The sequence below is a fragment of the Tursiops truncatus genome, chromosome X, assembly GCF_011762595.2.
Source record: "Tursiops truncatus isolate mTurTru1 chromosome X, mTurTru1.mat.Y, whole genome shotgun sequence".
Classification (NCBI taxonomy): domain Eukaryota; kingdom Metazoa; phylum Chordata; class Mammalia; order Artiodactyla; family Delphinidae; genus Tursiops; species Tursiops truncatus.
In genome coordinates this window covers 23,398,663-23,542,841 of record NC_047055.1, presented here as the reverse complement: position 1 = coordinate 23,542,841, position 144,179 = coordinate 23,398,663, and the positions used below count along the sequence as shown (strand labels likewise).

General features: G+C 35.0%; 1 protein-coding gene and 1 long non-coding RNA gene across 2 annotated transcripts; both read left to right on the top strand.

Annotated features, from left to right (window-relative positions):
• Positions 1-19,721: 19,721 nt before the first annotated feature.
• LOC109552473 (short transmembrane mitochondrial protein 1-like) lies at positions 19,722-20,211 on the top strand. Its single transcript, XM_019949443.2, has one exon. It carries the CDS (start codon positions 19,726-19,728, stop codon positions 19,867-19,869), a length of 144 nt encoding a protein of 47 aa, XP_019805002.1. The 5' UTR covers positions 19,722-19,725; the 3' UTR covers positions 19,870-20,211.
• Positions 20,212-46,877: 26,666 nt separating this feature from the next.
• On the top strand, positions 46,878-137,155 carry LOC141277580 (uncharacterized). Its single transcript, XR_012329195.1, has 3 exons — positions 46,878-46,902; positions 86,419-86,471; positions 137,003-137,155. It is a non-coding gene; the product is annotated as an uncharacterized lncRNA (long non-coding RNA).
• Positions 137,156-144,179: the final 7,024 nt, after the last annotated feature.

The following is a 144,179-nucleotide window of genomic DNA, read 5'->3' as shown; positions in this document are numbered from 1 at the left end:
CTGAATGTTTTAAATAATATAATGTAGCAACTCTGGATATCAGATTCTCCACCCTCCCCAGGTTTGCTATTTTTGCTATTAGTTGTTGTGCTTGCTTGGTGACTTTTATGGACCAATTCTGTAAAGTCCGTTTCCTTTGTTGTGTATGGCCACAGAAGTCTCTGCTTGGTTAGTTTAGTGGTTAGCTAATGATTAGCCAAGATTAGCCAAGATTTCCTTAAACGCATAGAACCAATACGTTTCTCAGTCTTCGCCAAGGGGCTCTGTATGTTTGTTGAGGCATGCCTTCCACACTCAACCAAACAGTTAAAAACTCTGCCTTAGTCTCTATTTCCTGCTTCTGCAGAGCCTCAAGGTTAGCCAACTATGAGAAATAAGGGCCTTCTGAGATCTTTCCTGACTATATACACAGTACCGGGCTGTGCACAGCCCTACACACATGGACTTCTAAATTCCCAGGAATATTTCATAGCTTCTTAAGCCTCCTTATTCAAAAGTTTTTACTTTTAAGCTTTTTGGATAATCTGTTGTTTGCCCCAACTGGTATACACTGACCTAGGCAGCCATAATTGCCTGCAGTTGTCTTTGACCAAGGCTCCTGGGCAAAAGGCTTTCACACTGGATAAGCTCCTAAAATAAAGACATTCTTATAAGTGAGATCTTTCAGGGAATAGCCAACAGGTCAAATAATGATAATCCTCTGGGAATGGGGCTTAGAAGGATCTCAAACTCCTTATTGCCTCTTGTGGTTCCTGCAAGGCTTTTGGTTTTCATTATGATTGTGTGCTGTTGATATTCAGGAGTACTGCTGATCTGGTAGAGGGGCAGATGAGAATAGGGGAAGTTTAAAACACCACAGAGCTTGCTGTTATTACTGAAATTCAGCTGTTTTTCTCTTTTTTTTGAATAAACACTACCTAGATTTCTGCAAGACTTTGGTTAGTTCTCATGTTTCTGAAAAAAACGATTTGACAATTTTTTGCCAGTGTTCTCATTGCTTTTATGAAGGAGCAGTTTTTTAGAGATTCTTACTGTCATTTTTGCTGATGTCATCTTACCACATGATCTTGACCTATTAGGCCTGTTAGTATATCCAGTTGAGCTAACCAGCAATACATTGTGTGAGGTTGTTTTATGACCTTTTAAATTTGCCTAATACTCTTATGACATGGATATTAAATATGGAATTGTCATTGGGCTGTTTCTTCACTATAGAATAAATAATCATCTATTTATGTGAGCTTTGCAAATGAGACTCAAACACTGAGAATCTTTTATAAATTAAAATTAAAATGACACAGTTTTCATTATACCGTAAGACTGGGTTCCCAAAGCTAGGTACCCATATGTACAGAATTTAGATTTTTAAGGTTTATAACAAAGTCCCAAGAACTAATTAGCAAACATGCTCTAACTACCTCAAGATGATTTATTAGGAGTTAGTAGTATCCATATATAGTATCCATAAATGATACCCACATATGGGATCTATATATCCATATGTAGTATCTTTATATAGTATTTATAAATAAATGTATTACTCTGTTAACATTGTATCCATATATAGTATCTATGAGAATTGATTTGATAAAATATGTTCACCATATAATCTAAAAAAGAGGGAGAAGTAATTTTTTTAACATTATAAGAGGTCCTTGCGATTCCTTCCAGACCTGTAATTTTCCATTACACCTTCAACTATAATTTTCCAAACCATGATTAGAAAATAAAATTGTATTAATATATTGGGGTGATATTCTTGGAACTGAAGTTGAATGTAAGAAAAATACTTTTTAAGATGGTAATAACTGCTTGTGGGTGATGAAGCTGATGGCTCTCTCCTATACAGAGTAAAAAATAAAATTCATAGGTAGTCAGAAATCTAAAATTTACTTAGAAAATCAGTGGCACTTCATCTTACTTGATGAGCACAGTAGAACAAAGGCATGGATCTCCAATGAAACTGATATTTAAGCTATATATACAGTTTCTTAAGGCTAGAACATTACTGTTTACCAAAAGTTATATCATTAAAAATGAATACAACCTTAAAAGAAAAGTGGCCATATTTCTTACCTTGCTGAAGACTTAAAGAATGAAAAAGCTTACCATCACTGTTTTTTCCTGTTGAAACACCACACATTGCAGCGTTACAAATAGGAGTAAAGTATCCTGTATTGATTGCTTTTTTTTTTTTTTTTAATAAGACGGATGTTCAGTGAATGATATACAGGTTGCCCGTTCTTTCCATTGTGCTCCTGGAATCCAATAAAGTGAGTGTGTGAGTTATGAAATTAAAACTTGGTAAATAAAAATGGGCAAATGTATGATAGCTGTTAAAATTATTTATATCTTAAAATAAGAATTTTATTGACAATATAAAGGAAAAAATTATCATCATTCAGGAACTTTGTAGAGAAACAGTCACATTTAACCTTAAACAATTAGTACCAGGCAGTATTGTGAGGTTAGTAGAAGTTTTTCTTCTGTGGGCCAATCTTCTCCTTTCTTGATCCTTTCTTCTCACTTTTAGCACCCTCCTCACTCTTCCAAGGTTTTCAAATTGATTCCTTACTCTGATAGAGAAAAATAAACAAATTAATATTATTAACACTAAGGTGTTGAGAAATTATTGGTTTTCTCTTCTAACAGCACTTGCATCTTAAGCAGATGGACATTAGTGGGATTTCTCATATCAGTAGCCAACAAGCAGAGAAAATAGATTCTGTCAGGTAGTTCCTTTCTAGAGCTCCTCGAATTTCAGTGCATAGTTTAGTACCTACTACCCTAATTCATAAGAATCTACAGGTTCCAAAGGGAATGTTTATTTTCACCAAAGATATTTGCATATGGGTCCAAAGAAATCACAGAATGCATTTTCAGCTGGACTAGACAAATCTGTAGGAAGTAATTTCTGAAGCTGATAATTGTATAATAAAGCAACATTTGTTCTAGCAGAATGAGCTGAGGTTTTTTTCCCTAAAGTTTTTAAGAATAAATTTCAGAAACAAATGACTTACCCGCGACATTTACAAAATAATTTCCCAAAACTGTAAAGAGAAAAAATAATATTAAAAATAATCCTTTGCCTTTAGTACTAGTGGTAAATACTAGTACTAGTGTTTATAGTTTTCACCTTTAGGAAAAGGAAAAGAGATAATTGTTTTAATGATTTCATGATAAATGTGATGAACCCAAAACAAAATAATAAAGGTACTATTTCTATTTGAGCAATTAATACAATCTTCCAGTTAGAAGTATACTTTGTAAGCTATGGTCCATATACTTGAATATTTCACAAAAAGCAGGTTTTCAGAGTTCTATCAAAATAAAAATTTCCAAATTTATAATATTTGAAACTTTGATATTTTGTTAATGTCAGGTTTACTAAGGTATAATTTACTTACAGTAACATTGTTCCTATTTAGATGTACAGTTTTTTTTAAAAGTCTTTATTGAATTTTTTACAATATTGCTCCTATTTTATGTTTTGGCTTCTTGGCCGTGAGGGATGTGGGATCTTAGCTCTCTAACCAGGGACCGAACCCACACACCCTGCTTTGGAAGGTGAAGTCCCAACCGCTGGACCGCCAGGGAAGTCCCTAGATGTACAGTTTAATGGGTTTGAGTAATATGTAACCATGTATGTTATTTATGTAACCATGATGGTCATACAACCACTATTGAAATTAAGTTATAGAATATTTTCATCATTCTAAAAGGTTCCCTTATTCCACTTTGTAATCAGTCACCTCATCTACACTATTCCCTGAACTGATTTTTGTCCCTGCAGTTTAACTTTTTCAGAATATCATATAAATGGAATGTGTAGTCTTTTGTTTCTGGCTTCATTCACTTAACATAATGCTTTTGAGATTCATCATTATTGTTGCATGAATCAGTAGTTCGATTGATTTTATTAAGGAGTAGTATTCTATTTATTGATGTACCGTAATTTGTGCATCCATTTAGCAACTGACCAACATTTGGATTATTTCCAGTTTTTAAGGAGCTACATAAATATTCGAGCATAGGTCTTTGTGTTTACATGTGGTTAAATACTCAGGGACAGGGATTGGTGAGTAGTATGGTGAGTATGTGTATGTTTTACTTTATAAGTATCTGGCAAACTGTTTTCTAAAATGGCTTTACCATTATGCATTTCCACCAGCATTATCTGAGAATTTCAGTTGTTCCACACTCTCCAGCACTTGGTATTGTCAGTTTTTAAAAAATTGTTTAACTATTCTAAAAGGTGTGTAGTAATATTTTCTTATGGTTTCAATTTGCATTTTTCCAATGACCGATGATGCTGACCATGTTTTCATATGTATTTTGGCCATCTATATCTTTTCTTGAGTGAAGTGTCTGTTTAAATCTTTTGTCCATTTTATTGCTGGGTTTTCTGTTTTCTTATTATTGAGTGGTTTGAATTCTTTATATATTTTGGATATAAGAGTTTTTATCAGAAATATATGTCCAAATATTTTCTCCTAGTGTGTGACTTGTCCTTTTATTTTTTAAACATCATCTTTAAAGGATGAGAAGTTTAAAATTCAACAAATATTTCTTTTATCACTTTTGCTTTTTGTGATTTTACTGAGAGATCTTTGCCTAACCCGAGGTCACAAAGATTTGCTCCATGTTTTCTCTAGAACTTTTGTAGTTTTAGGTCTTATATACAGGTTTATGATCCATTTTGAGTTAAATTTAGTAGATGATGCAAGATAAGGGTTGAGTGTTTTTTTCCCTCTATATGGATACTCAGTTCTTCTGACACAGTTTATTGATAAGCTTCTTCATTCTCCATTGAGTACTTTGTCAAATTTGTTCAAAAGCAGTTGACCATATATGTATAGGTTTATTTCTAGATTCTCTATTGTGTTCATTGGTGTATGTCTATACTTATGCCAACACTATATTATCTTGATTAGTCTACCATTATAGTAAGTTTTAAAATCTGGTACTGTAAGTCCTCCAACTTTGTTCTTTTACCTTTTGGGTGGGGCTATTCAAGGTTCTTTGTTTTTCCACATAAAACTTAGAATTAGCTTTTCCATTTCTACTAAGAAAAGCATGCTGGGATTTTGTTTGGGATTACTCTGGGATATATAGATCATTTGGGGAAGAATTGATATCTCAAACATATTGAATTTTAAGTCATTAACATGGTAGATCTCTCCATTTATATGTTTTTAATTTTTTTACCTATGCTTTATAGTTTGCAATATACATATTTTGTTAGATATATCCCTAAGTATTTTATATTTTTGATGTTATTGTAAATGGTACTTTTTATTTAATAAATTTCTATTACCTATTCTCCACAGTTTGCGTATGGAATGCAGTAAATTTTTGTGTATTGACCCAGTTCATTTGGGCTGCTATAACAAAACTACCATAAACTGGGTGCCTTATAAACAACAGGAATTTATTTCTCACAGTTCTGGGGGCTGGAAGTCCAAGATCAGGGTGCCAGCATGGTTGGGGTTCTGATGAAGGCACTCTATGGTGTTGCACACTGTTGACTTCTCACTGTGTTCATACATAGTGGAAGGGGCTAAGGTGCTCTGCAGGATCTCTTGTATAAAAGCACTAATTTCAGTTCAAGAGGGCTCCACCCTCATGATATAATAAGCACCTCCTATAGGCCGCACCTCCTAATACCATCACATTGAGCATTAGGTTTCAACATATATATTTGGGGGGACACAAACATTCATTCTATAGCATCCTGTATCTTGTGACCTTATTAAACTCACTTATTAGTTTTAGTTGCTTTTATGTAGACTTTTTGGGATTTTCTAAATCTGTGACCATAAATAAAGAGATAAATAAATAGAGTCTGTAAACAAATTAGAATCTTATCTCCTTTTTTCCAATCTGTATGCCTTTTTAGCTATTTTTCTTGCTTGTTGCACTAACTAGAACCCATTGTACATTGTTGAATAAAAGTGGTGAGAGTACATTCTTGCCTTATTCCCAAACTTAGGGGGAAATCATTCAGTCTTTATCCACCAAAGACGATTTCAGCTCTAAGTAATATCTATATCTAATCTAAATCTGTATCATCTATATCTATACCTATATATTTCTCCCAGAAAAATTCTATTTTAGTTTAGGTGATAATGAGGAAAATTAACAATGATAAGAAAGCTATCTACCAAAGAAGTAGGAAGTATCCATTCTAGAATTCTACTAACTCCTATCGGAAAACCAACATTTTGTTGTTCAGTATAAAATATTTTTATTTTTATTAAAAGTAACACAGATTTGCTCTAAAATTTTTAAATAATTTGAAAGTTTATTAAGTATAAAATAAAAAGTGCTTTCACCCACCACAACCTCCAAAAAAATTGTACCTCACAATGTAAGAACTAATAATTTTGAGCAGGAGTTGGCAAACTAAAGCCTGTGGGACAAATCTAGCCTGCTTTTTTTTTTTATGGGTTACAAACTAAAATTATTTTTCATTTTTAAATGATTTAAAACAATAAAGAGAAGAATATTTTGTGTCACATGAAAATTACAGGAAATTCAAATTTCAGGATCCATAAATACAGTATTGTTTGAACACAGGCATGATCATTCATTTACATATTATCTGTTGTGCTTTCATGCTACAATGATAGAGCTGTATAGTTGTGACAGATGCCATGTGGCTCACAAATTCTAAAACACTTTTATCTGACTCTTCAGAAAAAGTTTGCCAGCCCCTTGTTGAATGTATAGTGTTTTTCCTTCTGAGCTTTTCTCTCTGCATATATAAAGCTTACATATTTATGCACATTTTTGTTTTCTACAAAAATAATCACACTACACATATTCTTCTGTAACCAGTTCTTTTCACTTAATGATGTGTATGGATACCTTCACATGTCAGTTGTAAATTGTCTCATCTTTTAAAATTGATTAATAGTATTATAGTATGTCATAGTTTAACTAGTATTGTTGTGAGCATTTTGGTTCTTTCAAATATTTTTATTATTATGAACACTGCTGCAATTATTATCCTTATACATATATTTGTATACTTATCTGCTTATTTTCTTAGGGTAAATTTCCAGAAATGGAATACCTGGGGCAAAGTTTTTATACACTTCACATTTAAAATTTGGATATATGTATTGCCCAACTGAACGTCACTAATGTTTTACTAATATGCATTTTCATCAATAATGTGTAGAAGCACTGGCTTCTCTGCACTGTCATCATCAATCTGTATATCACTAATTTGCTGTATACATTAAACATGTATTTATATACAAAACATGTTATTATATATTGTATATATGTATATATCAGCATCGTATTATAATTGTATATATGTATATATCAGCATCATTCATATTTTTGCAATACGTATTTTTCTTTTGCAAATTACTTGTATATATCATTCACCAATTTTCTATTTTGATGTTAATTAATTTATTATTTATTTAAGGATCTTTTATATAATGAGGGAACTAACCATTATCTTTCATATTTAAGTAGATTTTTTATGGAATCGGCTAAATAATGCATAGATGTAACTATCCAGTTGAAGACAACCAATAATTCTCTAAGTCACATTGATTCATACTCCTATGACAATTTGTTAGCCTATTTTATAAGCTCCTCTCAGTTACTGAGAGCCAAACTAGCAGCGATAAAATGTGAAATGATCTTACAAGTTCGTGTGAGTGGCAATATTATTATTATTACTATATAATTATATAGAGAGGTTAATTATTATATCTATCTAGCTCTCTAAGATGCTGTGAGATAATAGTTAACATTTAAAGACTTTTGGATTCATTGTAGAGTGTTTCGTAAGGATAACATATTCACATGATTCTGTAGTCAAAAAGATTAGCCAGTGCTTGGCACCATTCCAGAGGGTACAGGACCTCTACACATGTAGCCATATAACTAAAATTAAAAATATTTACAAAACCAAATATTGGCAAGAATGTAGGGCAATCATAATTCTCATCCATTGTTGGTCAGAGTGTAAAAATGGCACAAACCTTTGGAAAAGGGTCTGGCAGTTTCTTAAAATGCCAAACATATAATCCAGCAATTTCACTGCTGTATATTTACATAAGATAAATGAAAAAAAAATATCCACATGAAGACTTTTACATGAATTTCATGTGCACTTTATTTGTAATACATCTAACTGAACTGAAAATCACTATCTCAAAGAGATAACTCTACCCCCATGTTCACTGCAAATTATTTTGCAATAGCAAAGACATGGAAACAACCTAAGTGTACATCAGTGGATGAATGGATAGAGAAAATGTAATATTATATGTGGTATATTCAACCATAAAAAAGGAAATCCTGGCATTTGCAACGACATGGATGGAAGTTGAGGGCATTACGCTAAGTGAAATAAGTCAGACAGAGAAAGACAAATGCTGTATAATCTCACTTATACGTGGAATCTATAAAAAACAACCTCATAGAAACAGAACAGATTGGTGGTTGCCAGAGGCAGTGGTAGGTGTGGGTGGGTGAAATGGGTGAAGTGAGTCAAAAGGTACAAACTTCCAATTATAAGATGAATAAGTTCTGAGGATGTAATGTACAGCATGGTGACTATAATTACAATACTGTACTACATTTCTGGGCTTTCTATCCTGTTCCATTGATATATATGTCTTTTTGTATAAGTACCATGCTGTTTTGATTACTGTAGCTTTGTAGTATAGTCTGAATCAAGGAGCATGATTCCTCCAGCTCTGTTCTTCTTTCTCAAGATTGTTTTGGTTATTCGGAGTCTTTTGTGTTTCCATACGTATTAAAAAGTTTTTTGTTCCATTTGTGTAAAAAATGCCATTGGTAATTTGATAGGGATTACCTTGAATCTGTAGATTGCCTTGGGTAATATGGTCATTTTAACAATACTGATTCTTCCAATCCAAGAACACGTTATGTCTTTCCATCTGTTTTTGTCATCTTCAGTTTCTTTTATCAGTGTCTTATAGTTTTTGGAGTATAGGTCTTCTGCCTCCTTAGGTAGGTTTATTCCTAGGTATTCTATTCTTTTTGATGCAGTGGTAAATAAGATTGTTTCCTTAATTACTTTCTGATAGTTTGTTGTTAGTGCATAGAAATGCAGCAGATTTCTGTATATTAATTTTGTATCCTGCAACTTTACTGAATTCATGATGAGCTCTAGTTTTCTGGTGGACATTTTAGGATCTTCTATGTATAGGATCATGTCATCTTCTTATCAGCTTTCAAATGTGAGAACAGTATTATTAACTATAGTAGTTGCCATTCTGTACATTACATCCCCATGACTTATTTATTTTATAACTGGAGTTTGTACCTTTGGACCCCCTTCACCCATTTTATGCCTCCCTACCCCTAGCTTCTGGCAACCACCAGTCTGTTCTCTGTATCTATGAGCTTTGGTTTTTGTTTTTATTTATTTGTTTTAAATTTAGATTCCACATATAAATGAGATCATGCAGTATTTGTCTTTCTGTCTGACTTATTTCACTTAGCATAATTCCCTCAAAGTCCATCCATGTTGTCTCAAATGAAAAGATTTCCTCTTCTTTATGGCTGAATAATATTCCATTGTGTATATATACCACATTTTCTTTACCTATTCATCCATTGATGGAAACTTAGGTTGTTTCCATATCTTGGCTATTGTAAAAATGCTGCAATGAACATGGGGTGCATATATCTTTTCAAGATAGTCTTTTGTTTTCTTTGGATAAATACCCAGAAGTAGAATTGCTGGATCGTATGGTAGTTCTATTTTTAATTTTTTGAGGAAGCCCATACTGTTTTTCATAGATCTTGCTCTAATTTAATTAAAGTTATGGCATATCTGCACCTGTAATCCTGTGTTATATTCAGCTTACTGCATATCTGTTAGGATATTAAAACCAGAGAAAGTCTATAAGAGCACCATTAAAATTATGAGAGGGTTGATGTGGATTGCCATATGAATAAACAGAAAACCAGGACTTTCCAGCTTGGAATATCAAAAGATGAAATAATATGTAGTTCACATCTATAAAATAATGATTATATGTATAAGGTTAACATAGAATTATATAAATCTATATATAACATAGAATTATATATCAAATCTTGATGTGATAACTTATTTTACAGATAAATTTAGGAAAATATACTTAACCAGCAGATAATAGGTGCATAGTGCATATCATGCCAAGAGGTAACACTGCAAGAAATATGAATATATTCAAACACACATCAGATAAATTTGTGAATACTAGAGCTAGATGTGGCTACTTTAGAAAGTTGAAATTTGACATCAGTCATGAAACTCTGTAGAAAGAGTTCCTTTTTTTTGTTTGTTTTGGTCTGTAGTTTTTACTGGTATCTCTTCAGTGCCTAGAACAATAGTGGGCATATAGTAGATGCTAAATTTGTTGAATGAATCAAAATATTCTTAGTAATAGAATATTGAGATGGACAATACAGTGTTATGACCTAGTATAGATCAATTGCTATTTCAGTATATTTTTCCTTTGAGTCATCATCAGGTACATCCCTGGGCATGGACAAAGGGAATAATACTACTGTGGTATTATTTTAAGAGTGCCACATGGGGCACATCTTAAAAAAAGTATCAGCTGAAGAAATTAAACTGAAATTTCTATTATAATGAATGTTTAATGTTCTCATGATTGCTTTTAAAATGTACTTTTTAGATGTTTTTATATCCATTATCTCATTTAATCATGATATAGACCGTATAAGCTAGATACTATTTATTATTCTAATTTTATAGATAAGGTACCTAGTAGTACCTTAGTTTATCAGATATTCCTAGGGAAAGCAGAGTCACCCCCGCCCCCAGATAGCACTGGGAAAATGAATTTTGATCAAGGAGAGAGAGATGAAAGAAAAATGGCCAGCATATTTGGTAATGCAGGTGGAGCAAAAGCACAGGTAAGATAACTCAGTGGAAATTACTAAACAGTTGGTTTATGTAAAGGGGGAATTCAAATAAAGATAGGAAGACTATTTTTATTACTGCTTTTACAATTTGACTGTTGTCTTGCTAGTACTTGCACCTGAACATAAAGACAACTCAGATAATTTCATGTTTTTTCTCCATTTTTTCTAGAAAAAATCCATTTATAGCTGAAAAAATAACCATATGTATCAGATGAAGTAGATAAAGCAATTTTTGAACAGTAATTCAAAGTATACTATATGTATGTACAGTGTTTCCTGGTTAAGTCTAATGATAGCTGGAAAAAGCCCAAATGTCATAGAACAGTGTGGAAAATAATATTGTATGGTCATCAAAACTATGTATGGGTAACTTTGGTTCATAGGAACAAAAAAAAAAATCTGAGTGTGCTTATTTTTTAAAAAAAATACATTTATTTATTTATTTTTGGCTCTTTTGGGTCTTCGTTGCTGCGTGTGGGCTTTTTCTAGTTGCTGCGAGTGGGGGCTACTCTTCGTTGTGGTGCGCAGGCTTCTCGTTGTGGTGGCTTCTCTTGTTGCAGAGCACCGGCTCTAGGCACACGGGCTTCAGTAGTTGTGGCATGTGGGCTTCAGTAGTTGTGGCTCACGGGCTCTAGAGCACAGGCTCAGTAGTTGTGACACATGGGCTTAGTTGCTGCGCGGCATGTGGGATCTTCCCGGACCAGGGCTCGAACCCCCGTCCCCTGTGTTGGCAGGCAGATTCTTAACCACTGCACCACCAGGGAAGTCCCTGAATGTGCTTAAAATGAACAACAACAACAAAAAATAGCAACTAAGGAGATTTTTGTGTCAGACTTGTGTTTCCCAGTTAAAAAAAATTTCCTCATGATAATCATAACAATCTTAAGTTTCTCTCTTTGTTACTGGAAATTACAAAATTAACTAAATGTCAGGATCAAAAAGAAAAAGCAAACTGTAGAATTCTGTTTCTAGGAAGATGGAGTAGACATACTTTCCCCTATTCCTCCTACTAAGTAAAATTGAAAACCCTGAATATTATCTGTAAAACAAACATAAGAAGACTGAAAGGTAGAAATAAGGCAGTTCAGCTAGAGAACTCAGGACCCAAGAGATAATATGGTGGTAAACTCACTGGGTTTTCTTTTTTCTACACATATCTCAGATTTGGATCAGAAAAAACCAGCAACCCAGAAATACCAATGGACACATACACAAAGAGTTCCACCAAGAACTGACTCTCTTGCTAAAGGACCAGGACAGGGATAGCTTAGAAAGACAGAATGCTTTTAGAAAAACTGTTCTTTCATCCAAACACCACAGAAAAAGCTGTATTCTTACCCCTATCCATGCCTGCAGAGGCTGGGTGGGAAGCTTAGACTTCTGTGCTCACAAGGCTGCAATGAGGCACCTGAAAACACTTGCCAAGATAATGTCAGAGAATGTCAAGTAGCAACATGGGACTGTCATCATTGTGTGGAAGTAATAAGCTCCTCACTACAGTGTCAGTGGAAACAATGTGGGAAGCCTAGAATTCCAGCCCCATAAACAGTTACTAGGTACTCTAGCCTCTCCCTACTGTGGTGATGTCATAAAAAGCCTAGGACATTCACCACTGCCTAGGAGTAATGAGGCCACTCCCTCTGTGGTTTTAGTGGAGGTCATATAAGGAGATAGAACTCCCGTGGCCCAGCAGTAATGAAGAACCTCCTTTTCCTCTAACTGGCAGTAACAAGACAGCAACCCTTCCTGTCCCAGCCCTTGTTTTGACAGAGCAATGTCAGAAGAAGCCAGGTAAAACTAAGTATTTTAAAAAGATATATCTCGTAATGTAGAACACAAAATGTAAAAAACTTTGTAAAACACAAAATGTCCAAATTACAATAAAAATAACATCACATTAAGAACTAGGAAGATAACAATGTTAATTAAAAAGTCAGTCAATAGATGCCAACACCAAGATAACAGAGATGTTAGAATTATCTGACAAAGGTTTTAAATAACCATCAAACAAATGCTTCAATGAGTAATTGAAGTGTGGGTATAGTGTTTCAAGCATACAAATGTGCTTGAAACAGTTGAGAAAATAGCCTTGGCAAAGAAATAGAAAATATCAGAAGAGAGAAGATATAAAGAAGGAAATAAAAATTTTAGAACTGAAAAACATAGTAACTGAAATTTTAAAACATAGTAGATTGACTCAGTGACAGAAGGGAAGGAACAGAATTAAGAATCAGTGAACAGGGATACAGAACTGTAGAAATTACCCAATCTGAGCAATAGAGATGAAATAGGCAAAAAATTAACAGAACCTCAGGTACCTGTGGAATTATAACAAAAGATCTAATAGCCACATATTGGAGCCCTGGAAAGAGACAAGAAAGAGTGCAGGACTAAAAAAATACTTGAAAGAATAATGTCTGAAAATTTTCCAAATTTGGCAAAAGACATAAACTTACATAATTGAGAAGGTGAGTGAATACCAAAGAAGATAAATGTAAATAAATCCACACTAAGGCTAATCATAATTAAATTTCTGAAACTAAAGACAAAATCTTGAAAATGCCAAGCTAATAGTAGAAATGGAATTTGAATAACTAAATTTCTCATCACAAACCATGGAGGCCAAAAGGAAATGGCACATTTTTTCATGTGCCAAAAGAAAAGAACTATCGGTCCAGAACCTTATATCACACAACATATCTTTCAGGAATGAAGGGGAAATCAAGATATTTTCATATGCAGGAAGATTAAGGGGTTCTTTCACCAGCAATTCTACCCTAAAAGAGTGGCTAAAGGAATTTGGCTACACAGAAAGGAAATGATAAAAAAGGAATCTTCGGACATCAGGAAGGTGTTGGGTAAATACAATAGGCTTTTCTTTTCCTCTTGAATTTTCTAAATTATGTTTTTCAGTTGAAGCAAACTTATAACACTGTCCAATGCATATAATGTATATAGAGGAAATATTTAAAACAATTTTAATGTAGGAGAGTAAAGGAGGTGGGAATTAAGGTTTATACTGGTAAAATAATGGTAAAATATATATACTGGTAAAATAATGATAATAGCACACTGTGATGTTATGTATATATAATTTTATTTTGTTAATAACTAGAGAAACCCCCACAAATATTATGCAAAGGGACACTTAAAAAACCACTGCAGATAAATCAAAAATGAATTTTAAAATATATTCAATTAACTCACAGGAAAGCAGAAAAAATAAAACACTATAAAAACAGAGAGAACCCAGAGAAAACAAAAAATATGATGGCAGACATAAGCCATTATATATCAATATGTAAGTAGTGTAAACACATCAGTTAAAAGATTGACAAACTAGATTTAAAAGCATGATGTAGTTATATGCCATCTTTAAGAAAGTAACTTAAAAAATAATTGTATAGGCATGTTGAAAGTAAAAGAATGGAAAAATAACATTATGTAATTATTAATCCTAGCAAAACAGGAGTGGCTATACTAACTTGAGATAGACTTCAGAGTGCAGAAAACTACCCAAAACAGGGTAAGTACATAATGGTAAAAGGGTTAATCCATTAAGAAAACCTAGCAACCCTGAATGCATATGCTCCAAAAAGACAGTTGAAAAATATAAGACAAAAACTGATCAAACAGAAAATAGACAAATCTATAATTATGGTTGGAGTCTTTGGCATCCTTCTCTCAACAGTTGATACAACAGACAAAAAATAAGCAAAGATGTTGGAGAACTCAACAACATTAGTAACCAATAAGATCTGATTTACATTTACATTTATAGATCACTCCATCCCCAAAACTCAGAATACATATTCTTTTCAAGTGGCTATGGCATGTGTACCAAGACAGGTCATACTCTGGGCTTCTAAAAAAAACTTTAACAAATGTAAAACAACTGAAATCAAAGAGAGTGCGCTCTCCAAACACAATGGAATCTAATTAGAGTTCAAAATGGAATCTAACAGAAAGAAAACAGGAAAAATTCCAAACATTTGGAAACTAAGCAAAGTACTTTCTAGTTATCAATGGGTCAAAGAGGAAGTCTCCAATGGGAATAATGAAAATACGTTGAATTGAATGAGAATGAAAATACAGCATATCACAATTTGTAGAACATAGATAAAGTGGTGCTAAAAGGAAACTTTAGAGCACGAAATGCACATAAAAAGTTTGAAACCAATCTGAGCTCCTACCTCAAGATCCTAGAAAAAGAAGAGCAAACCACATCCAAAGTAGGCAGAAGGAAAGAAATAATAAGGAGCAGAAATCAATAAAACTGAAAACAGTAGAGTAAATCAATGAAACAAAGTGCTGGTTCTTTGAAAAAAAATAAGATTTAGAAACCTTCGTCAAGACTGCGAATGAAAAAAGAGAGAGAGACAAATTTTCAGTAATGAGAATGAAACAGCATATCACTACATACCCTGAAGATATCAAAAGAATAATATGAGAACACTTCAAACAGCAATATAAAAATAAAATTGACACCAAATAAATTTGATGAAATGGAACAATTTCTCAAAAAACACAATCTACCACAGCTCACTCAATACGAAGTGCAGAATAATCTCATAATATTTAAGGGAATTGAATTAATAATGGAAACAATCCCCAAATGGAAATCTCCAGTCCCAGATGTTTTATTGGTGAATTGTAATTCATTTAAAGAAGAAATAAAACACCAATTCTAGACAATCGCTTCTAAAAGTAGAAGAGGAGGGAACACTTCTAATTCATTTTATGAAGCTTGTATTACTCTGATGTCAAACCCAGAAAGAGACAGTACAAGAAAAGAAAACTACAGAGCAATATCCCTAATGAGGATAAATACAAAAAACTTAATTAAATACTAGCAAACAGAATTCAGTAATATGTAAAATGAATTATACACCATAACCAACTGGGATTTATTCCAGTGATGCAAGGCTGGTTCAATATTTAAAAATCAAGCAATGTAATCCACCAGACTAACAGGCTGAAGAAGAAAAATCACATGATAATACCAATTCATGCAGTTAAACCACTTGACAAAATTTAACACACGTTCATGGTAAAAGCTCTCAGAAAAATCGGAATGGAGGGAGATTTTCTCAACTTGATAAAGACTGTCTAGCAAAATCTATAGCTAGTATTTTATTCATTGGTGAAAGACTGTGAAGGCAAAGATGTTTGCTCTCACCACTCTTATTCCACACGGTGCTGAAAAAAATCTAGCCAGTGGATAGGGAAATAAAAGGCATACAGATTAGAAAGAAACAAATAAAACTGTTCCTATCTTCAGATGACATGATTGACTATGTAGAAAATCCCAATGAATCTACAATAAAATGTTCTAGAACTTATAAGTTCAGCAAGGTTAGAGTGCATGAGATAAATATACAAAAATTAATTGCATTTTTATGTACTAGCAATAAACACGTGGATATCAATATTAAAACATAATACATTTATAATCATCCAAAAAGTGAAATACTTGAGTATAAATCAGTCAAATCATGTATAAGATGTATGCTGAAAACGACCCAACAATGAGGACAGTAATTGAATAACATCTAAATAAATGGAGAGATATACCATGTTTATAGAGTGGAAGACCCCAAATAGTAAAAATGTCAATTCACTCCAAATTGATAAACTTGTTTAATGCAATTTCTATCAAAATACTTGCAAGATTATTTTTGTAGATTTGGACAAGATTATTCTAAAATTTATATTAAACAAAAGAACTAGAATAACTTACATGACATGAAGAAGAATACCATGGGAACAATCAGTCTACTTGATTTTAAAAGTTATTATATAGCTACAGTAATCAAGACTGTGGTGATTGTGGAGAAAGATACATAGATCAATGGAACAGAATAGAGAACTTGGAAATACAGGCACACAAGTATCATCAACAGAGTTTCATTAAAGGTGTAAAGCAGACTAAATGGGCTAAGGATAGCCTTTTCAAAAAATAGTGCTGAAGCAACTGCATATCCATAGCCAAATAAATGAACCTTGACCCAAACCTCACATCTTATGTACAAATTAACTGAAGGTGGATCACAGACTTTAATGTCAAATGTAAAACTATGAAACTTTTAGGGAAAAAAGAAAACTCTGTGGGATCTAGGGCTAGAAAAGGTTCTTAGAGGATATCAAATTCATAGAGAAAAAATGATATATTGGTCTTCATCAAAATTAGAAAATTTCACTTCATGAAATACCCTTTTGAGGTGAAAAGAGAAGCTACAGACTAAAAGAATATTTACAAACCACATATCCAACAAAGGTTAATGTCTAGAATCTATAAAGAACTGTCAAAACTCAACAGCACAAACCCCCAAAGAATCCAATTAGAAAATGAGAAAAGGCATAAAGAGATATTTCACCTAAGAAGATATACATATGGCAAATGAGCATATGAAAAGGTGTTCAACCTTATTAGGTATTAAGGAAATGCAAAGTAAAACCACAGTGTAATATTATTAGGTACCTATCATAATAGCCATAATTTAAAAATCACAACCCCAAATGCTGGTAATAATTTGGAGAAACTGGTCACTCATACATTGCTGGTGAGAATGTAAAATAATCCAGCCACTCTGGGAAACACGTTGGCATTTTTTACAGAGCTACACATAAGGTTTCCATACAAAACAGCAATCTTACTGCTGGGTATTTACTCCATCAAAATGAAAAACTATGTTCACACAAAATCTGTACACAAAAACACTAATAACTAAGTTGACTTAATTGACATTTATAAAACACACCCCCAAAAGCAAAATGTACATTATATTCAAGTGCATATCGCGTAGTTACTGAGATACGGAATATGGTCTGTGATAAAAAGAAGTATTAATACATTTTAAAGGATTAAAGTCATACAGATTTTTTCTGATCACAATGAAATTAGAAACCAGTAACAGAAATATATTAGGAAAATCCCCAAATATTTAGATATTAAAAACAAATCTTTAGGGCTTCCCTGATGGCACAGTGGTTAAGAATCTGCCTGCCAGTGCAGGAGACACGGGTTCAAGCCCTGGTCCGGGAAGATCCCACATGCCCTGGAGCAACTAAGCCCACGCACTGCAACTACTGAGCCTGTGTTCTAGAGCCCGCAAGCCGCTACTACTGAAGCCTGCTCTCCTAGAGCCCGTGCTCTGCAACAAGAGAAGCCACCGTGATGAGAAGCGCATGCACCGCAATGAAGAGTGGCCCCCACTGTCTGCAACTAGAGAAAGCCCACGTGACAATGAAGACCCAATGCAGCCAAAAATAAATAAATAAATTTTTTTTTAAAAAGAAAAGAATAAAAATAAAATAAAATTTAAAAAAAACAACCCAAATCTTCAAATAAGCCATGGTTCAAAGAAGAAATCACAAGAGAATTAGATAATAAAGTTTTGAACTGAATGAAAATGAAAACCCAACATATCAAAATTTTGGGAATGTAGCTGAAGCAGTACTTAGAGGGATAATATCAATACATCATAACCAATTGTGTTTATTCCAGGAATGTAAACCTGGTTTGATATTTTAAAATCAATTATATTTTACCATAATAACATAATAAAGGAGAAAAAATTTTCCCTATGAATGTAGAAAGTGAATTTGACAAAATTCAGCACCTATTCCTGATAAAAACTTCCAGCAATTTAGGAAGGGGAAGAAACTTCCTCTGACTCTTAAATAGTGTGTACAAAAACCAAAACAAACAAACAAAAACAACTTTTAAAAAACACTCCTGAGAGAAATTTTAAAAGATTTAAATAAATGAGGTGATATACCATGTACATGGATTTCAGGTCTCAATATTGTAAACATGTCAATTCTCCCCAAACTAATCCATAGATTCCCTATAAACCCAAATAAATTCCCAGCAGCTTTTATAGCAAAGTTAATAGTTGATTCTGAAATTAATATGGAAATGCAAAGGAATTATATTAGTCAAAGCAATTTTGAAGAAGAGTAACAAGTTTGGTGACTCACATTATCTGGTTTCAAAACTTACTCTAAAATTAGTTTCAAAGATTATTATAGATCATATTGATCTAGGAAACACAAAAGAGTCCAGAAAAAAAACCACGCATGTATGGTAAATTGATTTTCAACAAAATTATCAAGAAATTCAATGGGGGAAAGGATAGTCTTTCCAGTAAGTTAATAGTGCTAAATTAACTGAATATACATATGGAAAAAAATGAACCTTGACCTTTATTTCATGCCATATACAAAACTAAATTTGAAATGGATCATAGGTCTAACTGAAAGAGCTAAGAGTATAAATCATCTAAATGAAACTATAGGAGAAAATCTTTGTGACTTTGGGATAGGCAAAAATATCTTAGAGATGACACAAAAGCACTAATCATAAAATTAATAAAAAGATAAATTGGATTTCATCAAAATGAAAACTTCTGCTCTTTGAAATGTAATATGAAGAAAATGAAAAGTCAAACTCCAGACTGGGAGAAAAGATTCTTTCTATATATAATTGACAAATAACTAGTATCTATAATATGTTTTATAAATAGCACTCTTACGACTAAATACTAAGAAGAAAAACAACTCAGTATAATTTGGGAGAAATATTTGAAGACACTTCACCAAAGAATGTAAATGAACAGCAACTAAGCACATGAAAATATTCTCAACTTCATTAATCATTAGGAAACTACGAATGATAACCACATGTGGTACCACTTTACACCGACTAGAATGGCTAAAATTAAGAGTGACAATTGTTGACCCATCGCGCCAGGGGAGGCCCTTCGCGCCCTCCTTGCCAACACTATGCTCCAGTTCCTGCTTGGATTTACTCTTGGCAACGTGGTGGGAATGTATCTGGCTCAGAACTGTGACATACCAAACCTGTCTAAAAAACCTGAAGAAATTAAAAAGGACGTGGACGCCAAGAAGAAACCCCCTAGTTCATGAGGCCGACTCTAGCACTGCCTCCTAGATAAACTGATTCTACTGTTCTTGAGGGCCTCCTTTACCATCTGAACCAAAAGTTTTTGTTTTCATCTCCAGCCTCAGCAATTTTCTTCTTTGCTAGACCCTGCATTGCCTTACAGCACAAATGGGGCCACAAGTTAAGAGCAACCCTCACTTTTCCAACATCCTCACTTCTTCCCTTCCTCCTTCCAGCCACTTGGGAGGTCCTGAGAATGGAATTACGGTGCTAGATTAGTAAACATGACCTTTAATTAGTAGTCTCTCTTTTATTCTTTGGGATTTCTGCTACCGTTTTCAAAAGAAAAATTGATGAGTTTTGTATAGCTGATGAAATATAAATAATGCTGATTTCACAGTCTAGCATTTATATTGGACGTTTAAACCTTTGGTACTAAATTATGTTGTTTCAAAGTAGTAATTAAAATGAAAATCTAGAAGCTAGTTTCTGGTGAATTATCCACTAATTTTATATTGTTGTCAGGAAGCTCCATAGTTGCTAATTTAACCAATAAATCAATTTGCTATTCATTAACCAAGAAACTCTGTTCTGAAAACCCTATCAGGAACTAGGAAGTTTGAAAGTATTTAAAGTAATGGCCTTTGTTCTCAGTAGAATTCATAGTCTAGTATGCATGTTTTTTCTTAATGATGCATTTGATCTGGCTCTATTCTCTCATAAGAATCATACTTATTTTATGGGATTACAGGCACATTTGACACATGGTAGATAAGTGAGAAGTTGTCCATAAAGGAAATTTTATGCCTTTTTACATTAAAAAATGTATTTACGTTATAACTTTATAGTGATTCTCATAAGAAGACTTTGTTTTTTCTTCTGCAACCATAAATTACTCTTGTAATTTTTCAAGTGTATAATCAGTCCATAATTTTTTTTAATTGAAAAAAATTTAAATACATAACTTTCCCCCTGGGTCAATACAAAGTGATTTGGGTTGTCCCCCAGCTCCTAGTTCCTCTCCCTGGAGTCAGGCATTTGCTATTTTCCTGTATCCTTTTGCAAAAGATTTTGTGCCTGAACAAACACATGTACATGGGGATTTTTATACAAATGATAACAAACTATATACAGTGTTTTCCCCAGTGGAGGTCATTCCATATCAGTAGTTAAGGAACAAAGAACCTCTTTCCTTTTTGGCTACATAAGGTTCTACTGAATGAATATACCATAATTTATTTAATCTGCTCCTGAGGAATGTTTAGGTTGTTTCCTATCTGTTGCTATTACAGTGATAACCTTAAACCCAATGTTATTATACATATCTGTGAAGGGGGATAGCTCCAAGCTAAAGTCCTGGAAGTGTAATTTGCAGTAAATATAAATAAAGGCCCATTTCATTGGGTGTTTTGTTCTAGAGGGCTTGTTGGGTAGCTTCACTGATGATGCCATTTCTGAAGACATTTTAGCAGAATTAGTAAACTGGAAGAATGGTTTAGAGACCTTTTTTCCAGACAGTGATGCCACTGATACTAAATGTGATTATAAAATGAAGTGATTCTACTTCTCTTTGAAAACCTGGATCTTTCATACATGGAGATAAGTTTTGTCCCTGTCAGGTTGTACTGGTGCGTGAGACAGGTTAGGATCATATTATGGTTTGGCTTCTCCCTTGCAGTATGATCAGGGGCAAGCAGCTTGTTTTTCTGAAACTGTTGTGTTCTCTGTAAGATGTGGATACAATACCTACCTCATAGGGCTTCCGTGAGAAACAGTTGAAATAATGTATGTGATGTGTAGCAGTGTAGCACGGTGCTTTGCAAATTGTCCAATAAATAGTAGATTGTAGTCCAAAAAAAGAGTGACAATTGTTAACAAGGATGTGGAGCAGCCAGGAATTTCATATGTTGTTGATGGGCATATATAATATGATATAACCACTTCGGAAATGTCTTCTACTTTCTCATAAAGGTAAACTTACACCTACCATATGACCCAGCCATTCTGCTCGTAGGTGTTTATTTATCCAGCAGAAATAAAAACATACGTCTACAAAATTACTTAAGCTCCAATTTTAACAGCAGTTTTATTCATATGCCCACAACTTGAAATGACTCAAAGATCTATCACAGATAAATGGATAGATTGTAGTATATCTGTACAATGAAATATTACTTACAATAAAAAGCAAAAAACTCCTGATACACACAAAAAAATGGATAAATCTCAGAAACATGCTGAATGAAAGAACTGACAGAAAATAATACGCTATGATTTCATTTATGTGAAATTATGGAACAGCCAAACTAATCTTTAATGAGGGAAATCTGATCAGTGGTTGCTTAGTGACGTGGATTGGTGTGTGTGTGGGAAGGTATGACTGACTGCAAAAGGGGAAGGAAGGAGAGGTTTGGAGGGGTTTGGAGGTTTGGAGGAGGTATTGGAGGGGGGGGACAATGATGTAAATGTTCTTATTGTAAAAGTGGTGGTAGTTAAATAGGTATATACATTTGTCAAAATTCATTGAACTGTACAATTAAAATTAATGCTTTTAATTTTTCATAAACGATGTTAAAGTTGATTTAGAAGGAGGAAAATCCACGCAATGGCAAAACAGAAATCACTACTCTGTTTTCAAACGATACTTATTCTCTTATAGTTTTGGCAATGGCTACCTAGGGTACAGGTTTCTCCTTTCTTACTCTCAGGTAGAGAGCATCATTAAAGAGGAGACAGCCCCAAGGGGAAAGTCTGAGGACTTTCAATCCTTACTGACAACATATGTATGCTATAACATATTGTATATATTATGGATATTCTTAAGAAAGGAAATTAAGATTATTTTATAGAGAAATTATCAATAAATTATCAACCACTCAACACCTATTAGAATGTCGTAAATTGAGAACACTGACAACACAAAATGCTGGTGAGATTGTGGAGCGGCAGTAACTCTCATCCAATTCTGGTGGGAATGCAAAATGGTACAGCAGCACTGGAAGACAGTTCAGCTGTTTCTTACAAAACTAAACATATTCTTACTATACGATCTACCAATTGCATTACTTGGTATTTACTCAAATGAATTGCAAACTTCTATCCACACAAAAACCTGAACATGAATGTTTATATCAACTTTATTCATAATGCCCCAAACTTGGAAGCAACCAAGATGTCCTTCATTAGGTGAATGGATAAATAAACTGTAGTAGTACATCCAGACAATGGAATATTGTTTAGTGCCTAAAATCAAATGAGCTGTGAGCTATTAAAGACATGGTGTAACCTTAGGTACATATTATTAAGGAAAGAAGTGACTCTGAAAAGGCTATATATACTGTATGATTTTAACTATATGATATTCTAGAAAAACAGAACTATGGAGATAGTAAAAGGATCAGTGGTTGCCAGGTGTCATGGGAAGGAGAGATGAGTACTTGGAACACAGAAGATTCTTAGGATCGTACAACTACTCTGTAAGAAATTATGATTGTGTGTATATGCCATTATATATTTGTCAAATGCCATAGGATGTACAAGAGTGAACCCTAACTATGGACTCTGGGTGATAATGATGTGTCAATGTAGGTTCAACAATTGTAACAAATGTGCCACTCTAGTGTGGAATGTTGCTAATGGGTGAAGCTATCCATGTGTAGGATTACGGGATATATGGGAAATCTCTTACCTTCCACTCAATTTTTCTGTGAATGTAAAACTGCCTTAATAATGAAGTATTAAAAAAGAAACTATTATTATAACAGTCTTATCCTTTTTTGTTTCAGATCTGGAATATTTGTAGGTAAATAATTTCTCCGTTTTAAGATGTTTACATAATACAGAATCTTGACCTAAAATGCTTTCTTAATAAAGTTAATTCTATCTTTATTTTGGTGCTCGAGATGTATATGCACAGATTTATAGCATCACTAATAATTAATGGCAAAATTCTCCACTCATGCACATTACTTTTTTGGTAACTGAAAATCGGCTTTTGGCCCTCTACTGTACTACTCTTGTATCAAGCACCTGTCTGCTGCCTACCACATTGCTGGCATTACTTGTCTTGCCTCCTCTAAAGGATGCCTCTGTTACTGAAAGTGTTGCATTATAGGATACTGTTCTACATTTGGACTTACTAAGGCCTTTATATATTTGCCTAGTATTTATTTATTTATTTATTGGCTGTGTTGGGTCTTCGTTGCTGTGCGCAGTCTTTCTCTAGTTGCAGAGAGCAGGGGCTGCTCTTCATTCTGGTGCACAGGCTTCTCATTGCAGTGGTTTCTCTTGTTGCGGAGCATGGGCTCTAAGCGCTCGGGCTTCAGTAGTTGTGGCTTGAGGGCTCAGTAGTTGTGGCTTGTGGGCTCTTGAGCACAGGCTCAGTAGTTGTGGCGCATGGGCTTAGTTGCTCTGTGGCATGTGGGATCTTCCTGGACCAGGGCTTGAACCTGTGTCTCCTGCATTGGCAGGCAGATTCTCAACCACTGCACCACCAAGGAAGTCCTTGCCTAAATACTAGTCCTTGTCTAGTATTTAGACACTTGGTCCCAGACTCAGAGTAGTTATGTTATAACTTGTATCATGAGTCTTCTTACTCCTCATTTTTTTCTAGAATTCTTGCCATTAGTTATAAAGGCAACTAAAATGACTCCTTTAGTCATATTTTTAATTGATTTGTTAGCACCCACCCCAGGAAAACTATATTTTCCCTGACATTGTCACCTTTAAAGTGATGGACATTCTTTCTTTAATTCTGTACAAATGTTAGATTTTTCAAAAAGTAAATACCAGAGTCTCTTACTGCATATGCCTAAGCTCCCTGTTTTGTACTGGCCATATTCTTTGGATTCAAGTAAGAAAAGATCTGTTTTTCCTGCTGGTCAGAAAAGCTATGCGATGATGAAAATATTACTGTATTTCTTTTTTAAAAATATTTCTTTATTTATTTTATTTATTTTTGGCTGCGTTGGGTCTTTGTTGCTGCGCATGGGCTTTCTCTAGTTGCGGCAAGTGGCGGCTACTCTTCATCGCGGTGCGCAGGCTTCTCATTGTGGTGGCTTCTCTTGTTGTGGAGCATGGGCTCTAGGCATGCAGCCTTCAGTAGTTGTGGCACTAGGGCTCAGTAGTTGTGGCTCGCAGGCTCTAGAGCTCAGGCTCAGTAGTTGTGGCACATGGGCTCAGTTGCTCCACGGCATGTGGGATCTCCCCGGACCTGGGCTTGAACCCGTGTCCCCTGCATTGGCAGGCAGATTCTTAACCACTGTGCCACCAGGGAAGCCCTTACTGTATTTCTTGATGGTTTATAGCTATTTCATAATAGCATTCTTCATTGTCTTTTGCAGGAAGGTTTCTACTAGCTTCTGTGTTAATGTTAATATTTTAGGCAATTGTATCAAAGCAGACATTTTGAGAACATTAAAAAATGAAAGCAATTTATGATCTCATGAAAATCTGTGCACATATTAATTCAGGAACATCTTTTTTATTTTTATTTTTTTAACATCTTTATTGGAGTATAATTGCTTTACAATGGTGTGTTAGTTTCTGCTTTACAACAAAGTGAATCAGTTATACATATACATATGTTCCCATATCTCTTCCCTCTTGCGTCTCCCTCCCTCCCACCCTCCCTATCCCACCACTCTAGGTGGTCACAAAGCACCAAGCTGATCTCTCTGTGCTATGCGGCTGCTTCCCACTGGCTATCTGTTTTACGTTTGGTAGTGTGTATATGTCCATGCCACTCTCTCACTTTGTCCCAGCTTACCCTTCCCCCTCCCCGTATGCTCAAGTCCATTGTCTAGTAGGTCTGCGTCGTTATTCCCGTCTTGCCCCCTAGGTTCTTCATGATCATTTTTTTTTTTTTAGATTGCATATATATGTGTTAGCATATGGTATTTGTTTTTCTCTTTCTGACTTACTTCACTCTGTATGACAGTCTCTAGGTCCATCCACCTCACTACAAACAACTCAGTTTCGAAGGAACATCTTTTTTAAAAAGAAGATAGTAAATGTAATGCAGGAGAACAGAGGAATTCTGCAAAACTGAAATAAAAATTTAATAATTTATTTTCTAAACAGAAAAAGTAGATCCTTTAAAAAAGTAGATCCTTATCATATAAAGCTGGGGGAAAGGCACCATGAGTTGAAAGAGAATACATTTTTTAAATAAGTGCAATAATATTCTGATTTTATCTAATTTTATAGCAACTTTATGGGAAGCAACTGTCAGCCATTTAATTGAAACAGAATGATAAAGGAACTCAAGTAATTCATTTTTATAGTGACTCATAGCTTTAGTAAAAGTATAACAGAACAAAACCCATCTGTCAGATGAATGTAGACACTAGTGGTATACAATTACAGGCATACTTATAAAAGAAACCAATAACGGTTGCTACAAAAGTAAAATTTATATCAGTACTTGGAACACTCAAAATGCTATGAAAAAAATGATAGAAAAAAGCTTATAGGTGAAAAAATACTTTTGTTCATCAAAAAACATTATCAAGAAAGTGAAAAAACCTACAGAATGGGATAAAATATTTACTAGTTATATATATGATAAGGGTCTAATATCCAGAACATATAAAAAACACAATTCAACAACAAAAAGGCGGCCCAATTGAAAAATGCACATGTGATTTATTTAGACATTTATCCAAAGAAGATATACAAATGGCCAAGAAGCACATGTAAAGAAGTTATTAGTCATTAGGGAAATGGAAATTAAGCCACTAAATACCACTTCATATCTAATAGGATGGCTATGATTTAAAAACAAAAAAGGAAATAGCATGTGTTGGTGAGAGGTAGAGAATTTAGAACCCATATGCAGTATTGTCGGGAAGATGTTAAAACATCCTCCAAGAATGTACTTTACAACTTACAAAAAAATTTTTTTTGGTTTCTCTTACATATAAACTGTATCCATCTAATTTTCCACTGGCTAAGGAAACAATACAAACTCTAAAGTTCACTGATAAATGAGCATAAATACTCAAGTAACTCATATACATCTTAATTGCATGAATTATTACATAGAAGTTATAGTTTACATTTATTATTAATGCAATACTGTTTGAAAAAACAATCTTAGAAAAAAATTATAATGAAATGATGTTAAATTATCTCATTGCCAAAAATTCCGTTATTGGTAAAGCAAGGAAATATTGAGTACTTTGTAACTCCATTGCAATTTACACTGCTCATCAAGACATTGCTTTCTATTCAAATACAAACTCATTCAGACTAGATTTGTTTTTGGGCATTTAACAGGTTCAGAGAGCTTTTTTCTTTTTCCAGGTGTATAGACCATTTGCATTTCTACTCAGGACTTCATTTTCCACATATGTAAAATGGAGGTTATATTAATATTTCTGAGACTCCTTTTAGATCCTAAGATATACTAAGAGAATCCCTTTTAGATGTATTGGTGGAGAATTAGTCTTATGGAAAATTACCATAATTGTTAGTTCTGTGTGATGTTAGTATTATCTACATGTTGTGTTCTACCAACATGTATTCTATTGCCTTCATCAAATCAAACATGAGAAAAAGGAACACAAAATAAACATAAAAATGTGGCAAGCAGTGTGTAAGTCTTTTTAAAATTGAAGTATAGTTGATTTACAATATTATGTTAGTTTCAGGTGTACAAAATATTGATTAAAAATTTTTATAGATTACACTCCATTTATAGTATTATAAAATATTGGCTATATTCCTTCTGCTGTAAAATATATCCTTGTTGCTTATATATTTTATACATAGTAGTTTGTACCTCGTAATCCCCTATTCCTATCGTGCCCTTCCCTCTCCTCACTGGTAACAACTAGTTTGTTCTCTGTAACTGTGAGTCTGTTTCTATTTTGCTACATTTGCTAGTTTATTTTTTAGATTCCACGTGTAAGTGAAAACATACATTATTTGTCTTTCTCTGCTTGACTTATTTCACTAAGCATAATACCCTCCAGGTCCATCCATGTTGCTGCAAATGGCATTATTTCATTCTTTTTTGTGGCTGAGTAGTATTCCATTGTATGTATACCACATCTTCTTTTTTATTTTATTTTTATTTTTTTAACATCTTTATTGGGGTATAATTGCCTTACAATGGTGTGTTAGTTTCTGCTTTATAACAAAGTGAATCAGTCATACACGTACATATGTTCCCATCTCTCTTCCCTCTTGCGTCTCCCTCCCTCCCACCCTCCCTATCCCACCCCTCCACGCGGTCACAAAGCACCGAGCTGATCTCCCTGTGCTATGCGGCTGCTTCCCACTAGCTATCTACCTTACGTTTGTTAGTGTATATATGTCCACGCCTCTCTCTCGCTTTGTCACAGCTCACCCTTCCCCCTCCCCATATCCTCAAGTCCGTTCTACAGTAGGTCTGTGTCTTTATTCCTGTCTTACCCCTAGGTTCTTCATGACATTTTTTTTCTTAAATTCCATATATATGTGTTAGCCTACTGTATTTGTCTTTCTCTTTCTGACTTACTTCACTCTGTATGACAGACTCTAGGTCTATCCACCTCATTACAAATAGCTCAATTTCGTTTCTTTTTATGGCTGAGTAATATTCCATTGTATATATGTGCCACATCTTCTTTATCCATTCATCTATTGATGGACACTTAGGTTGCTCCCATATCTTGGCTGTTGTAAATAATGCTGCTGTGAACATTGGGGAGCATGTATCTTTTTGAATTAGTGTTTTTGGTTTTTTTTGGATATGTGCCCAGGAGTGGAATTGCTTGGTTATATGGTAGTTCTATTTTTAGTTTTTTGAGGACCTTTCATACTGTTTTCCACAGTGGCTGCATCAATGTACATTCCCACCAACAGTGCAGGAGGGTTCCCTTTTCTCCACATCCTCACCAGCATTTATTATTTGTGTTCTTTTTGATGATAGCCATTCTGACAGATGTGAGGTGATATCTCATTGTGGTTTTTATTTGCATTTACCTGAGGATTAGCAATGTTGAGCATCTTTTCATGTGCCTGTTGGACATCTGCATGTCCTCTTTGGAAAAATGTCTATTCAGTTCTACTGCCCATTTTTTAATCGGGTTGTTTGTTTTTTTGATGTTGAGTTGTATGAGCTGTTTATGTATTTTGGGTATTGACTCCTTATCAGTCATATCATTTGCAAATATTTTCTCCCATTCTGTAGGTTTTCTTTTTGTTTTGTTGATGGTTTCTTTTGCTGCGCAAAAGCTTTTAAGTTTAGCTAGGTCCAATTTGTTTATTTTCGCTTTTATTTCCTTTGCCTTAGGTGACAGATCCAAGAAAATATTGCTGTGATTTATGTCACAGAGTGTTCTGCCTATATTTTCCACTAGGAGTTTTATGGTTTCTGCTCTTACGTTTAGGTCTTTAATCCATTTTGAGTTTATTTTTGTATATGGTGTTAGAGAATGTTCTAATTTCATTGTTTTACATGTAGCTGTTAAGTATTCCCAGCAGTACTTATTGAAAAGATTGTTTTTTCTCCTTCTTGCCTCCTTTGTTATAGATTAATTGTCCAGAAGTGTGTTGGTTTACTTCTGGGCTTTCTGTCCTGTTCTGTTGATCTATATGTCTGTTTTTGTGCAAGTACCCATACTGTTTTGATTACTGTAGTGTTGTAGTGTAGTCTAAAGTCAGGGGGTGTGATACTTCCAGCTCTGTTCTTTTTTGTCAATATTGTTTTGGCTATTCAGGATCTTTTTTGTTTCCATAGAAATTTTAAAATTATTTGTTCCATTTCTGTGAAAAAATGCCATTGGTATTTTGATAGGAATTGCATTGAGTCTGTAGATTGCCTTGGTTAGTAAGGTCATTTTAACAATATTATTTTTTCCAATTCACAAACACAGTATATCTTTCCATATGTTTGTGTCTTCTTAAATTTCTCTCATCAGTGTTTTATAGTTTTCCAAGTATAGGTCTTTTACCTCCTTAGGTGGGTTTACTCCTATGTATTTTATTCTTTTTGATGCAATTGTAAATGGGATTGTTTCCTTAATTTCTGTCTGGTAGTTTGTTGTTAGTGCATAGAAATGCAACAGATTTGTGTATATTAATTTTGTATCCTACAACTTTCCTAATTAATTGATGAGCTCTAGTAGTTTTCTGGTGGTGTCTTTAAGATACCCTATGTATAGTACCATGTCATCTGCAAACAATGACAGTTTTACTTCTTCCTTTTCAATTTGGATGCCTTTTATTTCTTATTTTTTGCCTGATTGCTGTGCCTAGGACTTCTAATACTATGTTGAATAGAAGTGGAGCGCGTGGGCAGCCTTGTCTTGTTCCTGATGTTAGAGGAAATGCTTTCAGCTTTTCACCATTGAGTATGATGTTAGCTGTGGGCTTATCATATATGGTCTCCATTATGTTCAGGTATGTTCCCTCTATAACCCTATTCTGTAGAATTTTTATCATAAATGAATGTTGAATTTTGTTAAAGGATTTTTCTGCATCTATTAAAATGATCATATGGCTTTTATTCTTCAAATTGTTAATGTGGTTTATGACATTGTTTCAATTGTATATATTGAACCATCCTTGCATCCCTGGGATAAATCCCACTTGATCATGGTGTATGATTCTTTTAATGTATTGTTTGATTTGGTTTGCTAATATTTTGTTCAGAACTTTTGCACCTATGTTCATCAGTGATATTGCCTGTAATTTTCTCTTTTGTGTGATATGTTTGTCTGGTTTTGGTATTAGTGTGATGCTGGCCTCATAGAATGAGTTCGGAAGTGTTCCTTCCTCCGCAATTTTTTGGCATAGTTTGAGAAGGATGGGTATTAATTCTTCTCTAAATGTTTGGTAGAATTCACCTATGAAGCCATCCAGTCCTGGACTTATGTTTGTTGGGAGGGTTTTTTTTAATTTACTGACTCAATTTCATTATTGGTAATTGTTCTATTCATATTTTCTATTTTGTCCTGGTTCAGTCTTGAGAAATTGTACAATTCTAGGAATTTGTCCATTTCTTCTAGGTTGCCCATCTTATTGGCATATAGCTGTTTGTAGTAATCTCTTATGATCCTTTGTATTTCTGTGGTGTCAGTTGTAACTTCTTTTCATTTCTGATTTTCTTGACTTGGACCCTCTCTTTTTTTTCTTGATATGTTTAGCTAAAGGTTTATCAATGTTTAAAATCTTTTCAAAGAACCAGCTCTTAGTTTCATTGATCTGTTCTATTGTTTTTTGGTGTCTATTTATTTCTTCCCTGATCTTTATGATTTCTTTTCTTCTACTAACTTTGTGTGTTGTTTGTTCTTCTTTTTCTAGTTCCTTCAGGTGTAAGGTTAGGTTGTTTATTTGAAATTTTTCTTGTTTCCTGAGGTAAACTTGTATCACTATAAGGCCAATAGCCTTAAGGGAGTCCCCTTGTATGTAACTTGTTGCTTTTCCCTTGCTGCTTTTAATGTTCTCTCTTTATCTTTAATTTTTGCCATTTTAATTACAGTGTATCTTAGTGTGGTCCTTTTTGGGTTGATCCTCTTTGGGACTCTCTTTGCTTCTTAGACTGCCTGTTTCTTTTCTCAGATTAGGGATGTTTTTGTTTATTATATCTTCATATATACTCTCTGCCCCTTTCTGTCTCCCTTCTCCTTCTGGGAACCCTATAATATGAATGTTAGTATGTATAACGTAGTCTCAGAGGTCTCTTAAATGTCCTCATTTCTTTTTATTATCTTTTCTTTCCATCTTCAGTGATTTCCATTACTCTGTCTTCCAGCTTGCTGATCTTTTCCCCCTGTATCATTTAGCCTACTTTCACTTCTTCTTAGTGTATTTTTTCATTTCAGTTATTGTATTCCTCATCTCCGTTTGGTTTTTCTTTATATTTTCTAACTCTTTGTATGAACGTCTGTCCTCTCACTCAGTGCATCCATTCTTCTCCTGAGTTCTTTCAATATCTTTATGATCATTATCTTGAACTCTTTCTTAGGTAGGTTGGCTATCTGCACTTCACTTAGTTCTTCTTCTGGGGTTCTATCCTGTACTTCTGTTTGGAACATGTTCCTCTGTCAACTCATTCCACCTAACTTGCTGTTTTTATTTCTATGTATCTGGTATGTTGGTTATATTTCCGGAACTTGGAGAAGTGACCTTTTTTTTAGGAGATATCCTATTAGCCCCAGAAGTATGTACTCCCCTCTGGTCACTAGAGGTATATGCTCTAGTTGTGCCTTCCATGTGAGCTTCTTGGGTCTTTCTGTTGTGGTGGCATGACTACTGTGTGTTGTCTGGTAGGCTTGGCTGACCCTGGTCCAGTTCGTTGCTAATCCCTGCCTTGTGCAGAGACTTCTGGCTGCTGCTTGGTGAGGCCAGGTCACACGGTGGCTGGCTGTAGAATCCTGCGGGTCCCAGAGCTAGTGCTGGCTCTCTGCTGGCCAGAGGTGGATTCCAGGAGTTCCTGCACCTGGTGCCTGCACACTGGTAGATGAAGCTATGTCCTAGAAGTAGTGCTGGCCCACTGGCTAGCAGAGCTGGGTCCTGGGGTCTGGCTGCAGAACATAGGGGTCCCAGAGTTGCTGGTGGGTGGTGCTGGTTCCTGACACAGCTGACTGCAGTATCTGGGGTGTCCCAAAACTTGTGTTGGCCTGCTGGTGGCCAGGGTTTGGGCCCTGCTGGTCCTAGGTCTGGTGCTGTCCTGCTAGTAGATGGGCCTTGTCCACAGGCAGCAGGGCTGAGATGTTCTTGGGGCTGGTGTCTGCCTGGTGGTAGGTGAGGCTGGTCTTGAGGCTATAGCAGACTCACTGGTGGGTGGGGCTGGGGGCTGGCTGGTCTCTGGCCTGGTGCTGGCCTGCTGGTAATTGGGCTAAGTCCACAAGCTGTGGGGCTGTAGTTTTCCTTGGGTGGGTATCTGCCTCCTGGTGGGTGAGGCTGGTCCCAGGGCTTGAGCAGGTTCATAGGTGGGCAGGGTTGGTAATTCTGGAGTTGGTGCCTGCCTACTGTTGGGTGGAGTTGGGTTCTGGGGTCTCTGGTTACAGGGCCCTGGGGATCCTAGATCTAGTGCCTGTGCACTGGTGTGTGGGGCTTGGTCCTGGCCCCTCTGGTGGCCAGGGCCATGTTCATGGGTTCCTTTGGGCTCAGGGTTTCTTAAGGCAACCTGTTTGCTGGTGGGTGGATAGGGCTGTGTCCCTGCCCAGTTAGTTGCTTCTCCCAATACTGATGCTGACAGGGTGGTGTATGGGGCCGAGTGCCAATGCTAATAAGCTAGAGGGAGGATTCCAAAATGATGCTTCTCAGTACCAGTGTCGTCATGGTAGATCAAGCTCTCCAAAATGGCGGCTACCAGTTTCTGCGTCTCCAGGGTGAGCTCCAGTTGCCTCTTGCCTCTCTGAGAGGCTTTTCAATTTTAGCAGGTAGGTTTGACCATTCAAATTACTGCTTCCAGCTTGAGAAAGAAAAATGGAGCTGGAGGAATCAGGCTCCGTGACTTCAGACTGTACTACAAAGCTACAGTAATCAACAGTATGGTACTGGCACAAAAACAGAAATATAGATCAAAGGAACAGGATAGAAAGCCCAGAGATAAATCCACACACATATGGTCCCCTTATCTTTGACAAATGAGGCAAGAATACACAATGGAGAAAAGACAGCCTCTTCAGTAAGTGGTGCTGGGAAAACTGGACAGCTAAATGTAAAAGAATGAATTAGAACACTCCCTACACCATACACAAAAATAAGCTCAAAATGGATTAAAGACCTAAATGTAAGGCCAGACACTATCAAACTCTCAGAGGAAAACATAGGCAGAACACTCTATGACATAAGTCACAGCAAGATACCTTCTGACCCACCTCCTAGAGAAATGGAAATAAAAACAAAAATAAACAAATAGGACCTAATGAAACTTAAAAGCTTTTGCCCAGCAAAGGAAACAAAAAACAAGACAAAAAGACAACCCTCAGAATGGGAGAAAATATTTGCAAACGAAGCAACTGACAAAGGATTAATCCCCAAAATATACAAGCAGCTCATGCAGCTCAATATCAAAAAATCAAAAAAGCCAATCCAAAAATGGGCAGAAGACCTAAATAGACATTTAGAAGATATACAGGTTGCCAACAAACACATGAAAGAATGCTCAACATCATTAATCATTAGAGAAATACAAATCAAAACCACAATGAGGTATCACCTCACACCAGTCAGAATGGCCATCAAAAAATCTACAAACAATAAAAGCTGGAGAGGGTGTGGAGAAAAGGGAACCCTCTTGCACCGTTGGTGGGAATGTAGATTGATACAGCCACTATGGAGAACAGTATGGAGGTTCCTTAAAAAACTAAAAGTAGAACTACCATATTACCCAGCAGTCCCACTTCTGGGCATATACCCTAGAAAACCATAATTCAAAAAGAGACATGTACCACAATGTTCACTGCAGCACAATTTACAATAGCCATGACATGGAAGCAACCTAAGTGTCCATCAACAGATGAATGGATAAAGAAGATGTGGCACATATATACAGTGGAATATTACTCGTCTGTAAAAAGAAACGAAATTGAGTTATTTGTAGTGAGGTGGATGGACTTAGAGTCTGTCATACAGAGTGAAGTAAGTCAGAAAGAGAAAAACAAATACCGAATGCTAACACATATATATGGAATATAAAAAAAAAAGTGGTCATGAAGAACCTAGGTGCAGGACGGGAATAAAGACACAGACTTACTGGAGAATAGACTTGAGGACACGGGGAGGGGGAAGGGTAAGCTGGGACAAAATGAGAGAGTGGTAGTGTGTATATGGACATATATACACTACCAAATGTAAAATAGATAGCTAGTGGGAAACAGCCACATAGCACAGGGAGATCATCAGCTCGGTGCTTTGTGACCACGTAGCGGGGTGGGATAGGGAGGGTGGGAGGGAGATGAAAGACAGAGGGGATATGGGGATTATGTATACATATAGCTGATTGACTTTTTTATATAGCAGAAACTACCACAACATATGTGTAAGGCAATTATACTCCAATAAAGATGTTAAAAAAAAGCAACTCACAAGGGATTAATCTCCAAAATATAGAAGCAGCTCATGCAGCTCAATATTGAAAAAACAAGCAACCCAATCCAAAAATGGGCAGAACACCTAAATAGACCTTTCTCCATAGTCGACCTACAGATTGCCACCAAACACATGAAAATATGCTTAACACCACTAATCATTAGAGAAATGCAAATCAAAACCACAATGAGGTATCACCTCACACCAGTCAGAATGTCCATCATCAAAAAATCTACAAACAATAAAAGCTGGAGAGGGTGTGGAGAAAAGGGAACGCTCTTGCACTGTTGGTGGGAATTTAAATCGATACAGCCACTATGGAGAACAGTAGGGACGTTCCTTAAAAAACTAAAGATAGAACTACCATATGACCCAGCAATCCCACTACTGGGCATATACCCTGAGAAATCCATCATTCAAAAAGAGACATGTACCACAATGTTCATTGCAGCACTATTTACAATAGCCAGGACATGGAAGCAACCTAAATGTCCATCGACAGATGAGTGTATAAAGAAGATGTGGCACATATATACAATGGAATATTACTCATCTGTAAAAAGAAATGAAATTGAGTTATTTGTAGTGAGGTGGATCGACCTAGAGTCTGTCATACAGAGTGAAGTAAGTCCAAAAGAGAAAAACAAATACCGTATGCTATCACATATATATGGAATCTAAAGAAAGAAATGGTTCTGATGAACCTAGGGACAGGAGAGGAATAAAGATGCAGGTGTAGAGAATGGACTTGAGGACATGGGGAGGGGCAAGGGTAAACTGGGACGAACTGAGGGAGTAGCATGGACATATATACACTACCAAATATAAAATAGATAGCTAGTGGTAAGCAGCTGCATTGCACAGGGAGATCAGCTCGGTGCTTTGTGACCACCTAGAGGGGTGGGATATGGAGGGTGGGAGGGAGACGCAAGAGGGAGGGGATATGGGGATATATGTATACATACAGCTGATTCATTTTGTTGTACAGCAGAAACTGACACAACATTGTGTAAGGCAATTACACTTCAATAATGATATATATAAAAAATAAAACAAAGCAAAACAAATTACTGTTTGTGTCCTGGAGCACGTGAGATTTTTTTTATGAGATTCCACTTTAAGAGTGCAATGTCTATTCCCCACAGCCTTCTGGGTCTCCCAGAAGGAAGCCCTGCTGGCCTTCAAATCCAAGTGCTCTAGGGGCTTGTCTTCCCAGCACAGGACCTCCATTCTTGGGAGCCTTATGTGGGGCTCAGACCTCTCGGTTCTTGGGGAGAATCTCTGCAGTTGTAATTATTCTTCCATTTTTGGGTTGCCCACCCGCACATATAGGTCTTGACTCTGCTGCAACTGCCCCTTTTACCCATCTCATTGTGGTTCCTTCTTTATATGTTTAGTTGTAGAAGATCTTTTGTGGTAGGTCCCAGTCTTTTTTGTCAATAGGTGTCCTTTAAATAGTTGTAATTTTGGTGTGCCCTTGAGAGGAGGTGAGCTCAGAGTTTTTCTACTCCACCGTCTTGGCCGATCTCTTCAGCAGTGTGTAAGTCTTTAACAGGCACTATCAAATGAGTAGAGCATTGAAAATTTCAGACTATTAAGAGTTCACTAGGAGTATACACAAGGAGGTGGACAATATTTACTCTTACTTCATTTTGTTACAAGTCATTTCATCCGGGCAACATCATACCCAATATATATCATGTGATAATTTTGAAAAAAGAAAAGAGAAAAACATTGCATTAGCTAATTAATTTACTCGTGGCAGAATATAGAACATACAGCTTGCTTAAGCCCTTTGGTAATGTGTGTACTATTTGATTAGGTTTTAGGGGGTATTTGTTCTTGGGGCAAAAGACAGAAGCTCTTTTCTGAAATGGAAGCAGCCTAAGAGAAGCAAAAGTACAATGGAGTGCTACAGAGGTAGTGTAGTCTAAGTCACAGCTATGGCTGACTTTAGTGTTGACTTCTCAGCTTTCACGGTGCCTAAAATGACTTCCTACAGATAACATACACACTTGGGTGTGTGCACTTGCACACACATGTACGTGTATGTGTGTGCACACACACATCCACACACAACCGCCCCCCCCCCCATATCTGCCTTTCCCCAAGCCTTTAACCAACTCCTCATACTTTAGAACATTTGCTTTGAAACACAAGCATCTGTCTACTTCTGTTGGAACAGGTCTATTTATAATTACAGAATCATGGCCTTTGCTAGATGAAATATTCATGTACACTCTACTGCCAAACTGCACTTATGGCATAGTAAACTGCAAACATTATCATATTAAAAGCAATTTAGCAGCATGGTTCATGCCAACTTAATAAAAATGCCATTTTAAATATTGTTTAAGAGTACTAGTTTAACAACTTTTACAACACTGGACCACCACAGTGTATTTATTATCTATATATTTGGAGAAACTAAAATGGAAATGGAAAGATGTGGTTGAACTCAGTCATATAGTTCCCAAGTAATAAGGCATTAATAAAGGGTCTCCATTCATTTCTGAGCAATCCTGTAACATGGGGGTGATCTGATACCTTTGAATTGGCTCCCAAGCTGTAGGCCGCTTATTGCTTGGCATATCCATATACTGTAGTGCCTTGCTGTCTCATAAGCTACACAAAGACAATAATGGACAATTTGGCCTATTGGGGTGGGAATGTATTTACCAAAGGATGAATGCCAAAAAGTGCTATTCTCCATGTAAATTCCTTTAGTTTACTTCTGTTTGTTTTTCAAAAGGTCAGATCAAAGTGTGTGTGTATGTACGTGTGTTGAAAGTTTCAAAATATAGTTTGAATGACCAAGGGATAGGTGTGAAAAATTCAATTAGCTGAAGCAATCTTTAGTGACATTCTACTACTGTTTTATTAGTGCATTGTTATCTCTCCCTACATTTATCCTTTCTTCCTCTCCTTTTCCTTTTATTTTCTTCCCTGGGAGGCATTCAAGGCTATAGAGTACAGAAACATCTATTGGGCAATAATAATTTATAAAGAAATTATAAATTTAAGGCTGCAGCTTGAATTTTGAATGTGGATACTATGTTTTCCTTTATTTATTTTTTTTTACCAGAACATCTTTAAAGGGATGATTTGTGACCCAAATATTATAGTTCGAAAGGTTACCTAATTGGATTGCTCCATTTATGGAAACTGTGACTAAGGAGTATTTGCTGACTCAGTTACCTCATAATGCTCTAGAATGAGAATAACATAACTAGCTCTCTTTTTGGGGGAAAAGAACTGATTGATTTATTTTGAAAAAAAAAATTTGTCTTAACAAAACCCAAATAAAATGTTATAATATAGAATGTAGTACCAGCTGGTCTTTAATATATGGCAGATTGATATAGAAATGTTTTGAGCCAACTGCAAGTATGAGAATTATAGTGTTTCAATATTGACTCAACAACTCAGGAGCCACTTACAGAAACTGCAGTGTTTAATCAATATAGTGAAATATTCCACTATACAATTCAAATATTATGTCTTTCAACAAGAATCATATGTAACTCTGTCTCAAAACAGTAAAAGCAAAAATGGATTGACCCCCACCACTTTGCACTAATACAGAGGCAGTGTGATAGAAAAAGAGATGTCATAACTTCGTGAATGTAATGGCACACCATTTCTTGTAATAGAAAAAGAAAACCCAGAAATATAGTAGGCACTATAATTCTTACCTGTATAACTAAACATTTAGTTACATTCTGAATATGTAATATTCATTTGAATGTGTTATGCATTTCTTTTAAAATAATGGCACAATTATTAGGTAAAAAGTAGTAGGTATCCAAGTTTCCTGCTCTGCCACTAACTAGCTAAGTTACCTTAGTCAGTTTACCTCCCTGGGCTTCAACTTCTTCATCTCTGAAAAGAATAATAAAGATTTAAATGTCTCAAAGGTCCCTTTCACTTCTAGTATATCTATGATTTAATTTAAATAATCTTAATATTGACAATAAATGAGTGTCTAAAATTTTAGCATTTAATGCTTTTCATAAACAATATGTTTAATTACTGTGAGTTGATACATGTAGATAGCAGTAGAAACCAATTTTTCTATTTTTCCAAGTATTCTATAGTATTACTTTGAGGAAAATAAGTTATCAGTAGTTGGCATTCACATCTCAATTATAGACGGGATATGAAAATTTCAAAATATTATGCCAGACTTTTTATTTTATTCAGGAGAAAACAATAAATAGGATAGGTTAATTTTATGTTACCAAAATTTTATGTTATCAAAAGGAGATGTATTAGTTTTCTATGCTACAAAACGTATTATCACAAAAATAATGGCTTAAAAAACATTACATTTACTATCTCATAATTTCTGTTGGTCAAGAATCCAGGCACAGCTTATCTGAGTCCTCAGTGAAGCTGTAATCAAGGTGTCAGCCAGGGCTGGATTTTCACATGGAGGTTTGACTAAGTGTCTGCTTCCAAGCTCTCTCAGGTTGTTGACAGAATTCATTTCCTTATGGCTGTAGAACTCATGGCAGCTTGCTTCTTCAAGGCCAGCAAGGAGAACAAGACCCTATAGAGCAAGTCTGCTAGCAAGATAGAGTTTTGTATAGCATAACACAGTGATGGAATTGACATCCTGTTACCTTTGACATATTTTGTTGGTTAGACGAAAGTCATCAGTCCCACCTACACTCAAAGGGAGGGGAATATATGTAACAATCTGATGCATATCTTTGAGTTCTGTAGAAACTAAGACTCCTCCAGCTAGACAGATGGTGACTGCATGCTGACCACAAGCCCGTGGACCCCAGACTAGTTGGAACCACAAGTTTTTTTTTCTTTTCCTTTTTTCTTTATTTCGGCCATGCTGCGCAGCATGTGGGATCTTAGTTCCCCAACCTTGGATCGAACCCGGGCCCCCTGCAGTGGGAGCGAGAAGTCGTAACCACTGGACTACCAGGGAAGTCCCAGAACCCCAAGGTTTATGATTAAGATTCCCAAAACATCACCCTGTTACCTCATCAACAATCCATCAGAAGAAAGTCCACAACCCTCACCCAAATGTTGCCTTTTAAAAACCCTCCCCTGAAAGCCATTGGGGAGTTTGGGGTATCTTTTGAGCATGAGCTGCCCGATCTCCTTGTTTGGTGCTCTGCAAGTCAGCGCTGTGCTTTCACCACACCCGGTGTCAGTAGATTGGCTTTGTTGCATGGTGAGTGAGTGGACCCAAGTTTGATTCAGTAACACATTATGATTTCTTCTCTTCCCTCTCTTCTCACCCTCCCTTTCCTCCTCTCCCCTTCTTACCTCCTCCTCCTTCTCTCATCTTTTTCTTTTACTAAAACTGATCATTGTGACTGAATTGTGCAGATGTTCTGTGTACATGTGAAAGGTCAACAGCTGTATTAGTGGCTGCAAAGCTTCAATTACAGGTACATATCCTGGGGACAAACAGTTGGCTCTCCTGCTCGACCAAGATACTAGCTAGTAATGAATTATGTGATAATCTGTCAAATGTTTTTACTCTTGGCTATGCAATTATGTGAAAAATCCCCTGATGAAAATCTGTCCCTGAACTTTAACCAAGTCAGAGTTTCAAGTGAAGATTGATTTATCTTGGCAGCTAGTGTAGGATAATTCTCACTCATTTCACAGCGCAATTCTAGCATCAGGGCTTTAAGAATCAATATTTTAAAATACTTTAAACTATGTTTCTAAAAGACAAGTGTTTGCTAGGAATTTAGCAAACACTGGGAGAAAACATAAGTACAAGGTGAAGCATGATTACTAACATAAGACAAATGAAGAAACCTTTTTCCAATACCATTCACACTCAAATGTTCATAGATTGATGATCCAAGTGCTATTCTGTTTTCTCTTATTCTTCAGGTGTATGGCATTTAATGTCATCACTACTTCTACTTCTGGGTGGGCAGGGTGAAGTAAGTAAGTAAATTCAAACTCAAATTCTTTTTTTCTTTGCCATTCTTATAAAGAAGAAAAATGTCTGTAGTTAAATCCTCTGGACTCCTTAGTTAAATCTTGGAGTTTTTCTTCTGATGAGTTTCCCTTAGTATTTGTTTCTTTTGCAGACTAGTGGTGGTGTGTGATAGTGATTTAGGGTGGCATTATTCAAATTATTTTTTTATCCAGTGTTGAAGATTCTGATCATCTTCTATCTCTATGTTGCTTTTTAAAAAATAATTAATTTTATTTTTGGCTCTGTTGGGTCTTTGTTGCTGCACATGGGCTTTCTCTAATTGTGGTGAGTGGGGGCTACTCTTTGTTGCGGTTCACGGGCTTCTCATTGCAGTGGCTTCTCTTGTTGTGGAGCATGGGTTCTAGGAGTGTGGGCTTTAGTAGTTGCAGCAGGTGGGCTCAGTAGTTGTGGCTCATGGACTCTAGAGTGCAGGCTCAGTAGTTGTGGCACATGGGCTTAGTTGCTTCACGGCATGTGGGATTTTCCCGGCCCAGGGCTCAAACCTGTGTCCCCTGCATTGGCAGGTGGATTCTTAACCACCAGGGAAGTCCTGTGTTGCTTTTCTAATTCAACACTGTTGAAAAACTTTAAAACTACATTAAATAGGGCTTAGCTCCACTTACATGTTGTGACTTTTGTATAGAAGAATGACTCCTTGAAAAGGGAACCCTCTTGCACTGTTGGTGGGAATGTAAATTGGTACAGACACTATGGAGAACAGTATGGAGGTTCCTTAAAAACCTAAAAATAGAACTACCATATGACCCAGCAATCCCACTACTGTGCATATACCCTGAGAAAACCATAATTCAAAAAGAATCATGTACCACAAGGTTCATTGCAGCTCTATTTACAATAGCCAGGACATGGAAGCAACCTAAGTATCCATCAACAGATGAATGGATAAAGAAGATGTGGCACATATATACAATGGAATATTACTCAGCCATAAAAAGGAATGAAATTATTTGTAGTGAGGTTGATGGACCTAGAGTCTGTAATACAGAGTGAAGTAAGTCAGAAAGAGAAAAACAAATACTGAATGCTAACACATATATATGGAATCTAAAAAAAAAATGCTCATGAAGAACCTAGGAGCAGGACAGAAATAAAGACACAGACATAGAGAATGGACTTGAGGACACGGGGATGGGGAAGGGTAAGCTGGGACGAAGTAAGAGAGTAGCATTGGCATATATACACTGCCAAATGTAAAATAGATAGCTAGTGGGAAGCAGCTGCATGGCACAGGGAGATCAGCTCGGTGCTTTGTGACCTCCAAGAGGGGTGGGATAAGGAGGTGAGAGGGAGGGAGATGCAAGAGAGAGGGGATATGGGGATATATGTATGCATATAGCTGATTCACTTTGTTATACAGCAGAAACTAACACAACACTGTAAAGCAATTATACTCCAATAAAGAAGTAAAAAAAAAAAAAAGAAGAATGACTCCTTTACTGAACAATACAATGATGTAAAATGAATGAAAACTACAATTGTTTATAACAAGGTGAAACTATAAAGAGCATGGACAGAATTTGCTATGTGGGATGAAGGTATTACTTAACCAAACAAAAATACAGCTTTTTTTTTTTGGAGGGGGGCATATATAAGACATTATACACTTTATTTAAAGGAATTCCAAAATAGATGAAATAACCATTTTTATGAAAATAATAAAGATTATTAATTCTTCTAATCCATGGAGACGCATCTGCTAAGGAGGACAGTGCTGCCTAGTTCACAAGTATATTTCAAATGGAATGGAAATACCTTCCTCTCTATTTCCATATTCTTTAAGAAGTTAACAAGACCAGTTAGAAACATTAATGGAGCAATTAAGAGATTATCGTACAAGTTCAGAAACTCATGGCTGTAGGTTACCAACTCAATAGTAAGCATAGAAAAAAGGAATATTTAGTTGGCACACAGTGAATATTTTCAAGTGTTAGAAATGAGGCAGTTCTGTTTTTTCTATCGCTTTCTACAGACCTTTGAACTTCCAGAGGGTATATATAATTTCATGTTACTCCAGTGCCTTAAAGGATATATTTTCCATTGAGATCATGCAAGATTATATGGTGATATTGTATTATTCAGTAAATAGTTTTTGATCACCAACTATGTACAAGTATCTGGTAATAATTATTCATGATTTTGAGTATTTTCATTAATGAAATAAAGAGTTTAATAATTCCTTAAAAGTGTGGTTATACATCACTTGCACAATTTTTAAATGGTCTTTTTCTCCTTTCTCTGTCAAATCACCCCACTGGAATATATACCTCTAATTAACAAAATATAAGCCAGAGGAAAAATTATGTTTTTGTGAACAGAAACATGTAATCTCCTTTTCAGGAACTCACCCATTTGGTTAAAAAATATTCACAAAGAGAATATTGGTAGAATGCAGTATTAGAATAAGGCTAGTTATCTACTTCCTTCCCCATACAGTTTTGTTTTCCTGCGGTAGTCATTTCTTGGTCAAATAGCAATGATTATTCAGGCGTTGAAGGTAGTAAAGGATTTTCACAGGTAGTTAAGCAACTGAATAGAAAGGCAGGAGTAGAGAATTGTATTTGTAACCCACAGGCCAAAGGCATGAGATAGTTGAGTGGGAAAACCTCAGCAAAACACCATTTTTTTTATTGTTGCAAGGAATCAACTTTTAATTCTAGCTTCTGTAGTGTGCAGTTTTAAGAAAATGGCTAAGAGGAAAAGACCTTTAAGTAATATAAAGTCTGAATTTTGAATAATTTCTGAGAGAGAATGACAAGTCAACAATTATTATATCAGAAATTGTCTTGTGGTCCAGCAGAGGCATAAAATAGTGACAGTTGTGGAAGTATTAGAGACCAGTGAAAAGGGATTGTCTGATATTTGCTTTTTTTTTTTTTTTTTTTTTTTTTGGGTTACGCGGGCCTCTCACTGTTGTGGCCTCTCCCATTGCGGAGCACAGGCTCTGGACGTGCAGGCTCAGCGGCCATGGCTCATGGGCCTAGCCGCTCCGCAGCATGTGGGATCTTCCCGGACCGGGGCACGAACCCATGTCCCCTGCATCGGCAGGCAGACTCTCAACCACTGTGCCACCAGGGAAGCCCTGATATTTGCTTTTTAATGTACAGTTTGTATGCTTAAATTGATACTCAGCAAACTGTATATATCTATTATCAAGTTCTGATTTTGTTCTCCTTATATTTTTGTAATTTTTTTGAAGTTTTGAATTTACAGTATCAATTTATGTTTTAATAAGACATTTGGATTGGATGGACTCAAATGCCATTTTAGTTAAAGTCCTACTGATTGTAAGAATAACTCCTAATTAGAGCTGGTTCCTATTTGGGTGAACCACTTTTAAAAAGGTCTTTGTCGATGAATGATTCAGGTAAACAACTACCTGAAAATTTAAGTACTTCAGTGTTCTCATTTGGAAAATGGGATGATTAATATTGGATCATTTCTTTAGGTACCTATGAACAATAACTAATAAAAATTATTCTAGGCACTTGTTAAAATACTGAGTCTGTACAAATGTTTGTTCAACAGGAAGAACAACAATAATAGCACTTTGCATCCTACCAAATGCTCGCACTTTAAAAGTGCAAAAAATATCTCAATTGACCTATGCTCACTGCTGCTAACATTTAACTCATTAATGTGAAAAGTATTTTGAAAGAACTTCAATGACTAAAGGAACTAAATATGAAATCCAGTTCTTTTTTATAATTCATTCACCACTACTCCCTCTCTCTTACTTTCAATTAAACAGATGCTAGTATTTCTTTGAACACTTCAGAAGTGCTAAAGATAGAGAAAAATTAATCTCCTGGACTCTAAATTCCTCTTGGACTTCCACCTCAGTCTCAGTTTCATTCTGATCTTAGATAAAACCAGAGCTTTTAATTTTAAAAGAAATTATAACAGCTGAAATTTATTTTGCATTTCTGTGGAGTCTTTTTCATGACTGATATAGGAATATACATTGTTTAGACTTTAGAAATGAGACCTCTTAACTAGGTGAAACAATAAAGCAGAGAGGCTGAGTGATTTAAGAGAGGATTAAGGGTAATTCAGTGTCTGAACCAGAGATCCCCCAGGATTTACAATCTCTTAACCCAAATATCTACCCACAAGCTTCTCTTAAATTGCCTTTCTTGGAAATCTGTATGTCTCTATAAATTCAACTTCTTCTGTGGAGAAGTTAGGACCAGAGTAACCTCCTTACAAAAAATAGACCAGGTAAATGCCTAGGACTGTAAAATACTAAGCTTTGAAAGAGATGTCCACATTTTGTCTTTGTTCTTCTTGTCAATATGATTTTACAGTTAGCAAATTTATCTTCACTTATTGTCACTGCCTTCCTTCTTTTTTTAAAAAAAATTTTTATTGTAGTATAGTTGAACTACAATGTTGTGTTAGTTTCAGGTGTACAGCAAAGTGAATCAGTTATACGTATACATATATGCACTCTTTTTTAGATTATTTTCCCATATAGGCCATTACAGTATTGAGTAGAATTCCCTGTGCTATACAGTAGGTCCTTATTAATTATCTATATATAGTAGTGTGTATATGTCAATCCCAATCTCCCAATTTATCTGTCTCCTTGCCCCTTACCCCTTGGTAACCATAAGTTTATTTTCTACATCTGTAACTCTATTTCTGTTTTGTAGATAAGTTCATTTGTACCCATTTTTTTAGATTCCACATATAAGCGACATCATATGACATTTGTCTTTCTCCCTCTGATTTACTTCACTCAGTATGACAGTCTCTTGGTCCATCCATGTTTCTGCAAATGGCATTATTTCGTTCTTTTCTATGGCTGAGCAATATTCCATTGTATATATGTACCACATCTTCTTTATCCATTCCTCTGTCGATGGACATTTAATTTGCTTCCATGTCCTGGCTATTGTAAATAGTGCTGCAGTGAACATTGGGGTGCATGTATCTTTTCGAATTATGATTTTCTCCAGATATATGCCCAGGAGTGGGATTGCTGTATCATATGGGAGTTCTAGTTTTAGTTTTTTTTAGGGAACCTCCATACTGTTCTCCACAGTGGCTATACCAATTTACATTTCCACCAACAGTATAGTATAGGAGGGTTCCCTTCTCTCCACACCCTCTCCAGCATTTATTGTTTGTAGATTTTTTCATGATTGGCCATTCTGACCAGTGTGAAGTGATACCTCATTGTTTTGATTTGCATTTCTCTAATAATTAGTGATAATGAGCATCTTTTCATGTGCATTTTAGCCATCTGTATGTCTTCTTTGGTGAAGTGTCTATTTAGATATTCTGCCCATTTGTTGATTGGGTTGTTTGTTTTTTGATATTGAGCTGCATGAGCTGTTTGTATATTTTGGAGATTAATCCCTTGTGAATTGCTTCATTTGGAAATATTTTCTTCCATTCTGAGGGTTGTCTTTTTGTTTATGGTTTCCTTTGCTGTGAAAAAGCTTTTAAGTTGGTCCCATTTATTTATTTTTGTTTTTATTTTCATTATTCTAGGAGGTGGATCAAAAAGGATCTTGCTGAGATTTATGTCAGAGTGTTCTGCCTGTGTTTTCCTCCAAGAGTTTTATAGTATCCGGCCTTACATTTAGATCTTTAACACATTTTGAGTTTATTTTTTTGTATAGGTCACTGCCTTCCTTTCTGTACTCTTCTCCATATTGGATGATGGTGATGATGATTTTTATTCTTTCTCTCCCTTTTTCTCCTCTTCTTTCTGTAGTGGTAATATCTGTTGCATCACATAGCAGTGGATCCCACAGTGGATTAGTATTATTATATGTGTCAGTAGCTAAAATATGGGCTTTTCTTCCTTTGCAAAAGTTGGGGAGAATTCTCCAGATTTCCCTCCTTTCTATTCTCACTTGGGTCTTTCATTGTCTCGCATAAAATCTGGACCTTTTCTCTTGATTATATATAATAAGCGGACTCAATGATCATTTTGGTAATATGTTTCAGAGGCTGGCCCTTCTACGATTGATAAGATGTTCTGGAAAAAATGCACACGTAAAAAGGGAGAGGAGAGCAGGGAACTACTATAAAGGTACTGTATTATTACTGCTATTACTACTTATAGTAAAAATGAGAGCCCAGCAGTACTGGCAGTAGCACTGTTAACAAATACTATCTGCTAATAAATATTATCTATTGTACTTAGTACTATAAGTAAGTACTATCTATTGAGCCCATGCTGCAATCTGTGGCCTGTTGTAGCGACTTCACATACTTTATATAATTTTTAAAAGCCTAACAAATACATATTAATTTAAATTATTTGCCATGTTATTCAAAGTAAATGTGCTTTTAATTAAAAAATCAAGCTTCAGAACTCATACTGATATCCTATTATTTTCAACTAACATTCTTAGTACTCATTCCGGTGTAGTTTTGATGAGGTAAAATAAGCACACCAGGCACTTTAGTGTAGCCTTGCAGTCTTCCTTGAGGCTATCAAAGACCAAACTGCCTCATAATGAGGTCTTTTGTATTTTAGTGTGTATTTGAATGGAGGTTTCTATGTAGCAAATCTTGTTATGGTGATGATTTAGTGTATTAATCAATGAGAAGGACAGTGTAAACTTTTCAATGTTATTTTTATCTAATAAAAATAAGATGGAAAGGCTTCTTCTATTTTGCATGTATAAGAATCAAGGAGTAAAAATGTACAACATGAAAGCACCAGGGATTTTTAAAAGTGAGGCGGGTGAAGGCTGGAGTAGTATGTTATATCATTGCCCAACTGTCACCTTGTCAGTTAAATTTACCTTTTTCCAAGTCTGTTCATGGCTCACTTTTGAATAAATACAATAGCTGAAGGGAAAGTAAGAGGTCCAGCTTTCTGATTTGTCAGCTTGAAAAATGATGAGGGCAATCAAAATGGATGGGGGAGTGCATTTTAAGTAGCACATGTTTGGGGGACTGATCATCTGCATTTTTTCAGGTTTGTTTATAGATAGGTAATGTTATGCCTCTGTGATATTTAAAAGCATTTCTTGTTTGGTTTCTGAACTCCTAGCGATGGTTATGATTCTAGCAATACTAAAATGACAAATGCTTTCAAATTGGTAACTAGTCTGGTGGGGATTAGGAATCATCACAGTGCCTAAAAAGGAAGGAAAAAGTAGGAAGAAGCACCCTGTATTGTATGAACAATGCTTCTTTCATAAAGAAGAGTTTCTTTAGAGTCACTAGTAAAGCCCTATTAAAAGATTAAATTTTGAAAACTGGATTCAAAATATGTTTAAAAAACTCTCACACTGGAATAACCTACTTACGTAGATGACCCCACATCCATTGAAACATGAAAGTATAATACTTTGGTGTTCTCCATTATTCACTAATTTCTTTCTCCCTCTTCTCCATGAATTCATATACCTGATATATTTCAGATTGAGACCCTTATTTGTGTAAGTTTTGTATTGTTGCATAATAAATTAATCCCAAACTTGGTGGCTTAAAACAACAAATATTTATTATCTCACAGTTTCATTGAGTCAGGAATTTGGGAGAAGCTTAGCTGGGTGAGTCTAGCTCAGGGTCTTCCATGAGCTTACAGCCAAGTTGTCAGCCAAGACTGCAGTTATCTGAAGGATTGAGATGCTAGAGGATTCACTTCCAAGCTCACTTACATGGCTGTTGGTTGGAGTCCTCAAGCTCCTCACTGGCCGAAGGCCTCAGCTCCTTACCACATGGGTCTCTGGATAAGTGAGTGTCTTCACGTCTTAGCATCTGGTGTTCTCCAGAATGAGTGATGAGAGAGAGAGAGAGAGAGAGAGAGAGAGAGAGAGAGGGAGGGAGGGAGAGAGAGGGAGAGGAAGTGCTTTTTATGAACTAATCTCTGAAGTCACACAACATTTTATTCTATTTGTTAGAAGCATTTCACACTCAAGGGAAGGGAAATTAGGCTCTGCCTCTTGAAGTGAGGAGTGTCATAGGATTTGTGTACATATCTTAAAGCCACCAGATTGGTCACTTATTCCTCTTGGTCATTCCTCATAGTCACTAAGAAAGCTATCTGGATGTATGATTTTATTTCTCTATGGCTTTAATGGCAGCTATGGTAGTTGGTACCTGTATATTTTTCCTATAGTCACTTTAATATCTTAATGTTATTATATACCTTATTAACAGGGCTTCCAGATAGACTTAATGCTCTTTCCTGGGTTTTGACAGCCATATTCAAAGCAGTCACTTGTATCTATTTTCCAGGAAATGTTTTATCTGTCCTGTGTTTGGCTCCTAACATGTGTGTTGAATATGATATTTCCTCAGCCCTACCAGTGGTTTTCTGTTTCACTAACCTAACATCTTTTATGATACCATTGTGGATTGGACCTTGGTATTAAGCAGGAGGCTATTATATGGCATAAAACGATGAATAGAGCACTGAACTTGTAGTAATTAGTTCTGTAAATAAATGTTTAATAAAGTAAATAGTAATTATTATTTTATGACACCATAAGAATACTGTGAATAGTTGTTTGGCTTATATAATCCAGAAAAGCTATAAAATCACATAGATTTTGTCTGGAAGGGAATATAGGGAACGTGTGGTCCAACCTCTTTAATTTACAGATGTGTAATTTTAGTAACTTATTTTTTGGAATAAAGAGCTTTGTGAATTGTAGCAGAACATATTGTGCTCATAGGAAGGCAATAAATAATTTTTAACTAGGTGATGATAATGCCAAATTTCAGATTGTCACCAAGACTTAGGATAAAACCATTGATATTGGCCACAGTGTCTTTATTTTTAGATGGCACTTTTTATTTTCAATGTGATTGGGGGATATAATGCTTATTTGACTAATTATTGCACAAATCATCAATTATATTCTACTTGAAAGATGACAATACTATGGTTATTTTGCACTTAAGTATTAGTCTGCTGTTTAAAGTGTTTTCATATATACTATGATTTTCTTTTCACAAAGATCTTGAGGAATAGAAGACAGTGTAACATATTTTTTATATTAGGAAACAGAGTTCCACTTAAGTGACATTAGCATTTGTTCTTTCCACTAGTCCATGCTTCCCTCTTTGTCCATAATTTATATATAGCATATTTACTGATTTATGTCCTGTCTTGTTCCCAAAAGGATTTAAGATGGCTTATAAAATTCATACAGCATAAAAGGGTTGAAGCAAAAAGTAAGGAAGATCAATCAGGGCAAAATAAAAATAAACATAGAAAAGTAAAACAAAGCCAAGGGTGATATAAATACACAGAATTAGTGCCATAATGTCGGTACACCTGCTAGAAGTTGGCCCAATATTTAGCTCTGAGCTTTCAAACATTTAATGCAAAGATTGACACATGATTTACAGTAAACAAAAGATATAAATAAGCCAGTTTCATAAAAGAAATACAATTATACCTGGTACTGAGACATAAGAGAAAGTTTCCCAGTGCTTTGTTATAAGGAAGATGTTATATAATATGATTAACAATGTCCTCAACCATAGCTTTATAGTAAATACAATGAAGCATTTCATAAGATTTTTCTATAGGCTTCTTCAAGATAAGACAATGACATTAATAAAAATAATTCTATATGAGTCCTAAATAATATGATTTAAATATATCACTTTCTGCTGGTCTAGCTTAATCTAAGGACAGATTTTTGGTGAGTAGAGAAATAAATGGTTTGCATAACGCTAAATTTTTAGGCACTCCTCTAAACCCTATTTTACTTAGTAATTTTTAAAATAAATATTGGTTTGGAATAGGTCTGAGGTATATAACATTAAGTGTGGTAATGGTTAAGTACAGACGCATAAACTTTAGGCGTCAATAGGGCATAGCAATGACTTCTTATCAAGTCAAGAAGCCTAGTGAGAGTTCATGTTTGAAAAAAAGACCCTTTCACCTTTGTAGAGGTGGTTTGAGAGTTGCAAAGTTAATATGTTCTGTGCTTTGGCACACAGATAAACAAATACCCAACGTCCCAAAGTTTGGTGCCACATGCGTTCTCATCTGTAAGGAGAAATTTCAGTATATCATCCATTATACATCTTAATCAAGCAACGTAATCTCCAGTTAGCCTTCTAGTATAAGCTGGTTAGGTTATATGATGAGACAGTTTTATTAGTTATAAGTCAGTTAAATATTAGGGGATATTTACTGAAAATTATAACTAATTTTGGAACACTGGAAGCCATTCTTTCTGGCAACCATTAGCCAGCAGTGGCTATTGTCTATTAAGCTCATATTTCATAGGTTTCCAGTCTTCTCAGCTTACCTGTTTCCCTATATGGCCCATTCCATCAATGACACTCTGTTAATATTCTTATTTTTTTATTCAGTTGTCCTTATATTGTACCATCATTTTAAATACAACTTTGGCTCAATCCACCTATTTACTTTTTTGGAGTTTACAGAGGGATCCTGAATGCTATTAAGAAAAAAAAAAGATACAACTGTGCAAACTGTTGTCAATTTTAGAATATGGTCTTGGGAGGAAGTGCGATCAGGATGGGGTACATAAGGTATTCTGAACATTGGGAATGGTCTATTTCTTGATCTGTAAACACCAATGTTTGTAATTTTAACTTTTTCTTTATATATTTATGTTTAATTCACTGTTCTGTATAGGTGATGTATTAATCAGGGCTCTCCTGAGAAAAAGAACCAATTGTATGTGTAAATATATAGGAAAAGCTTTATTTTAAGGAAATGGCTCATGCAATTGGGGAGACTTAATGAGTCCAGAATCTGATGAGGGAGGCTGGCAGGCTGGAGACTCAGGAAAGAGTTGCAGTTGAAGTCCAAAGGCAGTGAGGCTGAAGACCCAGGGAAGAGCTGATGTTGCAGATGAAGACTGAAGACAGTCTGTGAATTCCCTCTTGCTCAGAGGAAAGTCAGCCTTTTGTTTTATTTAGGCTTTCAGTTGATTGGATGAGACCCATTCACATTATGAAGGGCAATCTGCTTTACTTAAAGTTCCCTGATTTAAATGTAAATCGTATTGAAAGACATTCTCCCAGAAATATCCAGAATGATGTTTGACCAAATATCTGGGCACAGTGGCCCAGCCAAGTTGACATATAAAATTAACCACCATAGATGGTATATTTCACAACAAAATATTTACATAAATTACTTCCTACTTCAGAGGGACCTTTAATGCTGCCTGACAAGATTTCTACATGTCCCCATTCAGCTGTCTTCCATTCTTTACAACAAAAGTTTCAAAACTTTTTCATTCTCTTTAAACCTCTGATCTTCTACAGTTGATTACCTCTTGCTTATTTCACAGAGAAATGGGCACCATTAAATTACTTCTCCCTTTGTCTCACTGCTACCAAACCAAAAATTATATCTTCACTCATACCCCTATTTTCCTCTTGTTCTTTTACAGGGAAGCAGTATCCTTTCTCCTTTCCGAAGCTAACCGTCTCACCTGTGAGCTGAGTCCCATCCTTTCTTGTTTAGGAGTCTTGCACTATGAATTACTCCTTCTCTGTTTTATTGCCAACCTCTCTGCTCCTGTTGGTTCATTCTAAGTGTCTGTCCTCATTAATGGACCTCATGAATAAATCAAACTTCTCCCATAAAGAAGTATTGTCCTTGAAGGTTTCTTTTGTTGTTGTAGTGTTGTTGCAGTAATGTTTGCTTAGATCCCAAGCAATTTTCTGTTCTTTTATTTGTTGCTTTATTTGCATGTTACTTAATTTTCATGTTGCTTTACTGAATAGTCAAGGGTGTTAAGCCTTGTTCATTTTGTTACCCTACAGACCTTGACAAACTAGGTATTTGAGGCAGTAGAGGTATCCAAAACTAGACTACTTGAAGTCAAAATCCTGGTCTTTCTATTTTTTAAAATTATTTATTAGCAAGATGTTGAAAAATTGTGCTTACCAGGAATGGATGATAAACATGCTTCTGAAAGATGAAACAAGAGAAAAGAGAGAGAATTTAAATGATGACAATTTAGTTGGGAGAAGGACCCATGTGTATATGAGAAATAACTTGAAGTGAATACAACATTGACTGAAATCTTGAGTCACAGACTATAAATTCCGTACAAACTCAGAAAAGGTACGTAATGGATTGAACACTTGGCAGTGTGCTGGAAAAACTGCATTTTAGACCTGTTCTACCGTAAAATTGCTGTGACTTTGTGAAAATTATTTCTCTGGGCCTTAGTTCTTTTTTTAAAAATTTTATTGAAGTATAGTTGATTTACAATGTTGTGTTAATTTCTGCCGTACAGCAAAGTGACTCATTTATACATGTATATATATGTATGTATATATTCTTTTTCATATTCTTTTCCATTCTGGTTTATCACAGCATATTGAATATAGTTCCCTGTGCTATACAGTAGGACGTTGCTTTTTATCCATCCTATACATAATAGTTTGCATCTGCTAATCCCAAACTCCCAATACTTCCCTTTTCCACGCCCCCTTCCCCTTGGCAACCACAAGTCTGTTCTGTATGTCTGTGAATCTGTTTCTGTTTCATAGATATGTTCATTTGTGTCATATTTTAGATTCCACATATAAGTGGTATCATATGGTATATGTCTTTCTCTTTCTGACTTACTGTGCTTAGTATGACAATCTCTAGGCCCATCCATGTTGCTGCAAATGGCATTATTTCATTCTTTTTAATGGCTGAGTAATATTCCACTGTATACATATACCACATCTTCTTTATCCGTTCATCTGTTGACGGACATTAGGTTGTTTCCATGTCTTGGCTATTGTGAATAGTGCAGCTATGAACATAGGGGAGCATGTATCTTTTCAAATTATGTTTTTTTGTCTGAGTATATGCCCAGGAGTGGAATTGCTGGATTTTTTGTTTTTTGAGGGACTTCCACACTATTTTCCATAGTGGCTGTACCAATTCACATTCCCACCAACAGTGTTAAGAGGGTTCACTTTTCTCCACACCCTCTCCAGCATTTAGTATTTGTAGACTTTTTAATGATGGCCATTCTGACCAATTTGAGGTAGTACCTCATTGTAGTTTTTATTTGCATTTCTCTAATAACTAGTGATGGTGAGCATCTTTTCATGTGCTTTTTGGCCATCTGTATGTCTTCGTTGGAGAAATGTCTATTTAGGTCTTCTGTTCATTTTTCAATTGGGTTGTTTGTTTTTTTTGTTATTGAATTATATGAGCTGTTTGTATATTTTGGGAATTAAGCCCTTATTGTTCACATCATTTGCAAATATTTTCTCCCGGTCTGTAGGTTGTATTTTTGTTTTGTTTATGGTTTCCTTTGCTGTGCAAAAGCTTATAACTTGATTAGGTCTCATTTGTTTATTTTTGCTTTTATTTCTATTACTTTGGGAGACTGCTGGTCCTTCTATTTTTATCTGTGAAAATTTGGGCAATTTATTCCCGTTAAGCCTCTAGTTTGTTTCATCTGAAAATAGGGACACTAAATGTGCCTTCTTTATAGGGTTGCTGTAAGAGCTAAGTGAGAGAAAAGAAAAATATGTACAGTATTTGACACAGTACGCATTGAATACATGCTAATTATTATTTTCCAATATGGATAAAACCAGTCTAAAACGAACAGCAGTCTTTTGCTAAGTGAGAGAAAAGTCCCCATTGGATAATATTTCTTCTTACTTTGGAGAATTAGTGTGGGGGACGTTGGGCTCTAATGCTAATAAACAAGTTATCTGCAGCATTTAAGTGACAGTTGTTACTGTTGTGCCACTGATTTACTTTGTGACTTTACATGAATTTTTTTCAATCCTGATCTCATTCTCTTCATTTTCAAAATGATGGAGATGGACTAGATGCTTTCTTTGCTTCATTCTAAAGCCAATATGCTATTGCTATAATTCTTTTAAAAATATATTTCAGTGGTAAGTGATTGTAGCATTTTCTTCATTTTTCTTATATTAGTTTTTACTGTCTTGGCAATTCATTATTTTATGACCCTTCCTACATACTATTTTATCATGTTATATCTTTTCCTCCTACAGTGAAATTTTCTCTCTTCCTTTGGTGTAACCATTATTTTCAATCTATCATTTCACGTAATGTTCTCAACTGTAACATCTGGACTTATTCCTTCCCAGCTTTTACAGTTTGTCATGGTAACATGCGCCTTAACTTCCCTCTCAGGCTGTAGGAGTTCAGCCATAATTTATCTATGTTTTCTTGGATTTTGGTTGATAATGGAGAGGAATACCACACTCACTTGTAAGTGTCACAGAAAATAAACTTCAAGCCAAGTTATGTACAGTCCTAGTCTAATAGAATCCCTGTCATTCTATATTCCCTTGTTATATTCTGTTCATTTGTAAAATGTAATAGTTGACTTTTGCTAGAATTACTATTAAAATAAGCTGGTAGATGTGTCCTTACTATTTATCTTATGATGAACACTTAAACAGTTGTCAATTCGGTATTCTTTTGTTTGTTTTAAATAAAATAACCAGAAAATGGCCACTGCAACAAAGAAATACATTATTTTTAGAGTAATATTTTATATTAATATTTATCAAAAATGAACCAACTTCAGATTCTACTACCAATATTCTAAAAGTATATTAATACTAGACAGGATTGTATCCTTTCCTGCAATCACTGAATATGCATGTGTATATTTTATTATGATCAGGGTCACTTTCTATCAGAGACACCCATCTCTCAATTATTTCATGTTTTTTTTTTTAGGCCTTTGAATTCATTGTTTCAATTATCATTTGGTTAAGTTGCATCTTTCACATATTAATAAATCTATTAAGCCAAAAATGCAATCAATATGGTAATTAACTAGTGTTGCTTTGGAATTACTGCTTTCATGTAAGGCATTGTATTTCTAAAAGGCTCATATTAAAATGTAGATGCAGTATCTTGGAGAAATTATACTTTGGCGATGATTAGTATGGATTGGTTATTTTGATTACCTGTCAGTGGTCAAATGGAACATCTGCTGAGAGAAGCAGGGCCATATAAGTTCTGGCTATGGAACTTCGCCCTAGCAAGGGAGGGAAGAATGGAAACATTGAAGTAAAGGATGCTGGGAATTGAGGAGCATTATGGATGTAGCAAGGTTCCAGAGATAGAGCGATAGGATTACTACATGAGCTATACTCAAAAGGTTTTACTAAAACCTTTTTTCCATTCTGAATTTACCTGTCTAATACAGAAGCTCAGGACATTATTTAATACCTCTTGCTAAAGGTCATTTGAAAATCATGTCTCATCTGCTCAGACCAAATGTGAAATGGAGTCCTGAAATTTTTAAGTTATTCCTGAGATTGTTGCATTTTTTTTAGAACACAAATCAAAGAGTCTATAAAACCTTGGCCAAAGACACTGAGAACTGAGACCATCATGTTCGAGATATTTTCACTCATTGGCCAGGTACTTTTCACTGACAAAAGTGAGAAGTAAATGTTTGCCTTATAAAAAGAAGTTCATTATACCAATATTCAAACTTTCTTTTCCTAATTATGATGATTCTCACTATACAGTAAACAAACAAACAAACAAATAAAACCTTTGATGAGAGAAATGAGGAAATAAACTAAGGTCTGATATTAGTATACTGCCCTCTCTGAGAGGCAAAAGCACTAGAGCAAAGAGTGTCATTTAAAATCAAAATCATCAATGCTAATTATATGACATACGATCATTATGGATAGTTCTATGTATATATATATTTTACCTTCAAGATAAGATGTTATAATAGCTGTCGTTAACTCTTTGCTGATTTCACTATTCCTCTTCTTTGAAAATTTAAAAGCGCATGGAAAATCAAATAATCTTATCTCATACCCTAATAAACAATAATATTGTTTATATCCACCACTAAAATCATTTTGATGCGTAAGGATCAAGTGTCGTTGCATTAAAGTAGGAAAATAGACTTAGATCACATAATTTTTAGAGCAGTGTGTGCATTCAAATATTGATTGCTTTAGTGCAAACTTAGTAACCCAATACTATGGGAAGATGTTGAGTTGGAACAAGAATACCATGAATTTGTCTTACCAGAACTTAGTTCAGGGTTTCTCAACCTGAGCACTACTGATACTTTGTGCCACCTTCTTTGTTGTGGTACTGTCTTGTGCATTGTAGGATGCTTAGCATTATTCATTGTCTTTACCCACTAAATTTATTAGCACACCCACAATTGTGACAAACAAAAATGTCCACAGATATTGTTGAATGTCTCCTGGGGGCAAAATCTCCCCCAGTTGAGAACCACTGACTTAGCTGATCTATTCTGAACCACCATCCTAATCCTTCCTTCACTGTGGTATCCTCTGCATATTATTTCTTCTGAGTATTTAAATTTATTGTTTTCAGTGGGCAGTGTGTCAGTCTCATAAATTTATATGTGTTTATCACAATGTTTTTAAGTGGTCTTAGGCTGAATCACATATGGCTGTTTTCTCTCTCTACATGAATAATATAGGTTTTAGATATTTAGAAGACTTATTTTCTAACTCCTTCATAAAACAAAATACAATGCTTTGTGTCAAATGGGATCGTCAAAAATATTGATTGACATTGATAACAGCTCGTCTTGGGAAATGTAGTTTATTTCTCTCTGCTTAGTTCAGGGTATTTTACTATTCTGTTTGTTTAATAAATAAGATACTTCCTGAAGATGCAGCTCAGGCTGCAGTTCTATAAAGAACTTTTAGTTTATGGGGTCTTAAAACAGAAATATACCTTAAATTGATTTCAAAGTCTTTACTTTGAGAAAACCCTATGTCCAACTTGCATTAAAAAAATCATGAATAAATGAAGTGTTATGAGACAGCCACTAATCAATTTTTAGTCATTTTCATCTTATAAATATAAAATAAAATAAAATAAAAAGTCTTGCTCTGCTTTCTCTGTTGATATAGCCTGACCTTATCATGAATTCTTTAGCCATTTTAAAAGCTTTCAGTGCAAAGGGCTTGGCTCACCGTCTGAAGAGGAGAAAGCTGACAAGTTAATCAAGCAGAGTGATGATGTGGTGGCTACAATAAAAAAGGTCAAAATCATGTATTATTTCTTGAAATGTATCCACTGATTTGATGATAATGTCAAGTTCAAATCTTAAAAGACCATTTAATACAGTACAAAAAGAATTTTTCTAGGGGCAAAGAAATTTTGACCTCATAAAGTGAAGTCTCTGACCTCTTGTAACTGTTGACTGAAAGTCATTTTATTCATTTGTTAATTCATTCACTCTTCCATCCATCCATCTAGCCATCCATTTGTCCATTCATTCATTCAACATTTTCAGCATTTCGTAGACACTTATTAGCACTGAACTACGTACTGGGGAAATTGCATAGAAAAATAAATCATGGTCACTGCCCTTGAGCAGCATGCTGTCTAGATCAATATTTCCCAATACATGTTTAGAAGAACAATACTCCTATAAGATACTAGTTATTTACTTCCATGTTATTATTTTTATTCCTCTTCTGAATTTTCTGGAATAATGAAAAGAAATCTCAGTTTTCTAATATGCAAACTAGTTTTTTACATGAAGAAATCTTAGTGGAAAGTATTTTTAAATTGATCTTGGAAAATGGAAAGGTCAAAAATATCTGGTATAAAACTATAAACTTACAATTCAAATCTGGTGGGATTTTAGTAATTTAGTTGGATGTTGTCCCCCTCATGTAGGGTACAAAATTCACTTAGTATAAATTAGTAAGGAAACATGACCTTACTGAGGCAATCTGGGAAATTCATTTCTCAGAACGGACACGTGTGGGTGACTATAGGAAAGTGGACTTTAAAAGAAATCTAGCTTCTTTCTACAAAGGAGCACAAAGTTTGTCATTTGCAATTTATTTCAGTCAGATTTCAAAAGTTAACTTACACTTCTGAAAGTGGGAAAACGGACCAAATTTTAATCAATGACAGTCATGATAAACATACTACTTTATAAAAAAAAATAGTAGGGTGAGGAAAGTATTAGAAAATATATTAGTTCTTTGTGTGAAAAATATTATTTCAGTAAGTGCTTATCAACTAGCATAGAGTTGGAGGTAAAGTCATAATTTTGTCTTCACATTAGGTCAATAGTTCACTTCCATTTGTGTATGTTTGTTGAGGTACACAAAAGAAGTTAGCAGATTATCTCAGTGTAATTTTAAGGATAAATTCATGCTTCACAGAGGCACACACACAAAATACTAAGTTGTTAATATTGTGTATGGCTAAACTTCAAAAGTTCAGAAATTCCTTTTTGATTAGCAGTTAGATGAGCCTGATATTGATTAGGAGTTTATCTAAATGGTTTCTTATCTGGAACTGTTGTAAACTTAGAATTTTATTTATATAAAGTGAATGAAAATAAAAAGTTCCCAGTTTTATGGCATTCTACTGGTGTTGAGGGAAAGCTAATATTTGCAAGCATATTAATTGACAATATTAAGTGTTTCTGTCCCATTAGGCACTTCAAAAATAATACTAAAGAAATTATTTCTGTTATGCTAGTGTTTATGGTGATTAAAAAGAAATTTCTATACCTTCAGTGATATCATAAACGGTACCTGGTTGAAAAGGGTTTTATGGTTTAATTGTGTTCCCGCTTTCTAATTTGTAAGACCACTCCATCTTAGGAGTTCATGGCTCTAAATACTAAACAATTAATAGCCACATATCTATAAGACTTCAGAATAATATAATAAACAACATGGAATTATAAAGAATCATTCATATTGGAATATTTAAATTTCTACCTCTTACTGACAAATGGCCTTATTAAATAGAATGGAAGTGAAGCAGATGTTATGTTCCTGTCACTCTTCCCGAAATATTAGTCTAGTGTATTTATATTCATATGTGAACATTTTTAGGTGTAATCTGTTTTTCTTTAAGATTTCAAATTTATCTTATTATGGATTATACTTTTAGCAATGTTTTTGCACCTAAGTCAATACATATAGGGTAAGAGAAGGCAACACTGGGATTGTCCTTGAAAATTTAGGACCTATGTCTTAATTACAGTGGGCTACAGTATAATGAAAGTTGTACACATTGATTGAGGGTTTACTATATGCCAAGCACTGTGCTTTTATGCATTATCTTTCTTAATGCTCAGAAGCAATCTGTGAGGTACATTACTATTTTTATTTCCTTTTTACTTGGAGATGTAAAACACCTTGCCCCAAGTCTCAATAAGTAGTAAAGCTGGGTTTGAACTGTTGTTCTGACTTTAAAGCTCAAGCTTTGACTACTAGGTAATAGTGCCTCTTTGAGAATCTTTTAGCTAATGTGGATTGAAAAAGTATATTGGAGTCTTAAAATTGTTCAGACTCTTAAGTCCAGAAGGATACTTCATTAGCTGGTGGGTCATTACTGACACTACTCATGAACATTCTGAGTTGAGGCAGTATGATCTTGTGGAAAGGAACCAAACAAATATCTGTAGCAGACATACAAATGTTCACCCAAATCTCTGATTCTCTTCACCTTTTGGGCACAGGCCTCCTTTAAGTTGGACATAGTCATATGACTTGCTTTATCCAATGGGACGAGAGAAGTGACCTGTGCCATTTCTGGTTAGGAGTATTTAAAGGCTGGTGTGAGATTCTCCGTGTTCTCTTTCTTTGCCATAGTAATTGTAGAAGCATGTATTTATTGTGTTGAAGGTGAGGAGGAAAGACAAACGCAGCCTGAAATATTGAATGACCAAATAGATGTCATATGCCCTGGAGACTCTCCCAGACTCAGAGTGGATTTTGTGTGAGTGAGAAATAAACTTTTGGTATGTTAAGCTACTGAGATGTTGGTTCATAGCCTAAACTCATCTAATCTGATTGAAACATATTCAGACACATGCCCCTAATTTTCATGACCAGTAAGGGCAAGCCACTAACTTCTATGTGTCTTAGTTTTTCTGCTGTAAAATTATGATTTCTAGTCTATGCCTTCCTCCTGAGATTTTGGGGGCAAATCACATGATCACATGAGAGAACATATATGAAAGCCCTCTGTAAACTGCAAGGCAATATAATATTTATTATTATTAAAGTAGGAATCATAGTTTCTCCTTCACCTTTATTATTTAGTGAGCAATGTTCAGTGATGTTGCTGGTTTTTCAAAAGGGAGGGTTAGAAGGCAAAATGTAATTTTTTAATTGGTAACAAAATGATATTCCAATGCACACATTGATGCATTTTAGGAGAAAAAATTAGTTGCTTAATACAACATAGAGAATAATAGGATATGCTCAACTGTGATAAGAAATGGAAAAAGGAGTTAAAGTGCCTAAACAAACCCCAAACGCAAGGATGACAACAATGAGAAAGACTTGTTTCAAAGACAGTATCATATTTTTAAAATAGAGCTAAACACATGAGACTTTTAGTAACTTTCACAATGTGTTCAGCATTTATGAAATTTCTTATTAGTTCCCATTGTCAAGGATGTGAGAGCCACACTTTAACTTACTGTTGAGAGCAAAAGGACCAATATTGCCAGAAATTGAAATGGACAGGAATTAAATTTCAGTCTGTGTTTCTCTGTCCTAGCTTCCACCTGTCTGAGGGACATAAAAACATCTCCTAGTGAAGAAAAAAAAAAGGCCTTTAATGATTTACTACCCATAAACCTCGGAAGTGTCACTATGAACATGATATGATGTATAAGCAAAGATGAATCACAAGCTCTATACTTTGAATCTCTATAGCTGAGCATCATATATTTAGTTTCTTGATGAAATCTCTTCTACTGAGGAATAAGACTATCTTAAATATGTAATTCTCAAAATTCCAAATAATATATGTGGATACTTCCGCCTCCCAGAGGTGGAGATGACTCCCTTCACCCCTCCTAATATGAACTGAACATAGTGACTTGTTTCACAGGAATAGAATACAGAAAGTGAGAAATGCTAACATTGTAGTAGAACAACCTGGCAAACATTCCTTAGAAAACTGACTCGTGTTAATATCAGCAGTGATATAGATATCATGCACCTCTTGTTATGATGTCATGAGAAGAACACTTCACTTCTGTGGTATTCTTCTCCCAAATTCATAATCCTAGTCTAATCTTGAGAAAAGAAAACATCAGAAACCCAAATAGGGATACATACTACAAAATACATAACTAGTTCTCCTCAAAACTGTCAGAGTCATGAAGAACAAGGAGAGAATCTGAGAAACTGTCAAAGACCAGAGGAGACTAAGGAGACATGGAAACTACATACAATGTTGTACCCTGGATGGGATCCTAGAACAGAAAAAGTACACAAAGGAAAAGCTGGTAAGAGCTGAATAAAGGCTGTAGTTCAGTTAATAATCAGCCTTTTGAAAAAATTTTGACAAATACATCATCATAGTGAAGATGATAACATTATGAGAAAATGAAACTGGATGAAGGATATATGGGAACTCTCTTGTATTAGGGTTCTACAGAGAAAAAGAACAAAATGGATATATATATATATATATATATATATATTTGTTATATGGGCATACCTCATTTTATTGCACTTTGCTTTATTGTGCTTTGCAGATATTGCTTTTTTTTACAAATTGAAAGTGTGGGGTAGCCCTATGTTGAGCAGGTCTATTGACACACCATTTTTCCAAAACTGTTGCTCACTTCAGGTCTCTGTCACAGTTTGGTAATTCTTGCAGTATTGCAAAACTTTTTCATTATTATTATATTTGTTACGTTGATCTGTAATCAATAATCTTTTATGTTACTATTGTAATTGTTTTGGGACGCCATTAACCAAGCCCAAATAAGATGGCAAACAATCGATAAATGTGTGTGTTCTGACTGCTCCACCAACTGGCCATTCTCCCCATCTCTCCTCCCTCTCCTTGGGTCTCTATTCCCTGAGACCCAACAGTATTGAAATAAGGCCAATTAAAAGCCTACAGTGGCCTCTAAGTGTTCAAGTGAAAGGAAGAATCACATGTTTCTTACTTTAAATCAAAATCTAGAAATGATTAAGTTTAGTGAGGAAGGTATGTTGAAAGCCCCAAGATAGACTGAGAGCTAGGCCTCTTGTACCAGATAGCTAAGTTGTGAATGCAAAGGAAAAGTTCTTGAAGGAAATTAAAGGTGTTACTCCAGTGAACACATGAATGATAAGCAACTGAAACAGCTTATTGCTGCTTTGGAGAAATTTGTAGTGGTCTGGATAGAAGATCACACCAGCCACAACATTCTCTTAAGCCAAAGTGTAATCCAGAGCAAGGCCCTAACTCTCTTCAATTTTATGAAGGCTGAGAGAGACAAGGAAGCTGCAGAAGAAAAGTTTGAAGCCAGCAGAGGTTGGTTCATGAGGATTAAGGAAAGAAGTCATCTTAATAACATAAAAGTGCAAGGTGAAGCAGCAAGTGCTGATATGGAAGCTGCAGCAAGTTATTCAGAAGATCTAGCTAAGGTCGTTAATAAAGGTGGTTACACTACACAACAGATATTCACTGTAGATGAAACAGCCTTCTATTGAAAGAAGATGTCATCTAGGACTTTCATAGCTAGAGAGGAGAAGTCAATGCCTGGCTTCAAAGCTTCAAAGGACAGGCTGACTCTCTTGTTAGGGGCTAATGCAGCTGGTGATTTTAAGTTTAAGCCAGTGCTCATTTACCATTCACCAAATCCCTGGGCCCATAAGAATTATGCTACATCTGCTCTGCTGGTGCTCTACAAAAGAAACAACAAAGCCTGGATGACAGCACATCTGTTTACTACATGGTTTACTGAATATTTTAAGCCCACTGTTGAGACCAAGTGCTCAGAAAAAAAGATTTCTTTCAAAATCTTACTGCTCATTGACAATGCAGCAGGTAACCCAAGAGCTCTGATGGAGATGTAAAATGAGATTAATGTTGTTTTCATGCCTGCTAACACAGTGTCGATTTTTAAAAAGTATTTATTTAAATATAGTTGATGTACAATATTATGTTAGTTTCAGGTGTACTACATCATGATTTGACATATGCATACATTATGAAATGATCGCCACAATAAGACTAGTAACCATCTGTCCCCATATAAAACTGTTACAGTATTATTGACCATATTCTTAAGCTGTATATTACATCCCCATGACTTATTTATTATATAATTGGAGGTTTGTACTACTTAATCACCTTCACTATTTCACCCACCCACTACCCTCTACCCTTCTGGTAACTACATGTCTGTTCTCTGCATCTATGAGTCTATTTTCATTTTGCTTGTTTATTTTGCTTTTTAGATTCCACATATAAGTGAAATCATGTAGTATTTATCTTTCTCTGTCTGACTTATTTCACTTAGCATAATACCGTTTAGATCCATCCATGTTGTTGCAAATGGAAAGATTTCGTTTTTTATGACTGAGTAATAGTCCATTGTATCACATATTCTCTATCTGTTCGTCTGTTGATGGACACAAAAGTTGCTTCCATATCTTGGCTTTTGTAAATAATGCAGTAAACATTGGAGTGCATATATATTTTTGAATTAGTACTTTTGTTTTCTTCAGGTAAATACCCAGAAGTGAAATAGCTGGATTATATGACAATTTTTAATTTTCTGAGGAACCTCCATACTGTTTTCCATAGTGGCTACATCAATTTACGATCCTACCAACACTGCACAAGGGTTCCCTTTGCTCCATATCTGCACTAAAACTTGTTATTTGTTGTGTTTTTGATGATAGACATTCTGACAGATGTGAGGTGGTTCTTATTGTGGTTTTGATTTGCATTTCCCTGATGATTAGTGACGTTAAGCACCTTTTCATGTACCTTTTGTCCATCCATACGTCTTCTTTGGAAATATGTCTATTAAGGTTCTCTGCCCATTTTAAAATTAGGTTTTTTTTTTTGATGTGGACTTGTATGAATTCTTTGTATATTTTTGATATTATCCCCATATCAGATATATCATTTGCAAAATCTTCTTTAATTAAGTAGGCTGCCTTTTCCATTTGTTGATAGTTTCCTTCACTGTGCAAAAGCTTTTTAGTTTGATGGAGTCCCATTTGTTTGTTTTCACTTTTGTTTCCCTCGCCTGAGGATACAGATCCAAAAAACATTGCTAAGACTGATGTCAAAGAGTATACTGCCTGTATTTTCTTCTAGGAGTTTTATGATTTCAGGTCTTTCCTTTAATTCGTTTTGAGTTTCTTTTTGTATATGGTGTGAGAAAGTAATCTAGCTTGAATTTTGGCATGTAGCTCTCCAGTTTTCCCAACACCATTTATTGAAGAGGCTACTTTTTCCCATTACATATTCTTGTCATCTTTGGCATAGATTAATTGTGGGTTTATAAGTGTGGGTTTATTTCTGGTCTTTCTATTCTGTTCCACTGATGTTGTGTCTCTTTTTCTGCTAGTACCATACTGTTTCGATTACTGTAGATTTTTAGTATAGCTTTTTATTGGGGCATTTATTCCATTTACATTTAAGGTAATTATTGACAGGTATGTACTTATTGCCATTTTGTTAATTGTTTTTGGGTTGTATTTGTAGTTCTTTTTTGTTCCTTTCTTCTTCTTTTGTTCACTACCCTTGTGATTTGATGACTATCTTTAGTGATATGTTTGGATTCCTTTTTTTCGCTTTTTGTGTGTGTGTGTTTATCTATTATAGGCTTTTGGTTTGTGGTTACCATGAGGGGTTATATGTGTATATATATATATAATATACATATATATGTGTGTGTGTATTTTTATATATATATATATATATATATACACACACACATATATATGATTATTTTAAGTTGATGATCTAAGAGTTTTATAGTATACCATCTTAGATTTAGATCTTTAATCCATTTTGGTTTATTTTTGTGTATGGTGTTAGAGAATGTTCTAATTTCATTCTTTTCCATGTAGCTGTCCAGTTTTCCCAGCACCACTGATCGAAGAGGCTGTTTTGTCTCCATTGTATATTCTTGTCTCCTTTGCCATAGATAAATTGACCATAGGTCTGTGGGTTTATTTCTGGTTTATTTCTTACTATCCTGTTTCATTGATCTATGTGTCTGTTTTTGTGCCAGTATCATACTGTTTTGTTTACTGTAGCTTTGTAGTATAGTCTGGAGTCAGGGAGCATGATTCCTCCAGCTCTGTTCTTCTTTCTCGAGATTGTTTTGGCTACTCAGGGTCTTTTGTGTTTTTATATATTTTAAAATTATTTATTCTAGTTCTGTTGAAGATTTTTGCATGTATGTTCATCAGTGATATTGGTCTGTAGTTTTCTTTTTTTGTGACATCTTTGTCTGGTTTTGTAATCAGGGTGATGGTGGCCTCGTAGAATGAGCTTGGGAGTGTTCCTTCCTTGCAATTTTTTGGAATAGTTTGAGAAGGATAGGTGTTAACTCTTCTATAAATGTTTGATAGAAATTGGATAGAAATCGCCTGTGAAGCCATCTGGTCCTGGACTTCTGTTTGTTAGAAGTTGTTAAATCACAGTTTCAATTTCAGTACTTGTGATTTGTCTTTTCATATTGTCTATTTCTTCCTGGTTCCATCCTGGAAGTTTGTACCTTTCTAAGAATTTGTCCATTTCTTCTAGGTTGTCCATTTTATTGGCATATAGTTGCTTGCAGTAGTCTCTTATCCTTTGTATTTCTGTGGTGTCAGTTGTAACTTCTTTTTCATTTGTAATTTTATTGATTTGATCCCTTTCCCTTTTTTTTCTTGATGAGTCTGGCTAAAGCTTTGTCAACTTTGTTTATCTTTTCAAGGAACCAGCTTTTAGTTTCATTGGTCTTTGCTATTGTTTTCTTCTTCTCTATTTCATTTATTTCTGATCGGATCTTTATGATTTCTTTCCTTCTACCAACTTTGGGTTTTGTTTGTTCTTTCTCTAGTTGCTTTAGGTGTAAGGTTAGGTTGTTTATTTGAGATTTTTCTTTTTTCCTGAGGTAAGATTGTATTGTTATAAACTTCCCTCTCGGAACTGCTTTTGCTGCATCCTGAAGGTTTTAGATTGTCATGTTTTTGTTTTCATTTGTCTCTAGGTGTTTTTTGATTTTCTCTTTGATTTCTTCGGTGATTCATTGGTTGTTTAGAAACATATTGTTTAGCCTGCACGTGTTTGTGTTTTTTAGAGTTTTTTCTTGTAGTTGATTTCTAATCCCATAGCATTGTGGTTGGAAAAGATGCTTGATACGATTTCAGTTTTCTCAAATTTACTGAGGTTTGCTTTGTGGCCCAGCATGTGATCTATCCTGGAGAATGTTCCATGTGCACTTGAGAAGAATGTGTATTTTGTTGCTTTCAGATGGAATGTTCTATATATCTCAAGTAAGTCCATGTGTTCTAATGTGTCATTTAAGGCCTGTGTTTCCTTATTGACTTTCTGTCTGGATGATCTGTCCACTGATGTAACTGGGGTGTTAAAGTCCCCCACTATTATATTACTGTCAATTTCTCCTTTTACGGCTATTAGCATTTGCCTTATATATTGAGGTGCTCCTGTGTTGGGTGCATATATATTTACGATTGTTATATCTTTTTCTTGGATTGATCCCTTAATCATTATGTAGTGTCCAACTTTGTCTCCTGTAACATTCTTTATTTTATAGTCTATTTTGTCTGATATGAGTATTGCTACTCCAGCTTTCTTTTGATTTCCATTTGCATGGAATACCTTTTTCCATCCCCTCACTTTCAGTCTGTTTGAATCCCTAGATCTGAAGTGGGTCTCTTTTAGACAGAATATATATATGGGTCTTGTTTTTGTATCCATTCAGCCAGTCTTGTATTTTGGATGGAGCATTTAATCCATTTACATGTAAGGTAATTATTGATATGTATATTCTTATTGCCATTTCGTTAATTGTTTAGGTTTTATTTTTGTAGGTCTTTTTTTCTCCCTTCCTCTTTTGTTCTCTTGTGATTTGATGACTATCTTTAGTGTTCTGTTTGGATTCATTTTTCTTCTTTGTGTGTATATCTATCATAGATTTTTGGTTCACCATTACCATGAGGTTTCGATATATATAGCAGTCTATATATATATATAGTTTCAAGTTGCTGGTCTCTTAATTTTAAATGCATTTCCAATATCCTTCATTTGTACTCTCCTCACGATTGCTGGTTTTGATATCATATTTGTGTGCGGATGATTTCCTACCTTTACTGTATATTTGCCTTTACTGGTGATCTTTCCCATTTATAATTTTCTTGTTCCTAGTTGTGGCCTTTTCTTTTCCACCTAGAGAAGTACCTTTAGCATTTGTTGTACATCTGGTTTGGTGGTGCAGAATTCTCTTAGGTTTTGCTTGTCTATAAAGCTTTTTATTTCTCCATCGAATTTGAACAAGAGCCTTGCTGGGTAGAGTATTCTTGGTTGTAGTTTTTTCCCTTTCATCACTTTAAATATTTCCCTTCTGGCCTGTAGAGTTTCTGCTGAAAATTCAACTGATAACCATATGGGGATTCCCTTGTATGTTATTTGTTGCTTTTCCCTTGTTGCTTTTAATATTTTCTCTTTGTCTTTAATTCTTGTCAATTTGATTAATATGTGTCTTGGAGTGTTCCTCCTTGGGTTTATCCTGTATGGGACTCTCTAAGCTTCTTGGACTTGAGTGAGCATTCCCTTTCCCATATTAGGGAAGTTTTTGGCTAGTATCTCTTCAAGTATTTTCTCAGGCCCTTTCTTTCTCTCTTCTCCTTCTGGGACCCCTATAATGCTAATGTTGGTGCATTTAATGTTGTCCCAAGGGTCTCTTAGACTGTCCCCATTTCTTTTCATTCTTTTGTCTTTTTTCTGTTCCTCAGCAGTGATTTCCACCAATCTGTCTTCCAACGCACTCATTCATTCTTCTGCCTTATTTTTTCTGCTATTGATTCCTTCTGGTGTATTTTTCATTTCATTTATTGTATTATTCATCTCTGTTCTTTAAATCTAGCTCTTTGTTAAACATTTCTTGTATCTTCTCAATCTGTGCCTCCATTCTTTTTCCAAGATTTTGGATCATCTTTACTATCGTTACTCTGAACTCTTTTTCAGGCAGATTGCCTATTTCCACTTCACTTAGTTGTTCTTCTGGGGTTTTATCTTGTTCCTTCATCTGGAACATATTTCTCTGCTGTCTTATTTTGTCTAACTTTTTGTGTTTGTGATCTCCATTTCTTAGGCTGCAGGGTCGTAGTTCCTCTTGCTTCTGGTGTCTGCTGCCTGGTAGGTGAGGTTGGTCCAGGGGTTTTACAGGTTTATGGGTGGGAGGGACTTGTGCCTGTCCAGTGGTGGGTGGAGCTGGGTCTTGTCCCTCTAGTGGGCAGGGCCATGTCTAGGGGTGTGTTTAGAGGCAGCTGTGTGCTCAGGATGACTTAAGGCACCTTGTCTGCTGATGGGTGGGTCTGTGTTCTCATCCTGTTGGTTCTTTGGCCTGAGGCATCCCAGCACTGAAGTCTGCAGGCTGTCCGGTGGGGTTGGGTCTCAGTGCTGAAAATTCCCTGGTGACTCCGCTGCCAGTGTCCTTGCCCCCTGCCTCCCCAGGAGACCCCCTAAGATCCACAGGTAGTTCTGGCCTAAGATCCTGTGGAGTCACTGCTTTGCCCTGGGTCCTAGTGCACATGAAAACTTGTGTGCGCCCGTCAAGATTGGAGTCTCTTTTTACCCAGTCCTGTGCAGCTCCTGTACTCAAGCCCCACTGGCCATCAATGCCAAATGCTCTGGGGGATCCTCCTCTTGATACTAGACCCCCAGGCTGTGGAGCCTGATGTGGGGCTCTGAACTCTCACACCTGTGGGAGAACCTCTGTGATATAATTATTTTCCATTTTGTGGGTTGCCGACCTGGTGGGTTTGGGATTTGATTACATTGCAAAATCGCCCCTCCTACCATCTCATTGTGGCTGCTTCTTTGTCTTTGGATGTAGAATATCTTTTTTGATAGGTTTCAGTCTTTTTTGTCAACGGTTGTTCAGCAATTAGTTGTGATTGATTTCAGTGAGAGGAGGTGAGCTCAAGTCCTTCTACATCCCCATCTTGTCTCCTCCAGGTCTCATACTAGTTTTTAAAAAATTGAAGTATACTTAATTTACAATATTTTGTTAGTTTCTGTTTTTATAGTAAAGTGATTCAGTTATTTATTTTTAAATTGGAGTATAATTGCTTTACAATGGTATGTTAGTTTCTGTTTTATAACAAAGAGAATCAGTTATACATATACATATGTTCCCATATCTCTTCCCTCTTGCATCTCCCTCCCTCCCACCCTCCCTATCCCACGCCTCCAGGCGGTCACAAAGAACCGAGCTGATCTCCCTGTGCTATGCGGCTGCTTCCCACTAGCTATATACCTTACGTTTGGTAGTGTATATATGTCCATGCCTCTCTCTCGCTTTGTCACAGCTTACGCTTCCCCCTCCCCATATCCTCAAGTCCATTCTCTAGTAGGTCTGTGTCTTTAGTCCTGTCTTACCCCTAGGTTCTTCATGACATTTTTTTTTCTTAAATTCCATATATATGTGTTAGCCTACTGTATTTGTCTTTCTCTTTCTGACTTACTTCACTCTGTATGACAGACTCTAGGTCGATCCACCTCATTACAAATAGCTCAATTTCGTTTCTTTTTATGGCTGAGTAATATTCCATTGTATATATGTGCCACATCTTCTTTATCCATTCATCCGATGATGGACACTTAGGCTGTTTCCATCTCCGGGCTATTGTAAATAGAGCTGCAATGAACATTATGGTACATGACTCTTTTTGAATTATGGTTTTCTCAGGGTATATGCCCAGTAGTGGGATTGCTGGGTCATATGGTAGTTCTATTTGTAGTTTTTTAAGGAACCTCCATACTGTTCTCCACAGTGGCTGTACCAATTCACATTCCCACCAGCAGTGCAAGAGTGTTCCTTTTCTCCACACCCTCTCCAGCATTTATTGTTTCTAGATTTTTTGATGATGGCCATTCTGACTGGTGTGAGATGATATCTCATTGTAGTTTTGATTTGCATTTCTCTAATGATTAATGATGTTGAGCATTCTTTCATGTGTTTGTTGGCAGTCTGTATATCTTCTTTGGAGAAATGTCTATTTAGGTCTTCTGCCCATTTTTGGATTGGGTTGTTTGGTTTTTTGATATGGAGCTGCATGAGCTGCTTATAAATTTTAGAGATTAATCCTTTGTCAGTTGATTCATTTACAAATATTTTCTCCCATTCTGAGGGTTGTCTTTTGGTCTTCTTTATGGTTTCCTTTGCTGTGCAAAAGCTTTGAAGTTTCATTAGGTCCCATTTGTTTATTTCTGTTTTTATTTACATTCCTGTAGGAGGTGGGTCAAAACGGATCTTGCTGTGATTTATGTCATAGAGTGTTCTGCCTATGTTTTCCTCTAAGAGTTTGATAGTGTCTGGCCTTACATTTAGGTCTTTAATCCATTTTGAGCTTATTTTTGTGTATGGTGTTAGGGAGTGATCTAATCTCATATTTTTATATGTACCTGTCCAGTTTTCCCAGCACCACTTATTGAAGAGGCTGTCCTTTCTCCACTGTACATTCCTGCCTCCTTTATCAAAGATAAGGTGACCATATGTGTGTGGGTTTATCTCTGGGCTTTCTATCGTGTTCCATTGAACTGTCTTTCTGTTTTTTTGCCAGTACCATACTGTCTTGATTACTGTACCTTTGTAGTATAGTCTGAAGTCAGGGAGGCTGATTCCTCCAGCTCCGTTTTTCATTCTCAAGATTGCTTTGGCTATTCGGGGTCTTCTGTGTTTCCATACGAATTGTGAAATTTTTTGTTGTAATTCTGTGAAAAATGCCAGTGGTAGTTTGATAGGGATTGCATTGAATCTGTAGATTACTTTGGGTAGTATAGTCATTTTCACAGTGTTGATTCTTCCAATCCAAGAACATGGTATATCTCTCCATCTATTTGTATCATCTTTAATTTCTTTCATCAGTGTCTTATAATTTTCTGCATACAGGTCTTTTGTCTCCTTAGGTAGGTTTATTCCTAGATATTTTATTCTTTTTGTTGCAGTGGTAAATGGGAGTGTTTTCTTGATTTCACTTTCAGATTTTTCATCATTAGTGTATAGGAATGCCAGAGATGTCTGTGCATTAATTTTGTATCCTGCTACTTTACCGAATTCATTGATTAGCTCTAGTAGTTTTCGGGTAGCATCTTTAGGATTCTCTATGTACAGTATCATGTCATCTGCAAACAGTAACAGCTTTACTTCTTCTTTTCCGATTTGGATTCCTTTTATTTCCTTTTCTTCTCTGATTGCTGTGGCTAAAACTTCCAAAACTATGTTGAATAAGAGTGGTGAGAGTGGGCAAGCTTGTCTTGTTCCTGATCTTAGTGGAAATGGTTTCAGTTTTTCACCATTGAGGACGATGTTGGCTGTGGATTTGTCATATATGGCCTTTATTATGTTGAGGGAAGTTCCCTCTATGCCTACTTTCTGCAGCGTTTTTATCATAAATGGGTGTTGAATTTTGTCAAAAGCTTTCTCTGCATCTATTGAGATGATCATATGGTTTTTGTCATTCAATTTGTTAATATGGTGTATCATGTTGATTGATTTGTGTGTATTGAAGAATCCTTGCATTCCTGGAATAAACCCCACTTGATCATGGTGTATGATCCTTTTAATGTGCTGTTGGATTCTGTTTGCTAGTATTTTGTTGAGAATTTTTGCATCTATGTTCATCCGTGATATTGGCCTGTAGTTTGCTTTCTTTGTGACATCCTTGTGTGGTTTTGGTATCAAGGTGATGGTGGCCTCATAGAATGAGTTTGGGAGTGTTCCTCCCTCAGCTATATTTTGGAAGAGTTTGAGAAGGATAGGTGTTAGCTCTTCTCTAAATATTTGATAGAATTCACCTGTGAAGCCTTCTATTCCTGGGCTTTTGTTTGTTGGAAGATTTTTAATCACAGTTTCAATTTCAGTGCTTGTGATTGGTCTGTTCATATTTTCTATTTCTTCCTGATTCAGTCTTGGCAGTTTGTGCATTTCTATGAATTTGTCCATTTCTTCCCAGTTATTTTTTTTCAGATTATATTCGACTATAGGTTACATAGTCGACTATAGGTTACATAATTCCCTGTGCTATGCAGTTAATCCTTGTTGCTTATATTTTTTATGTATAGTAGTTTGTTAATTCCATACTACTAATTTGTATTAGCTTTATATGTGGTTGATTTACTACCTTTACTCTATGTTAGCCTTTACCATTGAGGTTTTTCCTCTCAGAATATTCATATTTCTAGTTTTGGTCTTTGCTTTTCTACTTAGAGAAGTCCCTTTAACATTTCTTGTAAAGCCAATTTAGAGGTGTTGAGCTCTTTTAGCACTTGTTTGTCTATAAAACTCTTCATCTCCCTTCACATATGAATGATAGCCCTGCCGGGTAGAGTATTCTTGGTTGGTTTCTTCTATTCATCTCTTTGAATATATCATGCCACTTACTTTTGGCCTGCAAAGTTTCTGATAAAAACTCAGCTTATAGTCTTATTGGAGTTCCCTTGTATGTAACTAGTGGCCTTTTTTTTTTTTTTTTACTGCTTTTAATATTTTTTATCTTTAAATTTTGCCATTTTATTATAATGTGTCTTGGTGTGGAGTTCTTTGGGTTCATCTTGTTAGGGAATTTCTGTACTTCCTGGAACTACTGTCTGTTTCCTTTCCCAGGATAGGGAAGTTTTCAACTATTATATCTTCAAAAAGTTCTTTGCCCCTTTCTGTGTCTCTTTTCCTTCTGGGATCCATATAATGCAAATGTTAGTATGCCTGACATTTTTCCAGAGGTCTTTTAAACTATCTTCATTTTTTTAAAATCTTTTTTTCTTTCTGTTCAGCCTCAGTGATTTGCACTACTCTGTCTTCCAGTTTGCTGATCTCTTCCTCTGTATCATCTAATCTATGTTTGCTTCGTTCTAGTGTATTTTTAATTTCAGTTGTTGTATTTTTCAGCTCTTCTTTATATTTTCTAACTCTTTGTTAAAATTCTCACCATGTTCATTCATGTTTCTCCCGAGTTCATTGTGCATCTTTATGATCATTACCTTAAACTCTTTATTAGGTCCACTGCTTACCTCCACTTCATTTAGTTCTTTTGCAGAGGTTTTGTCTTTTTCTTCATTTGGAGCATATTCCTCTGTCTCCTCATTTTGCCTAAATCTCTGTGTTTGTTATGTTTCCCCATCTTGGAGAAGTGACCTTATGTAGGAGACCTTCTATGGGGCCCTACAGCACATTCCCTTCTGGTAACCAAAGCTGTTGCTCTATGAGGTTCTCCCTGTGTGGGCTGCTGTTGTGGTGTGCTGGTAGTTGTCGCTGGTTCCCAGCCCCTGCCTCATATGGTGGTTGCTGGATGACTGATGGGCAGGGCCCAGTCCCATGTGTGGCTGACTATTGCTGGCCCACCGGTGAGTGGTGTCATGTCCTGAGGTGGCTATCTGCAGGCCTAGGTAGTCCTTGGGCTGATGCCAGCTCACTAATGGGTGGGGATAGGTCCTGGTATGGCTGACTGCATGGCTTAAGGGTTCCCACACCTGCTGCAGGCCTGCAGGTAGAGACACACAACACTTATTCTGCAGCCCATGGGTCAAAGTGCAGTTTCAACTTTCAAGTCTTTTTTAATTAATTAATTTATTTTTGGCTGCGTTGGGTCTTTGTTGCCATGCACGGGCTTTCTCTAGTTGTGGCGAGCAGGGTCTACTCTTCGTTGCGGTGCACAGGCTTCTCATTGTGGTGGCTTCTCTTGTTGCGGAGCACAGGCTCTAGGCGCGTGGGCTTCGGTAGTTGCAGCACACGGGCTCAGTAGTTGTGGCACCTGGGCCTTAGAGTGTGAAGGCTTCAGTTGTTGCAGCACATGGGCTCAGTAGTTGCGGCACACAAGTTGTAGGGTGCACGGGCTTCAGTAGTTGTGGTGCATGGGCTCAGTAGTCGTTGCTCATGGGTTCTAGAGCACAGGCTCAGTAGTTGTGGTGCACAGGCTTTGTTGCTCTGTGGCATGTGGGATCTTCCCAGACTAGGCATCAAACCCATGTCCCCTGCATTGTCAGGCCGATTCTTAACCACTGCGCCACCAGGGAAGTCCTTTCAAGTCTTACTATTCAAGAAATACTTACATTTCGTAAGGCTGCAGATGCCACAGATAGTGATTCTTCTGATGGATCTGGGCCAAGTAAATTGAAAACCTTCTGGAAATTATTCACCATCCTAGATGCCATTAAGAACCTTCGTGACTCATGGGAGGAGATTAAAATATCAATATTAACTGGAGTTTGGAAAAAGTTTCCAACTCTCATGGATGATTCCAATTGTCATGGATGATTTAGAGGTGTTCAAGACTTCATTGGAAGAAGTCATTGCAGATATGATAGAAATACAAGAGAACTAGAATTAGAAGTGGAGCCTGAAGATGTGACTGAATTGCTGCAATCACATGATAAAATTTTAATGGATAAGAAATTGCTTCCTATGGGTGAGGAAAGAAAGTGGTTTTTTGAGCTGGAATCTACTCTGTGAAGATTCTTGAAATGACACAAAGGATTTAGAATATTACATAAACTGAGTTGATAAAGCAGCAGCAAGATTTGAGAGGATTGACTCTAATTTTAAAAGAAGTTCTACTATGGATAAAATGCTATGAAGCAGCACCACGTGCTACAGACGACATATTTGTGAAAGGAAGAGTCAGTTGATATGGCAAACTTCATTGCTATCTTATTTTAAGAAATTGCCCCAGCCACCCTAACCTTCAGCAACCACTGCCCTGATCAGTCAGCAGCCATCAACATCAAGGGGACACCTTCCACCAGTAAAAAGATTATGACTCCATGAAGGCTCAGATGATGGTTAGAATTTTTTAGCAATATAGTATTTTTAACTTAAAGCATACATTGTTTTTTTAGACATAATGCTATTGCACACTTAATACACTACAGCATAGCGAAAACATAACTGTCATATGTACTGGGAAACCAAAAAATTCGTGTGACTCGCTTTTATAGTGCTATTTGTTTTATTGCAGTGGTCTTGAACCAAACCTCTGAGTTATAGCTCTGAGATATGCCTGTATATAATATAGTATATAGTAGTAGTATAATGTGGTTCCAGTCCATGTCCAAAGGTAGGAAACAAAAAGCACAGTGTTAACAGCTCAAGGCAGTCAGAAATTTCTTATTACTCATGGGAAGGTCAACCTTTTTTTCTATTCAGGACTTCAAATGATTAGATGGGGCCTGCCCACGTAAGGGAGGGCAATATGCTTTATTCAGTCTACCAGTTCAGATGTTAATCTCATCCAGAAACACCCTCACAGACACACCTTAAATAATGTTTGGCCAAATGTCTGGACACCATGGCCTAGACAAGTTGGCACATAAAATACCATCACATCTCTATACTAACTTTTCAAGTTTTCTATACATCTAAAATTGTGCCCAAATAAAAATTCATCTAAAAATATCTATCCAGAATTTTTGATCCTTGGTTATGCAGGAATCAAATCGAACAATTGCCTTTTTGGTGGCGCTTTGATACAAATTAATGATAACTGCACTCAAATCACTGTAAGCTCCTTCAGGCCAGTACTTGATGGTATTCATCTCTATCTCTAGCAGCTAGCACAGTCCTTGGCAAATATTTTTTGAATGAATAAACATTGTCACGTCATGATAAAAAGTTTCAAACTGTATTTTCATGGAAATGGGCTGGGAAACTTCCTCCCAATTTCCTCAGAGATTGAAAAAAAGTTTTTCAGGTGAAGCTCTTAGAAGGGTTAAAAAACATACCCTCTATATATCAAGTGCAGCAGTGGAGAAGCAAGTAGCTACAAATCACTTCTGGGTGTCTCCCAACATACAAAAACTATTCAAGCTATACTCCCATGTTTTATAATTTCAGCAAGGGCCTTCTAAGTGAATGATTACAACCTTGTATGTGTTCACTATCCATCTTTTATCTTTTAATGCAATTGCTGTTCCAAGTTATGAATTTGAACATTCTTATTTGAATCTTTCAAAGCATATAACTTAGAATCCTGTGGATGTATGATTATCTGTGTTATTGCAGGATCTTATCACAAAGTACATTCTTTACCATTCTCATATTTGAGTTCATAGGCATATATGCATGAAGTGTGTACATTTGTTTTAAGATTAAAATGTGCAAGAATATTCAGCTTCTCTCTTGCTTTATTCTAAAACCACAGATAAATATTAAATGAAGGTCTACAAGAAATACAGAATGTGTACTCTTAAGCCCAGAGTTTAAGGAATTTATAGCATGAATTGTTATAATGTTTTCCCATGGTTTTATCTTAATTTGAAGTAGTTTTCAATGTCCAAAATTATAGCCTTTAGTACAAAGTACTTTTTGGGAACACATTGTTTAAAAATTTTGTTTAGAAGGTTGACCTATATTTAAGTTTTTGAAATAAATTGAGGTTAGAGCAATAGAGAAAAAGGAAGGAGGCTGAGAAAAAGGTCAGTGGTTGTAGGAATAAAGTATCAAGTTGAGAGGAAAGAGGGCAGGACACAGGTGTGTAGTGTTATTTTCACTGAGTTTTAACAAAGAAAATAAAAACTCACCACTCTTTTGGAAACAGTCCTCCAGGTAAGGGCAGAAAACTGCAGACAATTCACCAAAGTTGAAAAGAAGGGAGATCCTTGCAATTTACCCATTTAATCACATTGATGAAGAACCTCTTATGTAGATCATTATCATAACAAGGGTTACTTTGTCTTCCACCCACATTTGAAGTGGTGGGCAGAAATACTTACAGGGACCTGGGCACATTTTGGCTATGGGAAGAGACCTCCCTCCCACCCCAGTCCCATTTTAGAGAATTCAGATGACCTCATTACCATATGTGATGGCTAATTTTGTGTCAGCTTGGCTAGGGCCAGTTATTTAACCAAGCACTAATCTAGGTGTTGCTGTGAAGGTAATTTTTCCATGTGGTTAACATCTACAATCAGTTGACTTTAAGTAAAGATTACCTTTAACAATATGAACAGGCCTTGTCCAATCAGTTTAAGGCCTTAAGAGCAAAATTTGAGGTTTCCCAGAGAAAAAGAAATTCTGCCTTAAGATTGTGGAAATAACTCCTGTCTGAGTTTTCTATTTGTTGGCCTGCCTGACAGCTTTCACACTTGCCTACTCCCACAATTGTGTGAGCTACTTCCTTAGAAATAAATCATATATATATATGTATATGTATATACATATATTCATTCATATTCCTATTAGTTTAGTTTCTCTGGAGAATCTTTACTGATATGCCATTCTTATCCCAAAGTTTTTAAATAAAGTTAAAACTAAGTAGAAAATAATGATAATAGTGGGGACAATCAGTCAAATTACATATAATAATCTTCTCTTTGTACTCTTCACCCTTGTCATCAGTTTGGTGGATAGCTGGTCAGTGAAATTAGGAAAGTTATTTTCAAAAGTGCATGAAGTAGAAAAATCTTAATTTAATATTAAGCTTCTAATTAGAATAATTGATAGAAGTGTTGCATAATCAATTAGAATTGGTCAGTGTTTAGAAGTGCCTTTCTTTTGAAAGTCGAGTGCTTTACAAATGGGAAAAATATAAATTCTCTTGAAATTCTTAAGTATTTTTGAGATACATATATTTTTAATGTAATTATCTATACTATGCATAGCAGAGTCTCTGTAATGATGGGTGCGTGGCTATTGAGCACTGGGAATGTGAGTAGCATGATGGAGAAACTAAATTTTAAATTTTATTCATTTTTGATTAATTTAAATTTTAACATGAAAGACACGTGACTAGTGGCTACCACATTGAACAATGTAGACTTTATTATGTATATTTCAAATATGGACCTTAAGTTTAAGTAAAAAATAAATATTTGTATGGTAACAGTAAACTGAGTAATATAATTATAGTACATTGAATCTGTTATGTTACTTTAAAAAATTGTTTTATTTAAAAAATTTTTTAAATTAATTTTAATTAGAGTGTGGTTGCTTTACAATGTGTTTTTCTTATGGTACTTTAAATGTAAATTTCCATGATTTGTTCTCTGAAGATAGTATGAAGTACAGGTATCATTTTAAATAAGGCTTCATTCACAATGTGGATATTTTAAATGTACTTTTAGTGGTAAGAAGTAGATTTTATCATTTAATAATTTTACATTGCTGGTGTCCCTTGTCATTCATTTATAGAATGGTCTTCTCTCTATAGAGAATCCCTTTGAAGTATATATACAAGGTTAGCTTTTTTGTTTGAGTTGACCAAAACTTTTATTTAGAGTAACTTTTTATGTCTGATATCCACCTAAAATAAAAGAGTATATCTTATAATATCTAGTCTTTACAAATAATTATGTATGCATAACAGTTTCAGGGCTAAGTATCATTATCATTAGACAGATTTTTTTTGGAACTGTGTAGTACAAAATAATAAACCTTTATTTAGACTAGGCGTAAGGTGGCTTAAGCATGTTGAATCATCCAAACTCTGAATTATATTACTCTTTTACTAAGAAGAAACCATAGCCTTGAGAGCAACTTCTTACAGGGTATACTTTGTGCCTTTGAGTTTAGCCATAAACTCTCTCCTTTCATATATATTCATTTGGAAGTGAGTCTCCCAGGTTAGTCATATTGCCACAGTGGGGATGTTGAACATTTATAAAGAAATAGCTCCCCCAAAATTTGTCTGTATAAGTCCAACTACAAATTAAGTTATAGAGGAACATTTACACAGAGAATTTTTTGAACCAGTGACAAAGCCACAACTAGAAGTATGCCTTGGGATTTGCATTTAAGAACAAGGTATCTATTTTGAGCAAACTTTCTTTACCAAAAATTTGGAAAATATGAATGAATTTATGGGGATAATGGACTCTTGCAGAAGTTCTGAGATGTATGGTGGCTGCAAATATCATACTTTCTCAACTTGTTTGTTAGCCCAAGCTACACATTTTGAATAATCAAGTGGAGTTTCTTGAGATTTCCTGAAACATTCCTAAAGAGGATTTTAAGAATTTGAGGTCATTTGCAACTTTCTTTTATATGGGTGTAAATCTTCTTAGAACAATTCAGTCTGCTTTCTAACTCTTGTAATTTCTCTCAGTTTAGTTTCATTCAACATTGATTGAATGCAAGTTGTATGTTCAGGGGGAAAAAAAAGCATAATTATATCTCTGTCCTAATTACCTTCTATAGACTAACAGCTCTTTGAAGGCAATGACAGGATCCATTATTTAACAGGTAACCTGACCTGTACATACACTGCAGTGTTTATTGCCAAAGGAAGACTGCAAGTAAATGCATCATTTGATGATTATTAGAAGGTTTTCTTGTTTAAATGTAGAAGGCTTCATTGGTGTCAGTTCACCATATAGAATGGGAATTAAGCTTGTCCTTTTTTAGATTCAACTCCCATTGACTTCATGTAAGGTTATCACTGAATAAAAACTTGAGAATTATCCTCTTGTGATTAATTTCTGTTTGGGAAAAATCACATCATAAAGCATTTTACCTACCTTCCTATATACCATTTCTTCTTTCCATTTTCTGGGGCAGGAAAGATTGAGATAGTGATACTGTTTTGACTAAAGAAATTGGATATTTAATGCTTTTCACTTTATTTCAAATGACCCTTCAAATGTCTGCTTTGGGAATGAAAGTCATCATTCTGTGAGGGTAATATAGGAAACTTTTTTTTTTTTTTTAAGTTGCAAACAAAGTTCCCCCGGCACAGGATTTTAAAAATCTTTGGCATTAAACCTTCTGAAACCCATCTGTGTTGAAAATTATTTTTTTGCTTTGGGGCATATTATATTTACATAGTTTTTTTTTATTTCACAATATTTAATCTAGTGAGAAAATAGCTTCTTAGGCCAAGCATAGAATCCAACTCACAGGAGCACAAGGTAGGGAAATCTCTGCAATGTATAACCACAACTGAGAATATTATTTGTAACAGTAATAATTTAAAAAACGCCAAATACATGGTGATTTCTTTGTAGTTTTCAGGGTTTTATCATCTATATGAAATTTAATAAAATAATTTGAATTTTAATGAAAAAATAATGAAAATAAACGATGCCTATAATTATGTATTCAAAACTTCATTCAATAGGCAACTCTATAATCCTCAAGTTGGTCAGAAAAGCAATGTCTATGATGCTGCTTTCTTTCCTGAATAAAGCTACACTGAAGAATGCTTATCTGTTCTCTTTTTCTTTAGTGGTATTGTCACAAACCTGTGGTTTTCAGCAGAAAGTGCTCTGCCCCTGGAGAAATTTTTAGTTGTCATTTTTGGGGAGGGAGGTGCTACTGGCATCTACTGGGCAGAGAACAAAGATGCTGCTAAACATCCTAAAATGCACAGAACATTTGCACAGAGCAGAGAATTGTCCAGTGCAAAATGTCGATAGTGCCAAGGGTGAGAAAAGAAAGAGAAAGAAAGAAAGGTTCAAGGCAGAAAATCTCATCCAAAAGGAAATTGAGCTTATGTCAAATAATTATACCACATATTTCTGTATTCAAATGCTAGGTCCTCTCATAAACTGACCCATAGGCTTGTTTATCCAAAATGATAGAGGTGCTAATTATTTCTACAATGGCAATCATTTTGTGATATATATATACATATCAACACATTGTACATCTTAAATTTATACAATGTTTATGTCAAATACATTTCAAAATAAGGTCAAAGTAAATGAAAACTTTAAAAACTATAAAGAAAAATCAGAGAAAATGAATTTCTTTTCAAGAAGTTTTAAAAAACCCGAATCTGGAGTCCCACTGAAACACATGGAACATGAACCCAGAAGAATATAGAGCTGTTTAAAACTCTGATACATGACATCTATACATCTATTGGCTAAGTATGATTTGTATCAGGATGATTATGAAGCAAAGGTTAAAATAGATGATATGTATTTAGTTTTTGCATCAAAGGCCACAGAAGGAGCATAGGTTAGATTGAATCTCTTTCAAATTCTAACTAATCATTAATTAGTTATGTGACTATAGGGAACTTACTTAGCCTTGCTAAGCCTCAAATTCCTCATCTGTAAAATGGGATACTAATAATTACTGAATACAGACAGACATTGTAAAGATTAAATGAAATAACAAGTGTAGAAGCAGCAGAAGAATACTTGCACGCATGAAAATATTATTAACTTTACTGTATGTTTTATTGACTGGCAGTCCATATATATAGAACATATTAGTATATTAATATTAATATATTAACTGGAATATATGACTAATGAATCCCCACTATCCCAAATTGTGCCAATAACAGTTATTTCTCTCAACGGAGAGATTGAGGTATTTGTGGATCTACTATAGGCAGCATTTTAGGCTGGATGGAAGAGTTTAGTATGAACATTTTAATGGTATAATTTTCTTAGATATGAAATAAACTCAAAATGGATGATGATTTTGAAAGTGAAAACACCAACACTATCTTCTTTCTCAGTATCTCATTGTCTTCTTATGAACCTAAGATGAAACCCTTGTGATTTCTGAAAGCGTGAGATCTAGATTTATTCCCTGCATAGAATGTAGACACAACATAAATCGACTACCTTTTACTGCAATGTATAGTTAAGAATTTTCATCACCTAATGTATAGATAGCATAGTGATATAAATAGCTTTGCCAAGATTTAGGTAAATTCATAGATTAGTTATCCCTTACAGAATTATTAAGGGAAGTAAGGAATCTACAAACTATAATCCAACTTTTTCAGATTAATGTAATAGAAGGCAACTATGAGCCTCTCTATTTCCCCAGCACCACCACCCCTACAAATGTTTTGGCTACAGAAAAGCTATTAATGAGCAAGAATTTTTTTCTTGTTGATAATTGTGGTAACTAAATATTCTTAGAAGGAGTTCCAATATGTACCCAAATTCAGACAAATGCTATATTTTGGAGGGTTGCACGACAGCAAAGCACCACGAGTTATGCATTTAAAAATTTTGACAGCTTCAGAAATCCACCATTTCTCATCAACAACGTATTTCTCTACTGGTGAGACTAGAGCTGACTTAATCGTCCAAAGAATTATTTTGCAAATAAACACTATCGGAGTTCCTTCCTTCACATTCTGTTGTACTGGCAGAGTACCTCATTCATTGCTTGACGAAGCTATGTCCTGCTTTCTCTTGAACAGTGACTCCTTGTATTAAATGGTGAGGGGAGTACTTGCCTTTCTATTCTTTTTTCACATTGGAAACTCATATCTAGTTTTCTACTCCTATCATTTTATGTTTTTTAGTGTTACTGTTTTACAGTTTTCCACAGACAGTAAAGGACTATATTTCAGCTTCCCCCCATCAAATATGTTCCATTTGTCATAATTCTCATGCTCAATTTATATTAATTTCAATGATGTAAACACTGATATCACACAGACCTAAGGCTTTCCAGAGGTTTGGATTCACTAATGATACAAGAATATTGAATAATGAACTACAGCATATGATTTCTCCATGGTACTCAAATATACCAGAAATCTCAAAAAATGCACACAGATTTCAGTAATGAACAAAGTAAATGTCAGAAATAAACCATACTTGACTTACAATGGCATTCAGCTTCTTAGAGTTTTAATAAATTTATTTAATAAATTTAATAAATCTTATATGGGGGCATTTACTTCTGATTTCAGAAAACATATTCTATTATAATTTCAGATAAATTGTAAATTAAATAACTTGCTGCTTTGGAGACTGTTATGGACTGAATGTTTGTGTCCTCTCAAAATTTGTACATTGAAACCCTAACCCCCAGTGCGATGGTATGAGGAGGTGGGAGCCTTTGGGAGGTGATTAGGTCATGAGGATTAAGCCCGCATGAATGGGATTAGCGCCTTATAAAAGAAGCCCTAGAGAGCTCTCTCACTTTCTTTCCACCATGTGAGGATACAAGGATAATTCAGCAGTCTGTATCGTAGAAGAGGGCCCTCACCAGAACCCAACCATCCTGGCACCCTGATCTCAGACTTTCAGCCTCTAGAACTGTGAGAAATAAATTTCTGTTGTTTATAAGCCACCCAATCTGCAGTACTTTGTCATAGCAGCCCAAACTGACTAAGAAAGAGATATTTTAAAATTACAATGACATTAATGAACTAATATTTTAGAAGTCACAGTATGGGAAAAGTTGCTTAAAAGAAAATTCAAAATGTCATACGAAATAGTGATAATAATAATAATAATAAATATTAAATCAGTAACATAGCTTGTATTCAGTAACAGCCACCATTTTAGTTATGGAGAGCAATTGCCCTGCGTTTGACCATTGCACTGAAAGAAAATGAGGTATTACAGCTACATTGAGCTAAGCTACATAATCAGATTGGCTTTCAAGTGCTGATTGCTGTAGAATGCTTTTAAGAAATGTGGAATTGACAAAATTAAACCTGTTTGATCTTTGAAGTTTGCAAAATCTCTCAAGCTTCTTGTATATGTAAAAGAAAAACAAAACAAAACAAAACTGAGCAACAGAATAGCCTTTATTCAAGAATTCTTTAAAAAATGTCATGTTGATATACACACTACTATATATATAAAATAGATAACCAACAAGGACATACTGTATAGCACAGGGAACTATACTCAATATTTTGTAATGACCTATATGGGAAAAGAATCTGAAAAAGATTAGATATAGGTATATGTATAACTGAATCACTTTGCTATACACCTGAAACTAACATGACATTGTAAATCAACTATACCTCAATAAATAAATAAATAAACAAACACAAATTACCTAGCCAAAAAAAAAATCATGTTGAAATGTTTCTTGTGTTAGTAAAATTTGATTTTTAAAAATGTGCTTTAATATTTTATAAATTGCAAAAGTGGATACTTTTGGTCCTGGATCAAATACATATTTAACAAAGGCATTGTACTGTTTAAATAGGAAGAGGCCTTTGTGCTTACTCTTGCTCTCTTGTTCTCTACTTAGTCTAGGAACCGGGAAGCACAGTTTTCGCTCTTGAGGCTATAATTTTTTGTGGGAATATCTCACCTACATAGTTCTCTGTATGTTAGCAGGAGCCATCATTGTTGAAGTTAGAGATATGCATAATGAGTAGATCATGACCTATGCAGTCTGTTTCTTCTGCTAAATGCGTATGATATTGTACCTGCCATGAATATAATGGAAAAAACATACAGCTAGGTGTGGGTTGAAGCAGACCTTTAAGTATGTACCATGGGTTTAATTTACCTTCAATTTCGGATTTGCATAGATATAAAAGCATCTCTTATTAGTGACATAGATAGTATTTAGAAAAACATGTATTTGTTGCACTATCCAGATTGTTAAAAACACACTTGGTCAAACCTTAAATATAGTACAAAATTTTAACTCCAAGTGGAGGAGAGTAGCAAAAGTGTGTATCTTAGGAAATAATTTGCATCTCTTATTTCTTTAAAAGTCAGAGAAGTTTGATGACTAGAGAATATTTAACATAGCTGTTTTTTTTTTAAATCACATTTTCCTCAGGCCTTTTCTCAAAAACAAATGATCTCAATATGTTAAAATTACAGAATTCATTTCCAGAATGATTTTCATATTTAATTCCCAATTTAAATTTATCTCATGATCTCTGAATCTTTGTAAATGCATACCTTTCTCTTTCAGTGTACAGTTTAGGGAAGAATATGAAAGACTAAGTGCTAAATTTTCTCATCTTTTGTATATTTGTGTCAAACAGTAATTTACATGAATCACCAAATTAATTATAATGTACAGGAATAATATACACATATAATTCACATATAAATAAACAAGACTTTAGTATCAGGCATATCCATAGGACAGACTTTTTAAGGAGGTTGTACTCAATCATGAAAATACTATTCTAATTTTGAAACTTGAAATTCCACAAGTCTTTGCATCATAGTCTGGCTTCATCTACCTCTCTAGATTCATTATGTACATGCTTTCTATGCTTTTGCCCCACTGGTCTTTTTTCAGATTCTTTCTTCCTTGTTCTTTCCAGAGGGTGTGGGACATTATTCCCTCCCTTTTTAACTTGGTTAACGTCTATTCACTCTTCAGATCATAACTCAATTATCCTTCCATCAGTGAAGCCTTCCCTGAGCTTCCTGTCCAGGTAAAATCCTCTTATTACCTCATTTTCATAGCACTTATTCACAGTTGAAAATTTTCCATTTTTAGAATACTTTTCTTTATGTCTATATCTTCTCTACTATTCTCATGTATACCATCACGTAGGGATTGTGGTGGGTTATGTGTATCATTTAATCCCCAGTTCCCAGCATAGTGCCTCACACATAGTAGGTGCTTAGTATATATTGTTGAATGAGTGGGTTGAACTTGTAGCTGGATGTTTCTGTACTAAGTTCACTTCCCTGCCAGTTCTCATGGACATTTTTGTATTCTCCAGCAGATTACACAAATCTCTGAGAGCTAGAATTGTGTAATATTCAGTTGTATTTTTTTTAACTCTCATAGTGGCAAACGCAGTACATTGTACATAGATGCTATTCGATAAATGTTTATTACCTGTGTGGATGATGTAAATAAGTAAAAATTGTGTGGCTTAAAGTTTATTTAACTTACTTCATATCATTTAAAGATGAAAATCAAGAAAAATAGTAATCTTTATACTAATTCTTACCCTTTATTTTCATTTCCAGTGTACCCTAGTTTAAAATGAAAATTATAACTGTCAGTGGAGTGCTAAGTAAGGGTAAGTGAAAATAAATTCTCATCATTTCATACCCTCTGGGATGAGTAGTGTATCAACATATCTGTATGTATACCCATAGCTTGTTCTTGAAGAAGGCCCAGTCAGCAGTTATCTAGGGGGATGTGTGCAAGGGGCCTTCAAAAATGCCTAAATACATCATTATGCTCCCTCTCTATTATGGCCCCAGTATCTAAGATTCTCAAAGTAATTTCTGATTTTATTAGGTAGTCAAAGACTCCTATTAACTGGGTGTCAATTTTGTTATGTGACGTTACCACACTAAGCAGTAGTGGTCATTTACCCTTGATTTGGGTTAGTGTAACGATAAGCCAATAATGGGGTAAGTTTTGATGAAGGTGAAGAGATTGGCTAGAGTGTGACTAATGGCTCACTTCTCAGGATGTGACATGGTTTAGAGAATGAAAGATGGGGAAGACAGAGGCAATAACTAGGAAGCATGTCGCTGGAGGAGAAACAATGAAAGGGAGGAGTGCAAGCACAAAATTTGGAACTATGAGTGAAAAATCAGAATTCTAACTCTGTAATATCCTAGATCTGTGACTTTAGGAGGGTTATTTAAGTCTCTGAAAATCAATTTATTCAATATTAAAAGTTATACAAAAACATTTTAAATTATTTCTGTTATGTAGCAAGTGCAGTAAGTATTAGTTGAACCTGAAAAACAAATTTCATCTATTTTACAATTTATCAAATGCATTAGCTATTCCTATAATATCAATTCAAGATAATGTTGGACATCAGTATTTCCTAGCTAATTTTAATCCTAACTAGGCTTGTTGGACAGTATTTCAAATATGCAAAAACCAATCAAGAATGCTTAATATTTACCTCATATAAGGTACTATGGAAAGAATGAGGCAAGATTCCTCCCTATGAGGAACTTAACATGTGGTCCAGGAGGTGGACTTGGTGGGCATGGAGGAATAATTCACGTTTATTCATTCAACAAGGGTTTATATAGTCCTCTTATTATGCCAAGAATAATTTGAGCCATAGGGATACCAGTATGAGAAAATCACACAGTGTTGAAGAGTAAATTTTATGGAGAAGGCAGGAGTGGAGATATGTAGTGTGAATAAAAATGGAATAGGGAAAGGGGAATAGAGAGTGACAGGAGTGATTTTACATAAGGTGGTCGAAGACTACCTCAGTGTTAAGAAAGCATTTAAGGTGACATCTGGAGAAGTGAGCAAGCAAGCCACATGAATATCTAGGGGGAAAGAAATCAGGCAGAGGAAAACAGTACAAATATCCTGAAAGCAGGTGCATACTTGGCATGTTCAAGGAACAACAAAGAAGTCACTGTGGGTGGAATGAAGTAAAACAAGGATGAGTGGTAGGAAATGAGGTCAGAATGGTAGCAGAGGGGCAAGATCATATAGTGTCTTATAAAGGTTAATTTATAGGCCTGGGGCCAACAGGATTCATTAGATGTTGAACACATGATCTGACATATATTTTACAAGCATCAATTTGGCTGTTGTGTGGAGAATAAACTGACGGTTGAGCAAGAGTGGAAGCAGAGACCAGTTGATAAGCTATTGATTAGTCCAGACAAGAGAATGATGGTGGCTTGGATCAGGGTAGTTTACAAATATACTAAAATATAGGGCAAATTTAATTTATTATTGGACTCCCTGTGGGATGTGACAGAGAGTCAAAGATGACTTCAAGGTTCGTGGGGGCGGGGGGTGGCATCAAATATTTGCTGTTTGTGATGCTTATCAAGCACCCAAAAGATATTTGGATGGCAAATAAGCACATGAAAATTCTCAACATTATTATCAGGGGAATGTAAACTAAAACCACGAGTTTTTAATACATAACTACTAGAAGAGCTAAAATTAAAAACACTGATAAAGTTTTAGTAAAAATGTGCAACTGGGACACTCGTATATTGTTTGTAGGAATGTAAAATGGTACAACTACTTTGGAAAATAGTTTGCCAGTTTTGTATAAACTTAGACATATATTTGTCTTATGACTCAGAATTACTGCTGTTAGGTATTTACTGAAGATAAATTAAAACATATGCCCACAAAAAGACCTGTGTATCAATATGCATAACAGTATTTTTCACAACAGCTAAAAAATGAGAACCACCCAAAATGTCCATCAGTAGGTAAATGGATAAACAAATTGTGGTATACCCAGAGAATACAATACTATTCAGTATTTAAAAAAAAGTGAATTGCTATTGCATGCAACAGCAAGGATGAATCTTAAAATTCTTATGCTGAGACATTAAAGAATGCATATTGCATGATTCCATTTGTATGAAACTCTAAAACAGGCAATACTAATCTATAATGATAGAAAGAAGATCAGTGGTCCACCATCCTGCTTTATCTGGTACTGAGATGTTTCCCAGGATGCAGGAATTTTAGTGCAAAACCCAGGACAGTCCCTGGAAAACCAGAACAGGTGGTCAAATGTTTAGGGGTGATTTGACTACAATGACTGACTGGGAAGGAGCACCAGGGAACCTTTTGGGGATGAACAAAATATTCTGTAATTTTATTGTGGTGGTGGTAACATGGGTATATTCATTTGCCAAAGTTGATCAAAATATATACTTAATTGTGAGCATTTTATTGGCTATGAAGTGTGTATCAATGAAGCTTATTAAAAATAAAGCAAAAACATCTAGTGGTAAGTTATTTAAAGTATAACTTTTATATATTTTGTATTTTATATATATATATATATTTTTTGGCTGCGTTGTGTCTTCATTGCTGCGCACGGGCTTTCTCTAGCTGCTGCAAGTGGGGGCTACTCTTCGTTGCGGTGCGCAGTTTTCTCATTGTAGGGGCTTCCCTTGTTGCGGAGCACAGGCTCTTAGGCGCGTGGGCTTCAGTAGTTGCAGCACGTGGGCTCAGTAGTTGTGGCTCACGGGCTCTAGAGCACAGGCTCAGTAGTCGTGGCACACAGGCTTAGTTGCTCTGCAGCATGTGGAATCTACTCAGACCAGGGATCGAACCCGTGTCCCCTGCATTGGCAGGTGGATTCTTAACCACTGCACTACCAGGGAAGTCCCAGTATAACTTTTAAAACACATGCACTGGTATCTTCATTGTTCTTTTGTCTCAGAAGAAGTGGTCAGATAAATACTGTTCTAAGCAAATGTTCCTGAAGTGACTCTGATGCTCGGTACTTATAAAATCACAAGATTTCTGTTAATTTAAACCCCTGAATGATTGTCGGGAGTCCCATAGAGACTTAGATTGACTGAAGACCATTAATGCATTTTATCATGTTGATAATAGAGCCATATCTGATCCATATTTTGAAACCTGGGTAAATTAAAAGTTGTTCAAAGAGTGTAGAAAAAAATAACCAAACATGAAATATTACTGGGATATGATCATGCTGTATTTATAAATATATTTCAAATTGAATGCTCTGGAAAGGTAAATTCAGACCCCAGAGGAAAGCTAATTTATCAGGAGCATTTTCACCCTTCATAGTAAAATAATGTAAGCATAACCAGAGTTAACCCTGAATAACTCATGATGAATAATATAGGCAAATATAAATGACAAATTATTTACAGAAGTTAGATTTTTTTTTTGCTAAATAACTATAGTAATTCTAATGACAGGGAAAGAAGTTGAAATAAAGTAGCCATGTTGAATGTCCTCCTTTCATTTGCCTTTCTTACATTAACTCGTGTATTTCTGATTTTGTTTTGCTCAAACATGCTAGTGATCTGAAAATAGAAATACTGTGATCTAGTATGAACAAAATGTCTCCCTAGTAGCCCCGTATTTCTTCATCAAGTCAGGTGCAGTTATGAGTTAAGTGAAACTTAATTTTATGTCCTTTTGGTCACATCATTTTGAACCATATTTACTTACTCGGCATAACCTGTCATTGTTTACTTTACAGTTAGAGTTATAACCCTAAGATTTAAGGTCTTCTATTTGTGCCCTGTAAACATATCTCTGCCCAACCCTTCTACTTGTATGTCTTCTATGTGGAAATGAGAATAATATAATCTAGCATTTAGGGTTGTCATGGGGATTGAACAAATATGCTAATTTGAAAGCACCTGCTGCATAATTACCTGTGAATTTCTTTATTTTTCCTCCCTTTCTGGACCCATGATATATGCCTCTGTCACATAAAACTATCTCTCTAAATCTGTATACCTGCACCTTTATCTATATATGAATTATTGCTCTTTTGAATGAGACACTGTAATGTGATAGTTAAGAACACAGACTCTAGGACCAGACTCAATTCAAATTTCACTCTATCAACTAATAGCAGTATGACCTTTGGCAAATCAAGTCTCTTAACTTTTCTTTTCCTTAGTTTCCTCATTTCAAAAATGAATATAATAGTAACACCTACCACACAGGATTTTGTGCGTATTATATGTTATTATAAGCAAAGCACTTAGAATAATATGTAGCACATAGTAAGCTAAATTAAAGAAACATTGTCTATTGTCACTAGAATATAAGCTTCATGAGGGTCAGATTTTTGTCTCTTTTGTTCACTGCTATATCCTTCTACTCCTCTCCTACAGATATACTATATTTTTTCCTGATTTCTGCCAGGAAATTCTGTTCCAGAATTATTCCAACTGCCTACTCAATATCTCTCATTGGATATCTGATAGGCATTTCATACTTATCATGGCCAAAACATCACTCTTGATTGCCCCCCAACCCATTCCTGCCTTGACATTCCTTGTTTTAGTAAATAGGCCCACAATTCACTTAGTTGCTCAGGCCAAAAACTGGTAGTTATCTTTGATTTCTTTTATATATCATATTTATCAGGAAGTCATGTCAGCTGTAACTTTAAAATATATCCCAAATCGAATTAATTACAAATCCAATTAATTGTCTTATCCTAGTCTAAGCCACCATAATCTCTCTTTCTTGGACTGTAGCAGTGTATCATAATGAATGATTCTTCTTCCTCTCTTGTCCCCCTCCAATCAGGGTAATCTTTTCTTTAGAGTAAAGTCAGATCACATCACACCTTTGCTCAAATTCTCCAATGACTTCTAGTCACATTTGGAATAAAATCTACTCTTGTTTCCACAGCCTTTAAGGCTCAACCAGATCTCGGCCACAGTGCTCTTCTTGCCCTTCCTCAAACAACAGAGTTCATTTATTATCTAATGGCTTTTGCATTTGCTGTTTCCTATGCCTGGAATGCTGTTCTCGAAGACTATCATATAGCTCACTTCATTCCTTCATTTAGGCCTCTGTATAAAATATAGAAAGGCCTCAGAGAGACTTTCTTTTCATTCCTATCTGCAGTATCCCCCCTCTAAACAGGTATGGTATATGGTAGGAAAAGTGAAAACATGGGTTTCCAAGGTATTGGTAATTTTCTATTATTCAAACTTAGTGGTGGATATGCAAGTATAATATATATACCAGCATACATATGTATTTATATTTATGACTTTGTATGTAATAAATATCTCATAATAAAAGTTAAAATAAATAAAATAGCCCCATAACTATTTCTGCTTACCATGTTTTATTTTTATTAAAGCAATTATCACTACTTAAAATGATATATTTGTGTACTTTATTATGCTCTGTCTCTCACACCAGAATGTGAATTTCATGAAGGCAGGGATATTGCTTATTATTATCACTGCTATATCCTAGAGCCTATCACATTGCCTGACAAATGAGCAGGAGCACAACAAATATTTGTTGACTGGATCAAAGAACATAGCTCTTTGGAGGAATTTGATGAGAAATTCTGAGATTTTTAAATATCCTTAATCATTTAAAATCTGTAATGGACACTTCTGGTCATCTCCCCAGGATTTATTACTCTCTTCTCCAAACTTAACAGCCCTGGATTTTCCAACCATGTGGTTTGGGACCTCAGTTCATGCTTTAGGGATAGGCTTTAATTGGTATAAGCCATATATACTATTCACAAGCTAGTGTGATTTGTTCAAGAATAGGAGCATGATATTAGCCATGCCCATCAGGGCAAGTAAGTCTAAATTTTGAGATGTATGTTTGAGCTATATGACAAGCAGACTATCTTTCTTACTAATTAAGAAAGAGATAACGTGCCTGAAGCTTCTGGCATGAAAGGAATTACACATATTTAAAGTATACAATTGAAGAAGTTTTGACATGTATATAGTTATGAAGCCATCACAACAATAAAGAGATATATCAATATAAAATATCACCCACAAAATTTCCCTTGTACCCCTTGGTAATTCCTTCCTCATGTTCTCAAGCATCCACTGATCTACTTTCTGTCACTATAGGTTACTTTGCATTTCTAGAATTTTATGTAAATGAACTCATAGGGTATGTACTCTTTATCTGACTTTTTTCACTCAACATAATTATTTTGAGATTCATCCATGCAGTTGTGTACATCAATAGCTCATTCCTTTTATTTTTGAGTAGTATTCCTTTGTACAGATATACAACAGGATGGGAGAGAGATGCAAGAGGGAGGGGATATGGGGATATATGTATACATATAGCTGATTCACTTTGTTATAAAGCAGAAACTAACACACCTTGTAAAGCAATTACACGCCAATAAAGATGTTTAAAAAAATACATTACAACATGATAGATGTTTTGTCTAAAGTGCTCCTTACTTCCTCAGGAACCCTTACCAAAATTGCCTTTAAATTCCACATTTCCACCAATAGTCTCTTCAAAGCAATTTAACCTTTTGCTATCATTTGCCTTAGAGTTCTTCCAGTCTCTGTCCATTACCCAATTCTAAAGCCACACATGTCATTGGGTTTAGGGCCCACCTGGATAACCCAGGTTTATCTCATCTTGACATCCTTAACCTAATTACCTTTGCAAATATCCTTTGTTAAAATAAGTTCACATTCACAAGTTCAGGTTGGGAATATCTTGAGGGTGGCCATCATTGAACCCACTACACCTTCCAGGTGCCCAGATTAGTGACTCAGAGCATTTGTCCCAGGGTAAGCCAGTCTATATGAAAAGAGGTCTCCTCAAAGGAACTGATTCTATCTGAAACAGAGTTGGGCAGTTCAAGCCTAAGGGCAGTCTCAACAAGTTTCTCCTCTTAATTAAGAGTAACAGGTAAAATACTAGATAGTTCATCAAACAGAACCATGGAAGGAGATAGGTAAGAAGAGCCCTCCTCGGTCAGAGCAAACCTCAAAACTGGCCTCAAAATATATCCCTGTCTGAATTTAATTGGATCAGACTGTGAAACAGTGTATGCCCCAGGGCATTGTCAAAAATAATAGAATAGTCATTCAGGAATTAGTGGGGTGGAAGGGCTGAGTGATACACAAAAAGAGGCAGGCAGCTTAACAGAGAGATTAAGGGAAGATATAGTCAAAGAGAGCCCTGTTAAAATCATTATGGTCCCAGAATGACTGCAAATTTTTGTAAGGCTGTACCTGCTAAGGGGTAACACAAATGGCTTAACGTTGCAGGGCAAATAAACTCTACTAAAATAGCCTAGACAAGTCACAAAGTAAACAAATAAGCAAACAATATTACAAACAAGACTTGGAGAGGAGTAAGGGTAATCAGCATCTAAAGTTGCCATATTTTCTAAATTGTCCAGTTTTGAACAAAAACTTATGACACGTGCAAAGGAAAAGGAATATATGACCAATACATGGTAAAAAGAAGCAGGTAATGGAAAGTGTCTTTGAGAGAGTCAGATGTCTGATTTAACAAAGACTTCAAATTATCCATTATAAATATGTTAAAAGAACTAAAGGAAACCATGCTTAAGGAAGTAAGAGACTATATAAAGACAATGCCTTATCAAACAAAGAGTATCACTAAAGTGGTAGAAATTATTTAAAAAAAAGAAATTCTGGAGTAGGAAAGTAGATTAACCAAAGTGAAAAATTTTACTAGAGAATCTCAACAGTATACATGAACTGGCAGAAGAAACAATCAGCAAACTTGAAAATAAATAGATTGATAGAGATTATGCAATCTAAAGAGGAGAAACTAGAATGAAGAAAAATCAAGAGAACTTCAGAGAAATGTAGGATGTCTTTAAGTGCACCAACATATGTGTTATGGATGTACCCTGATGGCTTGGCTTTTGAGTTCTACCAAACACTGAAAAAAGCTAATACCAATTTTTCACAAACTCTTCCAAAAATAGAAGAGGAGGAAACACCTCAACTCTTTCTGTGATGCCAGGATTACTATGACAGCAAAACCAGATAAAAATATCAAACAAAAAAATAACAATGTCTCCTATGAATACAGACAGAAAACCCTTCAATAACACACAAGCAAATGAAATTTAGCAATATATGAAAATGAGTATAAAGCATGACCAAGTGGGATTTGTACCATAAAAATGAGGTTAATTTAACCTCCAAAAAATCAATTATTGTAATTCATTACATTAACAGAAGAGGGGACAAAAACCACATAGTCATCTCAATAGATGCAGAAAATGCTTTTGGCAAAATGCAACAACATTTCATCATGAAGACAGTGAATAAACAAGGAGTCAGAGGAAACTTCCTAAATTTTTAAAGGCCATCTATGAAAAACCCACAGATAACATCAGACGTAATGGTGAAAGATTGAATGCTTACCCTTTAATATCAAAAACCAGACAAGGAGGTCCACTTTCACCACTTCTATTCAAAATTGTGCTAGAGGTCCTAGCCATGGCAAATAGGGAAGGAGAAAAAGAAATAAAAGTCATACATACTGGAAATAAATTTAAAAAATTATCTCTACTTGAAAATGACATTACTTTGTACATAGGTAATCCTTAGGAATCATTTAAAACTATTAGAACTAATACACAATTTCAGTAAGGTTGCAGGATTCATGATTAATATAGAAAAATCAATTGTGTTTTATATAGTAATAAACAAACCAAAATTAAAACTAAGAAAATAGTTGCATTTGCAAGGCATATAAAGAATAAAGATAACAAAAGAAGTATAAGACTTATACACCTGGAAACTATAAAGCATCATTGAAGAATTTAAAGATCTAAATAAATGGAATGATATCCTATGTTCATGGATTGTAATGCTTAATATTGTTAAGATGGCAATACTCCCCAAATTGATCTACAGATTCAGTGCAATCCTTATCAAAATCACAGTTGCCTCTTCTGCAGAAATTGACAAGCTAACCCTAAGATTCATGTGTAAACTCAAGGAATCCAAAACAGCCAAATGATCTTGAAAACAGACAACAAATTTGATGGATTCACACTTTCTGATTTCAAAACCTACTACAAAGCTGCAGTAATCAAGACAGTGTGGTACTGGAATAAGGACAAACATAGATATCAGTGGAGTAGAATAGAAAGTACAGAAAGGAACCCATTTATCTATGGCCAATGATTTTCAACAAGGGTATGAAGACAATTCAAAGGGGAAAGAATAGTCTTTTCAACAAATGGCATTGGGGCAACTGGATATCTACATGCATAAAAATGAAATTGAACCCCTAACTCATACCATATACAAAAAATTAACTAAAAATGGATCAAATACCTAAATGTAAGAGCTAAAAGTATAAAACTCTTAGTAGAAGACATAGGTGTGAATCATCATGACCTCAGATTATGAAACGTTTTTTTAAGATATACCAAAAGCACAACAAAAGAAAAATAGATTAATTGGACAGCATCAAAAAAAAAAACAAACAAACAAAAAAACCCCTTGTATGTCATAGGACATCATCAAGAAAGTGAATAGACAGCCTGTAGAATGGGTGAAAATCTTTGCCAATCAGATATCTGATAATGGACTAACATCCAGATTATATAAAGACCTCTTACAACTCAATGAAAAGACAAAAAAAAAAGAACTTAAAATAATGGACAAATTATCTGAGTAGACATTTCTTCAAAGAAGATAAATAGACAATACCCTCATGAAACTAGACTCAACATTATTAGATATGAGGAAAATGGAAATAAAAACCACAGTGAGATACTACTTATCCATTAGAATGGCTATAATAAAAGAGCCATACAATAGCAAGTGTTGCTCAGCATATGGAGAAATTGGAACCCTTATACACTGCTGGTGCTAATATAAAATGATGCAGCCACTTTTGAAAACATCTGGCAGTTCCTCAAAGGATTAAACATAGGATTTAGATCTGAGCTACATTCTACACCTGGGTGTATACTCAAGGAAAATGAAAACATATGTCCATGCAAAAACTTGTACAGGAATGTCCATAGAAGCATTATTCATAATAGTCAAAATTTGGAAACAATCCAAATGTCCATCAATTGATGAAAAGATAAATAAAATGTAGTATACCCATATAATATAATACCACTCAGGTATAAAAAGAAATGAAGTGCTAATACATACTACAATACGGATGAATGTTGTATACATTATGCCAAGTGACAGAAGAAAAGACCGTGTATTGTATGATTCCACTTAGTTGAAATGTCTAGGATAGGCAAATGTATACGGACAAAAAGTAGATTAGTTGTTGCCTAGGATTGCTGGGGTTATTGGAATGGGGAGTCACTGTTAAAGGGTATGGGGTTTCTTTATGGTGTAATGACAGTGTTCTAAAATTTATTTTGGGATGAATGCATAATTCTGTGGCTGTATTAAAAAAAAACACTTAACTGTGTGCTTTAAATAAGTCAATTTTATGAGATGTGACCTAGATCTCAATGAAACTATTAAGGGAAAAAAGAGTGAGTAAAGGATATAAAGTTAATAACCAAAAAGTAAATATAAATACCAAATGCCTGAAAAAAAATTAAAACTTAGTCACAAATAAATGTAAGTGAAAAAAATTGGGGGGTTTTAATTAATGGATTTAGATCAGCCTGGTAGGAGATCACTAAGGGCTTGCTATAGGATTATAAACTTTGTCCTGAATTTCAGTATTTTGGTTGGTGACTTGAATGAAGGCATAAAAAAAAAGACTTCTCAAATTTAACATTAACAAAAGCTGGTTGGAATGGATATTACCAAATTATGTTTGATAAACAAAAAGTCAATATGCTTCAATGATGTTTCACTATTAATATCATTTTATATACAGGAAATAAGTCTAAGTCCTGGCCTTAGATGAGAATGTCAACTGTATGCATAGAGTGTGAAGCAGGGCCGGCTTGATAACCTTCTACATGACAAAGACCTAGAGGCTTTTGCTCATTGTAGGCACAATATGCTGCTTCAGTGACATGTGAATGCAAAAACAAACAAACAAAACACACACAGACACAGAAGCCTGCATGAATTTAGGGTATTTTCTTAATGTCTATTGTTCTAAACAAGTCACAGAAAGAATGGTATCACAATACTTTACACTGGTCGAATCACATCTTCTATATTATGTTCAGCTCTAGGCACCACATTTAAGACTAATAGTGACACACTGTAACATATCTAAGGTTGGCAACAAGAATGGTAAAGCATATGGAATGGATCAGAGAAGGAATGGTTGTGGAGACGGAAGATATTGAGCCCAGGGTAGAAAACAGAGGGAACATAGTACTTGTCTCCAAATATTTGAAAGACTGTCATGTGGAAATGGATTACATTTATTTTGTGTGGTTTCAGAGGGAAGAACTAGAACCAACAAGTAGAAGTTTCGTGATATATTTTGACTTAGTACAAGGAAAACGTTTCTGACTATTTAAGGCTGTTTAATAATGGCTGATGTGTGACCTCGTAAGTTACATTTCACTGGAAGTTTTAAAGCAGAGGCTATAAACCTATCCTTCAATGATACTGTAGGGTGGGTTTCTGCATTGGGTAGTAGTTGGTCTAAAATATGGAAAACAGTGGTTCTCAAAAATCAGAATGAAAAAAAAATTTTTAATTAGTCAAGTCAATTGATTAGGGAGGGGGCCTCAGGGATGGGGCCTGAATGCATATTTTCTTAATACCACAAGTGATTCTGATATAAATGGTTCACAGGCCCACTTTGAGAAACATGACCTGATTTGTAATCAAATAATAATATGTAGAATTCTGTGTTTCTTCTGAAGTGAAAAGAAGAAATTGGCTAACTAAGGAGATTAACAGAATTTTAGCCATTTCTGAAATTTTCTGTTAACTAAAAATGTCTTAAAACCACTAATAATATCAATCTAACTCATGAAAAATGGTACAACTGTGGGAAGAAATTTCATTAGTGTTCATTAAAGACCAGATAAGTATACAAGACATTGTGTGCAACTTTTAAATTATATTCATTACTGTTTTATTTTTGTTGTTGTTGTTGTTGTTTTTAAAGGCCTTTGGCATAACCAGCCTTCTTTGAATTATTATAGAACAAATAACTACTGGCAGGTAAATTATTCAGAAGAAATTAAGCGTTACCAGAGAATTTAAGACCTTTTGGTTTTCCTTCCTCTAAATTTGCAAAAGAAAAGCAACTAAGGAAGTGGAAATGAAACTTGAATACTAATATATTACTTATTCTCATGCTATTTGGAAAAACTCATTCTTTGTATTTCCCTGCATGTTCTTTCTCACCACCATTAGATCTCAAATCAAGGGAAAAATAATTTCTCCCAGTGTATGCAGAAAACTACTTGATTAACATCGAGGAAAAGAAATTGTCAAAAATGAAGTTAGTTTTGTCTTTCTGTGTGTGTAATTATTTGAGTACTTATCATCACTATTTTTGTCTGTGTTTACTCCTTTTTTACTAGTTATGAATAAGAGGCGTTTATCAGGAGTCCTCTCTTCCATCTACTTTCAAAGGGACTCACCTGCCCAGAACTGTTGAAGCCAATTTTCTCAATGCCTGTGTGGTGTCCCGATTTCTCAGATTTCTGGGAAGTGCTAGATGATTGCTAATGCAGTAAATAAATATGTTAGTTATTCCTGAAGGCATTATCCCCAAGGCAGTGACGTATGGGCAGAATTTTTGACTCTGTGATAAGTCAATGGAAGAGAGAATTTTGAGCAAGGAGACCCTAGTGGTTCTCCTCAAATTGCACTATATACCAGTTTGCCCACACTGGTTACTTCATTGATTAGTTTGATGAGTCAGACCTTTTTAGCGTGAGCCCCCTCTTTTGGGTACATGTCCTTCCTTTGCTCAGCACCTTGGCACCTGGCTTTGGTGAGAGCATTTCTGTGACTGTAAGAAAGTAGCGTAGATTTTCTCAAACCCGAAATACTTGCTATGACTCTTGTTCACTTACTCACCAAGGAATGCCTTCCCCAAGAGTATGAAAGAGAATATTGGGCCCAAAGCCCACAAGTGCATGATCTTTTGTCAAACTGGTTTTGGACCACTGAATTAATGTAGCAACTGAAGCTAGACACTTCCTCTAGAGCCACAATAGTTCAAAAGGGGGTAAGTCTATCCCCAAAACAGAGCAAGTGAACAGTTGCAAGATAAAATTCCTACCCAAGAGAATGACATAGAATTTGTCATTTTTTTGGCATGATGTTTTATAGGGTGATCAAGAGGCTTTCATTTTAGTGAATACATTTGCTCACTCAGTTTTGGAGAGTCGCCCTTCATTTATTCCTTTCCTTTTGGAAGTACTTTCGAGTGCAAATTACTGCTATCAGAAGCCTTGAACTGAGAGGCTATTATTCTCCTTGCTCAGATTAAATTAATTTTGAACAGTTTAATGCAGCATGTCCGAGCTGCAAGTCCAAGTGGTGTCAAATCTATTTCTCTGCTTTTTTAAGCTGCACCTTCAAGGGCAGTATGATTCATGGTGAATGTGTTCTTCTAATGTCTTGCTAAGCATTATTATTTTCTTTCATTTGCAAGTCATGAGGCTACAAATGTTAACCATTCTCCTCCTAACATTGTATAAAGAATGCATGATTTAAACTGGGCTGATTTTCCAAAAGGAAGCTTATTACATTTACTTGCTTTACAAATGAAATAAAGAAAAAATACTCTGGATCAAAGCAAGAAGTTTAAAAAGCTAATGAAACATTAGGAAGAGAACTGCTTTGAGAAGCACTGCGACATCATCACTGTTGTGTTAAAAAGGAATTATCTTGATCTAGGTCCATGTAATAAAATAAAGGAGTTTTAATGATTGGCTATATAATTCTGTTTGTGTTTTTGCAGAGTTGCAAGAAAAAAAACAAAAAAGGGTATAAATCTACTTATCTTCTCTCTTCTAGTTCAAGCAATCTACTGTCTCTCCAGTATTCACTCTATCTAAAGTGTCATTGAAATGTGTAATGAAGTTTTCTCTGTTACTGTAGAGCAAACAGTCAAAAGAATGCCAGTCGATTAACGACAGAGTAGAAGATGTGCTTTAAGCAGTTAGAGGTTTCAAAAACCTATCAACCTTGTGTCTATGTAAAGTACTTAAACTGTACAGTTCAGTACAGTCTTTTCTACAGCTCTAATTACTAGTCCTATGGATTAAGCAAATTAATGTTTTTAAAGGCCTTGAATGAAGATTGATGAAAATACTATATTGCAGTCTTCTTTTGGGGTAGGGGAGAGGCAAAGATCAAGAGAATTGTCCTTTCAAAAGCTGGATAAGCACACTGCTCTTGTCATACTACTTTTTTTTTTTTTTTTGAACAGATGAAATAGGCTTACATAAACCTACTGACTTTAGAAATGAATAATTGTTACTTACAGTCCAAAAGATAAACATGGTAATAATATAATTTTATGACAACATTGCTAAGAGCATTTGAGCTCTTTATCTTTAGTCTATATAAAAACACAAGAATCTGTAAATCATGAAAATTTATTTGGGATTCAGGTACCACATTTGAAGAAAGAGGCTAAAGTGTTGAATAACATGCAGAAAAACAGCAAAAAAAGCGTACAAGAGATAGGGAAGAGGGACAGGAGAGGAGAACTAGAGGGGCTGCCATATGAGTATAGGCTAAGATGATTATAATTTCATTTTTAAACACAGAGACTGAAATCCTCTGAAGTCTGTAAGATAATAAGGGGACAAACTGAGTATATATGGATTTGTTAACCAATGCTAGAATATCAGAGTTAATGGGCCTCTTTGAATTTAGGAGACAATAGCAGCTAGCATACTAGAAAGGAATAAGTTTGAATCCCAGTCTCACAATTTCTTAGCTGTATTATCGTGATCAAGTTATTCAAATAATCATTACCTTTGTTTTCTCATTTGCAAAATGGGAGTAATAATAATAAGACCTACCTCATAAGTTTGTTGTGAGGATTAAATGATTTAATATATGTAAGATGCTTAGAAGAGTGTTCAGCATATGGTAATCACAATGTAAATATTAGCTATTATTATTACTATTTTAAAAGAGTGTGACTGCATGCAAAATAGTACATTTTGGAATATAATTACCCTACAAGGTAGTAGAGAACAAAAATGAGAGTAGCTCCCACAATGGTTTAGATTAAAGAATGAAACCTCCATAATGGCTTACTGAAGCCCGGAATGTTTGGGAAATCTGACTTCTCATGTTGATGTCAAGCATAACCAAGTTTCTTGCTAGTATGTATCTAGGTTCTCTAGAATTTTATGTAGCTTGGTAGAAGTTCATTGTGGTATAGTGTAATTGAATTACATTAGGAATCAGCAGGTCTAGAATTTTTTTTTTTTTTTTTTTACTGATTTTGACATTTAAAAGTTAAACCTTTGGGAAGCTTATTCAAGTTTTGAGTTCCTTAAATTCAAAATGAGAATAACTATACCTTCCTCTCTCACAGTGTGTTATGAAGATTAAATGAAATAAATAAGTATGTAAAAGGGCTGTGTAGCTGATGAAGTACCCTACAAATATAAGGTATTATTCTCATATTCTGCTGTCACAGCATCTCATAAAAGACAGGATGATGCTCTGGCTGATCTAACTTCTACCTCGTACTCACACAATCCACTTGGGCACTTTTTAGTCCTTATCTTTTTGTACTTCCTTGCAGCATTTGACCCTGTTCACCATTCACTTCTTGAAACTCTCCTGTCAGCTCTTCTTGCACGCTATTTTTTGCTGCTTCCCGTCCTATATTTCTTAATACCCCTTCTCAGCCTGTTTCCATCACTTTTCTTGCTCCATGCACCTTCCAAATATTTTTACTTTTCTTGGTTATTTTATACTTTGTTCCTACGTGATGGCAAACCATTCATGTGTGTGTATGTGTGTGTGTATATATATGTGTGTGTATATATATATATATATATATATACATGTATAATATGCATTAGTCAGGGTTCTCTAGTGAAACAGAACTAACAGGATATATGTATATATTATATATATGAAGAAGTTTATTATAAAAATTGGCTCACATGATTATGGAGACTGGCAAGTCCAAAATCTGTAGGGTGGGCCAGCAGGCTGGAGACCCAGGAAATCTGATGCTGCAGTTCCAGAATGAAAGCCATCTGCAATACAAGCAGTAAGAGCTGATGTTGCAAATGAAGTCTGAAGGTGATCTGCTGGAGATTTTCTCTCTTGCTCAGAGGAGGATGGTGTTTTTGTTCTACTCAGACCTTCAGCTGATTACATGAGACTGACCCACATTATGGAGGGCAATCTGCTTTACTCAAAGTCTACTGATTTAAATGTTAATCTCATCCAAAAACACCTTCACAGATACATCCAGAAGACATTTGATCAAATATCTAGGCATCCTGTAGTCCAGCCACATTGACACATGAAACTTACCATTACATTATATGTACAATGAAATGACTTTGAAATGTTACCTTCAGGGCAAGCCATTTGTTTGTTTGTTTATTTATTTATTGAGTCTCACATTTAAATTTCTATCTAGATGTCTCCATTTGGATGTCTTCTAGGACATGAATTATGTTCAAATGTGAATTCAACATCTCCCTCCCCCTACCCATCCACTCCCCTTCAAAACCCCTGCACCTTTTCTCATATTCTCATTTCAGGTAATGGTTCAGAAATCTTGGAGTCATGCTTGACTTTCTTTTCTCCCTGACTAATACACAGTTAGTCATTGAGTATTGTAGATTCTACCTCCCAAATAATTATCAGATCTGTATCTTTCCATCTTTATGGTCAGTTTGAGCCCTCAAAATCTGAATTAATACAGCTACCTACTAATGTGCCATTGTATATATTATTTACCCCCTCTAATCTTCATTGTCTTTCTTAAATTCAAATCTGGTTATGCCATTCTTTACTTAAAATTCTTCAATTACTCTTCATTTTTAATATAAAATATAAAAGTTTTAGCCTTTCTATATACAAGGCTTACATGATCTAAACTAAATCACTATGAGTGACTGCTGCTTCTTAACCAATTACAGCTTTATTCTTACTGTAGTCTACCCTCCCTACAGATAAAATTTATTAAGATGCCCAGTCACAGAATTGTCCCCACTTCCTGACAGCACTCATTACAAAGCAAAGCCTTGCTTCCTTAGATCCTCCACAATATTACCCAACCAAAGCCCAAATCCTATCATAAATTCTTCCTAACACGTTCTTACTGAAGACACTGAAATGAGTAATAAAGCCAACTTGTTCACCTACAGGTATGTTCCCGGCGGTCTTTGGCTGAAGGGTATTAGCAACATAGTAAACGTCTTAGTGAGAACTTGTATAAAACAAATAGTTCCAGTTAAAATTTTCTAGGGAAGTATATAATTTAAGAAGTATACTTTTGTGAAATGAGCAGTCACTGATTTACTGATCTGTCTTATAAATCTATGTTTCTGTTTATTAAATTTGCTTAAAATTAAGCCATACCTATGTTTAGATTTCAGTTCAATAAATGACTGGCAAAGACTGTCTTGAAAACTTACTCAGTTTCTTACATACTTGTTGCACAGATATGACTCATATGGGGAAAATAGGAAGATTCAATGAAAGGGTCATATGTGTCTCTTTCTCCTAAGACAACAAATCAAATATAATACAAAATACAAATCAAACACTGGATCTGTCAAAATGAAATGAATATATTGATTTTCAATGCAACTAATATTATTTTTCCAAAAGAAGAAAATTCACTTCAAAAATGCATTCAAAGAACTGAAGGCTTTATTTATAGGATACAGTGCTGCATTTTATTTTTAAATAGGTCTATAACTTTCCTGGTTTGCCGTCATGAACTACGCTAGACTACAATGTTTGTGATATATTTTCTGCTACTACATGTTGTAAGTTTCTATTTGTTAAATTACTGTAGGATTAGTGTACCCTATATAAATTAACTATTAGTCTGATAAGATTATCTATATATTTTTCCTATTATGTATATATGTATTCTTTTATTAATATACTGGATATATTTTAAGGAAAACATTTCCTCCCCAAATCCAATCAATAGATATTTATTCTTTTCCTCAGAACTCATGATAGCCAAACTAGCTAATTCTGGCCAGGAAATGTAAGTAATAGTACACCTAGTCCTTTTTTACTGATCCCAGTAGCCCCTTTGAGTAGAAATCGTCCTGGTCTACCATAAAGCAGGACAACTCTCCACAATTGGAGATACATATATATGTATCTATCTATCTGTCTATATATACATACATACATATATATGTGTATATATATTTTTTTAATTTTTAAAATTGTGGCAAAAACACATAACATAAAATTTACCATCTTAACCATTTTAAAATGCATAGTTCAGTACTCCTAAGTGTATTCATTTTGCTGTGCAATAGATCTCCAGAACTTTTCCATCTTGCAAAACTGAAACTTTATTACACCTACTAAACAACTTCCCACTTTCCCCTCTTCCCATCTCCAGGTAACCACCATTATATTTTCTGTTCCTATTAATTTGACTATTTTAGATACTTCATATAGGTGGAATCATATAGTATTCGACTTTTTGTGGCTGGCTTATTTCACTTAGCATCATGTCTTCAAGGTTCATCCACATAGTAGCATGAGACAAGATTTCCTTCCTTTTAAAGAATGAATAATATTCCATAGTATGTGTATATCACAATTTATTTTGATCAGTTCATGGACCTTTGGATTGCTTCCACCTCTTGGTATTGTGAATGCTATGAATGTAGGTGTGCAAGTCTCTCTTTGATACTCTGGTTTCAATTTTTGTGGACGTATACCTAGAAGTGGGATTGCTAGTTCATATGGTAGTTCTGTTTTTAATTTTTTGAGTAATGGGTATAGTTTGAACTGCCAAAAAAAGAGTCAAATATTAAATGCAATTTTTAGAATATTCTTGGGGAAACGAGCTACTAGGTTTTCTTAGAGTTAGGAAATATGCAGCTTCAAACATTTTCCTAGTGGAAAGGATCTAAGGCTGGTATATGGAGATGTAAATGGAAGCTAGAGACATAGCCAATGTGTTACATACTTGGAAAGACAAATATGTTACACCAATTTCTTTACAACGTTTGCTTTCTAAATATGAAACTGTATTTCTTCTATATTCATTATAGTAGCCATTTTGGGAATTTCCTTTTCTTTTCTAATTTTTTCCTTCCAGAAAAATAACAATGCCTTTTATATTCAGAGGTATGGCTCTTGCCAGCAAAAGTTTTTAGTGGGTGTGTTCCTGCTAGTATGGATGATGATGATGATGATGTGTGTATGCTCTTGCCTAAGCTCTTTCCTAGAAATGATGAAAATACATGTTCCCCCTTTTTCTTTAGTCCCTCAAATCCAACCACATCATTTTAAGTGTATTTAAGTATTATAAATGATTTCTTAAAGTCATGGCTACTACCAGTCTTAATGAATTATATCTATTTTTTTTATTTTGGAAATTTAATATAACCAAAGTTGTGTTTTTATAACTTTTATCAGTAATGCAGAATTGCAAAATACTCACCATTTCTTAACTATTGTATGGTATAGTACTATGTCTGTGTTAAGTACTTTTTGAATGAATTCATAAATGAATGAGTAAACACTTAATCATTAATATAGAGTACTGTTTTCAATAATAAAACTAGAGAGAGCGCTTGTTCATTGGAATCAGCAAAGATGGCTTCCCTAAATACCTGGAAGATGGAATTTTTAAAGGTCACATGGTAAGACAGCAAGAGGGATCACAGTGGATATTTAAGGTTATGAGAAAGGAGATTCTGTAGATGATACATAAGTGGTTAATAATAATCTTAAGTTAAACAATCTGTATCTGAAGATAAAATGAAAGGCAGATGCAAACTGCAAGACCAAAATTCTCTGACAATCAGAAGCTGAAATAGGAGAAAAAGTTATCATGCCTAAAAACTGATATGTAAGGAAAAGAAAATGAATAATGCTAGTATGACACCTTTGGATATTTGATATATTAAATACCAACATATATTAGTATATTTTGGGCAAGATATGGGTGGTATCTAATATTTCTAACACGCATATGATTTTTCTAAGGTATTTGAATTGTGCCATTTAAACCATTTTGGAGAGTGTATAATGATATTACACTATGGGATTGATTTTCATTTCTCTATTGACTAATGTGAAAGAGCATCTTTTCATATCTTAATTGACCATTTGTACTCTTTTGTGAAGTGTCTGTTCAAGTATTTTATCCACTTTTCTGTTGGACTGTTTGCCTTATTGATTTGTAGAAGTTATTTACATATTCTGGATACAGATTCTTTCTCAGATACATGGATTGGAAACTATTTTTCACTCTGCTGCTTGAGTTTGTACTCTCTTAAAGGTCTTTTTTGATAAAAAGAAGTTTAAAATGTTTTCCCTTTGTAAGTCAGAAAGAGAAAGACATACTATATGATATCACTTATATGTGGAATCTAAAATACGTCGTAAATGAACTTATCTGTGTGGTAGGAACAGATTCACAGACAGAGAATAGACATGTGGTTGCCAAGGGGGAGGGGGGTGGGGGAGGGTTGGAGTGGGAGTTTGGGGTTAGTGGATGAAAACTAGTATATATAGAATGGATTAAACAACAAGGTCCTACTGTATAGACACAGGGAACTGTATTCAATATCCTGTGATAAACCATAATGGAAAAGAATGTAAAAAAAGAATGTATGTATATGTATAACTGAATCAGTTTGTTGTACAGCAGAAATTAACAAAACATTGTAGATCAACTATACTTCAATTAAAATTTTTTCCCTTTATTTAACACTTTCTGTGTTCTCTTGAAGAAAATATTATCTAATTCTATTTATGTTTCACATTCAGTAACACAATCCTTATGTAATTGATTTTTGTGTATGACAGGTTGGAGGAAAGATAAAGTTTTTTCCCATATGAGTAATCGAGCTCATTTGTTGAAAATTTTATCTTTTTCACATTTTACTACACTAATAGTGGAACGGTATAGCAAGTCCAGAAACAGAACCACGTATATATCCATATATACGTGGTTCTGTTTCTGGACTTGCTATACCGTTCCACTATTCTGTATTACTAATAGCATACTGTCTTAATTATTATAGCCTTATAATAATTTTTATATCTAATAATGTAAGTATTCCAGCTTTGTTCTTTTTCAAGATTGTGTTGTCTGTTCTTGTCCCTACATATTTCCATGTAGATTTATAATCAGATTGTCAATTTCTACAAAAAATTAAAACTTCCAGTATTATTACTGTGATTCATTGAATAGATCAATTTGTGGGAAAAGTGATTACAATATTGTGTCTTTCTATATACGAACATGATAAATTCTACTTTTTTTGATCTTCAATTTCTTGCAAAAAATGTTTTCGAATTTTTATTTTAAAGGCTTTGCACATATTTTATTTACTCTAAGGATTTGATACTTCTCATATTACTAAAAAGGACTTACATTAAACTTCACTTTCTATTTATAGCTATATAAATAAATACAGCTTTTAAAGTGCTGACCTTGTATCAAGCAACCTTGCTCAACTGACTTTTTAAAATTTTTATTTTATATATTTTTTATACAGCAGGTTCTTATTAGTTATCTATTTTATATGTATTAGTCTATATATGTCAATCCCAATCTCGCAATTCATCCCACCACCACCACCACCACCCCCGCCATTTTACCCCCTTAGTGTCCATAGGTTTGTTCTCTACATCTGTGTCTCCATTTCTTCCCTGCAAACCGGTTCATCTGTGCCGTTGTTCGAGGTTCCACATATATGTGTTAATACACGATATTTGTTTTTCTCTTTCTGGCTTACTTCAGTCTGTATGACAGTCTCTAGGTCCATCCACATCTCTACAAATGACCCAATTTTGTTCCTTTTAATGGCTGAGAAATATTCCATTGTACATATGTACCACATATTCTTTATTCGTCTGTTGATGGGCATTTAGGTTGCTTCCATGACCTGGCTATTGTAAATAGTGCTGCAATGAACATTGGGGTATATGTGTCTTTTTGAATTATGGTTTTCTCTGGGAATATGCCCAGTAGTGGGATGGCTGGGTCATATGGTAATGGTGTTTTTAGTTTTATAAGGAACCTCCATACTGTTCTCCATAGTGGCTGTATCAATTTACATTCCCACCAACAGTGCAAGAGGGTTCCCTTTTCTCCACACCGTCTCCAGCATTTGTTGTTTGTAGATTTCCTGATGATGCCCATTCTAACTGGTGTGAGGTGATACCTCATTGTAGTTTTGATTTGCATTTCTCTAATAATTAGTGATGTTGAGCAGCTTTTCATGTGCTTCTCAGCCATCTGTATGTTTTTTTTAAAGAAATGTCTATTTAGGTCTTCTGCCCATTTTTTGATAGGGTTGTTTTGTTTTTTTTTAAATACTGAGCTGCATGAGCTGTTTATATATTCTGGAGATTAATCCTTTGTCTGTTGATTCGTTTGCAAGTATATTCTCCCATCCTGAGGGTTGTGTTTTTGTCTTTATGTTTTCCTTTGCTGTGCAAAAGCGTTTAAGATTAATTAAGTCCTATTTGTTTATTTTTGTTCTTATTTCCATTACTCTAGGAGGTGGGTCAAAAAAGATCTTGCTGTGGTTTACGTCAAAGAGTTTTTTTACTACAAGAGTTTTATAGTGTCTGGTCTTACATTTAGGTCTCTAATCTATTTTGAGTTTATTTTTGTGTATGGTGTTAGGGAGTGTTCTAATTTCATTCTTTTACATGTAGCTGTCCAGTTTTCCCAGTACCACTTATGGAAGAGACTGTCTTTTCTCCATTGTATATCCTTGCCTCCTTTGTCAGAGTTCAGTTGACCATATGGTGTGGGTTTATCTATGGGCTTTATATCCTGTTCCATTGATCTATATTTCTGTTTTTGTGCCAGTACCATATTGTCTTGATTACTGTAGCTTTGTAGTATAGTCTGAAGTCAGGGAGTCTGATTCCTCCAGCTCCATTTTATTCCCTCAAGACTGCTTTGGCTATTCGGGGTCTTTTGTGTCTCCATACGAATTTTAAGATATTTTGTTCTAGTTCTGTGGAAGATTCCACTGGTAATTTGATAGGGATTGCATTGAATCTGTAGATTGCTTTGGGTAGTATAGACATTTTCACAATATTGATTCTTCCAATCCAAGAACATGGTATATCTCTCCATGTGTTTGTATCATCTTTGATTTCTTTCATCAGTGTCTTATAGTTTTCTGCATACAAGTCTTTTACCTCCTTAGGTAGGGTTATTCCTAGGTATTTTATTCTTTTTCTTGCAATGGTGAATGGGATTGTTTCCTTAATTTCTCTTTCTCATCTTTTGTTGTTAGTGTATAGGAATGCGAGAGATTTCTGTGCATGAATTTTGTATCCTGCAACTTTACCAGATTCATAGCTTAGCTCTAGTAGTTTTCTGGTGGCATCTTAGGTTTCTCTATGTATAGTATCATGTCATCTGCAAACAGTGACAGTTTTACTTCTTCTTTTCCAATTTGTATTCCCTTTATTTCTTTTTCTTCTCTGATTGCCGTGGCTAGGACGTCCAAAACTATGTTGAATACTAGTAGCGAGAGTGGACATCCTTGTCTTTTTCCTGATCTTAGAGGAAATGCTTTCAGTTTTTCACCATTGAGAATGATGTTTGCTCTGGGTGTGTCGTATATGACCTTTATTATGTTGAGGTAAGCTCCCTCTATGCCCACTATCTCAAGCGTTTTTTATCATAAATGGGTGTTAAATTTTGTCAACAGCTTTTTCTGCATCTCTTGAGATGATCATAAGGTTTTTCTCCTTCAATTTGTTAAAATGGTGTATCACATTGATTTATGTATATTGAAGAATCCTTGCATCCCTGGGATAAATCCCACTTGATCATGGTGTATGACCCTTTTAATGTGCTCTTGGATTCTGTTTGCTAGTATTTTGTTGAGGATTTTTGCATCTATATTCATCAGTGATATTAGTCTGTATTTTTCTTTTTTTGTAGTATCTTTTTCTGGGTTTGGTATCAGGGTGATGGTGGCCTCATAGAATGAGTTTTGGAGTGTTCCTTCCTCTGCATTTTTTGGGAAGAGTTTGAGAAGGGTGGGTGTTAGCTCTTCTCTAAATGTTTGATAGAATTCATCTGTGAAGCCATCTGGTCCTGAACTTTTGTTTGTTGGGAGATTTTTAATCACAGTTTCAATTTCACTACTTGTGATTGGTCTGTTCATATTTTCTATTTCTTCCTGGTTCCGTTTTGGAAGGTTATACCTTTCTAAGAATTTGTCCATTTCTTCCAGGTTGTCCATTTTATTGGCATAGAATTGCTTGTAGTAGTCTCTTAGGATGCTTTGTATTTCTGCTGTGTCCATTTTAACTTCTTCTTTTTCATTTCTAATTTTAATGATTTGAGTCCTCTCCCTCTTTTTCTTGATGAGTCTGGCTAAAGTTTTATCATATTTGTTTATCTTCTCAAAGAACCTGTTTTGAGTTTTATTGATCTTTGCTATTGTTTTCTTTGTTTCTATTTCATTTATTTCTGCTCTGATCTTTATGATTTCTTTCCTTCTACTAACTTTGGGTTTTGTTTTTTCTTCTTTCTTTAGTTCCTTTAGGTGTAAGTTTAGATTGTTTATTTGAGATTTTTCTTGTTTCTTGAGGTAGGCTTGTATTGCTATAAACTTCCCTCTTAGAACTGCTTTTGCTGCATCCCATAGGTTTGGGGCCATCGTGTTTTCATTGTCATTTGCTTCTAGGTATTTTTTAATTTCCTCTTTGATTTCTTCAGTGATCTCTTGGTTATTTAGTAGCATATTGTTTAGCCTCCATGTGTTTGTGTTTTTTATGTTTTTTTCCCTGTGATTCATTTCTAATCTCATAGAGTTGTGGTCAGAAAAGATGCTTGATATGACTTCAATTTTCTTAAATTTATCAAGGCTTGCTTAGTAACCCAAGATGTGATCTATCCTGGAGAATATTCTGTGTGCACTTGAGAAGAAAGTGTAATCTGCTGTTTTTGGATGGAATGTCCTATAAATACCAATTAAGTCTATCTGGTCTATTGTGTCATTTAAAGCTTGTGTTTCCTTATTAATTTTCTGTCTGGATGATTTGTCCATTGGTGTAAGTAAGGTGTTAAAGTCCCCCAGTGTTATTGTGCTACTGTTGATTTCCTCTTTTATAGCTGTTAGGAGTTGCCCTATGTATTGAGGTGCTCCTATCTTGGGTGCATATATATTTATAATTGTTATATCTTCTTCTTGGATTGATCCCCTGATCATTATGTAGTGTCCTTCTTTGTCTCTTGTAACATTCTTTATTTTAAAGTTTATTTTATCTGAAATGAGTATTGCTACTCCAGATTTCTTTTGATTTCCATTTGCATGGAATATCTTTTTCCATGCCCTCACTTTCAGTCTGTATGTGTCCCTAGGTCTGAAGTGGGTCTCTTGTAGACAGCATATAGATGGGTCTTGTTTTTGTATCCATTCCGCAAGCCTGTGTCTTTTGGTTGGAGCATTTAATACATTCACGTTTAAGGTAGTTATCGATATGTATGTTCCTATTACCATTTTCTTAATTGTTTCCTATTACCTTTTCTTCTTTTGTTTTTCCCACTTATAGAAGTTCCTTTAGCATGTGTTGTAGAGCTGGTTTGGTGGTGCTGAATTCTCTTAGCTTTTGCTTGTCTGGAAATCTTTTGATTTCTCCATCGAATCTGAATGAGATCCTTTCTGGGTAGAGTAATCTTGGTTGTAGGTTCTTCCCTTTCATCACTTTAAATATATCATGCCACTCCCTTCTGGCTTGTAGGGTTTCTGCTCAGAAATCAGCTCTTAACCTTCTCGGAGTTCCCTTGTATGTTATTTGTCATTTTTCCCTTGTTGCTTTCAATAATTTTTCTTTGTCTTTAATTTTTGTCAATTTGATTACTGTGTGTCTCAGTGTGTTTCTCCTTGGGTTTATCCTCCCTGGGACACTCTGCGCTTCCTGGACTTAGGTGGCTATTTCCTTTCCCATGTTAGGAACTTTTTCAAGTATAATTTTTTCAAATATTTTCTCGGGTCCTTTCTCTCTTCTTCTTCTGGGACCCCTATAATGCGAATGTTGGTGCATTTAATGTTGTCCCAGATGTCTCTTAGGCTGTCTTTGTTTCTTTTCATTCTTTTTTCTTTATTGTGTTTCGCGGCAGTGAATTTCACCATTCTGTCTAACAGGTCACTTATCCGTTGTTCTGCCTCAGTTAATTCTGCTATTTATTCCTTCTAGTATATTTTTCATTTCAGTTATTGTATTGTTCATCTCTGTTTGTTTGTTCTTTAATTCTTCTAGGTCTTTGTTAAACATTTTTTGCTCTTCTCAATCTTTGCCTCCATTCTTTTTCTGAGGTCCTGGATCATCTTCACTATCATTATTCTGAATTCTTTTTCTGGAAGGTTGCCTACCTCCACTTCATTTAGTTGTTTTTCTGGGGTTTTATCTTGTTCCTTCATCTGGTACAAAGTCCTTTGCCTTTTCATTTTGTCTGTCTTTCTGTGAATATGGTTTTCATTCCACAGGCTGCAGAATTTGCCCAATTAACTTCTTAATACTGATTGTAAATTATTTTGGATTCCCTACATGCACAGTCTTGTAAAATTAATTCTACAGATCCAGAAACTTTATTCCTCCTCTTCCAATTCTTGTGAGTTTTATTTTTTCTTCTTGCCAAGTAACACTAACTAGGACCTTCAGTACAATGTTTAATAGAAGTGGTAATAGCCAGCATCCATGCAATGTACCTGTTCTTAGGGAACTTGAGTTCAATTATTCATTACTAAATTTAATATTTCCTGCAGCTTATCTTACAGATTTTTTAGGTTTAAGAAAGTTTTCTTCAATCCCTATCTGGATAATTTTTATCATGAATAAGGGTTGAATTTTATCAAATATTTGTTCTACTTCTATTGTGTTAATTATAGTATTTTTCTATTTTTATTGTTAATATAAGCGATTATAATTATTGATTGTTTTATTGAATAATTATTGATTTTTAAATGTTAAACCGATGTTGCACTCCTGGGACAAGCCTCACTTGGCTATGATGTATCATATTCTTTCATATATCAGGATTCAATTGCTAGCATTTTGTTTAGAATATTTGTGTCACTGTTTAAAAGAATGATCCAAATATATGTGGTCTACAAGAGATACATTTTAGATTTAAAGACACTAATTGTTTTAATCTAAAAGAATTTAAAGAGATATATCATGCAAGGAGTATCCAAAAGAGAGTGGAGTGGGCATACTAATATGAGATAAAATAGACTTGAAGGCAAAAATGTTTCTAAAGACAAAAAAGGCAATTTTATAATGATAAGAGGGGCAATTCTTCTAACAGACATAACAATTATAAACATAAATTTACCTAACCACATAAATCCACAATATAAGTAGTTGAAACTGAAATAATTTAAGGGAGAAATAGACAATTTAATAATAATAGTAGGGCCAATAAATCACTCACTTTGGTCAATGGATAAGACAGCTAAGAACAAGGAAATAGGAGACTTGAGTAACGCTGCAAAACAGCTAGACCTAATATACACCTGTAAAGCATTCCATCCAATAACAGCAGAATAAAAATTCTTTTCAATTGAAGATGGAATATTCTGTAGGATAGATGATATTTTAAGCCATAAAATAAGTCAAACAAATTTTAAATGATTTAATCATATAAAATATGTTCTCTAGCTACAATGGAATACTGACTTTATGAAAATAAAAAGGGTTATAGAGAATGCTATGAACAGTTGTATGTCAAAAAAACAGTTAACTAGGTGAAATGGACAAATTTCTAGGACACACACTACTGAGACAAGCTCAAGAAGCAAATAAGAGTGAAAAACATTAAGAGGATCAGGTCATCAGTTCACGTGACCCAATATCTAATGGGAATCCAAAAACGGAGACTATATTACATAGAAGAGAGGAAACTATGGAAGTCATAACAAAATTTTATGAAGCTAAAGAACATGAATTAAGGGCTCATTGTGTACCCGGTGCAATAAATGAAAGAAGCGAGTAATTGCAAAACAAAAACAAACAAACAGATCTATACCTAAGTGCATCTCTTTGAAAGTTTGGAACTCCAAAGATAAAAAGAAGCTTCCAGAAAACAGTATGTAAGACATGAAAGGAAACAGAGAAACACACATCACATAGATTAATCTCATCTAGTCTAAATTGATTTTTTGCTTATCTCAAGGTACTGACCAATGGCCAGTGCTATGAAATGTGTTAAGTAAAGATAAATGATGCTCTGTAACCACGGGTCCATGAGTGTTTCAAGGGCAGAGATTAACATTTTGTCAGCACTGTGTAATAATAATTGGATTGATGATTTTGCAATGGGTTTTCGTGAGGCTTGGGGAATTTCAGTGATTAAGGCTAGTCACATAGGCAGTATATGCTTACATGATCAGTTTACTATAAAATACTCACACAATGAATAGACTTTGGGCTTCCTGGTACCCAAATGATGTGCGTTCACACTCGTAATCATTTGAGGTCTGGAACCAAAGTGCATCCTTGCATGATCCAACAATTGGAAGAAAAGAAGCCAGCACCTGAGATCTTTGGATATTTGTCAATGCATATCCTTTTTTTCCGGATGCTGTGTTATATCCTTTGCATGTTGTGAAGCTCTTTGATGAGTATAAACAGGTAAATCCTATGAGTCCTTTCAACAATTGAAAACTTAAGGTGATTTATGCATAACTAATACAACATGAGATTTAGTCAACGATGATTATAATCTTACCTCTACTTCTTCGGGTGATATATGTGTAGCTGTGTGGCATACCTAGAGTGCAACCAGCAAAGCTTGGACCAACTGGGTAGAGAACTCTGGAAGGCAAGGAGGGTTAAATGGCATGTTGGTGGGTACATTGTTTCCTACTGATGCTTTGACAAATTACCATAAATGTGATTGCTTACAGTGATACAAACCTAGTATATGACAGTTCTGTAGTTCAGAAGTCTGATGTGGTTATTGCTGGGCTGAAATCATCGTGTCAGTACAGGGCCATATTCCTTTTTGGAAGCTTTAAGGAAGAATCCATCTTTTTTCTTTTTCTGTGAGCAGCTGGTAGAGGCTGCTCACATTCCTTGGATCATAGTCCATTCCTCCATTTTCAAAGCTAGGAATAAATAGTTAAGTTCCTCACATTGCAACAATCTGACATTGACTCCTCCTCTGCCTTATATTTCCACTTCTAAGGACCCTTTTGATTACATTGGGTCCAACAGATAATCCAGGATAATACCCCTATCTCAAAGTCTTCAGATTAGTAACCTTAATTCTATCTGCAAACTTAAACCCCCTTTTCTCTGTAACCTGTCACATTCACAGGTTCTGGGTATTAGAACATGGACATCTTTGGGAGACCACCTTTTGTTTACCACAATTAATTTAAAACCTAAATTTAAAAAGACAGAAATCTCAGGCAGGGATGACTTGTGGAGGAGTATAGTAAAATCTCTCCCTTTCAAGAAACAGCCATTTAAATGAAAAAAATACATACATATATATATACACGTGTATATATATATATATATATATATATATATATATATATATATATACACACACACACACACACACACACACACACACACACACACATATATATATAACAAAAACATCATTTAACATCTCTGTAAATTGTCCTGAGGGCATAAAACAAATGGTGAAAGTCAAGAAAATCCACTAAATTTTGATAAGGACAATGAGAGTCTGTAGTATTTGAGCTAGCAGAAGGACTTGAAGATAGACCAATAGAAATTATGTCATCAGAAGAATAGTGAGAAAACAAAATAAAGAAAAACATGGCCTCAGAGAAATGTGGGACATATGCATAGTGGGAATACCAGAAGGAGAGGAGAGAATGAGAAAGAGGCAGAAAGAGTATCTGAAGAAATGACTGAAACTTGCCAAGTTTGAAATGAAAAATATTCATATACACATCCAAGAAGTACAGAAAACTCCAACTAGAATAAAGATGTCCACACCTAGACACATCACAGAATAGACAATAGACTTAATTGTTAGAGGTAAAACTATAAAACTCTTAGAAGAAAACATAGGGGTAAATCTTCGTTATTTTGGATTTGGCAATGGTTTATTTGCTACACCAAAAGCAAAAGCAGCAAAAGACAAAAGTAGATAGATTGTACTGCATCACAATTAAAAACTTTCCTGCTGCAAATGATATGATCAAAAAGTGAGAAGACAACCCACAGAATGGGAGAGAATATTTGCAAATCATATATCTGGTAATGGACCTGTATACAGACAACCTCAAAAACTCTTACAACTCAATAAGAAAAAGACAAATAACCTGATTAGATATGGGCAAATGATCTGCTTAGACATTCCTCTAAAGAAGATATACAAATGGAAAATAAGTATATGAAATTATGCCTGACATTACTGGTCATCAGGGAAATGGAAATCAGCACCTTCATGAGGTATAACTTCACATGTACTAGGGTGACTATAAAATAATAGGTGATAACAGGTGTTAAGGTGACTGTAAAAATATAGATAATAACAAATGTTTGGAGGACATGGAGAAATTGGAACTCTCCTACACTGCTGATGAAAATGTAAATAGTGTATCCTCTTTGGAAAATAATCTGGCAATTCCTCAAAAAAATTTTTTTATTGAAGTATAGGTGATTTATATTATTATATTAGTTTCAGGTATATAACATAGTGATTCAGTATTTTTAAAAATTATATTACATTTTAAGTTATTATAAAATATTGGCTATATTCCCTGTGCTGTGTAATATATCCTTGTAGCTTATTTATTTTATACATAGTAGTTGGTGCCTCTTAATCCTCTACCCGCTTCTTGCCCCTCCCCCTTTCCCTCACCCGACTGGTAACCATCAGTTAGTTCTCTTTATCTGTGAGTCTGTTTCTGTTTTGTTATATTCATCAGTCTGTTTTATTTTTTAAGATTCCACAGGTAAGTGATAACATAGAATATTTGTTTTTTTCTATCTGACTTATTTCACTGAGCATAATACCCTCCAGGCCCATTCATGTTGCTGCAAATGGCAGAATTTCATTCTTTTTATGGCTGAGTAGTATTCCATTGTATATATGTACCACATCTTCTTTATCCATTCATCTGTTGATGGACACTTATATTGCTTGCAAATCTTGGCTATTGTAAATAATGCTGCTATGAACATTGGGGTGCATGTATCTTTTCGAATTAGTGTTGTCATATTCTTTGGATATCTATCCAACAGCAGAATTGCTGTATCATATGGTAGTTCTATTTTTAGTTTTTTGAGGAGCCTCCATACTGTTTTCCATAGTAGCTGCACCAGTTAACATTCCCACCAACAGTGTACGAGGGTTCCCTTTTCTCTGCATCCTTGCCAACATTTGTTATTTGTGGTCCTTTTGATGATAGCCATTCTGACAGGTGTGAGGTGATATCTCACTGGGGTTTTAATTTGCATTTCTCTGATGATTAGTGATATTGAATATCTTTTCATGTGCCTGTTGGCCATCTGTATATCTTCACTGGAAAAATGTCTATTCAGGTCTTCTGCCCATTTTCAAATTGGGTTGTTTGTTTCTTTGATATTGAGTTGTATGAGCTCTTTATATATTTTGGATATTAACTGCTTATTGGTTATATCATTTGCAAATATTTTTTCCCATTTAGTAGGTTGTCCTTTTGTTTCGTCTTTTGGTTTCCTTTGCTATGTAAAAGCTTCTAAGCTTAATTGGGTCTCATTTCTTTATTTTTGCTTTTGTTTCCTTTGGCTTAGAAGACAGATCCAAAAAAATATTGCCACATTTTATGTCAAAGAGTGTTCTGCCTATGTTTTCTTCTAGGAGTTTTAAGATTTTCGGTCTTACTTTTAGGTCTTTAATCCATCTTGAGTTCATTTTTGTACATATAAGTTGTCCTTATATTTTGGCTCTTACAAATAACACTGCAACAAACAGTTGTATACACATTTTTGTGTGGACATTTGTTTTCGTTTCTCTTGGATATATAACTAATAGTAAAATTAAACATAGAGTTACCATATGACCCAGAAACTTTGCTACTTAGTTATATATCCAAGATTCATGAAAACAAGTGCCTACACAGAAATGTGTCCACAAATAGTTGTTGCAGTTTTATTCACAATAGCCAAAATATAGAAGTAACTTATATATCCATCAGTTGATGAATGGATAACTAAATTTGATATGTCCATGCAGTGCAATATTATTCTTTGGCCACAGACAGGAATGAAGTACTGAAGCTTGCTACAGTATTGATGGACCTTGAAAACATTATACTAAGTGAAAGAAGCCAGTCACAAAGGTCACATACTGTATGATTACTTTTTTTGAGATGTAATTGACATATGACATGTTGTAAGTTTAAGGTATACAACTTGTTGATTTGATACATTTATATATTTCAATATGATTATCACCATAGTGTTAGTTAACAACTCCATCATGTCACATAATTATCATTTCATTTTGTAGTGAGAATATCTAAGACCTAGTCTCTTAGCAACTTTGAAATATATAATACAGTACTGTTGACTATAATCACAATGCTCTGCATTAGGTCTCCAGAACTTATTCATTTTCTAAATGCAAGTTTGTTCCCCTTGACCAACATGAAATGCCCAGGATAGACAGTTCCAAAGAGATAGGAAGTAGATTTGTGGTTACTTAGGACTTGGAGTCGAGTACTGGGAGGAAGCATTGATGAATACAGGGCTTCTTTTTGGAGTTATAAAAGTCTTCTAATCTTAGATTTTGGTGATACAGCAAAACTCTGAGTATACTAAAATCCTCAACTGTAAACTGTAAAATGGTAAATTTTATAGTGTATGATTTGTACCTCAATAAATACTATTTAAGAAGAAACCCCAGCAAAAGCAAAAAAGTTATAACAAAATAAGAAATGCAATCATAGTACACAACTTTGTTCATGTTCTTTATGTTCTCATACTAACATAAACACTGTTTTCTTATTTTAAACTTTTAGAAAAATCTGTAGATGAAGACTGGACAACTTAAATTCAGTTGTCGTGGAAAAGTATACATATAGGCAGCAAATGTAAGGGAATGGAAAGGGGCAGGAAAACTGAAGTGAAAATATGTGTTAACATCATTTCCTTACAAAGTGCAAATTGAGAGATTCTGTTTATATTTGGTGGAACAAGACATTAGGGTGTGTTTTATTTACAAAAACAATTAATAGAGGTACTGAAAAATAGATATGTCATTATATTTGCATGGTATTAATTTTATAGGATATAAGTAATCTTAGTCCTAATCTGTATCAGGAAGGCAAAAGATAATGTGTAAAGTTGATCAGTCAAGATTTAGCAGTGTAAGCATATTATTTAGAGACATGGAAGTGACAGCTATAAGGAGTTGAAATATTTAAGAATGGTTCCCTCCAGGGAGGAGTAGAGCCTAGGATTGTTTTCATAATAAATCCTTCTCTATTATTTGATTAAAACATACTATAAGTTTGAAAAATTCTTTTAAAAAGAAACCAACATTGATTATTGAAAATTTATAATTACAAATAAAATTAAGTGCTGAAAATACTGTGCATAGAGAGGTTCCAAAAAGTACATACTGTAGCACTATCTCCATGGATGGTGATAAATGTATTTTGTATTTTCCTTCCTTCTGAGATAGAAAACTCTGAGTCCTAATAAGGGCATGAAAATTATTCTTTTAAGGCTGAAGAAAAAAAAAGACCTTGACTGACCCTCCCTAAATAATTATGGACATAGTGAATGTCAGATTCCACTGCTCCTCAGTGGCTTGAACATATTCCTGAAAATCAGGAGACAATTGGTGGAGCTAAAAGGCAGTTAATTTGAAATGAATAAAAGGAACTGACTCTTTGCAATAGATATGGTTGACCTGTGAAATCTCTGCCATGGAATGTTACTGAGAAGAGTCATTTGCAGCTGGATTAAAACTGAATTCTGAATATTCACAGTCATATAAACTAAGGAAAAAGCAAGAAAAAAAGTAAGCCTTGAATGGCACCACCACATAATGTTTTCTGCAAAAATAGCTATCAGAAAATGATACTAAATGCTTTCCATATTGGGTATAGAAACCATTAAATTTTGTTTCAAAAATTAGTATATTGTGAGTGCTCTGTTCTCCTTCCCTCAAACTTAGCCACATTTGTAGAAAGAGACCCAATACAAAAAGAAATTTAAATATTTTCCATTCACTAACAACTATGCCTGATAAATACAGAAAACACTAACCCACAGGGAGGTTATGCATATTATTAGACTATCATTTCCTGCTTCTCAGAGAGTACAATTTTTTTTTTAAAGAAAAGAAAGATATTTTCCTTATCACAACTGCCCGTAAAGACATTGCAAGGGTAGACAATGTAGATGTAACATCCAACTCTAATATCAAATAATGATTATTAAGCTTGGCAAAATATTTTCTAAAAGTTTATTACTAAAAAATGAGAAGACAAGGATGTCTGCTATCACCACTTCTACTCAACTTTATACTGGAAGTTTTAGCCAAGGCAATTAGGGCAAGAAAAGGAAGCGAAACCATTCAGATTAGAAAGGAAGAAATATATTTATATTTACAAATGACATGATCTTATATATAGAAAATCCAAAGGAATCCACAAGAGAACTATTAGAACTGATAAATAAGTTCAACAAGGTTACAATACACAAGATCAATATTAAAAAACATCATTTGCATTTCTATGTCCTAACAATGAACAATAAAAAATGAAATTAAAAGATGTGGTACATATATACAATGGAATATTACTCAGCCATAAAAAGAACAAAATTGCACCATTTGCAGAGACGTGGATGGACCTAGAGACTGTCATACAGAGTGAAGTAAGTCAGAAAGAGAAAAACAAATATCATATATTAACGCATATATGTGGGATCTAGAAAAATGGTATACATTAACTTATTTGCAAAGCAGAAATAGAGACACAGACGTAGAGAACACACGTATGGATACCAAGGGGGTAAGGGGGTTGGGATGGATTGGGAGATTAGGATTGACATATAGACACTAATACGTATAAAATAGGTAACTAATGAAAACACACTGTATAGCACAGGGAACTCTACTCAATGCTCTGTGGTGACCTAAATGGGAAGGAAATCCAAGGAAGTGGGGTTATATGTATATGTGTGGCTGATTCACTTTGCTGTACAGCAGAAACCAGCACAACACTGTAAAGCAACTATACTCCAATAAAAAAAAAGGAAAAAAATAAAATTAAAAAATACAGCTATACTTTACGAAAGGGTCAAAAAGAACAAAATATTCAGGAATAAGTTTAACATAAGAAGTACAATACTTTTAAACTGAAAGCTACAAAATATTGTTTACAGAAATTAAGGAAGGCCTAAATAAATGGAAATACCCCCCATGTTCATGTATCAGAAAACTTAATATAGTGTTATGATGCAAATAGTTCCCATACTGAATTATAGTTTCAATGCAACCTTATCAAAATTCCAGCTTTTTTCCCAGAAAATTGACAAGCTGCTCCCCAAATTAATATGGAGATATAAGGGCCTCTGAATACTAAAATCAATTTTGAAAAAGAACAAAGTTGAAAGACTTCCCAATTTCACAACTGACCACGGAGCCACAGTAATAATGACAGTGTGGAACTGGCATAAGGATAAACATATAGGTTAGTGGAATAGAGTTGAGTTTACAGAAATAAATACATTTACCATCAATTGATTTTTGACAAGGTTGCCAAGACAATTCAATGGAGAAAAGTATAGATGTTTTAACAATTGGTGCTGAGACAACTGGATATACACATGCAAAAGAATGAAGTTAGACCCCTACCTCACACTATGTACTAAAATTAACTTGAAATGGATGATAGATCTAAATGTAAGAACAAAAGCTTGAGAACTATTAGAAGGGAACACAGGAGTACATATTTGTGACCTTGGGTAAGGCAATGTTTTTTTCCATACAACATCAAAAGCACAAATAACTAAAGAAAAAATAGATAAATTGTATTGAACCAAAATTAAAAGCATACTTCAAAGAACAACATTTATAAATTAAAAACACACAGAATGGGAGACAAGTATGCTAATCCTGTATCTGATGAGGAACTTGTGTTAGTATATGTAAAGAATTCTTAAAACTGTATGATAACAAGATGAATAGCCCATTTAAAAATGCAGAAAAGATCTGAACAGACATTTCTTCAAAGAAGATATACATATGGCCAATAAGCACATGAAAAGATGCTCAACATCATTAGTTATTAAGGAAATGCAAATCATACCCACAGTGAGATACCACTGCATATCCATTAGAATGGCTATAATAAAAAAGACATAAAATAACAAGTGTTGGCGATGATAATGAGAAAGTGGAACCCTCATGTGTTACTGGTGAGATTATAAAATAGTGAAACCACTTTGAAAAACAGTGTGGGAGTTTCTCATAATGTTAAAACAAGAAGTTATTATACCCAAGAGAATTGAAAACATATGCTAACAAATCCTCGTACATGAATATTTATAACAGTATTATTCATAATAGCCAAAAAGTGGAAACTACCCAAATGTCCATTAATTGACAAATGGATAAATATAATGTGGTATATCCACACAGTATTGTTCAGCCATAAAAATAAATGAAGTAATGATGCTATAACATGGATAAACCTTGAAAACATTATGGTAAGTGGAAGAAGCCAGTCAAAAAAGACTACCTATTATATGATTCCTTTTATATGAAATGTTCAGAATAGGAGTATACATAGAGACAGAAAGCAGATTAGTATATGCCAGGGGCTGGAGACAGGGGGAATGAGGAGTGATTATAACTGGTATGGAGTTTCTTTATGAGGGATGAAAATATTCTAAATTTAAATAGTGGTGAGGTTACACAACTCTGTGAATATACTAAAAACCATTGGATTGTACTCTTTAAAATGCTGAACTTTATGTTATGTAAATTACATTTCAATAAAAATATTATGAAATAATGAAGTCAATATTCAATGTGTTTTGTCAACATAGATTATATATAAGCAGACATTAGTAAAAGTAAGGAAAGGGTTATGTATAATTCTCTTTTAAGGTTAATGTTTAAACAAATTAATAGTGCAGTTTCAACCAGATCAATCCCTCAGGGCTGAGATCATTTTATGAATTACTAGTATGGTACCGCATTACACTAAAAAGGACTTTGTTTATGCACAGAATATATTCACTGGCAACTAAATAGTATAAAGTAGCAGTAGCTTTTAGAAAAACAAATTGCAGCATTATCTATTTAAAATACATATTTTTACATACATGCATGCACATTCTACTCTGCAATTAGAAATCAACAGATTTTACAATACATCCATTATACCATTCAGGGGATAATTGAAGGATGTAATGCATACCATATGATTACTCAGAACCATACAAAACATTAATTAAAGCATTAGTAATACGTTTTTGAGATACCAACTTCATCAAATAAACAGTTGTTGCAAAGATAATGTGGAACTATAGATCTCAGACCAAAAGTACTGTTAAATGAATGCCTTGGTGGATCAGATAATCACATGGTGGAGTTATGAGAAACATTAAGAACATAATGAAAGTTGATTCACAATAAAATATCACTAGAGAAAAAAAAACCCGTATAGTAAAGAAGTAAAACATGTTATATTTTGCCTCTACTTTTAATTTGGTGCCCCAGCCCTGAAATCTGCATTTTGTTATCAAATTACAGCTCAATTTTTAAAATGTCAATTCTCGTTATTTGTAAATTATTGATCCTCTCCCTTGCATTCTGCTGTAACATGATGTCCATGGCTAAACTTGTACTTCTCTATTCTAGCCATGGAATAAACCATCTCAGCAATAAGCCATGGTCCTTTTTAATTGGCAATAGTATTTAGAAACCAAGATCTGGGGACTAGGTCTTCTCATTGTTACTGGCATCATCGCCTCTAGGCCTTCTGAGGAGCAAACTAGGAAATATATTAGTGAGAACAATGAAGAAAATCATAAGTTCTCATGTATATGCTCAATTGAAATTAAACATTAAGTCAGTTTTTCTTAAAATTGTTTTTATTTTACATCTGTGTCTTTTGTCTTTCATTCTTAAGAAAGGTTGATTTACCCTACCCCACAATATACATAATAGCTTCAAAATTACAATGCCAGTATTGCTACTAAGAGTGAAATTACTAAGTGGATTTTTACTTTTCTCTGCCTTTTTCTTTTTCCTTAAAATATATCCTACTAAAGATGTACAGTCTCAACACTGTATTCAAAAGTCACGTCACTTGAAACAGTTATTTTTATGTGTGATTATTTTCCCAATTTGATATGCAGTTAGATTTGTTTATTTTGGCTTGTTTTAGAGATCACTGTTTTCCCTTTTTGTTTAATTATGTTTTTGAATATATAAAATATATGGTTCAAAAGTAAATAATTTATGAAAAATATATATTTTTAGGGTCTCACCTATATATCTTTCCCATAAGCCCCATTTCCCCACCTAAGGTATAGGAGGGATCATCTGTGGCAGACTAAAAGAGGTCCAGGTATAATGTCTAGGTAAACTGAAGTGCCATAGGGAGACAAATAGGGAGCATAATAGGATCAATTAATGTAGAAACAGAAGGAAGAATCATATATGTCAAAATAAGCTGGAAGAAATAAGGAGATCAACATAATCAAGGGAGATCAAGGATGTCAACATGATTCACTTTCTATCACATAATGTCCAGGCGATATCATACAGATTACAATGGATTGCATGTTTTGTACTAGTTGTTCTAAGTGTTTTGTTTCTTAATGTTTCATAGTGGAAATGCGTAAGCAAGCACATATGTGACCTCATGAGAGTAAAGCAAAGGCTACTCATCTTCTGTCTACTTATTGTGATTTTAAATACTTTTGGGTCCACAAATATTGTTTGTTGCTAGAGAAATCTGAGATCCATGAGAAAGCTATTCGGAATGAGGCAAAAGATTGACTATATTTATTAAATAGTAATTTTCTTTATAATGAGCTGGGGGTGAATATTAACAAATGTTGACTGTATGAAATAAGAAAAATGAAAATATGATGTTGGAAAAACATAATGATCTAAAGCAGCGGTCCCCAAACTTCGTGGCACCAGGAACTGGTTTCGTGGAAGACAGTTTTTTCACAGATGGGTGGTGAGGAGGGGGAGAGGTTCAGGCGGTAATGCAAATGATGGTTTAGGCAGTAATGCGAGTGATGGGGAGTGATGGGGAGCAGCAGGTGAAACTTCACTCGCTCGCCGCTCACCTCCTGCTGTGAGGCCCAGTTCCTAACAGGCCACGGACCAGTACTGATCCGTGGCCAAGGGGTTGGGGACCCCTGATCTAAGGTACAAGACAATGATAACGTAGGAGGTGGGAGAGGGAAGAAGGACCTTCTATTGTTGAGAAGTGGTGAAAGTACTAATTTATGTCATACTCCCATAAGTGAAGGATACATTTTGGTATCTTTGGGGTAAATACCAATAGAATAATAAAGGAATATATAAATACCAAGGGAATAATAAAAGTATTGACGGAAAAGAAGATTAAAAAATATATTTAAAAAGAACAACAGTCAAGGTGGTACAAATAAAACAAACACTAAGATGATGATTAAACCTAATTATTCCTAAACCTAATTGATAAATATTTGAGTAAATATTCCAATTATAAAAGAAAAATTGTCAGAGTGAATTTTCTTTTCTTTTTCTCCATGGTTTGAACAAATATTGAAGTTCTGCAACAATGCTGATTTTATTTGTCAAATTTAAATTCTCCTAAACAGATAGTTCTACAATGCTCTTCTGTTTAGGTTAGATATGGGCACCATATTTAACTGTTCAATTATTATTATTATTTTTTACATCTTTATTGGAGTAAAATTGCTTTACAATTTTGTGTTACTTTCTGCTGTATAACAAAGCGAATCACCTATACATATGCATATGTCCCCATATCTACACCCTCTTGTATCTCCCTCCCACCCTCGCTATCCCACCCCTCTAGTTGGACACAAAGCACCGAGATGAACTCCTTGTGCTATGCGGCTGTTTCCCACTAGCTATCTATTTTATATTTGGTAGTGCTATCTATTTTATATTTGGTAGTGTATATATGTCCATGCCACTCTCTCACTTTGTACCAGCTTACCCTTCCCCCTCCCCATGTCCTCAAGTCCATTCTCTACGTCTGCATCATTATTCCTGTCCTGCCCCTAGGTTCTTCAGAACCTTTTTTTTTTTTTTTTAGATTCCATGTATATGTGTCAGCATACGGTATTTGTTTTTCTCTTTCTGACTTACCTCAGTATGACAGACTCTAGGTCCTTCCACCTCACTACAAAAGACTCAAATTCGTTTCTTTTTATGGCTGAGCAATATTCCATTGTATATATGTGCCACATCTTCTTTATCCATTCATCTGTTGATGGACACTTAGATTGCTTCCATGTCCTGGCTATTGTAAATAGTGCTGCAATGAACATTGTGGTATATGACTCTTTTTGAGTTACAGTTTTCTCAAGGTATATGCCCAGTAGTGGGATTGCTGGGTCCTATGGTAGTTCTATTTGTAGTTTTTTAAGGAACCTCCATACTGTTCTCCATCGTGGCTGTATCAATTTACATTCCCACCAACAGTGCAAGAGGGTTCCCTTTTCTCCACACCCTCTCCAGCATTTACTGTTTGTAGATTTTTTGATGATGGCCATTCTGACCAGTGTGAGGTGATACATCATTGTAGTTTTGATTTGCATTTCTCTAATGATTAGTGATGTTGACCATCCTTTCATGTGTTTGTTGGCAATCTGTATATCTTCTTTGGAGAAATGTCTATTTAGGTCTTCTGCCCATTTTTGCATTGGGTTGTTTGTTTGTTGATATGGAGCTGCATGAGCTGCTTGGATATTTTGGAGATTAATCCTTTGTCTGTTGATTTGTTTGCAAATCTTTTCTCCCATTCTGAGGGTTGTCTTTTCGTCTTGTTTATGGTTTCCTTTGCTGTGCAAAAGCTTTTAAGTTTCATTAGGTCCCATTTCTTAACTTTTCTTTTTTTTTCCATTTCTTTAGGAGGTGGGTCAAAAAAGATCTTGCTGTGATTTATGTCATAGAGTGTTCTGCCTATGTTTTCCTCTAAGAGTTTGATAGTGTCTGGCCTTACATTTAGGTCTTTAATCCATTTTGAGCGTATTATTGTGTATGGTGCCAGGGAATGATCTAATTTCATTATTTTACATGTAGCTGTCCAGTTTTCTCAGCACCATTTATTGAAGAGACTGTCTTTTCTCCATTGTATATTCTTGCCTTCTTTATCAAAGATAAGGTGACCATATGTGAATGGGTTTATCTCTGGACTTTCTATCCTGTTCCATTGATCTGTATTTCTGTTTTTGTGCCAGTACCATACTGTCTTCATTACTGGAGCTTTGTAGTGTAGTCTGAGGTCAGGGAGCCTGATTCCTCTGGCTCCGTTTTTCTTTCTCAAGATTTCTTTGGCTATTCGGGGTCTTTTGTGTTTCCATACAAATTGTGAAATTTTTTGTTCTAGTTCTGTGAAAAATGCCAGTGGTAGTTTGATAGGGATTGCATTGAATCTGTAGACTGCTTTGGGTAGTAGAGTCATTTTCACAGTGCTGACACTTCTAATCCAAGAACATGGTATAGCTCTCCGTCTGTATGTATCACATTTAATTTCTTTCATCATTGTCTTATAGTTTTCTGCATACAGGTCTTTTGTCCCCAACGTAGGTTTATTCCTAGGTATTTTATTCTTTTTGTTGCAGTGGTAAATGGGAGTGTTTCCTTAATTTCTCTTTCAGATTTTTCATCCTTAGTGTATAGGAATGCCAGAGATTTCTGTGCATGAATTTTGTATCCTGCTACTTTACCAAATTCATTGATTAGCTCTAGTAGTTTTCTGGTAGCAGCTTTAGGATTCTCTATGTGGAGTATCATGTCATCTGCACACAGTGACAGCTTTACTTCTTCTTTTCAGGTTTGGATTCATTTTATTTCTTTTTCTTCACTGAGTGCTGTGGCTGAAATTTCCAAAACTATATTGAATAATAGTGGTGAGAGTGTGCAACATTGTCTTGTTCCTGATCTTAGTGGAAATGGTTTCAGTTTTTCGCCTTTGAATACAATGTTGGCTGTGGGTTTGTCATATATGTCCTTTACTATGTTGAGGTAAGTTCACTCTATGCCTACTTTCTGGAGGGTTTTTATCATAAATATGTGTTGAATTTTGTCAAAAGCTTTTTCTTCATCTATTGAGATGATCATATGGTTTTTGTTATTCAACTTGTTAATATGGTGTATCACATTGGTTTGCTTGTATTGAAGAATCCTTTCATTCCTGTGATAAACCCCACTTGATCATGGTGTATGATCCTTTTGATGTGCTGTTGGATTCTGTTTGCTAGTATTTTGTTGAGGGTTTTTGCATCTATCTTCATCAGCTATACTGGCCTGTAGTTTTCTTTTTTTGTGACACCTTTGACTAGTGTTGGTATCAGGGTGATTGTGGCCTTGTAGAATGAGTTTGGGAGTGTTCCTCCCTCAGCTATATTTTGGATGAATTTGACAAGGATAGGTGTTAGCTTTTTTCTAAATGTTTGATAGAATTTGCCTGTGAAGCCATCTGGTCCTGGGCTTTTGTTTGTTGGAAGATTTTTAATCACAGTTTCAACTTCCATGCTTTTGATTGGTCTTTTTATATTTTCTATATCTTCTTGGTTCAGTCACAGGAGGTTGTGCTTTTCTAAGAATTTGTCCATGTCTTCCAGGGTGTCCATTTTATTGGCATGTAGTTGCTTGTAGTAATCTCTCATGATCCTTTGTATTGTGCAGTGTCAGTTGTTACTTCTCCTTTTTCATTTCTAATTCTGTTGATTTGAGTCTACTCCCTTTTTTTTTTTTTTGATGATTCTGGCTAATGGTTTATCAATTTCATTTAACTTCTCAAGGAAACAGCTTTTCGTTTTATTGATCTTTTCTGTTGTTTCCTTCATTTCTTTTTCATTTATTTCTGATCTGATCTTTATGATTTCTTTCCTTCTGCTAACTTTGGGTTTTTTTTTAATTCTTCTTTCTCTAATTGCTTTAGGTGTAAGGTTAGGTTGTTTATTTGAGCTATTTCTTGTTTCTTGAGGTAGGATTGTATTGCTATATACTTCCCTCTTAGAATTGCTTTTGCTGCATCCCATAGGTTTGGGTCGTCATTTTTTCAAGTCATTGGTATTTTTTGATTTCCACTTTGATTTCTTCAGTGATCTCTTGGTTATTTAGTAGCGTATTGTTTAGCCTCCATGAGTTTGTATTTTTTACACTTTTTTTCCTGTAATTGATATCTAGTGTGATGGCAATGTGGTCGGAAAAGACACTTGATACCATTTCATTTTCTTATATCTAACACGGCCTGATTTGTGACCCAAATCTGATCTATCCTGGAAAATGTTCCAGGAGTACTTGAGAAGAAAGTATTCTGTTGTTTTTGGATGGACTATCCTATAAATGTCATTTAAGTCCATCTTGTTTAATGTATCATTTAAAGCTTTTGTTTCCTTATTTATTTTCATTTGGATGATCTGTCCATTGGTGAAAGTGGGCTGTTAAAGTCCCCTACTATGATTATGTTACTGTCAATTTCCCTTTTTATGGCTGTTAGCATTTGCCTTATGTATTGAGGTGCTCCTATATTGGGTGCATAAATATTTACAATTATTATATCTTCTTCTTAGATTGATCCCTTGATCATTTTGTAGTGTCCTTCTTTGTCTCTTGTAACATTTTTTATTTTAAAATCTGTTTTGTGTGATATGAGAATTGCTACTCCAGCTTTCTTTTGATGTCCATTTGTATGGAATATCTTTTTCCATGCCCTCACTTTCAGTCTGTATGTGTTCCTAGGTCTGAAGTGGGTCACTTTTAGACAGCATGTATAGGGTTTTTGGTTTTGTATCCATTCAGCCAATCTATGTCTTTTGCTTGGAGCATTTAATGCATTTACATTTAAGGTAATTTTTGATATGTATTTTCCTATTACCATTTTCTTAATTATTTTGGGTTTGTTATTGTAGGTCTTTTGTTTCTCTTGTGTTTCTTGGTTAGAGAAGTTCTTTTAGCATTTGTTATAAAGCTGGTTTTGTGGTGCTGAATTGTCTTAGCTTTTGCTTGTCTGTAAAGGTTTTAATATCTCCATCGAATCTGAATGAGATCCTTGCTGGGTGGAGTAATCTTGGTTGTAGGTTTTTCCCTTTCATCACTTTAGATATGTCCTGCCACAGCCTTCTGGTTTGCAGAGTTTCTACTGAGAAATCAGCTGTTAAGTTTATGATGATTCCCTTGTATGTTATTTGTTGCTTTTGCCTTGCTGCTTTTCATATTTTTTCTTTGTATTTAATTTTGGATAGTTTGGTTAAAGTGTGTCTTGTCGTGTTTCTCCTTGGATTTTTCCTGTATGGGACTCTCTGCGCTTCCTGGAGTTGACTATTTCCTTTCCCATATTAGGGAAGTTTTCAACTATAATCTCTTCGAATATTTTCTCAGCCCCTGTCTTTTTCTCTTCTTCTTCTGGGACCCCTATAATTTAAATGTTGGTGCATTTAATGTTGTCCCAGAGGTCTCTGAGACTGGCCTCAATTCTTTTCGTTCTTTTTCTTTATTCTGCTCTGAGGTAGTTATTTCCACTATTGTATCTTCCAGGTCACTTATCCGTTCTTCTGCTATTGATTCCTACTAGAGAATTTTTAATTTCTTTTATTTTGCTGTTCATCACTGTTTGTTTGCTCTTTAGTTCTTCTAGGTCCTTGTGAAACGTTTCTTGTATATTCTCCATTCTTTTTCCATGATTTTGCATCATCTTTACTATCATTACTCTGAATTCTTTTTCGGGTAGACTGCCTATTTCCTCCTCATTTGTTTGGTCTGGTGGGTTTTTACTTTGCTCCTTCATCTGCTCTGTTTCTCTGTCTTCTCATTTTGCTTAACTTACTGCATGTGGGGTCTCCTTTTGGCAGGCTGCAGTTTCGTAGTTCCCGTTGTTTTTGGTGTCTGACCATAGTGGGTAAGGTTGGTTCAGTGGGTTGTGTAGGCTTCCTTGTGGAGGGAACTGGTGCCTGTGTTCTGGTGGATGAGGCTGGATCTTGTCTTTCTCGTGGGCAGGACCGCATCTGGTGGTGTGTTTTGGGGTGTCTGTGAACTTATTATAATTTTAGGCAGCCTCTATGCCAATGGGTGAGTTTTGTTCTTGCCTTGCTAGTTGTTTGGCATGGGGTGTCCAATACTGTAGTTTGCTGGTCGTTGAGTGGAGCTTGATCTTAGTGTTGAGATGGAAATCTCTGGGAGAGCTTTTGCTGTTTGATATTATGTTGGGCTGGGAGGTCTCTGGTGGACTAGTGTCCTGAACCCGGCTCTCCCACCTGAGAGGCTCAAGCCTGACACCCAGCTGGAGCAACAACACCCTGTCAGCCACTCAGCTCATAAGAAAAGGGAGAATAAATGAAAGAAAAAAATAAAATAAAAAGTTATTAAAAGAAAAAAAATTTAATATAAGAAATAAAAAATTAACAAGAAAAAGGAAAGAAAGAAAGAAGAGAGCAACTAAAGCAATAAACAAATCCACCAATGATAACAAGTGCAAAAAGTTTCCAAAGAAACCCCACAGAAAACAAAAAAATAGACAGACAGACTCCTAGGACAAATGGTAAAAGCAAAGCTATACAGACAAATTCACATACAGAAGCATACACATACACACTCAGAAAAAGAGAAAAAGGAAAAATATATATATATATTAAAAAAGGAAGACAGCAACCAAATCAACAAACAAATCTACCAGCGATAATAAACTCTAAATATAAAGAAAATAACTCTAAAGATAAACATAAAACCAGAAGCAAATTAGATGCAGAAAGCAAACCCCAAGTCTACAGTTGCTGCCAATGTCCACCACCTCAATTTTGGGATGATTCGTTATCTATTCAGGCATTGCACAGATGCAGGGTACATCAAGTTGATTGTGGAGATTTAATCCGCTGCTCCTGAGGCTGCTGGGAGACGTTTCCCTTTCTCTTCTTTGTTCGCACAGCTTCTGGGTTTCAGCTTTGGATTTGGCTCCACCTCTGCATGTAGGTTGACTGAGGGTGTCTGTTCCCAGCCCAGAGAGGACAGGGTTAAAGGAGCAGCTGATTTTGGGGCTCTGGCTCACTCTGGCCGGGGGTGGGAGGGGTACAGTATGCGGGGCGTGCCTGCGGCGGCAGAGGCCGGCATGACGTTGCAACAGCCTGAGTTGCATCGTGTGTCCTCCTGGGTAAGTTGTCCCTGGATCACGGGACTCTTGCAGTAGTGGGCTGCACAGGGTCCCAGGAGGGGAGGTATGGATAGTGATCTGTGCTTGCACACAGGATTCTTGGTGGCTGCAGCAACTGCCTTAGCGTTTCATGCCCGTCTCTGGTGTCTGTGCTGATAGCCGCAGCTCACGCCCGTCTCTGGAGCCCGTTTAGGCAGTGCTCTGAATCCCCTCTCCTCGCACATCCTGAAACACTGGTGTCTTGCCTCTTCGGCAGGTCCAGGTTTTTTCCCGGACTTGCTCCCAGCTAGCTGTGGTGCTGTAGCCCCCTTCAGGCTGTGTTCATGCAGCCAACCCCAGTCTTCTCCCTGGGATCTGACCTCTGAAGCCTGAGCCTCAGCTCCCAGCCCCCACCAGTCCCGGCTGGAGGGTGAGCAGACAAGCCCCTCCAGCTGGTGAGTGCTGGTCGGCACCGATCCTCTATGTAGGAATCTCTCCACTTTTCCCTCTGTAGCCCTGTTGCTATGCTCTCCTCCATGGCTCTGAAGCTTCACCCCCCGTCCACCCCCCGTCTCTGCCAGTGAAGGGGCTTACTAATGTCTGGAAACTTCTCCTCCTTCACAGCTCCCTCCCAGAGGTGCAGATCCCATCCCTATTCTTTTGTCTGTGTTTTTTGTGTTTTCTTTTGCCCTACCCAGGTATGTGGAGAGTTTCTTGCCTTTTGGGAAGTCTGAGGTCTTCTCCCAGTGTTCAATAGGTGTTCTGTATGAGTTGTTCCACATGGAGATGTATTTCTTATGTATTTGTGGAGAGGAAGGTGATTTCCACGTCTTAACTCTGCCACCATCTTGAAGGTCCCCCAGAGTGAGTTTTCAAGAGAAAAAAACCTATGCTACTTTTAAGAGACACACTTTAAATATAAAGATACAGGAATGTTGAAAATAAGGGGATGCAAACAATATACCCGGCAGACACTAACCAAAAGAAAGATGGTGAGGTTTTATTTTATTAATATCAGATAAAGGAAATGTTAAGACTAGAAGCATTATTGAATATGAATGATAAAAGTTTCAATGAAGATATAACAATTATAAATTTGTATTTACCTAATAGCATGCAATAAAAATATATAATATATAAATTGGCAGATTTACAATGAGAAATAGTCAAGTTCATAATCACAATAGGAGACTTTAACACAGAACTCTGTAACTGAGTATAAAAGCATACAGAAAACAGTATGGATATTGAAGATTTGAATGATATTTTAACAAATTTGCCCTAATTGACATATGTATTGAAAGTGGTGATGGATAATCAAAGAATACACATTATCTTCCATGCTCATGACTGCAGTCAGGCGAAAAAGCATGTATCAGCACCGTTAAAAGACTGAAATCATATATTCTCTGACCCCAAGGGTATTAAACTAGAAATAAATAACAAAATGATAACTATAAAAAACTCATATGTTTGTAAATTGGGAAATACATTTCATTTCTAGATACCTCATAGCTAACACAATACATTTCAATGGAAATGAGAATATATGTTTTTAAAGTAGTGATAATAAAAATATGTATCAAAATATGTGGGCTTCAGCTTAAACCATGCTTAGATTGTCATATATAAACTTAAATTCATATGTAAAAATAGAAAAAAGGATAAAAATCAGTTATCTAAATGTCCATATTAAGAAGGTAAATAGAGAACAGAAAATTAAGCCCAAATAAAGTAGAAGGAAAGAAATATAATGAGAGCAGAAGTAGATGGAATAATAGTAAATGGTATCAACAAAGCTAAAAGTTGGTTAACAGACAATAAAATTAACAGTATCCTGGCAAGAATGATCAGAAACAAGATAGAAATGGCACCAATTATCAACATTAGGAAGGAAGAAGAGGATGTTACTACAGATGTTGCATTAATTTTTTTTAAAAGACCGCTATGAACAAATGTAAGCCAATGTATTTGAATATGTGGATAAATTTCTTGAATAGGACAACACGCTAAGACTGACACAATAATGAATATAAATGTGAGTCATCTTATACCAATTAAGGAACTCAATCTATAATTTCAAGCTTTCCCACAAAGTAAATTTCAGAATCATATGGTTTAACCAGTTAATTGTTCCAAAACTCTGAGAAGATATAATACCAATCTTATGGAAATCTTTCTAGACAATAGAAAATCAGGAAAACTCGCTGCTTATTTTATGATGCCTGAATACCATTCATACCAAAACCTGACAGGGACAATGGAAAATTACAAAGCAAACTCTCAAACATAAATGGAAATTTTCTAAGCAAAATATTAGCAAAGAAAATCCTTGGGTATATGAAAAATAATTCATTATGATCAATTTTACTTTATTCCTGAAATGTGAAGTTCATTTTAAAAATCATTCAATGTAATTTGCTATCATAACAGAATAATGGAGAAAGCAATATGATCCTCTCAATAGATATGTAAAAAATGGTTTATAAGACTTACGATACAATTCTTAGAAAACTAGACATATTAGATAACTCCTTAATCTAATGAAAGGTATCTATAAGAATAAAACAGCTAACAAAAATAAATGCTGCATGATTGAAAGCTCTCTCCTTAAGCTCAGAAACAATACAAAAATAGCTTCTATTTTTGTATTGTTTATGTCTGTTCAAATTATACTGGAGAAGTTCTGGTTCCAGGGAAGATGGAGTAAGTTCACTTTTTTCCTGTCTCTCCTAATGAATGCACCTATAAAATATGGACAGAATGCATGATACAGCTATTTGAGAAATATGAAAAGTTAATAGCAACAGGCAAACTGGGAAAGATTGCCAGAATTGACGTGACACCAAGCTGGCTGTGAATTTATTATTGTTTTCCTCTGCTTTCCTTAAGCCTAAACTCACCACAGCAAGACACCTAGACATGAGCACTATAGCACAGACAGAGTTACCTCCAGAGAAGCCCTCTAGCTCTAGCTTGAGGGCCAGGAAATGGTATCCCTAATGCTCATAGAGTGCGGAAGTCACCCATTTTTTTCCCCTCTGTTCTCTTGTGCACCAGCAATCAGGAAATTCCATGAGGGCAGAAACAATAGCCAATGATAGGAAACTTAGGAGCCAAACTCTGAGGAAGAGTAACCTTCCTCTTCATTTAGTGGAGCTGTGGCTCCAAAAGGGTGGGTCTCTGTTCTTGTGTCACTTGAACCCAATAAGTACTGGGGAAATCATGGAGAGGGAGAAACTTTGGAAAGTAACCTCATCAAGTTTATAAAATCACCCTCAAGCCATACGTGTCTGGAACTGATCCAGATTAGCATATTTCTAAAGTCACTGGAGAGCTTAGCGAATGATATACTACCACCTAGGTCACAGACTGTAAACCAAGGACATATTTGAAAAACACTACAAAGATTGCGAAAACTGAACTGATATGGAAATAAGGCCACAGAAGGAAGCCATAAACTTGCAGCCTGACCTAATCAGGACTAAAAGTCAACATCCTTCACAGAATTTAAATTAGACATGTAGTTTCATAACTTAATAATCAAAATATTTAGAATAATATTCTAAATTATGTATCATATAAAGAACCATGAAAATTTAAATCCCACAGGAAAATCTGGTTAACAGGTACAAAAGGCCAGAATAACACTGATTTGGGATTATCGGACAAAAACTCTAACGTAGCTATAAAAGTAGCTCTAAAGTAGCTCTATAAAGAGAAGCATCTCATCCACAATAGAATCAAAAAAACAAAATACTTAGGAATAAATTTAACCAAGGGGATATATCTGTATACTGAAAAGTACAAGACCCTGATGAAAGAAAATGAAAAAGGTACAAAAAAATGTACTTGAAAGTTATTGAGAGTAGATTTTAAGTGTTCTTACCACAGAAAAGAAATGGTAATTTTTTTTTTTTTTTTTGCAGTATGTGGGCCTCTCACTGTTGTGGCCTCTCCCGTTGCGGAGCACAGGCTCCAGACGCGCAGGCTCAGCGGCCATGGCTCACAGGCCCAGCCGCTCCACGGCATGTGGGATCTTCCCGGACCGGGGCACGAACCCGTGTCCCCTGCATCGGCAGGCGGACTCCCAACCACTGCGCCACCAGGGAAGCCCAGAAATGGTAATTATGTGATGTGATAAAGGTGTGAGCTAATGCTACAGTGGTAAGAATATTCCAATACATAAGTGTATCAAATCAACACATTGTGCACCTTAAACTTACACATATTATATGTCAACTATACCTCGATAAAGCTGAAAAATACTAAAAAAATAATAAAGTAGCTGTTACAAAAGTGATTAAGTAAGAAATTTTGAGCACTTTTACAACATTGTTAAAATAGGAAGTTTCATCAAAGAAATAGAATACAAAATGTAGAAAAAATGGAAATTTTTAGAACTGAAAGGTGCATTAACTGAAGTTTGAAAGAAACTCACTGTATAAGCTCAATAATAAATTGGAGATGACAGAGGAAAGAGTCAGTGAACATGAAAATAGATCTGTTGAAAAGACCAAATATTAACAATAGAAAGAAAAATATTAAAAATTAAAATGAGCAGAAACTCAGGTACTTGTGGAATGATAAAAAAGTTTAGAATCCATGTCATCATAGTCCCAGAAATAGAGAAAACATGTAGTATTGAAAAATATTGGAAAAAAAAATAGCTGAGAACTTCTCAAGTTTGTGGAAAGCTATAAACCTACAGATTCCAGAAGCTTAGTGTAAGCCAAATAAGATAAACCCAAGGAAATCCAGGATCAGACACATCATAATCAAATTGCTGAAAACTAAAGAAAGAAAAAATCTTAAAATGAAGCCAGAGAACAATGAAGTATTACTGATGGGGTATAATTCCAATGATTGCTGGTTTCTCATCAGAAAAGATGGAGCCTGGAAGGAAGTGGGATGACATATTAAAAGTGCTGTCATTTTGGAGTTATATACTCATTGAAAATATACATCAGGAATGAAGGTGTAATAAAGACATAAACATGGGTGCATAAAGGGATCTATGGAAGTATAAAATTTCTATATTCCAATACAATGTGGTAAGTTATCTATCCTAAATAGACTGTGAAATGGTAAGTATATATATTTTTTAACTCCTGGAAAAAATTAGTTTAAAAATTATACAAGTGATAAAAACAAGATCACAATATATAAATTAGAATGATATAATATAAAAGCAGTAAAGGGGAAAAATAATAACAACAACATCTCCAAACACTTAGAAGTTAAGCAGAAAATTTCCAAATAATCCATGGGACAAAGAAGAAACCACAGAAAAATTAGAAAATATTTTAATTGAACAAAAATAGAAAATACAGCATATCAGAATTTGTAGCAGTTAAAGCTGACGTTGGAAGGACATTTATAGCACTAAATGGTTACATTTAAAAAAGAGTAAGAGATTGAAGTACAAGACATTAGTGAAAGAAATTGAAGAAGACACAAATTAATGAAAAGGTATTCTGTGCTCATAGAATGGAAGAATTAATATTGTTAAAATGTCCATATTACCCAAAGCTATCTATGGATTCAATGCAATCCCTGTCAAAATTCCAGTGGCATTTTTCACAAAAACAGAAATGAAAAATCCTGAACTTTGTATATAACCCAAAAAGACCTCAAATAGCCAAAGCAATCTTGAGAAAAAAGAACAAAGTTGGAAGCATCATGGTCCTTGATTTCAAATAATATTAAAAAGTTATTGTAATTAAAACAGTATGGCATTGGCATAAAAACAGACACACAGAGCAATGGAACAGAATAGAGAGCCCAGAATTAAACCCAGGCATATACGATCAATTAATTTATGACCAAGGCATCAAGAATATACAATGCATTAAGGAGAGTCTCTTCAATAAATGGTGTTGGGAAAATTAGACAGCCACAGCAAAAGAATGAAATTGGACCACTATCTTATACCATATTAAAAAATTAAAATGGATTAAAGACCTGAAATCATAAAACTCCTTGAAGAAAACATAGTCAGTAAGCTCCTTGACATAGGTCTTGGTGATAATTTTTTGAGTCTGACACCAAAAGCAAAAGCAACAAAAGCAAAAATAAACAAGTGAGAATACATCAAGCTAGAAACTTCTGTGTAGCAAAAGAAACAATCATGAAACATCATGAAAAGGCATCCTATATAGCATGAGAGAAAATACTTGCAAACCATCTATCTGATAGTTAATATCCAAAATATGTAAAGAACTCATACAACTCAACATCAATAAAACAAAACAAACAAAATAAAAAACAATCCAGTTAAAAAATGGGCAAAACACATAGCACAGGGAGATCAGCTCAGTGCTTTGTGACCACCTAGAGGGGTGGGACAAGGAGGGTGGTAGGGAGACTCAAGAGGGAGGAGATATGGGGATGTATGTATATGTATAGCTGATTTACTTTGTTATAAAGCAGAAACTAACACACCATTGTAAAACAATTATACTCCAATAAAGATTTTAAAGAAAAAATGGGCAAAAGATGTGAATAGACATTTTTCTAAAAAAGACATACAGATGGCCAAGAGGTAAATGAAAAAAAAATGCTCTACATCACTAATCATCAGGGAAATGTAAATCAAAACCACAGTGAACTCTCACCTCACACTTGTTAGAATGGCTATTATCAAAAAAACACCAGAAGTAACAAGTGTTGGTGAGGATATGAAGAATAGTGAACCCTCATGTTCTGTTGGTGGGAATATAAAATTGGTGTAGCCACTGTGAAAGACAGTGTGGAGGTTCCTCAAAAAATTAAAAATAGAATTACCAAATGACCATATGATCCAGCAATTCCACTTCTGGGTATTTATATGAATAAAACATAAACACTAAAAAGATATATGCACCCCCATGTTCATTGCAGCATTATTTATAATAGGCAAGATATGGAAACCACCTAAGTGTCCATCTATGGATGAATGGATAAAGATATGATATATACACAACTGAATATTATTCAGCCATTAAAAAAATGAAATTTTGCCATTTGTGACAAAATGGATAGATCTTGAGGGCATTATGCTAAGTGCAATAAGTCAGACAGAGAAAAACAAATACTGTATAATCTCTTTTATGTGTGGAGTCTATAAAAAAAGAAAACTAAGCTCATAGATACAGAGAACAGATTGGTGGTTACCAGAGGCAAGTGATGGAGGGGTGGTGGGAGAAATGGGTGAACTGTTTTTGTTTTCAGTTTAAATAAATTGAATAATAATAACAATGAAAATGCAGATAAGTTTCTTATTCTATGTATTTTCACCATAGAACAAGCAAGCATTAAACTCACGGCTCACTCACAAGCTCTTTAAAGGTCAGGTGCCCAACAGAATATCTATGATTAAGAATCTAGGTCTGGAGTTGCCTACTCAAAATTGGAGTTGAAGCTAGTAACAGTTGATGTCTAAAAGAAACAAAATTGAGTCAACAACTAAAATAAAAATTCTTCCCAGAGACTTTGACCTCAGGACTTTGGGAAATGTAATACATTTGGCTCAGAATAATGTATACAAAGGAATTTTCTAGCCATGATGTGCCATTCTTTCTTTTAAATTGAAGTATAGTTGACTTATGATATTATTAGTTTCAGGTGTACAACAGTGATTTGGTATTTTTATAGATTATACTCCTTATAAAGTTATTATAAAATATTGGCTATATTTCCTGTGCTGTATATTATATCTTTGTATTTTATTTATTTTATACCTAGTAGTTTGTACCTTTTAATCCCCTTCCCCTATCTTGCCCCTCCCTCCACCCTCACCCTATTGGTAACCACTAGTTTGTTCTCTGTATCTTTGAGTCTGTTTCTGTTTTGTTATATTTGTTCATTTGTTTTACTCTGGACTCCATATATGAGTGAAAACATACAGTATTTGTCTTTCTCTGGCTTATTTCACTAAGCATAATACTCTACAGGTCCATCCATGTTATTGCAAATGTCAAAATTTCATTCTCTTTTATGACTGAGTAGTATTCTATTTTATATATATATATATATATATATATATATATATATATCTCACATTTTCTTTATCCATTCATCTGTTGATAGACACCTAAGTTGCTTCCATATCTAACCCATTGCAAATAATGCTGCTGTGCACATTGGGGTGCATGTATTTTTTCAAATTAGTGTCTTCATTTTCTTTGGATATATACCCAGGAGTGGAGTTGCTGGATCAGAGGGTTGTTCTATTTTTAATATTTTGAGGAACCTCCATAATGTTTCCCACAGTGGCTGTAGTAATTTACATTCCCACATCCCACAACAATGTACTCGTGTTCCCTCTTCTCCACATCCTTGCCAATACTTGTTATTTCCTTCCTTTTTCATGATAGCCCTTCTGACAGGTGTAAGGTGATACTTCTTTGTCGTTTTGATTTGCATTTCCCTCATGATTAGTTATGTTGAGCATCTTTTCTTGTGTCTGTTGGCCATCTGTATGTCTTCTTTGGAAAAATGTCTATTCACGTCCTCTGTTCTTTTTTAAGTTGGGTTGTTTGTGATGTTGAGTTGTATGTGTTTTTCGTATATTTTGGGTATTAACCCCTTAACAGACATATCTTCTCCCATTCAGTCAGTTGCCTTTTCATTTTGTTGATGGTGTCCTTCATTGTGCAAACGCTTTTAAATTTAATTGGGTCCCATATATTTATTTGTGCTTTTTTTTCCCCTTGCCTGAGGAGAGAGATCAAAAAAAAAAAAGCCATATTGCTAAGACCTATGTCAAAGAGTGTACTTGTTTATGTTTTCTTCTAGGAGTTCTATGGGCTCAGGTCTTACATTTAGGTGTTTAATCCATTTTGAGTTTATTTTTCTATATGGTGTGAGAAAATGTTCCGATTTCATTCTTTTACATGAAGCTGTCCAGGTTTCTCAACAGCACTTATTGAAGAGACTGATTCTTCCTCATTGTATATTCTTGCCATCTTTGTCATAGATTAATTGACCGTATGTGTGTAGGTTTATTTCTGGACTCTTTATTCTGTTCTGTTGATCTATGCATCTGTTTTTGTGCCAATACCAAAGTGTTTTTAATTACTATAGCTTTGTATTATATTTTGAAACTAGGGCCTGTGATGCCTCCAGGTTTGTTCTCTCTCAAGAATGATTTGGGTATTCAGGGTCTTTTGTGGTTCCATATGAAGTTTAGGATTATTGTTTTAGTTCTATGGAAAATGTCATGGGTATTTTGGTAGGGATTATATTAAATCTGTAGATTGCTTTGGGTGGTACAGATATTTTAACATTAATTTCTCCAATCCATGAACATGGGATTGCTTTGCATTTATTTGTATTAATCTTCAACTTCCTTCATCAATGTCTTATAGTTATCAGAGTATAAGTCTTTCGTCTCCTTGTTTAAATTTATTCCTAGGTATTCTATTCTTTCTCATATGTTTGTAAGTGGGATTGTTTTGATTTCTTTTTCTGATAGTTCATTATTAGTTTATAGAAAAGCAACAGGTTTCTGTATATTAATCTTGCACTCTGCATCTTTACTTATGTCATTTATTAGTTCTAATAGTTTTGGGATGGAATCGTTAGGATTTTCTATATGCACTATTGTGTCATCTGCAAATAGTGACAGTCTTCCTTCTTCTCATCCAATTTGGGTGCCTTTTATTTCTTGTCTGATTCCTGTGTCTAGGACTTCCAATACTATGTTAAATAGAAATAGCTAGAGTAGGTATCCTTGCTTTATTCTTGATCTTAGAGGAAAAGATTTTTCACCATTGGGTATGATGCTCACTGTGGGTTTGTCATAATTGGTCTTTATTATGTTGAGATTTATCCCCTCTATACCAACTTTGTTGAGAATTTTTATCTTGAATGGATTTTGAATTTTGTCAAATGCTTTTTCTGCATCTGTTGAGATGATCATATGATTTTTGTCCTATGTTTTGTTAATGTGGTCTATCACATTGATTGATTTGCAGATATTGAACCATTCTTGCATTCCTGGGATAAATTCTACTTGATTATGGTCTGTGATACTTTTTACATATTGTAGAATTTGGTTTGCTAATATTTTGTTGAGGATTTTTGCATCTATGTTCATCAGGAATATTGACATGTAATTTTCTTTTTTGTAGTGTCTTTGTCTGGTTTTAGTATTAGGGTAATGCTGGCCTTGTAGAATGAGTTTGGGAGTGCTCCTTCCTCTTCTGTTTTTTGGAATAGTTTGAGAAGGATAGGTATTGACTCTTTTTTTAATGTGTTTGGTAGAATTGCCCTGTGAAGCCATCTGGTCCTGGACTTCTGTTTGTTTGGAGTTTTTTCATTACAGATTCAATTTCAATACTAGTAATGAGTATGTTCATAATATCTATTTCTTCCTGATTCAGTCTTGGGAGATTGTATCTTTCTAGACATTTATTCCTTTCTTCTAGGTTGTCCAACTTGTCAACGTTCATAGTATCCTCTTATGATTGTATTTTTTTTGATATCAGTTGTAAGTTTTCTTCTTTTACAAAGAAGTTCTTTACAAGGCCTTCTTTTTACAAAAAGTTGTAACTTTTCTAATTTTATTTGGGTCCTCTCCTTTTTTTTTTTTTTTTTTTTTGGGGTACACAGGCCTCTCACTGTTGTGGCCTCTCCCGTTGTGGAGTGCAGGCTCAGCGGCCATGGCTCACGGGCCCAGCCGCTCCGCGGAATGTGGGATCCTCCTGGACCGGGGCACGAACCCGTGTCCCCTGCATTGGCAGGTGGACTCTCAACTACTGCACCACCAGGGAAGCCCCCTCTCCCTTTTTTAATGAACCTGTCTAAAGGTTTATCAATTTTGTTTATCTTTTTAAAAAACTCAGCTCTTTATTTTATTGATCTTTTCTATTGGTTTTTTCCCTTTATTTTCTTTATTCTTTTCTGATTTATTATTTCCTTCCTTCTGCTGATTTTGGGCTTTGTTTTTCTTTTCCTAATTCATTTAGATAGTAAGCTAGGTTGTTTATTGCAGATTTTTCTTGTTTCTTGAGGTATGCCTGTATCTCTACAACTTCCCTCTTGAAACTGCTTTTGCTGCACCATGTAGATTTTGAAAACTTGTGTTTTTATTTTCATTTGCCTCAAGGTATTTTCTAATTT

Excerpts from the sequence above, each read along its gene's own strand:
- LOC109552473 (XM_019949443.2), top strand. The coding sequence starts at position 19,726 with ATGCTCCAGTTCCTGCTTGGATTTACTCTTGGCAACGTGGTGGGAATG.